Genomic DNA, 144,179 nt, shown 5'->3' with positions numbered 1-144,179 from the left:
AACATTACCATTGTGCCACACTTTCATAAGTATACATACAAACCTATAACTGGGCCATACAACACCCAACTTCTGCTAACCTTCTTGGACACCTCCTTCAAGGAGATTATCCCTGAAAATGAGAAGGGAGCAGTGAGACGTGGCTTGGTGAATTATGTAACTGTGCAGCACAATGTCAGTTTTCACTGCTTTGATGTCATCAGACAATGGGTCGGTTCCCACCCAAGGACCATAGAACACTAGATGATGCGTCATTGCTTGATGCCATGAATGCTGCATACAACCACATCACAGCAGAAGCATGCAAGAGATGGATACGGCACGCCAGAAAATTCTTCCTCCACTCTATTGCCAGGAAGAATATCAGATGTGAGGTGGATGAAAATCTGTGGCCAAACAGACATGGAGTGACTTAACGCTCTGTGACTCAGTTCCTCGATGTGGCAGTATAATTTTATATACTGTGATTTATGCTTGTGATTTGTGACATTTGTTGGATATTTTATTTCCACAACTTTTACTTTTAGCATTTGTTTCCATCTATTGTACAGTATTACTCTGTGTTGCAAACTTGTTCACTGTGCTGTCTTATGTGTTTTGACAAATGCACGTGAAGCTTTGCAAATGATAGTGCTGCTTCACAAAATGAGTCGAAACTATTGAGAAAAACTTTGGCAAATATAAACAGTATGTGTTTCACTACAGGACATGTGCTGTAACCCACTGGTTATCTATACGTAGACAGTTACCTGCTTTAAAGTGATCTAAACTAATCTGTTCATGTGAGTCTATTATATTTAATTTCAGCAACATGAACTGTTTATGTGGCCTGAACGTTTTCTTCTTGGGTTACCATTAAATATTATGAAAACAATGTCATTTTACTTGATGATGACATTGTTCATGTAAAAATATCTAAACAATGTATTAAAATAAAAATGATTAAAAGGAAGTTAAATTGTTAAGACAGTGAAAAGATGGGAAACCACGTGAGATTTCATGTCTTGCTCTATAAAAGAGGAACAGCTCTTAGTGCACATATGTTCCACAACTGTACAGGGAGTACTGGCTCTACATCATAGAACAGAAAGAGGTATCACTCTTTCCCTTTCACTTTTACTTTCTCCACTATAAGTGGCCTCAACAGACCAAAATGCAGTGGGGAAAAATACAGCATTTTGAGTAAAAGGGGCAGGCAAGATCACAGATACAGCCACATGTTCACAAACTAGTTGGGTTGTATTCATGGACCCGCAGGTCCTTATTTTTCTGGAAATTACTGCAACATAGTCACTCTTCCTCTCTGGGGGTTATCAAAAGGCATTCTGTGAAACCACTCCTGTAGAGAAACAGCAACTGTGGCAGAGGTAGACGAGGCATGTGGATGGAAAGTGGGTGCACTAAAGAACATGGAATAATGAAATCAGCCCTTAAGCATGTTTTTTTTATCAGTGTCATACAAGGCTTTACATGAGAGGCAAACTCGCTGTATATACAGCACTGACTTATTATCAACTTTTAATGGATATGGCAGACCTTTTAACAAACAGTTGCCTGTTCTTCTTATCTAACAGATATAGGGCAACATTAGCATTTTAATCATTTGGAGTAATGTTTCTGACCAGTGAACCTACTCACTCTCCTTTTTTTTAGTCTAAACTAATACTTAAAGGAAACATGTCTCTTTAATTGCTCTTTAATTCTGCTTAAGTCTGCTCCTCAGTAAGTTTTAGTACTTATTTTATTTAAAACAGCTGCCAGTGGCCTAAAATGATGCTGTAAGAGCAGCAAGAATGAACCTAAACAGTTAAGCTGTGAGCTGAACCAATAGACAAATGAGCTGAAAGTCCCAAAAGCTGAAGGGAGCTGCAGATTCAGGTAATAATGATTTCCTGTTAATATAAAACTATGGATTTTACCTGCTCCAAGTATTAAAGTATTCACAAACATATGCAATAGGTGATGTTGGTAACGTAATTACATTAATCAATCATTGACTTTTTTAAGAAAGACACAGTCAGCCTGGTGTATCAGCTGTGAGCCCTCCAACACACAGGAAAACATTTTTATCAATAAAAGCAATAAAAAATGTCTCACAAAAAACATACATCAAACCAAGTAAATTCTATAAAACCAAGAGATGAGATCACTGTTGTTACATCCTTCCCTATACCTCCTGTAGCCCCTCTCCCAGCTCCCCCTATGCCAACCTCCAAATCGACATCCCCCCTGCTATGTATTAATAAACTGCATTAACATGCAGACAACATATATGAACAAACAGCATCTGAATACATTCTTTTCTAGACATGAAATTATGGCTGCCATAAAGGAAAACCGCAGGCTCTTTTATTTTTTCTTAGCTTATTTCACCCTTCTTTTCTACCTAAAGAGTGACAGTTACAATCATAACAACGATACGGAGGTGATATTACCAGGAACTGTTGCCTTCTATTTTCCAAACTATCACCTGTGGGTTCTTTTCCTGCTATTCATGGATGGTTGTGCAATGCTTGCTAATTTCCCTGCTTTTCTTATATTGCACATGTGCAATGAAAGAATGGTACTAGCTAGATAGATGGATAGATAGATAGATGGATTGATGGATATTGTTTTGAGCTGCTCTTTTAGTTGAGCAAAATTTAACAACATAGCAACACTCCTGCTCAGTTTCTTTCCACCTCTGACTGTGGGTGTAACCAGACAGAGGCAAGTCCACTGTGATCACGCTGCACTGCACTCTATTTTCCTTGAAACCTCCTCTTAGAAATCCATCTTTTCTCAGTTTATGCACAATTCCTACTTTTATAAGAAAAAACCCAAACAATTTGAAAGGCCGTGAATAGTGATGAACCCACAGAGAATTACAAAGCTTAATAGGGAGTTTCACCGTCGCCGCTCTCATAGCGTTGTTTTCTGCTACAGCAGGCAGCTGATTTGAGTGAAAGAAATCACAAAAGATCACTTTACAGTACCTACTAAGCATCACCAGACAGACAGAAACAGCTAATGACTCACTGGAGAACGCAGTGGGGCATTTAACTGCTAAACAGCTATGGCCATTTTTGAAACAAAGATCAAAACAGAGCTGAAAGATTGTGAATATTGGACATTTGGAGACCATTCACCAGATGGCCACAGACATGACTCCAAATAAATGATAAAGTTGCTCCATAACTGCTGCATGTGAGCAATTTTCTTCTCCAAAAGCAAAGAAAAATCGCAACACACCACTGAACAATATAATCCTCACGAATGGAGGAGTTTATTGCAAGGCTGTTGTATTACACTACATTAGTTTCATCTAGGTGAACCTAATAAATTAAGAAATAATGTAGTGTGTATTGCTACTCATATTTATTTCCATAGTATTTCCAATTTGCTTCTCCAAAGGTAAAACATTTAGAAAAAAAACTGAAACTTAAATGAGGCTGAAATCAGAATCACAACTTTGTCTCTGAGCAGAAAAAGCGCAGTAAAAACTTCCTCTGTGTGTGACACACACTCGTACATACTGTTATGCAAATGCCAATTTCTGGTGTTAGAAGAGAACAAATGGGTTTGTAAGCGAACAAATGAGCATGAACAAGCCCAATGAAAATAGTCTGAAAGAAATAAAGTCTCCTAGAGATGACATGCACTGATTTACTCATTTGTTGTTGTTTTATGCAGCAGGTTCAGCAAGGCAGTCCAGATTGAAGAGTATTCTCCAATATGTTTTGAAGAAATAGCCTTCCTTCTTCAGACCTGAACTATCAGAAGCTACATTGGCGTGAAGAGAACACACTCTGTATTTCACACCATATGACCAGATTAGCCATTTTTTTTACTAATCCATATGGTTTAAATGCTTCTTTTTTCCTCTAAAATGCTGCCTTTGTTATACTTATTGCAGCCACAGGCACAATAGGATCCATTCTAGTGAGAAAACCCCTCCCTCAAGATTGGTGTCGAAGTGGCCCAGTGCACACACAGATGTCAGGATGCCCACTGTACGTGCATACGGTAATTGTTTTCCTCCTTAATGGCTACAAGTCTGAAATACAGCGTATATTCTATTTTTTCAATTCTTTTTGAAACTATCAATTTAACACACTTAAGGTGACATGCTTGTTTAGTGGATTTCAGGTCAGGTGGTTACAGCAATTTATAATGAAGCCTTGCAGATTTACTACTTTTAGCCATTCTGCTGCTTTACTGCCAACTGGGACGGCATAAGACATGTTGCAGTTTTAATGACAGTAGATACTGGTTTTAGGTTGCTTTTGACAATGAGCCTCCCCTGTAGCACAGGAGATTTCTGTGCCTCCATCATTTACCAACACAGGTGTTGATAAAAATATTGGCTCAGACATCTACATTACAAATGGATCTCTGGGCTGTTACCTGGGGACAGCTCCGGTTCTCGCAGTCACACTCTGCCGACTGGGAGGAAGGTGTTTGCTTAAAAAAACATTGCTCTGCTCAGAAATAGATTGCTGGGCTTACCGCGATGAGATTAGTGTGGTGCATGTTCTGGGGAATCAACAGTACATGAAGAAACTTTATAGCTGCTATAGATGTGCCCTAGAATTAGTGTCCATGGGCAGCAAGCAAAGTCTGAATCCTCTGATGTCCTGTGGTGATTCATTTAACTTTGCGACGGCTGATTAAACTGTCTCTGCCTTCTTTTTAACAAAGCATGACAGCATGACAGTTTGACAGTGAAAGCTGTTTTATTTTGAATCTGCAGTGCACCATTTACAGCTACTACTGGCACCAACAACGTAAAAGTGAAACTGGTGCAAACGGACATGTAGACGCCCAAACAAGAACTCAGTTTATGTGACAATCTCATCTTATGTGCAACCCTAAAACTGCATCGTGGCAGCAAATGACAACAAATTTGCAAACGCATTCTTTTTTAAGGTTACTTTTAATTTATGGAGGACACAACTAAGGCAGGAAGCTAGAGAGGAGGCAAGGAAGGAGGAATTAGCAGAGAGGGATTTATGCTAGATTGAGGACAGCTAAACTGAGTTATTCCTGTAGAAGCAAATAAAAACACAGCTTGAGCAAACTTACCTGCATTCACACATGAATCTTTACTCAATCTGTATTGTGGCATTAATCCTCAACATATTTAAATCATTAACAGAGACTTCTTGGAATAAAAATAGAAATAACTGTATCTCCTCTGACCAACCGCTGCACATGCACAAATAAAAGCAGAATATGATTTAAGTTCTGTGAATATCTGTCTCAACCACATCCACCTACACTTTGCACGCACAGCACAAAAGCATATGTGCACGATGTTGAAAGGCACAGAATGGTTTGTGCATGGTGTTGAAAGGTACCAATACACAGAGAAAATTATACATTTTCCAGGGAGACAGACACTTATTACAGCATGCTACACACGTATGACCTACTACATATATCTACGAACATGCATATTACAAATGCACGCACTGTTAAGGGGGCGGAAGCAAAGAGAGTAAGCCCATGAACTCTATGAGAGCTCTTCTGAGATCCCTCCTGCCCACCGTGGGTGTTTTGTCTTTCCCGCAAGGGATGCTCGTTGTTTTGCGGAGGCAGGTTCAGCTCTAGGATTAATGAAAAGCTCCATCTTAGTCATGAAAAGAGCATTTTCACAATCTATTTAACATCATGCATACCAAAGGCTCACATTAGGAACTGTTGACTTATGCTCGCCTACAGCAGTGTTTTTTGATGCATTCATTGCCACTGCTGTGATCTTCTGTGGGACGGCTGCCCCCCTGAAGCTGTGCCCATTGAGCCTCTTGCATTTTCTTATGTTCACTGTCAGAGAACTCATTCTTCGGTGCTGAGATGAATTATGGTACACAACTGGAAGCATGAGGGAGTTATTGAAAAACTGAGTGTAATAAGGCTTCCCAGTACTTTAGTGTTCTTTCTGCATGTCCTTTGTCTGTCTGGTGAATAGATGATTGTCCACAGATTCAGGATGGATTCAGTGGCTCTGAGTATGGTATTAGCCAATTTAGTCAAACCTTTATAGGTCAAACACAGCACTCTGTGAGCTTGCTGTGCGGTGTACCAGGTCATAGGATTGTAATGCAGGTCGTTTCTATCTGGCCAGGCTGACCTGGCAGAGACTGAAGTGGTGTAATAGGCTGCAGCGGAAAAGCTTGCAGAGAAGCATTCCATGAGTGCTGGATGTTATTTCAGTGGTTGCTTCTGGTGAATTATTTAGTGCAAATGGTTGTAATTACACAGTGACTACAGTGAGGCCGATGAGGTTGTGGCATGTCTAGATCATTGCAGGGATCACAGGACTACGTGATAAACTCAGAGGCATTCCAGGAACTGCTGCACGCTCCTGCTCCCCCCCGCCCACCATCGTCACCACCTCACCACCACCCTCCCTCTCTCTTTAGCCCTGTCAGCGATTTCTCTCCTGTGAGTGGCTGGCGTCAGGTCAGCCCTCTCAGAGCTTTTAAAAGGCTGTTAAAGGTCCTTGTGAGACACAGCCCCTATCCCTCTACAGTCACCCACGCCCCCCCACCCAGCCCACACACAAAGCCCTGTAACCAATCACAGCTTCTCAGCATGTCAGCTGGCATTATGTTAACCCCCCTTACGGCTGCGATCAGGGCTCAGCCATGCAGGGGAACTGGGGCAAAGCTAAAACACTCACTTGTAGCAGCCACGGAGGAGACCAGTCATCTCTGCCACATTGACCTTTGAGGGCCTTTCGAGGATTGTGATGTGATGGCGTGGGCAATGAATGATGGCGAAGGTAATGCTCTGATTCATCTGTTGCTGTAAACACAGAATGACTAGCACAGCACAAGACGCAACTAAGGGCTCAAATAAGACACGAATGTCATCCAATTCACTTTTTAAGGGGAAGACAACTGGAGGGCCCATTCTGTGGCCCCACTCTCTTGTCCTGTCCTCCAGGTTGGTTGGCCTGTCAAGGTGAAATGGCAGGATTGCAAATTCTGCTTGACAGCAGAAGTTCCCCTTAGGGAGAGTAAATGGCGTCAACCTGTCGTAGTCGCACACTGTTGCTGACAAGGTGATGATGAACACCTTTCATTAAAAGGCAGAAGCTGAGCTGTTCCTCTGAGAGAACATGTTCCAGCCTTAATGTCAAAGGGAAAGGACCACGGTTGGAAGAGGAAGCCTTGGGGCCCAACCTCTTTAGGATTTCGTATGCCAAGACCTCCTGTATATCACCACGATGCACACTTAAAAAGTCATAGGACCCACAGTCAGAGGAAAAGGACGAGGTGTATTCCAGCTAGGATTGAGATAATCCCATAAAAAAATCAGTTTGAATCTTGCCACAAGCTGTCAACATTACAGATGCTGCAGTAAACATATAATATGCTGATTCACTTAGCCTAAATCTCCACTTGGCAGTGATAATGGCTCCAGGTGGCAGTGACAGGCAACTATTTCAACAATTTAAAGTTCAGTACCCAGATATTATGACTTAAGAAATCATTAAGCTACACACAGGCCAGTGTGTGATGGCTTTAAAGAGACAGGAGAGGCAAAAGCTGAAAAGGAAGACTGCTGAGTCTACAGTATTTCTGTGCTTGCTGCTCATTAGGAAGCATTTTTCATCTCAAATTTTGATTTGTCACTTCTGTGGGTAACCAACACCAGAATTTAATTTGAATAAACATGATTAATCAATGTAATCTCTGTTATACTGGGTGGGGTGGTGGCTTGCAGCCTAATAGAACAAATGTCTTTTTAAATGAAAATCGTACCTACTGTAGCTTCAAAATGTAGAACCACCATTATCACTTTTTTTTTTTTAAATAAATACTGCACACGGCTGCTGAAATATTGACTGCTTTTGCAATCACACTGTCACACCGCTGAGAATTTCTGACAGATGTTCAGTATCTGTTAGAGTTAAGGAGTCACACTGTGTGGCATAAAACCAAATCCCCTGCCTGAAGTTTGCACAATGGCTCATCACATGCATAAAATGATGAATCACCTGCTGTTATGTTCCATCATGAGTCCAAAATACACAGTAAAAAAATAATAATTGTGATAATAGTAATAATACTGATACCTCTGCTGGGAGAAATACAATCGTAAATACAATTATACAATTATAGTATCATTTATTTACAATTATAACATGTTTAAACTACTACATTTCCATTGATTAGAAGATGTGAGGCATCGGCCCCATTAGGGTCCAATAGAGTGTAAATTATGACATTAAGAGTAATAAAATAGCTTGGATCTCTCTAAACACCAGTGTCTGAAATATTCTGTGAAGTATTCTGCCTTCCAAAGTTTGGCTTTAAATGAGATGCAGCTCCCACACCTGCAATTTATCTATATAATATAGATAGAGATAGATAGATATGGATAGGCATATATACAACATCATTACTGGTTTAATGAGCAACATCAGACGCTGACATTACATGTTACTGCCATTTCCATGACAACCAAGATTGCAGAGATCTTGTCACAGGAACTCTTGCAGGCTTCACTTTACTGTATATCATTAAAGTTTGGCCCTTCAGAATCTCAAAATTTGTTCAGTTTGCTTATAAAAGCGGAGCATGATGCTGCTTCACATTATCCTGTTTTAACATTAGAGAGTAGCATCTACCTTACTGTTGCAGTGACCACACAGGGTTCAATTACATTGATTTTTTTTGCCTCTTCCTTTGTTATCCTGCTGGGTATTTTCAAGCCTAGAAAATGGACTGTGCACATTGAGGGCAAGTAGAACAAACAACTGGTGTACTTGATATTTTATATTTATATAATTTAAGAAGATGGCAAAACAGAATGAAAATACTTTAAAAAGCCATATTAACATAGTAGTATTGTTACATTAAAAAATGTATGATCAAATCAAATCAAGACATAAAATAAGATAAGATTTCGCAATTTCTGATGATGATTGTCCTCAGCTGATTTGGGGTTGTCATTATTGAAACCAAAAACACAGAAAAACTGAAACAATGACATTTTATAAAGTATGCTGTAAGACGTTTATGCATCATTCTTTCCATACAGTTTATTCCAACTGGCAGTACCAGGGCCATAGATCATGTTTACATGCAAATGGTAAATACAGTTGTAATGTGCTTGAGTGATGAGTAATGCGGGACACATGATCATGTAAATAAGGATTCTGCAACCTCCAGCATTAAAAAACTTAACCAGTAGAACTAATGTGCTGGTTACATGCTGCAGCTGTGTTCTCTAATCTTGTGCAATTTAATTACTATATATATTAAAATAATGAACAGCTAAACTGCACATTTTTTTATTAGTACATTTACATTACATTAGTGTAATGTTTGGAAATGTTTGCTGATACAGACGTTCACGTCCTTCTTGGGACTTCTAATGCAACTCTAAGGTTAAAAAAATAATTTGTTCAGTATATTTGGTTTAACTACTAAAGTTAATAACATTCCTATCAGCATCAGCTCTACTGTTTATCGCTCATTAACAAATGTTAGTATGCTAACACACCTAATAAAGATGGTGAACATACCTGTTTAATATCAACATGTTAGCTTTATCATTGTCAGCATGTTAGCACGCAAAAGACAGAATTTATTTTAAAGCACCACTGTGCTGAATACAACTTCAATTAGCAGCCTGTATGGCTGTAGAGTCATTGAGAGTGAGACAAATGATATGTTTTATATAGTATTTTTAGAGCAATAGTGTCAGCTGGTGAGCTGTGGCTATTGGGAAACTGTGCTAAGCTGTCATCATGGTCTAGTGACTGGAGAGCAGCATGTATTGTTAATCTGTATGTAGTATGATTAGGTCCCCAAAAAGCATCTGGCTTGTTAAATCATGGCAGTCATTCAAATGAAGAATATAAAGATATCACAGTTAGATATAATTTTTCATTAGAAAAAAGTAGTTTGAGGATAAGGATTTTGTAGTAGAGTCCCTAGTCTGACTGTGTTTGCATCTATTTAAAAAATAACAAATGTTTGCGATCACCCTCACTTTGTGCTGAAAGGCCATTTCAAGTTTTTACAGAACACATTACACCTGTTCATGAATTTATGCATTTCTCATCTGCCACACTTCGTTGGATAAGAAGCACTTTTCATATTCACAAGCGTTATTGTTTTGCATGTGGATTCGGGGCTGGAGTTGATGTGCTTGTATAGTTAAACGTTTACACTCATCATTTCAAATTGGATGATGGTTCAGTAAGTGGCGCTAACTTTTTAAAATTAAATTGATTTTCAGAGACTTGTTTAGTTATTACCTCAGAAACCGACAAAATAGCACCATCTTCCAAATGGATTTCTGAACATATCTTTGTTAGGCATAATGGGTTATGGATGTGGGGAAAAACAAGCAATCATGAATTGGTTCCTAAGGTTATGTGTGTTAATTAGCACCTAATTAACGGTCAGTGGAAATGTCTAGACACTGCCATGGGATGAGGCTGTGAGCATCATCAAAAGAATGCCCATTAACTAAAACTGTTTTAAGTAAAATGTTAAATTATTGGAAACTATGCTGCATAGTTTAAAACAAAACAATGCCCGAAACGAACAAATCCACAATACGTTAGAAAACAAAAGTATATATATAAATAAATGGAGAATTAACGACAGTCTATTTAGCTTTGCACAACAGGAACATAGAGTAAGTCCTAATCAGGAACACTGCCATGTTGTGTTATTGAACAAGTGATTTCAGTACAGGAAATGACTTGTTGTATTTGCTAGTGGTAGAAAAAAAAATCTCATTAGTAGTCAACCTTCGCACTCTACAAAATTGTCAGTGGCATCCTTCTATCCTGCCCCTGAAGGCTTGTTACAGTGTTCAGGGCAACTCGTGAAGGCATGGCAGTGTAAACTGATGTTTGTGACATGAATACAGAGACAGAGACAGTATTATTTTCTGGAAGCGACATCTTTCTCCTCTAACAATGTCCTTTTCTTTTTCATTCAGATAATCTCATTTGAGATTGCATTGTTGTGCTGTCTTCCAAAGTGTCACATAGCAATTACACACTTGTGAAGACCTGCAGAAGGCTGAGGAGTTCAGACAAGTGCACATTATTCTCACTTGTAGTTTGATTTTTTGTCTCTTCACTCAAACAATGCAGTGGTTAACTTAGACTGGCATCCTACAATCTCGTTTGTTAGGATAGTCTCTACCAACAATTTTACTCCATCTGAATTTCTATATATAAAGTATGTTAAAATTTATTTTGTACAAACTGCAACCACACTTTTCTTAGACCTATCTTCAACAGTGTGACACGAAATAACCTGTAGATTGCTGTTATTACATAATGGTCAGGTAAACACCTACCATTCTCTGATTCAATCGCCTGTCCCTATACACAACCAATAATGTCATAGCTTTACATCATAGGCCTGTGCATTGCTGCGTTTTTTTTTTTTTTTTTACACTGCAGCTGTCGTCATATGCAGGATTTTTCTTCTGCAACTCCCAACTCCTTCAACTCAATTTTACTAAGCTTAAATTGAACTCAATTCTGGGGGAGTTCCTGTCACATTTCACCAGAAATTTGCAGTCCCTATTGACAGGCCCTGTCAAAGCCTCCCGGCAGTTGCACTTCCATAACTCCATCAGTTTTGACTTAGACACTGTTGCCAGTTGCTATTTTTCTGCATGCGTGTTTAGCTATAGCTGATAAACAGAAAGCTATCCTACCTACACATTGATCATGAATGCACGTCCTTGCCCACCTGCAGCTTTGCAAGAAAAGACCTTGTGCTGCCAACATCTGCTGCAGATCTCAAAGGCACTGTGGGCTGTAAACCACTAGCTTGGACTTCTGAGTGTGTTTGTCTTTGATCCACACAGGAGTTTGAAGGATAATGAAACCTGTGTTCTTGAAAAAAAAAAGAAATGAAATCTACAGTCATATTCTGAATGAAAAACTGTTGAGGAAAGATTGCTGAAGGTACTGAAAGTAAATCTATATGTAGGTTAAGGAACAGATGTTCACACTCATGAGCTGGCAGTATAATTTAATCAATTATGCACAAGAACGATTCCCCACATGCATGATAAAGGAAAGTCCGTCTGCAGAACAGCCTATAGTTGCAGCACCTGCTGTTGTAAGACAATGCTCCACCCTAAAAACAAACATTTCCATTATAGCAAATACATCTTAAAAATAGTTGACTGAAAATGACAGCGTTGTAGAGGGTGAAGTGTTTGTCAACAGATGTTCTGATGATGGTGCCACTTCAATCAATGGGATGGTGACGATGAATTCTAGCGTGAGCACGTGTAAAAGATAAACACTGCACAGACCAAACATACAGACCAACGTTACAGATTTGATAATTACTCTCTCTTCAGTTTCTCTTTCAGTTCTTTTATCCTGTAATCTTGTGGCACATATGCAGGCACAAAAGCTAAAAACAAACAAAATCTGTGTCCTGAGCACAATCAAATATATATTATTAATCTCCAGCACAATGATAACACATTAAAACTATTAAAACCCCATTCTTGGCATCTCAAAGTGTTACAAATAATGGTAATTGTCATTTTACTACTTAATTATTTTGGCTGCTTGGGATCAGGAAAAAAAAAACACGTTGACAGGTACCGACAGCCAAAACCACATTTACTAGCTTTAAAAGTTGTTTTGTTTACTTTAACGTTCAGTAGATATAGCTGCAAGTAATAATTATTTTCATTAACTATTAAATAAAATCCCTCTACTTAAAAAGGTAGGTCCTGTTTTTTCCAACTTATATTCAGACACTACCATATAAGTTAAAGAGAGCAATTCATTCTCACATTGGAGAAGCTGTAAAATAAGATTGTCTAATTATTATGTTGTGTCTAGAGCGTTCAGCTAAATTGCTGACAACTGGCTAATAACCAGTTAGGTTGGTCTTTCAGTAAAGGGAACAAAACCTAAACTACTTTATTCAAGCTATTATTTTCATTTAACTATATTAAATCATTTTTAATTTATATATTTGATGGTATCAATTGTTTCTGCTAGTGCCCCGTGGACGAACCTTTTGATTCATGTTACTGACAGTTAATTCCTTTTCAGTGGGGCGCATCAAAGATGCAGACTTTGATTTGAAAAGAAGCCAGGTGAAGTTAGCAACTTCTAAATAGGCATTGTTATATCAGTTAGCATCAAATTAATCAGCCATGGTTACATTAAAATGTAAAAAAAAGAAACAAGTCAGCTTCACTGTGGCCTCAATTAACCAGCCTTCACATTCTATACACAATTTCTCCTTGTCCTGGAAAACCTGTGATTTTTCCTGGAAAAGACAAATAATAAAATGCCCTGAAAATCATTATGTTTTCCTAGAAAATAATTTGACATTCTAGTCTTTTCCTTTGGCTCACAGCAAACTCTGCTGGCAGCTGAAACTGGGCTGTGCTGCAGAGGTGGCAGAAGAAAGTAGGCTACTTATCTAAAAAAGTACTCCACTACAAGTAGAAGTACAACTTGAAAATCTGCACTCAGGTTGAGGTACATGCTCTAACATTTAGTACACCTAGGAACTGACTTCTCTGATCCTAAATTAGACTGAGTGACTGAGAAAAACACTGTTGAACTTATTTCTGTGAGTTTAATTTGACAAATCATCTGCCATTTACTTTCCTCTACTCAGATATGTACCCTTTAATTATTAAAAATACCTGGTGGATTAAATCATAATAATAAATCACACTTTATTAGTTGATTCATGGTTTGCATTTGGAATCTCGATTTTGCAAAAATAACTAGTAGCTAAACATAAGTGTTATGGAAATAAAAGCCCAATATTTCCCTCTGAACTGCGGTGGAGTAAAGGTAATTTAAAAGTAACACACAAAGGAAATACTCAAGTACAAGTACGTCAAATGTTTACTTAAGCAGCTATAGTAGATGTTTGAGTAAATGTACTTAGTTACTTCCCACTTCTGATGTTCAGGGAACAGGTGGAAGAATAAAATGGATCAGCATGTATGGGTTCATTGGGGCAAAATTGAAGCTCCGAACTCCCCACAGAGTTTGGGGCTTTTGAATGCACCGCGGATCACGTCAGGTGATGGAGCCGACCTGCGCTACCTGAAGGAACAAGTAACACGACGGTCCAAACCACGTTTGATGTGTAGCCAGACAACTAACAAATGTAAAACAGATTTAAACTCAAATGCAAACATTTGAACTGTTTGTAAACTTTACTTTGAGGCGCAGTTTGTAATTTAACGCAACGCTGCGTTACCTGCGTGATTGACTGAAACTGGAAAAACAAAGGTAAGTGACGTGCGTGCTAATGTTGATATGTGTTTGGCTTCCTTGGTTTTTTTACGCAAATGTGTCAGGTTTGTGCTTTAAACAGTCTGTGTGCTGTGATTTGCTATTGAGAGTTGTTTTCTCTGTTACTCAGTTAATTGTTTTGTCAAGAAATGGTTAAAAAATGTTCTCTATAATTTACCACATGCCAAGTTGGCAAACATTTTATTTAGTCTGACTAACCAGCACAAGGTGCAGACACTTCTCACAGTCTGTCCATTTTATATTTTCTCTCAGATAAAGTGGAACAGAAAAGTTCCTTACACTGGCAGAGATACAGATTATAACAAGGTTTTTCCAAAAGGAGGTTCTCTACTTCTGGATTGACTCCCTGGGTCTTATGCATTTTGTATCCGCTGCAAGAGATTAAAAGTGAATGCGGTTTCTTGAAGGTGATGCAGGTGATGACTCTGGTCTGAGAAACACTTCACTGTGTCGTGCATTTTTCTCTTTATGCAATATCGTTTGATAAGAGACGCGATAGGATTCAGATCCTGTAAGCAGATTTGAGGCCGGATTGAAACTCAAACCTCAACCACAGCTTTCTCTTTGGGCGCTTGACGTTTTGCGATTGTACATTATGTTGTTCCCATTATCTTGACATGTCTAGTAAACATGAACCATACTTCCAAACCACTTTTTGCTGATATGCCCTAGTTTTTCTATATGTTGCAACTTGAAGAGATTCTGTTGGAAATAAGTCCCTTAAGAGGCACAGGTTTGATAAGACATAAATTCTTTAATCCTGACAGACATGCACGTCTAGCTCAACAGATACAGTAAATCAATCAGTGTCTGAGGAGTCGCAGGCTTCTGTATCGACTGTGACGTTTCCCCTCCGCCACCAGCCCCTTTACACCTAGACACTTTCTAGGACACGCTCCACAGTAACACACTAGTGTTATAGTCTGTTTTCACATTCCAGCTGTGCACATTCTCAGCCATTATAGTTTGTATACTGAAAAACAAGGGTTAGAAAAAGCGCATTTCACCCACAACATGAAGTATGCCAAGCATCATTACCAAACAAGGCTTAGCGTCAACAGTAGGCTGGAGATGGTTCACCTCATGCCATCTTTTCACTGGACCATTAACCAGGCTCGCGGAGCCAGTGAGCGAGCGAGCGAGCGAGTGAGAGAGAGACAGCAGCCTTCAGTGCCAGAGGCTTCGTGAGACCAGGGTGTTTGGATGTTTTTCACCTGTAGATTCAAGATTCAAGCCTGGCCTCTGAATCATATTCACCACCAGCAGGCCCCAAGGTGTGCAAGTGATGATAAGTAGGAATTGAAACCTTTTATATGGAAGAAAACTGGTGGCAGTTATGAATACCAAGTAGAGTTGGGGCCTTTTTTTTTTCCTCAAAAGGAGAGCCTAAACAAGAGTATAGAAGTCTCAATGAATAAAGGATAAGATTCAGTAAAGAGTGGGAACTGAGGAATGTGGGGGTGTTTATTTCATCGTTACAGCGAGAAGACGGTCATTGAATCAGTCAGGCAGTGAACAGGAAGTCAACAATTTTTAATATGCTCTTCTGGCTCCCCGATGGTTTCCCCTCATAGCATCTTCATCCTTTTTAAGCAGTGTGAGATTTCTCCCTTTGTTCTTCCAGGGCAGTAGAATCAGGGCTTGTTCTCACATTTCAGTCCATTTATCGCCTGCGAGATGCAGCTCAGTGATCTTAGCCCTCCATTAGCCTGCACAGAAAAGCATCCAGTGCAAGTAAACAAAAAAATTTAGGGATGGCCCATTTCTTCTGCCCCTCTGTTCTCAGCCTTGTCTTCCAAATGACTTATGGTATCTTCAGAACAACACCATCACATTCACACTTTTGAAAACGCCCCAGCTCTGGCCTTTTGTTAATAAGCCTTGTTTGCATGTCCTAAAATTTCTGTAGCTGGCACAGAAACGCAGCGGCTCTCTGGTGTGGTTGTCATAAGGTTGATATTTCAAGAGATAAATTGCACCCTTGTTTCCTCAGGGTTCTTAGCAAAGGGAAATCAAACGGCCACAGTCAGCTATTGCATAATATCATGTCTTAGCAAGATTTACCACATTTCTCAGGCTTCTAAATAAATCAAACTGCCAACTGCATTTTGCTGTTTCTGTAATTAATGTGCACCAGACTTCTGTCTAACAGATATATCAGACGTCTGGGGAAGGAGATTACATTTCAATACATTCATTTTCTGGTAAAATGCTTTCACTGGTCTGGCTGTAATGTGGAAAATCCATACATGCCATTGGGGTTCCTGCCAAATGTTTTGGTTATTTTCCATTTTCTAACATCATGTGGCCTAAACACTTGATTTCCTATTGTGTAAATAATTAACTGGTGAATCAATTAAATCAAAATCATTTATTAAAATAAACTGTAACTGTAACTATGAAATCCAGTGTGCAGAAAGTACTGCTAAACCAGTAAATCCACTGCAGAATAATTAACTGTCTTCTGTATTAAATTTCACTACTGAAAATATCTCAAAATGATAATTAAGAGTCTGACATTAGTGCATTCTGAGAAGTCTGCTGTAGAAATTCGATGAACATCATACTGATATACTGATTATTATTGCAGTAGAAATGCTGATTTCCCTCGGGAGTGTAAAGATGATCATACTCAGGAATAGATGGATAAAGATTACTGTGGAAATTGATTCTGATTAGTTGTATCCTGGCTCTTCAGCAGCATTTATGCTTGGCCAAGTTGGACCAGGCATGTAAAAAGGTTGTATGGGATAAATTATGTGGGCTCATTGAACCAGCCTTGTAATTAGAGCTAAAGTACATATGTTGTCAGCTAATATGATAATTGTATTGAAAGCTTTAGCTGTTATTTTCTGTAATTTGTTTCACTTTATTACTGTGTGCACTTCAAACAGATCTGCTTTAAGAGGTAGTTTCCTCTTGGCCAACTATTTACCCTGACAACTGTGATCAGTATTATTGTGGAGTATTTAAAAATGCAGGGAAACACCGCTCAGCTCATGCACGGCTTGGCGGAGGTGCTGCAGCCTAAAAAAACCCCCACAAAAGTTGAAGAGAGCAGAAACCCCTCATTCAGTCTGAACAAATCAGAATGAGTGGAAGCTTCTATCTATTGTGAAGTCTGACACAAACTGGTATCAAGATTGTTCTTTGTCTCAAACACATAGTGTGACAGCTGGCAATAAAGACTCGGTTCATCAAGACTTGCTCTGTACCGACACATCGAGGCGTACGAAGGTCTGTGATTTACTGAAGTTCAAAATTATGCGCATTCTTTAGTAGCAACTGTGCAGCGGAAGAAATGTTTTCTTTGATAAATTACTGTCACATAATAATATTAACCTGTGTGAACATTTTGTAATATTTGCATAATAATGTTCATTGTACTTGTGATATATCATCTTAGACTGTTGCTGAATTATTAGAGATTTGAAAAAATGCCTGAAACTAATAATGAAGCAAAAACCTTAATATCGGTTTCTGCCTCGTTAGGATTTGCTGCTTTTGGCCATTTTGCTCAATTTTCTTATATTTTATACACAAGACAAATAATTGAAAGATTGAGAAAATGAAAGTAGTTAACCATGAAAATGTATGCTCTTTGAAGCTCTAAATAATTTAGTAATTTTCACTCGATGTAAATATAGCTGTTGGTTATAGATTAGTACAGGAATGTTGCACATTATGAGTGAACTTTTTGACTGTAAAGTTACTTGTAAAACTAACATTAAACAGTGACAGAATCTTCTAGACTGGGTGGAGGTGCTGAAAAGCACAAAGTGACGGTAGCAGTAGCAGACGCTGTGGATTTTGCACCTTCACCTTAATAAATATGCAAAGTGGGGCATCTTTTGTGTGCAAAATAAAGGGAGGATAGAAAGGCACATATATAAACTGAGCACACGCAAAGTGGTATAAAGCCTGAAAGCAAAATGTGGTGCCTGTGATTGCATCTGCATTTAGTATGTTTTAGTTTGGTGCAGTCTGCTGGCTTGTTACGTTAAGTTTCCATGCACTCAGGATGCACTGAATGAGGTCTTATACGTAGTTACTGGTTTCCCACGGGTTGGCTTGGGCCCTTTCTGTGTGGAGTTTACATATTCTTTACCCCATCTTCGTGGGTTTACCCAAGGTACTCCAGCATTTTTCAGACGACTTTTATCCAAAGCGTATTACAAGTGAGGTGAAAGGCAAAATATCTGAGCAAAGGAGAAAAACATTAAAGTGCTGAAGGAAGAACTGTTTCTGTTTCATGAGGTGCAAGTGCAAGATTTATTTTATGTCAGCCCTGTGAAAAACTGGTGACCTGTCCATACCTTGCCTCTCACCCAGTGACAGCTGGGACTGGATCCAGCACCTTTAGGAGGACGAACAGTTAGGATGATGGTTGCATGGACGGTATCCCAAGAACTGTATGGAGCAATTGATTATAGACATGCAACTTGTCTCCACTGCAGACACTGAGCATGTTTACGGGAATCATAAGCACACACATCCTTTGAATGTTGAGGTTGTTTGTGATGCCAACGGCGTCACAACCCACGTGGCCAAATACCCTGGATCAGTACATGATTAATTTATTTGGAGGGCCAGCATTGTTTTTTCCAACTTAAGAGGTAGCAAGTATAGACATGGGTTGCTTTTAGGCGAGCCATTAGGTCATTATAAGATTTCTAGAATCGTTACTTGCTTTAAGGAGAGGAAAATATATGTATGGTCATTCTTCAAACTCTCCATGGTAAACACTGTAAACCCTCATGTACATATATACAACAACATCCACTATGTTTGCTTTTGTTGCCAACCTTAAATTCTTTTCTTAGGTCACCTACTATTTAGGATCTTAGTAGATTAGGCTCCAGTGTATTTCAGTTTTCTGGTGTTGATGCTCAAACATGGAGGTGTTACACCTGACCACTTACAATTGCAAACACAGAGCAATATCACAAGATTGATGCATCCTTTTAAGGCTCATCTCAATCATTTTTTCTTTCACTAGAAACATAGTGACAGCATCTTCTGAGCTCTTCAGTCCTTGTGTGCAGCTTAGTCCTGTTCTCTCCATTCATTTTCCTCAGAGCAGCCTTCCTCTACCTTCCTATTGATCTGCTGTGCAGCATCAACATGCTGGAGTGTCAATTAGAGGGCCCCTCCTGCCCATCTGTGAGAGGAGAGCTACAGCATCTCTAAAAGCTTCCCTGACTGTCTTTGCTATCCAGCAGCTGGTCAGGTATCAAAGATGAAGAGGGGAATAATTATCTGAAAATAAATATACACTCATTTCACATGTATCCTGTTTGTATTTATAAAGGTTCATCCTGCTGTGCTGATTGGACTGTAAAATTCTCTGGCTGGAGCTGTGAAATTTCAAAAAAAAAAAAAATGGGGGAGTTTCTTGGTGTTGGAGCTGGTCTGCATATTCAGCACATTCATCAGCTTCTTTGAGAAGACATCTTAGTGGTTTTGAAGTGAAGTGCGTTCTTAAAGACAGGCGGATTGATGAGAGTGAAAGGGATGCATATTTCTCAGTGGAAAAGAGTTTGCCTGTAACGTCATTATTCTTAGCAACTCGAGTCTACAAGGAGTTTGTTTTGCTTCCTCAAATACATCTTCCTCAACAACTTAAATTATGTTCTGTTAAATTACAACCTGACTTGACCTCCACCAAATATCGACAGAATGTTACAACGTCCTAAATATCAAAACCCGTCTGTACACTTGTAAACTAGTCTTGGTGACAGATGAACAATGTAAAACAACACCCACACTGAGTCTTCCTTAGCACATTAAAAATACGAAATTTTTGGATAATGTTTCAGCGGTGAACCCTCATTAGGCTGAATATTGTATAACAAACTTATCAAAACAGATGCTTTTAATGTGCAATGTGCAAACACAGGAAGTCTTTAAATTGTTTTTAGCCTCATCAGAATTAAGGCGTTCCTGTAGATTCACAGCTGCTTTTGTAGCTTGCAAGGCTGTGTAACAGCATACACTTATGTGCCCGAAGGTTATTACATGGCCTTTTGAAAGGAATGCATAGTCTACTCTGAAATAAGCTTTTACAGCTGATGAAAGGTTGTTCTCCTGATATGAATCTCCAGTAATTCCTGCAGCTGTCTTTGACATTTTGTAGCTAGTAAGCATTTTTGTTGTTTTTTTCTCAAGTCTCTGTTGTACGTGTTTATTGAACTATGATATTACAGGCTGATTTGTAAATATACACACAATGTCTTTCATTTCTCATTCAGTGCCCTTTTAACTCGTTTCATTGGTGAGCACTTTGCTTTTGAATCACTGCAATGTACAAACAAAAAACTTGGGTGTTTTTACAGTGTGTCAGACTAGAAAATTGTTATGAGCTACAATCCTGTATCCGTGTTACACGGCATATTAAAGCTGGGTTCTGGAAATAAAATATACACAGAAAGCATCGATAATGTGTAACCTAATTTCACTGAGCTAATGCTGCACTTTCACTATGGTCACTGCATCCCTACATGTCCTGTTGAGCAGTTCAAGCCCCAGTGCATGAAAAAAATATAGGGTACGTTTCAACATAGTGATGGTTCTTTCTAAAATTACATGTATGCATGCTCATGACATTGCTAACCCACCCAGACTAGAGTTTCAGATTACAGAATGCATTATATGAATCTGGTCAAAGAGGAAACACTAAGATTTGAATCTAAACCAAGACAAAACAAGCTGATTGTCATGATAATAATTGATGTAATTGTGTGTGGTGTAAAATGTGTTGTATAAAAGATACTACTTCAGATTGATTGGCTGTTTTTCAGTCAGTAGATGTATGAGCTGTGTTCCCACCAGCTCTTATATTGTACAAACATAAAGTTTGATGACATCTGTCTTGAAATCTGCTGTGTTGCAGATCAGTTTATTTGTACTTGTCAGTGTTAACAGTTGTATTTTGTTTTCTTGTGCCTATCTGTACCACAATATGTTGGCAGCAGCAGCTCTCGCTGCCTTTGTCACAGTGTTTGCTCTGATTTTAGATACACTGCTGCATGGTTTGTATTCAGTTATGGAGGATAAGGTGAGTTGGCTGGCTTTGTAGTTGTCATCTGCTCTGCAGCAGTTAAAGTGGACCTGCAGTGAATCAACTCTGAAAAATTACTTCTCACTCAGTAGGAGATAGTTGGGTGTATTCAAAGGACCTTGTCACTTCCAATATGCTCTCAATGAATCTCAGCCGTTGCTGATCCAAGGCTTCAACCCACTCCGCTGGAAAACCAATGTCTCCAGCCTTGTTCTGTGACTGTGTGCAGGGAGATTGTTCTTTCAGAGTGTATTACAGCTTTGGGAATGAACAGGGTTTAGATGTGTACATACAAGATATCTTGTAGTGGCATATTTTGTGTGCCTTTCTGGCATGCATGAATTGTGTATCTGTGTGAGGCGATAAAAAAACAAGTATGGAGTGAATGATAACGTCAGTGTGTAGACGTGCATCACAGTATGTAGCTAAGACTCTTAAAATCCAGCTTTAAATGTGCATTATGCACCTGATGAGCTTGTTTACAACACTTGAATCTGTACAGATTCTGCATCTAATAACCCTCACAGCAGTGAAACAATCAACAGAGCCACATCAAAACAGATTTAGTTTGCCAACACAGAGCTGTATATAAGGATTTAAGCTTCAAGTTATCAATGTGTTGAAGCACTGTTGCTATGCGTGATCAGTATGTATAAAATATTTATATCCCTTCGTAGGCAAAATTCAAGCACCAGCGATCCAGATGATATTTCAGTCATTTGTGCTCTGTTAATGGCTGTGCAGAGTCAAGAATCAGCTTAATGCAGTCATTTCTTAAGGTAGATATTTTCTTCCTGCCAACTTTGGATATAAAAGCAGTTCTCCGTCTGTAATAGCATAATTACAAATTCAAACTCTTTTCTTAGACCCTACCCACATTGGTATGTTGCACCTTTAGACTCTACAGGGCATAGACTTAGAAATGCTTAAGAGACTCTGAGACCCACTTATGAATTTCATTATAATGCATGTAATTGATTTTGCGCATAGTAAGCAGAAATACCTGTGTATTGCTGGAGTGGCCCAGTTGGCACAATGAGATATCAGCTTTATCAGTAGCTTATTCAGTCCTTTTGAACTTCCACTTAAATTGTTAATCTTTCTAATGATCTGACATGCTGAAGTATACTTCTCAAAAAATTAAAGGGAACACATAATCATTCCAATGTAAGTCCAAGTCCATCACACTTCTGGGATATCAATGTGTCCATTTAGGAACATTGATTGTGAATCAGTTTCACTTGTTGTTGTGCAAATGGAACAGACAATGGGTAAAAATTAGAGGCAATTAGCAAGACAACCCCTATAAAGGATGGCACATCAATGTGCACTGTGGCAAGTAGGTTTGCTGTATCTCCCAGCGCAGTGCCAAGAGCACTGGGGAGATACCAGGAGACAGGCCTGTACACCAGGAGATGTGGACGGGGGTGTAAGAGGACAACAAACCAGCAGCAGGACCGCTATCTGCTCCTTTTTGCAAGGAGGAACAGGAGGAGCACTGCCAGAGTCCTGCAAAATGACCTCCTCTAGCAGGATACTAATGTGCATGTTTCTGCTCAAACAGACTCCATGAGGGTGCTATGAGGGCCCGATGTTCACAAGTGGCCTGTGCTCTCAGCCTAACACCATGTAGGCCTATTGGCAGAGAACACCAGGATTGGCAGATTTGCCATTTTCCCTCTTACGGTTGAGAGCAGGTTCACACTGAGCACATGTGCAGAGTCCGGAAATGCCGTGGAGAACGTTCTGCTGCCTGCAACGTGCTCCAGCATGACCGGTCAGTGATGTTCTGATGATCTCAGGATGAGATCCTCAGACCCATTGTAAGACCGTATGCTTGCACCACTGACTGTCCAGAAATTGACTGATGCCCTGATCCATGTCTGGGAGGAAATCCCTCAGGATCTGTCGTCTCACCATGGGCATGCCAAGACTTTTTAGAGAGTGCATACAGGCCAGTGGAGGTCACACACACACTGAGCATCCTTTTAAATTGTCTTGGGGAATTTCCACAGATGTTGGAGTATGATTCTTAATCCAGACCTCCATGGGAGAATAATTTTTATTTCCATTGATCATTCTTATTTTGTTCTGAAGGTTAAGATAATGATTTTCAACTAGAAGAATTCATTCATCGAGGTCTAGGATGTGTTGTTTAAGTGTTCCCTTTATGTTTTTGAGCAGTGTATAATATGTACAGTAATATGGCAGCAGAGGTGATACATATTTTTGTAGGAAGTAGTCATTTTGTTGCAGAACAGCAGCCTGACAGCACCGTCTTGTTTCACTGGAACCGTCAGTACAGTTTCAATTTGTCAGTTTGAAGCGACGTTAACAGCAAAAATTGTAAGTGTAATAGTCGAAGAATGTCACAATATTTTTATTGAGGCTGAATGTGTCCACAGACAACGTTGATGGGTGAAAATGAAGCACGTGGGATTTGACTTTCAGCCCTGTCAACCTTGAGACCACGGAAACCTTTTGAATTCAAAGGGTAGGCGTGGGAAGACTGTATAAGAGATAGAAATTAGTTTGGAAGCAGAACTGTCTCTTCATTCCACATAATGCTGCAGTTAAAAGGTTAAGCAAAAAAGAGGTATAAGCTCAAACCAATACAAATCCCTTTGCCATTTTCTGTTTTCTCTGTGCACTGTCTCACTACTCTTCTCTTTTTCATCTTTCAGGAATTCACTCTGAAGCCTGTGGACCTAAGGAGGCCTGAGGGCTCTGACATATACCAAATCCCTGCCCAGGGGAACAGGGGAGATTAAAAACTTCTGATTGAGGTGGAGAGGAAAGAGACACAGAGAGAACGAACAAGGGAGGGAGAGAAATAAAGAAACGAAGGGGGGCAAAAAAAAAAAAAAGCTTACCGTTCACCTTTGTTCTTCCTAATGCCCCAAGTGAAGGATCTCCATAGGCAAGTCTGTGAATAACAGCAGACACAGGAGCAGCTGCCCACCACTGTGGTCAGATGATGGACTAAGGGAGTGAAAGAGGAGACGAGAACAGGATTACATCCTGTGAAAGAGCCAAGCTCATATTCTACATTAATTGAATGCCTGGGAGAGAGGGATGACATGAAAGGAAGCCTTTCCTGTGCCAACTGCTTCAAGAGGTATTGCAATTAACCCTCTGGCCATCATCAAATAATACCTGGCTGCTGTTGTTTTCTTCTTGCTGGGTTTGACTGTGCAGCGTGGATGTGTGCTCAGGTCATGGTCATGTTTCATCCTCCGGCTTGCAGACCGGATCGGACCGGCTGTCAACGAAATGGCCTGATTTTGCCGCTGCTGCTGCTGCTGCTTCTTCTCTACAGCTCCCTCAAGACTGCTCAGGCTGCCAAACCCAAAGGGCCAGGACACACTCATTTGAACTCCATCCGCATTGACGGGGATATCTCCTTAGGTGGGCTCTTCCCAGTACATGCTAGAGGCCACGATGGCAAGCCATGTGGGGAGCTGAAGAAGGAGAAGGGAATACACAGACTGGAGGCCATGCTCTTTGCCCTTGACCGCATCAATAATGACAATAATTTGCTGCCTAACATCACACTAGGGGCGCGTATCCTGGACACCTGTTCCAGGGACACTCATGCCTTGGAGCAGTCGCTCACCTTTGTGCAGGCTCTGATTGAGAAGGATGGGACAGATGTCAAGTGTCTGGGTGGGGGAGCACCCATTATCACTAAACCGGAGCGCGTGGTGGGAGTCATTGGAGCTTCCTCCAGCTCTGTTTCCATCATGGTGGCCAACATACTACGCCTCTTTAAGGTAAGACATCAGCACGTTTATTTAATTTGTTTTACATCGTCTACTTCTCGGAGGGTATGAAATGCACAAAACAAAGAACAGAGGCCATGTTTGCTGTTAAAAACTGTAGGAACTCAAAACTGTGATTTGTGTTTCGATCTCATGTTTTTTGCCTCATTGATCTTTATTCACTTATCTTTAATCTCCTATGCATTTGCTTGAATTATTAATAACACCAGTTGAAAAACAACATTAGCGTCTGAACAGTGTGAGAGAACAGTATGTGTTAGATATCTGCTGCCACACTATGGACACTTTCATAAGTTTAGAGAAGAGTTCCCTTGGTATCTCATCACTCTGACTATTGCCTTAGAGGAGCTGGTTGCTAAGCAGTATGAGCTATTGCCTGTCACAGTACAGAAGTGATTAATAGAATACTATTTGATTTAATTTTTACCCCCATAGCACCTCTCCCTATCAGTTTGTTGTTTACATCTGCTTAGACTATGGAAAAAATATGTCCTGTTCATGGACATTTGGACATTTGATGAATTATTTAACAGATATTTTATTTTCCACCCAGCCAGCCATGGCAAGCCTAATAGCTCTTTCTGCTTTACAGAAGGTGGGATTGCTGTTTATTGCTTGGCTCGCTGCAAAATGATACACTTTTGTTTGACTTTAGAAGAATTATTTTTTAGAAAGTACTGTCATGTGTTTGAATTTGTTTATAGGCAATTACACATTTTACCACAAATATTACCAAAATCACCTTCACATTATAATTCAGCTCTAATTAGAATGAGGGATTCTTTCTCAGACTTGAAAATGTATTTCAGATTCTCTTTGTGTTTTAAAAGCTGATTATAATCCTGACGTCAAAGTTTTTCTTCACCATGCTCCTGCATGAAAATTCTAAATCTTAACGTTATTCATTCCTGTGTTAAAAACTGATTCAGTCTCTTGTCTTGGCCTTAACCATCCAGGTCTTTACTTTCATGAAATTGCAATTACAGTTTCCAAGTAATTGCTATAATAATTTTGATGTGGCTTCTGCTAAACATAAATGATTAGAATCTTAGGAATGCAGATTTTCTATCGTAGACAGTATTTTTATTGCTTTGTTTTACACAGAGAAACGCAGGCCAACAGGCGACAAAGTCTTCAAAACGTGATCGTGGCAAAAGTTCATTAATTTAACAGAATAGTAGCTACAACTACATTAATAATCAGTTTATCATTTAAGTATTATTTCAAGCAGCAAATTCAAACAAATAATTACAGCTTGTTTATTAGGATAACTTTAGGTTTTGGAATATTTTGACCAAAATAAGAAATTTGAAGACGTTACCGTACTCTGAGACGTTGTGATGTGCATTTTAAGTCTTTCTAAAATTTTATAGACCAAAAGATTAATTGAGTAATCAATAAAATAATTAGATGATTAATGTATAATGAGAATAATTGTTAGGTGCAGCCATTAGTGATGAAAAATGAAGGCAGAATATTGCTGTGTGCGTCCTGTTCTGAGGGACACACTGATGCCACGCTGTTCTCCTCTGATGGTCTCATCTCCGGTGCCAGATACTAAAGTACTTCCTCTACTGCTCAGCGTGAGCACTGCTAGGCTTCTGTGCCAATACCATACAGGAAAGGTGTTCTGCAGTGCAGTAGGATACTATTACAGTTCAATGTAATTACATTACAAACACACAAGTTATAATTCTACTCGAGGTGTAGGATTCCCCTCAACAAGTGACACAAAGTATCATCCAAAATGATCTTATCTTACATTGGTGACTGGATTTGGTAAACAGCTTTGGGTACAACCCCAGATTTTAGTGAGGTGTAGATGAGGCTTAGTTTTTAAGGCTTTTTGTGTATTAGTTAATCTAATACTCCACAGCAACAGCCTGCAGCCTATGTATGATTTGATAAGCTCCCTGATTCCTGAGTGTTATAAACCACTTGGGATGCAGGCTGCTTGTCGAGGCCCCCAGCGTTAATCGGAGCAAACGCGGTGTGACGGAACACACACGCTTAAGTTTTGTGCAGCTTTTAAATGCTCAAATATACGTATGCGTTCTTATTCTTTTCTTCAGGTTATATATGCATTGGTTGTGTGCATGCACGGCTCTGGGCATGAACTTTTTTCCTCTGTCTCCCACACATAAAGTATGTACTGTGTATATATACACACACACACACACACACACACACACACACACACACACACACACACACACACACAGGTAAGAGTCAGTGTGGGCCTTAGTAATGAGCATCTCCAGCAGTGTGTTCTTGATCCCACTCTCACATGGAAGCTTGGATTCTTCGTCATTAGCACAGTGCTCATTCCCTCTTCATTGATGCATGTAAGCGGTGTCCTTCCATATTTAATTTGGAGGTCTCTTGGAGGTCTCTGATCTCCTTTCTCTTTATTTCTTTTATATATATATATATATATATATATATATATATATATATATATATATATATATATATATATATATATATATACATATACATATACATATACATATACATATATATATATATATATATATATATATATATATATATATATATATATATATATATATATATATATTATAGGCATTCCCCTCTTCTGCTTTTTAGCATTCAGACAGCTGGAGGTGAAGGAAACGGTTCAAGGCAGATGCAGGTTAAGTAGATCCACAACTGATGATTTCTTTCAGTTCATCTTTAGTTTGTGTTGCTGCATTTCTGAGTCGCACTATTGAAAATCAAACACTTTCTAAGGCGGACACCAATCAATCAATCAATCAACATTCCCTATAATTGAATAACGATTATTGCAACAATTAAGAGAGCTCCTGGTATGATGTAGAGTACTCCTGTGAGTTATCTAGATTACACAGTGAACCTGACAAATGGTGTGTGGTCATGCAGGTGGTGTGTTGGGTTATTCCTTTCCAGGGATCTGCATGTCAGCCAGATGGCAGATGGTTCTCTTGCTCTTGATGGACCTGCTTATGGCCCCAGAAGGTTTTAACTTTACAGTCATCTCATAACACGCCCAGCTCCAGCTAGACATAATTTGCTGCATGATTTAGCAAGCAGATAGACGTCTGCTAGCACTGTGGCTAGATGTTTCCTAATGTTTGCTTTAAATGGAGGCAATGCATGTACACAAGCAGCAGCTCAGCATACTGAAGAAGACATGTAGACATGTGCATTACTGTACACTTCCAATCTCACACACACACACACAGGCAAAATTGCATGGCTCAAACAAACATGCTGTGTACACATAAACTTCATACAGGCGTACACAAAGGCAATCAAACACATTTGCACACAAACCACGCCAAATCCTGCCGCAGCAGCCACCCTGATGTAGTTAGCAGGTTTACAGAAAAGTGTTTCCTCAGCGATCAGCTGCATACAGATGTGGTCGAGAGCAGCTTGATGAATATTTTACTCCAACCTTATGTAATGGTAACACAGGGACCAGGAACTGCAGTTGGAGAACATTTTAGTATAGTTCAGTGAGAAGTGGGAGCCCCAGTGACAAGCAGTTGGGGAAAAGTTAATTCATGATCACAGACAGGCGATGTTAGATGATTACATTATTCATTTGTTTGGCGGATGTCTTCATAAAGTTGACACCTAGAACGCAGTTCCTGTCAGGTCTGTCCATCTTTATTATGTGTTTATCTCCATGGGAGATCCTGACAGGGATTTCCTATTCAGCTCAACCATAGCAAATGTTTGGCTCTTGTTCAGTGAAAAGAAAAATGATTTTTTTTTATAAATATCATTTGTTTCATTCTGTGCTGCACATGAGTAGCACAATAGAGATGCAGTGACCCAGGAATAAGAAGCTCGGAACGTTCTATCCTTTAATGCTCACTGGAAAGCATTTTCCTGGCTCCTTGTTCTGACATTACAGTTTGCTGCTCACTGGACAAACCATCTCACATTCACTGAAGTGGCTAGTTTCAGTAGTACAGGGAGCACAGACAAGTAAAAAAAAAAAAAAAAAAGATCCATTTAGAAGAGGCAAAAATGATTTTATTTTTTTTTCATGGAAGAGCACACAGGCCTTCAACATCCCACTCATTCTGACATTTTCCCTCACCCTGGGTTCATGCTCTTGCTTCTAAGTTTCACATTGGAAACACAGTCGCTGACTTGGTGTTTGTGTGACTGCGCATCGTGTGGGGACCTTCACAGCTGACTGATAAATGTGTGATTTATCTTGGATGATAAAAAACACAAAACAAACAAACTATGAGTAATCAGATTATATTTTTGTGCAGAAGTGGCAGCGTTACGCAGTTTAACTGGTTGAAACTCGCAGTGCTTCAAACTATCATCAAAAAGTAAAGCAAATTATATAGAGCACTGGATAAACACCCTAGATTATGATTGCCCTCAGCTTCCTGAGTTTCTAATGAATTCTTGAGAGATTTTTGCACCTCATAACATTAATGAGTAAAACATGTAAACAAAGAATGTGAATGAGGTGATACAATTTCAAGGCACATTAACATGTGCTGTCTGGAGTGTGTGCAAACACACGCTACCTGTAAATATCATAAATCACATACTACAGTTCAAACACCTTTTCGTAAAATTTAAATTCACAGCCTGAAGTTCCTCATGTTTGCTTTTATTGCTGTATTTGCAACTACGCTCTGACTCATTTCTGAGTGTGTGAATGTCTAGGAGGAAAAAAAAAAAAACACTTTTAGTGAAACTGCAATTACATGACAGCTTGTAAGGTAAAAGCTATCAGTGTTTATCTCAAGTATATGCATATGGCAGAGCCCGGCCCCACAGCAAACCGTGTGAGGACAGCAGATATCATTAGGAGCTGACAGTTTCTTTCATGATTCCTTAAATGTGTGAGCTGATCCATTCTGCAGCTGTTTTGTGGTCAAAGCTCCACCGCATTCCTCTTTCCCAAAGGTGCACACCATCTGCTTTGTTGCAACCTCTTTTAATGAGTTAATGGTTATTCCTCCCCAGTTGATCCTCTGCTCCTGTAAACATTTCAGCTTCAGACCAGTTTGGTAAACTAAGTTAACGTTCGACAGATTAAATTAGACTTGCAGAGATTCGAGGTCTAGAAAAGAAAGAAAGAGCCAGTGTTTGATTTATCTTTGACACTGTAATTCACTTTTCACAATTTGTACTGAAGAACGAACTAACCCTTTTTGAAAGATTATTTTACTGAACATTGTGATTATAATAGCTTCTCTGTAATAACCATCTCATCCTTGTCAGCTTTTCAAACATTTGAGAAGGATTTTAATCTTTGAGCTGGGTTTGTACTGTGGAAGGAAGGAAGGAAGGAATAATCTGATCAGAACTTCTATAGAAAATGTCATCAAATATACTCATTTAAATGCATACGCTTGTGTTAATTTGGACTCAGACAGAATTAGATCAGAAGTAAAAAAAAAAAAAAGAAATTACAAAAAATAACAACAAAAAAAAAACCATCCACTCTAGAAGAAGTGTGTTTATCTCGCTTCAGAATTGTGTGCTATTCCTGTCCTTATTTTTCTGTATGAATAAAAGGGATTTTAAGTTTGACAGTCCTTGCAATCTAGCATGAGTGGTTTTATTTTATATGGCACTTATTCATTCTCTTTACACTGAGTTTCATCACTGTTTGATTGAAAATTAGTTACCCTCTTTATTGCATTTCATCATTGTGGTTGCCCACACTTGTAAAAACTCTGGAGCAACTTGATTAAGTAGCGTAGGACATAATATGGTTTCCTTTATGGCAGTCGATCCTGCCATATCCGCTTCATATTTCTTTACATTTTATATGGTGAGTTCCTAAAACAAGAAAAAATGGTTTCTGTCATGAAATTTCATGCTTCATCTACCTTGTTCTGATAGTCTTTACTCCCCTATAAAGCTTCCAGTGACTCAGTGGAATGACAACCCCATGTCACAATTGATTTAGCAGCTCATTTGGGGGAATGACAGCTAAATCTAGATAAACTAGTATCAGCCCATCGAGTCATCTCACTTCAACCAAACCCACTCATTCAGTGAGCCGGCAACGGCACAATTGTTCACACTGACTGTTTGACTATGAAGCTATGAAATGCTGTTTCCTTCCCAGGAGTAGTCCTACATGTGCTTTAATTTAGTGCAATAATTGCATTAGTGAACTGACATGCGATCATTGCATTGTATGTTGCAGGTACACATTACCATGACAAAGTTTTATCACGTTGTTTACTCATTTTTTAGGGTTTCAGTTTAAGCACATATAAAAGAAAATATGACGGTACATTTTTATCAGACCCAAAGCTGGTCTGTATCGTTAATGCTTCAGCAGCATCACAAATGGAAAGGTAGTAAAGAGCATTGTTACTTTGCAATTTTAAAATGAGAGCCATTTTGGGTGGAGTACTATGCTGTAAGTCATTGTGGGAGCTGCACATAATAATCCTGTTCAGTTCAGGGAGGTGACATTTTTCCATTTTCTGTATTTGCCTATGCCGTGTTTTTTCACACCCTCCTCTGTCCTCTCTGTCAAACAACTACTCCATTAACAAAATGCTGACTGTCTCGTTGCACTGTTATTGTTTCTTGCTTCTTTGATATTCAGGTTACAGTAACGGTATTGATCTGTCTCCGTTTTTTTAGCTGTCTCCGCTGAGTCACCTGTAGTTGTTTGACCACCAAATTAGCTCTAGCATGATCCATGTCATTTCATTCTGCTCATGCACGCTCTGCCTACACCTACAGTGCCGGGCTCTTTCTGTCTCAACATGTGAGAGGTACATTTGAGGTGCATTTTTTCTCTCCTGGTTTGGCTCAAATCCTAAATCAGACATCCTGAAAATGTTTCTCATAGAAGAGTTCACATTTGAATGACAATATGAATCTCAATGGTGATTTAAAACCACCTGTTACCACTGAATGTTGATTCATGTGAATGTTTTAGTTGTTTCTAATCTTTTTGTCTTTGAAGCAAGGTTTTTTGGACCTCTTAATTTGATCATTTGTAGAGTTCTGCAGCCTTGTGTGTATTCATGAGTAGAACTGTGTGCATGGTCAGAAATATGCATAGAGATAGTTTTGGCAGATTTTTAAAGCAGTGCAGTGTGCACATGTACTTGTGGATCTGTTTTATAAATCTTACTTGATGTTGAACTGGGTGAACATGTAGGAGTCTAATTCCACTCCCACAATTTGCCATACATCAGTGTAAAAATGCCCTTAAACATCTCTTAGCTTATGGATACTTGTGTCCACTTCACCACTCATTAGACTTCTAGATGAAATGCTGCTCTGGTGAGCAGCTGTCATTATGTGTGACCACTGTGCACAGCTGTCGTTATTTATAGTGCCCATACCACTAATTTATCACAAGTGTCTTTAAGCCATTATCCCAGTGGTATCTCATCATTAAGGGCCAGAAGGATGATCAGTAATGACTTCATAGAGCTCATACTGAAATGGACCAACACATTTAACAAGTCCGGATAAATATACTGTATGTCCTTATCATTTCACCCGCAGCTTGTGTGTTCACCAGGTCTGTTGAAGCGGCACACATTTTCATCTTCTTTTATATTAATGCCAGTTTAATGGACAGGGAATATGCATGTTTTTAGTGCGTGCAAGCATTAGTCATCCAACACCTTGGGGAAGTAAATCACAAGAAACAAATGAAACATTAGGAGAAAAGTCAGAAAAAAGTATGATTTTGCATCTCTTGGGAGTCTTTGAGGGGGTCACAGCCCCCATGTTGAGAACCATCGTTATAAGTTGTCAGGTTTCTTTCCCGAGTTGTGTTGTTCAGGTAAGTTTAGATTGTCAGTGAGAATAACAACCTGCCACCGACACCTTAATTTGTGTTTTGACTGCACTAAATAAAGCACACCATTTTGCACAGTTGATTGCTATAATTCCAAAGCACACTTGTTTGCTTTAAAGAATCATATCAAGTCATAATAAAGAGACTTCCACTAGCTTATGTCTGTAGTGTCATGGGAGACAACCTAAAGCTGCTCATATGCTTGGGAATATTGGTGGCTTAAGTCAACCTGTGGTTGTTTACAAAGTACTAGACACGTGATTTTGAAATAAGAAGTCCTAGACAAACTCAAACAGCCTATATTTAACTGATAGGACGGTAGTTACCTTTCCGTGAGAGAGGATACAAATTGTTTAGGCAGCACAGGAGACAAAACACCTTGTGATAAATGTAAGCATTAGGTGAATCTGAAAAGAGAAAATGCATACGTTTAATTTACATCCAAGAACTCCAGACAAAACATTTTCATATAGATGCTTGCCAAAGGTGTGAAATAGGTGTGATGCTAATAAAAGTTGTAATCATAATTTTCCTTTTTAGTTTCTTTTCAGTTAATGTCTCTTTGCTGGTTTGACGTAATGGATGAACTGATGAAATAAAGTCCAAATGCTGCCTCTGCATTTAGGAAAATAGCACCCTATATTTATTACTTGATTTTCCACTTGCGCTGCTGGATGAGTAAGTGTTTATTCATAGTGAGTCATTTGTCTGAAAAATAAGTTCTGACAACAACCAAGGCCACAAGACAGACATTTTATACATTACATTTATGAGAATACATGACAAATATGTCTCTGAAAGTGGAAATATTGAAAATGATTTAAATTAATTTGAAATCAGTAACGGTGTACCTGATGATACTTCTTGTGAGCCTTTATGATTGGGTGTTTTCACTCTGCTTGTTTTGCCTGCATTAAAGAGACAAACCATCAGAGGCAGGTGGTGGCCTCGCCTGTAGGATTTCTGTGCGGTGCACGTTGTGTATTCCCGTATAATTATATTGTTTTAGTCCATAATTACATTTTACCTTAGTTCTGAACTAATCTCACCAAATGCAAGCAGCTGATTCTCCATGCAAATCAGACGCAGACGTAACAACATTTCTGTGTCTTCAAGAGTTGACGAACGTCCATCCAGAATTCAGATCCAGACCTTCTACCATCTGTTTTATTCACGCGCCAGACACTCTTCGTGTGTATGTGTGTGTGTGTGTGGGTGGGTGGGTTTGAATACACATGTATGTGTGCTGTTCAGGCTGTTAATTTCCATATTTATTAGTGTGTCCCAGTGTGGCTATTTGAAAATGTCCCACGGTGACATGAACATGTTGTCATTAAAAATGAAACCAAACAATGTGAAAACTTGCTGGATTCCTCCACTATACTACTTTACTACTAAACTAAGTATCTCTTAGCATATGCAACTAAATATGTTATAGGTTTTAATGATTTGATGTGAATTAAATGACAATTCAGTATGATTATTAGGCTGCTACTTACAACTAAGCTAGCAGTAAATTTCATGTTTGCTTTCCAGTGGAGTACAAGACGTTTGCTTTTGCAACATGTACACTTTTGATTTTAGGGAATTCATCAAAAACATAAAAACTTTATCAGTGCTCGAATGGTAGTTGAACGTTTGAATAAAACATGACAGACCTACATGGCACTATGTCAGGCGGGGTCAGCCACAGCTATTAAAGGCAAACTCTTGCTTTAACACCGAACATAATAGCTGTTAGTGGTTTACTTGTAATTCCTCGAGAGATGCACTACGGTCTACAGTACTTTTCCTTTTGCATTTTTTGTAACCTCTGACCTCACCACTAGCAGCACTAGAGCTGTTGAATCACTTCAGCATTTATTTGGATAAGTTACTTAAAATTCTGAAAGCCCATGCAGTTTAAAAAGGACCTGCACAGTTACAATTCAGCTGATCCTGAACAGCAGCTGGCAAAGAATGATAGACACACTACAGTGTACTGTACACTGCCTGAGGGGGGACATTTAAATTTAAAAACTACCAAACCCCCCCATGGGTTAGGCTTTTTTTAATGCAAAGTTTACCGCTTTTGGCCATGGAGCCCCAGAATGGAATAAAATTAGCTCTGTGGTCTCTAACAAATAAAAATATAATGTAGTTTATCATTACCCCTGTATTGTTAAGTTCAACAATCAAAACTGAGCATGAAAACAAATATAATTCGTTATATTTTTATATTGCAGTTGATTAAAATAAAAATGTTTGCATTTTCTCTTTCTAGATTGCCTTTAAATTAATATTTTTATTAATATAATTGATTTTTGCATTTGCAATTTTAAAATTAAAAGTTTTATTGCTTTTTACTACAAATACCCAGTTTAGTGTGATATATTTATTTTATGTGTAAAATTGAAATACATCTAATTTTTTACCACTTTATTGATTCTCATAGGTCTGTGGGGCATCCGTGCTGGTTGTGAATTTCCTCCTGTTGTAGGAGTTTCTTCCCACTTTCTAAACACATGTCTGGCCAGCTCAGTTCGGACACTCTGCTCATAGATGTGGGGAGTGTGTCTGTCTAATCGGTTCCTCTACCTTATATGTGATGCCCTCCCCTTCCAATGTATGTGACTTAATAGGAATAATTAGATATGGAAATGTGTTGCTTATTATTAAATGTCATGTATTTGTCATTCAAGATTCATCATTTTGTATTTGACAGATGATGTAATAGAGAAAATTACTAGAAGACACCAGTTTAGTAATTTTTTTTGACTGTAGCTTCCACAGATAATTCAATGAAAACATGGGTTATATGTTTACAGATTTACTACTGGTTATATGGTAATTATTACTGCATCTAATTTTAATTTTCATTGTCCGTTTATCTATATAATGTCAGGAAATACTAAATGCTGCAGGCCATGTTAAAGGCTAATTATTGCACATCTCATAAGTAAACAGTCAACATTTGTCTTGTATGCTTTATTTATTATGCTCAAACTACAGGGGGCTGATCTCCTCTAAACATGTGTTTATTACGATCAGCCATAAAAGCAACATCAACTTCCTGTTGGTCGTAGTGTTTTGGTGGGCAGGGTTCAGTGTGGGAGCTCTGACAGGTCTGTGGTTACACCTCTCCATATGCAGCAAGCCGTGATGCACTGTGCTCTGACACCTGTGGATGATAGCCAGTATTCAATTTTTCCCATGGTGACCCCTGTCCACCACAGCATTAAAATCGCCAGGTGGATGTAGGAGCACATTGACTGTTCTGCAGCACAGACTTTAAACAGTCTTCAGGCTGCAAACCCTACATACAGAATTATGGCGGAGGGCTGACAGTTGGAAGACAATTCAGGTGCAGTAAAAGAATAAGTGTCTGAGAGCTTTCTTGTTTATGAGCTGATTTCAGCAAATGTAGACATATTTGAAGACACTGTGCTTCTCATGTTACCCTCCTGTGCAAATTTGTGGAGCAATGTGACAGCAGTAGCGGGTTGTTATGAAAACCCGGATCTAAAACTGGAGCTATCGTGCTCTAACTGCAGGGCGCGTGCTTGTCTTTATTGATGTCTTTATAAACTTAACAACAGGCAAGAGAAGGATTTGTAAAGAAACAGGAGCACACTGACAGTTCTGCAGCACAGATATTATTCTAAAAGTTTAACCACAAATAAAAAATTTTAATACGCTTTTTGCTCTAAATGAGTTTTGACTTATGTAAATTGTGATGCTGGAACACAGTCCATCATAATTTAATTTGGAGATATTGTTTCTATTTTGACTGTTCATTGGGCAAAACTAGCAATTTCACCTTTTGACATGCAAGCCTCTGAAATTTTGTAGACCATATGATTATTTATTTATTTATTGTATTTTGAACAAGTAGGCACAAAAGAGGACCACATTTTCCTCAGAATAAGTGGAGGAAAATCCACTTTCTCATAGTTACAGTAAACACAAAACACTAACACTATCTTTTTCTCTCTTACCTTTCTTTCTAAGTGTATTGTGCATTTATCAAGCCCAGACAACTCATTCTAACTTCTAGACAATGTTATAAAAGTTGTTCTGGGAAATGAGGTAAAAGTAGATAAAGCAGGTTGTGGGGAAGTGGGCTCATAAAAAACAAAATTACAACACTTCATCACTAAATGCTCTGAATGTCATGCATTTTCAATCTAACAATGTTGCAGTGTAAAATAGTGGATGTTAAAACATTTAATAGTGTAGTAGGTGCATTAAACAAACTACAAAACCTTTTCTGGATACCTTCATTGTAGTTTACCTCAAAATGAGCTCGTGACTTTTTAAATTTTTTTATTTTTCGATGTATCACTACATAAAATCTATCAATTCGAGTGATTAATAATTTCAAGTCACTTTTCAAGCACAAATTCTCTAAATTTTCTGGTCCCAACTTTGATTTCCAACACTTGTGAAATGTGAAAGTACACTGAAAATCCTTGAGTGTTTGTTGCTGCCAAATTGTGAATATTTTTCATTATTTTCTGACAGTATATGAACAAAACAATCATTTGATTGATGCAGAAAGTAATGGCAATGAACGTAAGTAGTAGTTGTAACCACAGAACAATGATATTTTTGCCCAAGTCTGCGTTGACACTTTAATAAGCAGTCAAGCCCAGGAGTGAAATGAAGCAAAACATACTGTAGGTATCCACACTACATTGGACTATTTTCAACTGAAGAATGACAGTGAATGCACCATTGTGTTTAGTGTGTCACTGCCTGTTAACTATGGCGATCTACGGCATGTGGTAACACGGCTGTGGAAAAACATATATTGATTTAAAATTGAGCTACTCAGGCTTGTTTAATATTTTCGTGGCTGAATTTACAGATCAGTGAACTATGCGATCGCATCATATTGTCACATGCTTTTGATGTGGACACGCGTTGATGGCATCAACGACACCGCAGATGTCAGTTTATCATGAAAGGGCCATAACACAACGGACCCTATATAGGTTGGCAGGCTAAAGGTTGATGGGGTTTATTATTAGACTCAGATGATGTATTGATCTTTGGTGGTCGGGGCCAATCTTTGGTGGCTTAGCTATGCTCTTTTCATCCTTATCATTCCCACAACACCTCTACAGGTGATTACAGCTGCTTGCTGATCACTGCTGTAATAGACTGATGTCAGACAGGGAAAAGGCCAGGCTGTGCCCACAAAACATAATCAGCTGTCTTTGGGAAGTCTGAGCTCTTCTTATCAAGCAGCTTGCCCGAGCAGCACGGATCGATTGTCAAGATGTTGTAATGTCAGATTGACCAGGGTGGAGAGAGAAGTTAAATCCTGTTATGGCACTTTTGAGGCACAGTGACATCTGGTTCCAAAAAATATTACATATCATAACCTCATAACATAAAAAGACTCAGTGTTTCTCCCGAGGCTGAGGCTGTTGGAGTGCGGCTGGGTGAGTAATTATTCAGGCAAGCTTATTTTCAAGACACTGTGGACAACAGGCAATTTAGTCTGACCTATAGTGATTGTCAGTCTGACACTGAAGTCGACAAATGCTAAACAGTGCAGAGAAGCTGCAAACAAACTCTTTTTGTGTGTTGCCCTTTTTTGTATGTATATTTGGGTGCATGTATGTGCCCATTTATTAGCAATGCAGATATGTGGGTGATCGTATTTGTGCTTCCAACCTGTGTGTGCAGTCTAGGCTTCTATTTGTGAAAAGGCCACCGGACCTGTCGGGAATTGTAAAAGAGTGTTTGTCAGCCCCCCCAACATCTAATTCTGTATGTACTGTAGTTTTTGCAGACTGGAGACAGTTTGCAGTGAGGCATGAGAGAGACCATTACACACACGTCTAGCACGTTCTAGATGATGAAGAGATCTGGGAACCCATCCTCCCATAGAAACTGCCTCTGGCCGTGATGCTGCTGAGATGCAGTGGATAAAGGCCACAGCCCAGAGTTTCCAGGCTCAGCTGACAAAATATGCACATGGTGGGAGCTACCCCGAGACATCCTTGTGTCACCCTAAGTGTTAATAATGTAAAGAAAAGGAACTTTATTATCATTTTAATGATACACTTGAAAATACTTTATTTAAAATTAGCATGGCTACAAAAAAGGATGTTTTTCAGATCTTTTTCAAATGTCTTCTTAGAAAAAAGACTTAAATCGACTTAAGTCTAGATTGCATCGTGCGACTTATCTACATTGAATAACAAATATGATAAATATATCTCTAGTAAGTGGTATTTTTTTGTGAAAGTGTGAGGAAGTGACATGGATGCCTATCGTTGTTTTTATTACGGTCTCCAGGGGTTTCACCTACTTTTCTGGTGGTGTGAAATGTCAGCCTCATGTTCTGTGTGAGAGAACAGCATAAATGAAGCAATTAGGGGAATTCTGAATGCTAGGGAATTTTAAGTAGTCACACGGTGTGTATCTGATCAGTTCTGACCAATAACCAGCCAAGTGCTTCAGTAGAGACACTATCTGTCCTATTTGGCTGGGAGCTGTAAGGGTAGCAAGTTTCTCACGATTAGATTTCGATTCAGGGTGCTTTGATATGATCAAAGGACAATCCCATAGATTCTTGAAGCTTGATGAATTGTTTTTTTTTTTTTTCTTGCAAAATCCACTAATTGTCAGGACTCTAGAAACTTTATGAAAAGCAGCCAGATGGAGTCAGTGTTTATGTTTTCAATGCCTTCAGAACATCTTAAGGTTCTAGTATTAAACGCTGATTTATTGGATTTATTGGCAAAATATACAGATCAGCCTCAAATTTACATCCACTTGGTGGCTTTAATGTTGTGCACCACAACAAGGTGGATTTAAAGTTGTGGGTGATCAGTACATGGAAGAAAAAACTGTGTAATCCAGTGCATTTATGGATAAATTACTTTCAAACAAACCAAAAGCATGCATGTTCCACCTTCACTGACAAAATGTTCTGCAAAAGCTTTGTCATTTGTTAGCAGAAAAGAAGAATGCCATCTGACGTTAGCTCTGCGTGATGGTATGTTTACGTCTCCATATAGTGAGACAAATGAATCTTTTGTCCTGACAATATTGTGAACCTTGAATAAACAAAGTCAGTGCAGCTGTCGTCTTTGAACAGAATCAACTTAGTTTTCAACAAGCTGTTTCCTCGTCATCATTCGCTGCTTTTCTCGCTGTCTCAACCACAGCAACTGTCGCCGCTCAGCTGTCACTCTGAGAGACACTGTGTTGCACTATGTCATGTATGTACATGTACACAATTGGAGCAAACGACCAACTGCAGTCCAGCCTTTTCATTCGACGTGCAAATAGAGTCAACTCATCGCTCATGTGCACTAACCACCTGTTTTTCATATGAAAAAATCAATTAAGAACAGCAGACGTGTCCATGACATTACCATCCCTTTTCATCCACGAGATGAATTTTTGCCAGTGGTGGGGATGCCTGTGAAGAACTGGATATTAAACCTAACGGCACAACATGCATTCATAACCTCACAGCCTAAGCAAACTAGACTCAGCCCTTCTCACATTTAATTTGACTTCACTGCATTAAATATCCAGCCAGACAGTGGCGGGTGGCTGGCTGTATTACTGACAGCTAGGTCATGTCCCAAAGTCTGAATTCCAATTTGAGTTTATGTATTGAATGTTGACGATAAAAATAAACACGCATCTAAAATCATATTTTAGTAATGTACACCACAACAATCCACCCTAAAAAGCACAGAATAATGTAAATAAAATTGTAATAAAATCTTGATTAGTCTAAAAACTCAAACAGTACTCCCAACATTTCTTTATCATGGAATCATATATCCCACACCGAGTAAAAGACTAGAAGACATAACTAAACTAATGTGTATGTGAATTATCAAAACCAGGTTTAAAATAAATTGTGGTCCATAGTGAGCACTATAATCAAACGTTGGAGGAAATATGTCACCACAAGACCGTCACCTAGATCATGCTGTCCCTACAAGATGGATGATGGTGCAGCGGAGAAGCTCATTTTAAAAAAAGGCAGTGCTGTAATGGTAGAACCTGGCCTCTGTGTTTTTTTTAGAGCCCTATGAGTCTGTTGTGATGTTCTGGGCTGAACAGAAGGCCTCTGTCAGTTTTAAGAAGTCATGAGGAAGCATACCCTAAATTAACATTAGAAACTCTGGTAGTTATTATTGTAGATATCCATGAGTGCGCTGTAACTGATTTTTGTGGATTCGCCACAAAAGATACATCACCTCACACCCTTCAAATGCACAGTACATAGTGGCGACTGGGGAGCAGGATATAAGCATCATGCTGTGGGCTTCTCTTCAGCAGGGACAAAAGCTCTGGTCAGGCTGGAGGGAAAATGAAAAGCTCCAAATACCAACATACGCTAAGCTGTGAAAATAAAATCTGCTGCCCTCTGCACAAAAGTGAACACAGAAGAAGGATTTTATTTTTCAGCTGAATGGACTGTGGCCTGTATGAATAGTATCGAGAGTGGAAAGGGGCAGAAATGATGCATTTCATAAAAAACCTTGTCTTTGTTACTATATTTATCAGATTCTCTGTTATTATTAAAAAATACATTCTTTTTCATAGGATTAATGACATACTAGGTATCTTTTGAAATTTCACTGAAAGAGGCACTCAATTGATTTTACATTAACCAAATAGATTTTACATTATGTTATTAGTTTTCTTGTCATGTTCTGTACTATTCAGCCCGTAAAACATTTCATAATGTTTCACATAATGCCTTCTGTGGCTCTGGAGGAGCTTTGTCAAGTCTGGGGAAAAAATAACCCCCTGATATTCATTGTCATTGGGGTTATTTCAGCTTGAGCTTGGAAACCGCAAATTGTAAATGAAAATCCTTCATTATGAAAATCAACATGTGAAGTTTGAAAGACGAGGTATCAGTTTATCTATCAGCTTGTATTATGGTAAGTGTAGGATTCAGGGTTTTTACAGGCTGTTTCATATTACAGGTCAGGATACCATGACCTCTGTTGCTCTGTTTGGGCAAGATTGTATGAATAGTAAGATGGCTGTTACAGTCAGGACACGTGAGTCTGACTCTCTGATCTACATGGTTAGTTGGTGGAGATGCACCAGGTGCTGGGTCACATGAGAGAGGAATTTATTACACGATGGAAGCACAACTGGAAAAAGGTTTTACAGCATAGACTGACTTAAAACAAATGAGGTGTAAAGAAGAGAGAGATGTTTATCAGTGTGCAGAGATACTATATTTAAGGATATTTGTATCCAAGTTCAGTCTGTTTGATGGAAATGTAAATCTGAAATATGTCTGTTCCTCCATTCACCTCCCCCACTCCTTCTTGTAACCACCGTCTTTTTTCTTTTGTAAAATAAATTTCAATTTGTAAGAAGAATAGTGATGCTAGCTGCTTTTTAACTCAGTTGAAACAGCACTACAGCGTTTGATTTTTACCATTAAAGCATCATCATGACAACACAGAGATCTTTCTCTGACAGATTGTGTTTAGATGCATCGTTTCATTTCTGACAAAAAAAAAAAAAAATATATATATAACCATTTACTGAGGCCAAGCAGAAAATCAAATCTATGACAAGAAGACCTTCAGTTTTCATATTATGTTCACGCTTAATATATTCAACACTTGCACCTACCTCTTCAGTAGTTATCTGACAATGTATAAACTTTTCAGTAAAGCTACTAATTAAAAATATAGCCTCGTTAGTTTTGTTTGTTGTTTCTTCTAAGTCAATGTGATATTGCAGAGGCTGGGAACATGCATTGGGTGCTTGACATCCCTCTCTCTCGCCACAGTGAATGTCACGCCGTGGCCATTAAAGGGAAGTCAAAATGCCAAAGATTTAAGCTGTGTGGGAACACTGAGCGATGAGAAGACAAAAGCTGAGTGCCAAATTACCCATTTGAAACTGGCCTGCTATCGTGGCAGAGCTATCATGACAGCTGAGTCCACTGTGGCTCACATGCTTGGTGGATGCAAACCTACCATACCCTAAACTGGCAGCCTTATATTTCATATTCTATATCTGCGTTATCCCAGTCACAGTTGGTAAGTACCTAGAAGAGTTAATAGGTACATGTAGTATTAGCTATTACATGACTTTAACTATATCAGGTTAATGCTTGGTAATTAGATAACTGTAAAAGAAGCGGTTAGTTATTTCATTATGTTGGTTATGGCTAATTAAAACTATGGTATATCCTATTAGTAATAAATAAATTATACTACTGTAAAAGCACAGTGGCATTTTGAGAAATACTTGCGTTAAGTAGACTGTGTTACCATGGACCTGCTCTCATAGCACATCTTTCTTTATTTCTCTTTCACTCGATCAGATGAAGTCGGCTGTCAACACCTCTCTAATAATGGGGAGTCTCATCAGTCAACTATAAAATTCTCAACTTCTTAAGCGCTATGAACTTTATCTCCGGCAAGCCCTCATCATCTGCGCACACAGAAGCCGCGAATTAATAGAAGAATTAATGAACATTTAATGGGTCAAATCAGCTTTAAACTCTGACGGTTTGTCCCAAGAATACAGGAGTAGACCCAGGGGGATGAAAGAAAGCTAAATATTTACCTCACTCCTGCTCAATAAATAATCAAATTAACTAAACTAGTCATGAAGCAAACAGAAGCCAGAAGGACAAGATTGCTCTTTTAGACTACAGTACCTCTTTGTTTGAGTGAAGCAGGCATGCTGACTGAGAAACGCTAATAAATAAAAAACTTTTTGCTCTTATCAGCTAAGTGAAAAAAGCCAAAGTTTTCTGCTAAATGTTTTCTCTACAACATCCAAAAACAAAAATCATTATGTTTGAAACATCCACTGAAAAAGATTAGAAACATTTCTACTGAGTACTGTCTATTGATCTCAAAAATAGAGCAAAACCAAAAAAGAACGGACCTGCTAACAGGTCACGTTTTGCCCCGTTCAACTTTAAAAAACACATCAGTCAACTGCGCAGTTACACCGGGCGACATGTTCGGTTATCACGATGAACTGCACCATGGTGGTAAAAACTACTGTGGCCATTTCAGGAAATTGTGTAACCTGTCACAAACAGGTTAGGCCTTGAGGAAAGTACTGAGACACCATTTAGTTCTCTGTCTTTCTTTTATATGGCTTTATAATAATGATAGCTGTATTCTTTAACTGTCAATATATCACGTGACACACTGGTGAGGTGGCGTCCTGTTATATTTGTCCACTGTCCAATTAACAGTGGAGAAAAGTACCGTTCTTAACTTTTAAACTTTCTCTTCTCTTCAAACTGCTCTTGTATGTATGTTTATTATATTTTACAGATTGCTGTAAAGTCAGATAAAAGCACAGATATATAATTTTATAGGATGTATAAACGTGATCTCATACAATAACACTAAACAGCATATTCTGCTGATGTAACAAACCACTAAACTATTATTTTTCCGCAGTTAAATAATTAATAATTGTTCTCTCTGAACTTATTTCATTTTGATCATTTCCTAGCAAAAAATCTATTTTAAACTAGCTATGGAAACTTCTAATGTACATACATATGTAATATTGCTGCCATAACTGCTTCACTTTAAGTGTCTGTGTTTTATATCTGTTTCACAAAAGTGCCTGAAGTAACTTTAAAAGTGCGCTCTAAAAAAAAAGCTTTACAAACATTTCTCTTTAGCGGAAATTCAAAGTCAGCAAATATGAAATACTGAACTTGGACTGGTCGGCTTCACAGGCGTCACAGAGCATCGCTAAGCCTAAAGCCTAACCCAGTTGAACATTTTGCCACAGTCGTGAGCCATTTGCTCATTCTTTATGTTCCTCTGCAATTTCCCACCAAGAGGACAAGAGAGGGAAGCCCCCTGAAAAGCGAGAAGGAGACATGTTTATCACTTTCTTGCAGACACATTCAACAGTACATAAAATCTTCATGTGATGTGATGCACACTCCTAACCCTGGCTACCTCTGACATTCGTGAAAATGATCTGAGGTGAGAATGCTATCTTTCCCTTACAGCCCTCAAAGCCTGTATGCTGTAAATCAGTCAAATACGGGATTTAAAGTCAGAGCTAAACTTTTTTTTTCTCCCCCAAATGTTTTGCTGACGGGTAGGACTAATCCTAATTTGGCTATTTTTTTTCCGTACACCATATATCATGGCAAATAATGGAGCCGTTAAAAATGTTGTGTGAGTGAAATTAAGAGTTTTTATGTTTGATGATAATTGAATTGTCAGGAATAAGTGTAGCATATAATTGTGTTTTTGACATTTTGTAGAGAGAGCTTATTTAAAAAAAAAAAAAAAAAAAAAGCGCTCAGAGGTGAACAAGATGAAGTTAATTAAGCATCCACTTCTTACATCATGTATCTGAACCTGTGGGAGTAAAGGGATGAGAAATTGAACTTTATGCTACAAGAAAATCCCTCTTTTTCTCCCCTTCTGCATCATTGCCTTCATTTTTTTCTTAGTCATTTATGTGGTTTTACCATCCACCTTTTTGCAGTCTTTATGTGAAATCGTGTTGTGTCAGTTTCCCTTCTGTTCAAATCGTTTCCCACCCTATTTATATATATGTATTATAGTATTTTTTTATATATATCTTGCAGTTGATTGGGCTTCTTGGTGGCTGAATGGGCTTGCTCAGATTCTGTTGTCCTCACTTTCTACTGCTGACTGTGTCCCATTCAGTTGAGGAGTCTCTGAGGGACCGGGCGATGAAGCGGGTGCAGACCTTCGTGTTACCGAGATTGATGGCATTTGTTGAACCATAGCTTCTGCTGTGAAATAATAAAAGTCTGACGTGTCAGCGAGAGTTTTATTTCTAACACACCACTGAGAGAAGGGAAATTATTATATTTAAAAGGAAGATGAACCTCCAGTGATGACTTTTTCCTCTCTTTTTTTTCCTCGTGTTAGAGGACTTTGTCATAGTTATTCTAATTAATCTACCCTGCTTTGAAAGATTCCACTTCCGTCGGGCGTATTCATCTTCTGTAGCCTTTATTAGTGGGCAATGTAATTTTCTCTCACATATCAGAGGCACAGAAACCTAACTCTGATGGTGACTATAGAATGTAGTCTTTCAAACGAACTCCAGTGGGTATTCATGAAAAATGCATGAGTACCAGCTACACATGGATGCTCCCTTAAGCTGAGGCTCAGAAAATATGACAGTGACAAACAATGGTCTGTTATGTCAGCGTTACTACAAGTAAGAGGAGTATCTGAATGAATATATGGATGTGGTGCATGCTCACATGTTTATTACAGACTCAGTGGGGCTGATCACAGACCTTTGTAGACCAAAGCCTCCGAGGTATTTTCTCCACTGCGACTCCAAGTACAATAATCCCATAAATGTACAAGAACAGCACTCAGGCTGCTTCTTGTTCTGGTTGCGTGTTAAGTCAGGAAATGGAAGGCATCTCTCCTCATGCCTTTAAAATCAACATTGTGAGATTAGACAGAAGACCAATTAAAATCTTCCAATGTAGACCTAAGATACTTTTGTGGATACCAAAAAGGATAAAACAATTCAGCAAATGGCAGTAGTGTTTGATCACTTGTAGGAGACACACTATGAGGACAGGGTTTGCTATAATTCAGGCTTCCTGCACAGCACACATTGCTTTGTATGCCTCCAGTGACTCTCATCCGATTACAACCATAATTGCACCAGTTTAATTCTTTATGAAATACAACCTTTCAATCTTTAACCTCTACCTCGTCTACAAAACATGGACCGCTAGATCAAATTTAGCGATTTGAGGTATGAAACAAGGCAATAAATTAATTCTTGTAATGTCTTCCTGTAATGCTGTTTTTGTGGTCACAGTTATCACAGGGGTGACACGGCATGGTGGGCTGATAAGCCCGAGTCATGCTCACATGAAAGACGTGAGCAGCTAACAGGCTGACGTTAAGCCCGATTCTCTACTAATGCTGATAGTCATGGTCTATTTTAACCAGACCATGCTGAGCTGATAAGTTCTGTGTTGCATGTTTGGTCCTGTAGTGATACAAGCAGTAGCTACAGGAGGTGTGTGAAAGCCGATTGGGAGGCGTGGAGGAGTGTCTGTACCACACATTATCCGTAAAAGTGAAATAAATGAAACAAGGCAGATATTCTCAACTAGGTTTCAGAGAATCAAGGGAACAATAACAAGTTACTGAGGTGAGAAGAGTAAAATTAACTCTAAATGATGAAAGGGGAGAGAAGAGATGGAGAGTTATTATTATTATTATTATTATTATTATTAGCAGAGTCAAATGCAACATTAAATGTTTGCCAAATGTCAGCAAATGCACATTTTTTACCAAAGGGAGAAAAAACAGCTGCTGGGCATGTCTTTGTAATCAGCTGGAAAAAGTGTCATGAATGTAATGTTTTTCTTTTTCACAGAAGTATCTCATTTTCACATTTTTGTAATCTGAATCAACTTAATTATTTTGGGACTCATTTTGGCTGGGTGTTTCAGCTCATGCCCAAAGCCTCCTTGGTAATGGAATTTGAGCCACCCTTTCTGGTGACTCATCCCTGCTCCATGAAAGGAAAAGAAGGTCACATTAAATGGGGATTTACATAAGGCTATCTGCACAACTATGAATTCCCACGCTGTAATGGCAGATTTCAAAAGGCGTATAAATGATTTTGGAGAAACCTCCGAATTTCATCTGAGACTAAAATGATAGAGGAACATGTGCACAACGCTTTCCCGTCCTGTCTTTTAGTATTGCTTGATGAAGTGCACACCATTTTCAAATGTGGGAGAAAAGATTGTGTCATTACACCACCTTCAGGGACCATTGCTTTCAAAATGTCTGCTGCTCGGTAACAAATGGAGGGCCATGCTAAAAAGAAGCAAGTAAAACAAAAGACAAATTTCTCTCCTAAAAATAAATCTTGCATCCTGATCCTTTTGTTGTAACTGTCAAAAACTGTAAGGCTTCCCATCACTCCGAGAATAACAGAAGAAATCTTTGATGTTACAGCAGGGACGCTGCAACAAAATGGAAAGTTCTCACTTGCCAATATTTGTGTTTGCTCTACCCTGTCAAGCGAACTGTTTGTGCCACAATCTGGCACCGGGACTACAATACTGAACAAAGATTTACATCCCAGGTGGGCCTCGTCACGATATTGGACATATTGGTAACACTGGACAGCACATGAAAGATACTCATCTATTTAGGCTGGTATTAGTCCATATGGACGGGCCATTGATAAGAGCTGTCTAATTGAAACAGCAAGTTGAGAGAGAAATCGATGGTTACGCCGGTGCAGAGAGCTCTCCTTGTGAGAGTCATATTATTAGATTTCATACAATTTGATAACCCTTTTGCTTTTGATTGATCTTTTCTATTTCAAACATTCAGGTCTTAGATCAATGGAACTACCCTGCAGCTACCACTGCCAAAGCAGTAACCGGCCCAAATAAGCCAGGACACAGTCATTCTCCAACACCTACATTCAAGTGTGTGTGCTATGAACTGTTATGGCACACGACACATTGCCCAATTGTCTTTTAACAATCCCGTCGATACACGTCATCAGCATTACTTACACTAAAGCATGTTTTTTTTTTCTTCTGTTATGAAATACTGATGCTTTTTTAGTCTTGTCAGATTAGTCAACAGTGTCATCTGATCTTTTTACAGTGTTTTTCCAAAGAACTAGGATTTGACATTGAATGGAGGGGAGTGAGTAAGCAGAGCTAAGTGCCCCTCTCTAATTCTGTCAGCTCAATCTCTTGAGATACCCTACTAGAGATGGTGGGTGTAGCTGTATGAACCAAAGGGCTGAATGAACTGTAATGAGATTAGTGACTATAGTACATGATGCTGCGTTGCATGGCTGGTGTTATGTAGCCTCGCTGATTGTGCTGCGGAGCTACGACTTATGTGGTGTATGTCATATATCAAAATAAAATTCTTAAAGATGAAGCTATGCAGCAAGTGCATGTGTTTCTACAAGCTGTGGTAAAAAGGTTAGCATCTGTGGACTCTGGAAAATCAACACAGAGAATGAGATACCTAGTATGTCATTTATATGGACATACAGACAGAAATTCAAGGTGAACTAAATGGACTAGTTGGTAAAGTACAAAACAGTTGAGTTGTGAAGTGGAAGTGGCTTCTTCTTCCCCATGAGTTTTCCCCATTCTGTATTTAATTTCAGTTTTTTCTTAAACCAACATACTTAATGTTAGAAATGCATCATGTTCATCTATAAGATAATTGGTCTATACTGCAAGTTTTTGGATGGTTGTTTTTTGTTCCCTAGGCTCTGCACTTCTGCATAGCTGCTAACTAACTTTAGTATATCTTTGATAGAGTTTTACTCTTTTTGAAACTTCATTATAATCTTCCTAACTTGCACGGTCACTCCTTGACCCCCCATACTCACAGACAATTCCACCTCAATCTAAATGGCAACTCTCAATCAAGTGTCAATTTACTTTTGAATCCTTGCAATTTAGACACTATGTGTTTAAAGGGATATCTCTCTCTCACACAGTGCTTTCAAGATTGGAGTAAACCTACTCACAATAAAGCAGAGATTTGGCCCCTTTATGTACTATCCACTATTTTATTTCAGATTGAATGTGCTGAAGCATACAGCCTGAAGGAAAGAATATTATTCAGTAACTGGCCAGATACTTGCACTCTGAACTGTAGATTGATGCTATAGCTCAAGCCTGTATACAGACATGTAATTATTTCAGGTTTGTTTTTGAGAACTCATGGTTTGTTCACAATTATGGCCTGACATCAATACAACCTGGAGCCTCAGGCACCATTAACATAGTGAAGAATCCACTTTTAACATCAAACAATGCAGTCAATACCTGTCAGTCTGTAAGATGGTAACCCTTAGCTAAATAAGAGGACTTATTTATTTAACCAACAGAATTATGTGACATCATGTAGGCATCCATAAGTGTAAGAGAATATGACTTCATACAAAAGCATAATTCCTAACAAATGCTTCTAATTAATGAACACTTAAAATGTCCGTGCATCGTCTCATGTCAGCTACACTACTCATTAACCATTTACTCTGTGTTGGCATACTGCTTATAAAAGCTAAATGGGCAAATAAAGCATTACCCAGAAAAACTAAAAAAAGAAATGCTGCATTCACAATTCCACCAGCTCTGTAGGTCGTACTGTTCATTTATTAATCTGCCGTACTGACACAGGTTTGATCTGACATTTGAATTTCATGATAAGAAAACCTAGTTCATACGCTGCATGATTTCTACCCTTGAATTCGTCCTCATGAGAAATTAGCATGTTCTTTTACACAAGTAGCAAAAGAAAAGAAAACGCAGCTAATGAAGGTAATACAGGCAGCACATCCTTCCCCAGTGAACTTATATAGTTTACAACAAGTAAAAACAGAACCAAAAATAACACTGCTATGCTCCACATTTTCATTTTATCTTACTAAACACAATTTTACTCACACATTGACACTAAAAACAAATGCTCTTTGTAGAAAAATCTTATCATGTGAAACACAACTTGGCGTCATCGGTGACGCCATGAAGAAGGCCTGTTTATCTTAGGTGATATTGTTTACCCTGTAATCAGGTTAAACTTCCATGAGGACCTTTAGGGTACACTGAGCACCTACACCAACCATTCAGACACATCAGCTAGCAGAACTGGTCCTCCCTTCTGCTGCTGTGCCTCAATTAAACCCTTCTCCAGGTCATGTTATCTTAAATGGGTGGAAAAGGAACAGGAAGTGTCCTTGCTGGCTCTAATTTGAACTTCATGACCATTCTTTGCTACAGGGCTCATTTTGATAACTGCTCCTCTGATAACGCTAAGCAGTGGGAAAATGGGTGGGCATCTATATTCTCTATGCTGATTTAATTTATTTGGTAGAAGAAATAAAACAATCTAAATGATCTAAACTAAATTACCACCTTTTTAGAACTAGTTTGCTTAAAGCTGTTATTGATTAACATATTTTTCATAAGCTGGCTTCTCCTCTTGTAACACAGTAATTGCTCACCCTGACCCTGGTGACCTGTGGTGCAATTGCTAATAAGCTTATGAAAATCATAAGTTCCTGGCAGGAACACAGTGCTTAATATTAATGAACAAACCCCGAGCTGATTTAGGATATCAAATTAAATATGGGGATAAACTACACTCCATCTCAAGATGCGTTTCCTTTTGTTACAGCTGACAACCATCGCAGTGCTCTCTCCGCCTTTACACTATTACAGATGAAAGAGAGAAGAGACAGTACGAAAGAACGGGAGCAGGGTCAACCGGACTCGAGAGAAAGTGAAAGACAATAAGTGTGCGTGGCTGTATTGAGAGGTAGTCTGCATAATTAGTCAAACCAATTAAGCTGTATTGTATTAATCAGTCACATAACAACATATTAAAAAAGTCTTGGAAGAATCCTCCGAATTACACAGGGGAGAAGTAGAACCAGCATTATGCCATTTTTCCTAATTATTTGCAATTAAATGTTACAGTTAGCCAATGAATCCATTAGTGGATCGACAGAAGATCAACAAGTTTTCACTAATTATTACCAACATCAACAACTATTACCTTTTGTGACAATATAGTGAACTTGTCAGTTCAGCCAGGCTTGCTATTTTCTTAGTGCACATGTATTTTTACTGGTAAATACAGTCAACAAGTAAGAAACAAGGTATTTCAATACATAAATGCCAAACTTTTGTAGGTTTGAGGACACAAAGACAGCACAGTTAAAAACACTTTTTTGCTCCTAGGTTATGTAGTAAAATGTAGTTATTATGTTATGTTTTTTTTTTTTTTGTAAATAAAAATAATTTACAAGTAGAATATTGTTGCCACAATAGTTAATCATTTTCTTTATAACAGCCAGTGTTGGAACAGAGTTCTGATCATAGGGCATGCATGTGTCCCAAAGGTCTGTGGACCGGTAGCCCACAAACTTTACACAAACCTTTAGTGCAACTCAGTTAACTTCACAAGCTTGATGCTGAAAATGCATCATATTATCAACTTTGCATAACTTAGCTTCAAGTTAATAGTTTAAATTTTCAATCATGGTCTTTCCCTTTGTGTATTTAGATGAACTAAAACTAAATAGAGATTATTTAATTTAATTTATATTATTATATAAATATATTATTAAAATAAAAACTAATTAAAAAAATCATTAGTATTGTTATGGTTCAGTAATATCTACAGGAACCTTGTGGAGTGACTTCTATGTTTACAAGCATCTGTGACCTTAATTCATACTTCTGACATGGCTGACATAGCCATTGCAACATGTCAAATTCAATATTCGTCTTACCATCAAGATTATGAATAGATTACATTTTAACTCACTTTCTACTGCCCGTCAGATCTAATTAGCCATGGGTAGCTCTGTGAGTGGATTTGTTTTTTTTCTGTCAGGGAGTGACTTGCCAGCCCTCTCTGACCCTGTCTGTGTTAGAAAGCTGCCCATCATGCTGTTTTAATCATTCATCCAACCAGTCCTGAAAGCAAGCTGTGAACTGCCAATCCCTCCCACTATGTGTGCTAGCCTGCCCAAGCCTTCTGATCAAGGAGCGCATGCCAGAAACAGTGTCCAGGGACACCATCCCAGGGCTATCTGAGGGTTGCTGTGACACATTTCCTCAACAACCCTTCACTAAACTGTCTGTTTTAGCCTCTAACACATGTGCGATGAGATATTTCCTCGCATAGAATGAAGTCCGCTTCGTGACATCCGTCTAAGCACGCCTTGCATCCTGAAATGCAAGGCGTGCTCGGTGTGCAGGAGTTTTTAGCTTTGTTCTCATCTGTTGTGTTGATGGCAAAAAGAGCATAGGCTTTGAACAAGTGTCACTGATTAATATCAACAGTTTTCTCGCACTAAAACAAGAACCCAAGAGATCATGAACTCGCATCTTGACAAGTTTGTGCAGAAGAGACTGTACGTCATATGGAATGTGTTAATTACTTTGTGAAATCTGACTTGAAGCGTGATGGAGGGATCTCATTAGAAATACGCCACACCTTTCTACAGAGGAAAAGCAGAATTTCATGGGAGAAGCTCACAGCTCTGAGACTTCAATTTTCAATGACTTGCTGTGACCAATAGCATTTTCCCCAGCTGTTGCAATTCTCTAGCTTATTCTTGGGGCTGGGAAGACTATCTTACTGACTTGCCAATAAAATGTCTGTTGCCAGTGGGAAAGAGCAGGAACTGTCAATTGGTTTCACCTTATCTACCTTAAACATGCCTCTGCTGACTTCACGCTTCTTCCCGTTTCTTTTTCATTGCAGTTTTTCATTGTTGTTTTGTTTTTTTCACTCCATCATATATAAGTACATAAAGAAAATTAATTGTCAATTGCTGAAAATACATCGTCAAGCTGAGGCTTTTAATGCAGACATCAGACAAATTTAAAGCGAAGAACTGCGCTTTTGAGTCAAAAGATAAACAGCTACAAGTTGATCTTCTAAATATCAAAGAGCGAGAACTAGTTTTCTAATGACTGATGTAAACATGAAAGCATTATTTAATAACCCTTTGATTTAATTTAGCTTCTTTACTGCTAAATAGCTTGTGCATCAAAAGTTGAAAAGATAATTGTGTATGCAGTATTTGACAAGATGATATATAAGAGAACATAAGTAACAGTAATAATAAAATAATGCTGTAGAACACAAGGTGCAGTAAGAACAGGATATTTCTCTGTCTCTTGAGACAAGACGGGAGGTCAGGGGAGGCAAAACCGATGGGTCGCTGAGTGCTCCTCAAAATCAAGACTCCAAACAATTGTGGAAATATAGATGACAAAGCCTAGGCAGGGAATTGCTCTCAAAGAGTCTGATTGAAAGCTCATGTCAGGGAGGCTGAAGCAATCAAAGGACTTGTGTATTTCAAGTTGAAAGAGGTCATGTTAAGAGCATGATAAATCCAGCATCCTGATCCACCATTCAAAGGCAGCTCTTTTCTATTGTTGCTGCTGCTTGCTGGTGTTCTGCACTCACTGAAATATTGTCTCTCTATTCACCTTGATGTGAAACAGTTTCTTAAGAATGAGGCTGTGCATTATTGCTTCAGTGGCATCTAATTTCATTGCCTGTCATATACACTTTGTGCACATTACACTGCAGTGACAAAAATCTAATATTGTGAACAAAGAAATTATATTTATTGCAAATGTTTGCAAGATAAGGCAAACTGAATATACTGAGGTGACACAGTGGCAGGTTTGTTAGGGAATCTAACCAGTAATTGAGAAGCTGCCTGTTGTCTTGTAATGCTGCCAGCGTGCAAATTAGCAAAAGCACCCAGCACCTGCCTGCTGTATAGAAAAACTGGCTAAAAATACTGATACTACTTAACACTGGCCAAAAAGACTGAGACTGTGATACAGAACTACAGCAGTGAACATAAGGAAATTCCATAATGTTGAGGCTGTTAATATGTTTTATGGGTCAAATGATTGCATAATGTGAAATTTTGTTGTTGTGGAGTGATGAACCCACAGCAGAGAAGCAGCAACTCTTTACTTCTCCTCAGCTCTGTGGAGCATTTGATCATTTGTTTGTTTATTGGGACTTCAGATTTACTATTTTACTCCACTTTTACTGTTCCTGTTAGCAGCTGCAGCAGGCGGAAATGCTGATTAACCCACTATATATATATATATATATATACAAGGTGAAGTGAGAACAGGTCCTGCTAAGCTCTGAATGGTAGACAGACAAAATCAGCAAATAGTTAGTAAACATAGTGGAGGATTGAAGCGCTAACCACCTTGACACTTCTCTCATGAGTAGGTGGAAAACAGAACAACTTGAGGAAGACTGAATATAAGATCAAGCAAGCAGCTACTTGAAGAGTAAGTAGCATATAAACATTTATTGTTTCTAACACACTATAATGAAGTTGTAAGCAAATATAAGAGTTTATTAATGCATTCGTCCCACGGACCTCCCTGTAAGTAGAGGCTGGATGAGAACAAGGTGCAGAAAGTTTAATAAAATAATAATATAATACAAGATGTTATAATTACTAAGATACTTTGCATATTAATAAGAATTTAAAATGTCTATATCTGCTTACAGCTACCTTTAGTGTGATAGAAACCACTTACTAAATGTTTGAATACTAGTTAGAAATGTTAAATATGGGGACATAAAGTAAATGTTAATGTTACTCTGATACTCAGGGTCTGCTGAATGTGCTAATAGACAATGATTTGCTTCCCTGTTCAACATATCAGCCTCATAGTAACTAAAATATTAGGATTTTTTAATAAGATTTTGTATGTATCTTGTTTCACTGCGTGTCCAACAATCAGCAAATACAGGTTTACCTGTTTTTAATTCCATTTATACTTTAATGCAGTAACATAAAACAATAGTCTGCCCGTACATCGTTAGTGTTTACCTATATATTTTTTTAATCCACCTTTTGACACTGTGAACCAGATAAGTGGACACCCAGCGCTAATCATCACAATCAAGGTGTTTTTTTTTACCTCCATATCACTCGCATTAACCCCAACACTGCTTTCAACTACAGGCACATTTTAATAATTGAGCAACTCTAAGGTCATCAATAATTTAGTAGTTTCTTCATTAAACAATAAAAAGAAAGCAAGAGGGAAAGAGTCAGTAAAGAAGCTTTGACATGGGCTGACAGGGATCTGATCTTCCTGCTGGGGGGCGAACTGTACAAGTTTACAGGTTACAGTGTGGGAGTTATCTCTCTTGTGGTTTGCAGACAGGTCCTTCAGTAGGATGACAGATATGTGGTATGGATAATTGGGCTGGTGATAACTGTCATCTGGGCACTTAATGAAGATAATCAGCTTTTAGTTTGACAGCTTAGTTAGGGCCATCCGGTTTTTGACTCTTTCTATATTATAAAAATGTACCAAATCTGACTGTCAATACATAATGTTTGATATTTTAGTTTTCTTTCTTTACTCACCACGTTGTCCACAGTGAAACTGCACTTGATATCGTTCTCTGTACTGTATGTGTGAGCTTTTTATTGTGTGGAAAGATGCGAGCTACCTCCCCCACCTACTCCTGATCACAATCAAGACAAAAGCTGGTCATGAGCCATGTTTTATGGCTGAGCTATAAAAGAAAGGAGACAGAAGCTTGCAAGCATCCCACCATTAGTCTGGGGTCGTTTTATTGCATTTTTCCTTCGCTTTGCAAACTCCGTGTGTATATTGTTAACAAATGCAGAGCTGCTGCCATCAGCACCTTGCATACTAATGGAAACCATGGTAAGAATTTTTATTATTGCACTCCAAATTTATTCACTATTAACAGCTAACAGCTACCAATCCCATGAAAAGAAGAAAATAATAAATAAAGTAAAGAAAGCAGCCTTTTATACTTGAGGCTTTGCCTGCACCTGTCTGCACCAAGTGATACTTACATTGAGGGGGAATACTGGGCAACGTTGTTTTGCTGAATTAATTAATTTGTGATGCATTCAGTGACAGATTCATAATGGGCAGTTTTTCAAAAGGCTGTACTTGGCTGTTGGTTGTGTCAAGGTGATAGCAGTCTGTCCGCTTTTTTTTTTTTCTTTCTGAATGATTTCAAAACAAAAAAAATCACTAAAAATTGGACATTTTCTGCTTCACTGTGTCTTTAATGCAAATGTTGCTGTATACATATATTTTCTGTAGCCTCACCTACACTCAAAAACCAGGTCAGATCCTCTAACCAGGCCAGTGCAATTGTGATTTATCATAGTAATCAGAAGGAGAAAAATCATTTTCCTGAGCACAACCATACATGATTCAACCCTAAATCATAACAAACTGACTCATTTTATGAGATTCATTGGAATCTATTTATTTTTATTATCTCTGTATTGAAATAAGTGAAATGAAGTGTGTCGAGATATGTGTGGTTTATGCACTGGAGTTAGTTTGGTTGTTTATTTACATCATCCAATTTCACACCTTTCTAGTGGACACTGGATAAATGAATTATGATATAGCCTATGAAATAATAGTAATGCATGCAAACAATTGCTTATTTTTATCAATTTATCATGCTGCCTATTTTCGTGATTATGCATAAGGATTGAAAGTCAGTTCATAGATTGGTTGGTCAACAAAAATAGTCAGTAATTTTGATAGTCAGTTCATCATTTCAGTACTTTTGCGGCCAAAATAGTGAAACAATGGCAAACTGACAACTATTCATCAGTAAACCTAGAATGAATACATGATTTAAAAGCTTCCTAAATAGGAGACCAGAGTTATGACTCATGATTAATTGTACGCATGTCATTTTATGAGTGCACCTTAATAGGTTATTGACCAACAGTGAAGTGAGACTGATGTTGCTCTGAAAGTATTTATACAGTGTAATTACAGAAAGTCTTTGTATCAACGTCACCACAGCTCCTGTATTTGTTTTTCTTTTATTTTCACCAAATTAGCAGTTGTACTGTTTGTCTATATGCAGTGTATAAATGTGTCAGTGCAGCTACACTACGTACCGAATATGCAGCAGAGACACTTTGAGCACAATGTTAAGACTTTTTGCCCTTTTTATGTTTGAAGTAACGGAAGACTGTGGCATTTTCACGCTTGTTCAGGAACATGGTGTATCGACATTAAAGAATAGAAAATCACACAGAATTTTAAATAAACCCACAAATGCAGTCGCTCTATTTTTTTTTTTTTTTTTTTTTTTTTTAAGTCTCATCTGTTGAGTAGATAGTTGCAAGTTGAAAATGAGCACTGGAGATGTTCAGATGTAAGCCCACACAAAAGAGGAGCACAACCTTAGAACATAACCTGTCAGTACTGATAAGACTCTAAATTCACTCAAAACTCAGTTTAAAGTCGCACGGATTAAAGGATGACATACAAGCATTGGCCCTTTTCAAGGGTCAGTGAACATGACACTCAATGCAGCTTTGTGGTCGGCCCTCTCTGACAAATGTACGGCTAAGGCAAACATCTTGCCTCTTCCTGTCACTCTATCCCCAGCATTGCCATAAGTTTGATGGTTGGGTATTCCTGATATCTCGGGGTCTTTATGAGGACATTCTGCACCTGTGTTATTAAGTGGCATTTTATTGGTGTGCAAGGTTTTATCTTGGGACATTTTTAAGCACGCTGCAGGAAAAGAGACCTGGCAGAGCAATACTTAGCACCCTCCTTCTCTTATTTTATAACCATGATTAATAGTTTCTGCCAATCGTTTGTGATGTATCAGTCACGTCTTTAAAGTTGAGAGTATCACCATGCTACATGATTTTAAACTTTTTTGGAAGCTGGTGGATTTTTAGAAGCCAAACAAGAGTGGATCAAATCCCCCCAAGAGGATTTATCTTTGAAGTTGTGTCACCACTGTTCATCTTTAATTTTTAGTTTCTGTTTTTTTGTTGCCCAAATTGTCTTTAAACTTTTTTTTTTCTCATTATCTACCTGGTGGAGGTGTTGGCAGAGGATATGTATGTGTATGCTGTATGTGTGTGTTCTCCTAACACCGTATGGTTTCAGATGGTGTTGAATTTTGCTGCTGTATATCTCAGAAGACGTGGCATTAGGTTGGGTGTTGTCTTTTGTGCTAGGGGCTATTTTTCTTCGTGTGAGAGCCGCCGTGTTGATGCCTTACCAGTGGCATCAGTGTTAGTGACAGATGATCAACCATGCACAGCAGAGGAATCCCCCATGTGCCGTATGTGGTGGAGCAGGACACAGGGACGTGGCTGCGGCTGGTGCAACTGGAATTTGTTCCTTCACTGCTTGAATCTGTTTTGATTTTTAGAAGAAATACAGGAAGTGATTCAAACCTCCCAGGTTGCTGTGTTTATTTTTTTTTTTTATTCTGACAAATAAAATGAAGCAGTGGCTCCTGTGAAGGTCGACTTGTTATTGACCAGGAAAGGAGTTGGCCACTGCACAAGTGTTAACATCAGCTTTTAATTGAAGCTATCGTTTATTGCTGTATTAAATCAGTGTGCTGCTTTTCGTGGCAGGTATTTTGACGTGCTATAGTAGGTAAAGTGTAATTAATAATGATAATGATGATTGCATACTGACTAATGGGGATGGCCTTCACGTGACACTAAGCATCATTAATGTTATTAGTTCCACCTGTGCTTTTACTGTCATGAAGTGTCAATATGCCATTAAAGAGGTAAAGCCACTGAATTTACAGCTGTGAAATGTTTATCTTTGGAAACCATGAATCCAAATGATGCTCACAAATGAGAAAATAGTCCAGTAGTTTAGTACTCAATAGTCTGTATTGATCTTTGGTCATTGAGTCTGTATCTATTCAGATTTAACCATTTAAATATTATACTATATACTACTAATATAAGAGTCAGGTTGCTCAATACAAAATTTAAGATAAAATATTGAAACTTCACACTTGACACATCAGTAAAGTTTTTAATTTTTGGATTATGTATTATTTCTTTTATTTTCAGTCTGAATTTAAAATAAAAAAGAAGAAATTTTACCTGTCAAAACTGACTTGAAGAGGGCAACTGAAACCATGTTAATTCAAAAAGTTTTGAAGGTGTTTAACACTGAATATTTCATTGCTATGATTTAAAATTTTAATTTCAACATTCAGTATTTGGTCACATTTGTTTTTCACAATTAGGTGTTCACTCTAATAAGGTTCATATTATCACAACCTTTTTTCCTTTTCATGTTTTGTCTTGAAGACAGAAAGAAAAATACTTTTTTATGTATAAATATACATATAGAACTTGCCAAGACATAAAATCAATGCTTCTTTGCTTTCATATATTGTCTTAAAAACATAAATAGACATACAGAATGTGACTGTTGCTTACAGGCTAGTACATGGTCAGGCTTTTTAAGTTGAACGGAAAGTAGTAATCATCTTCACTAATGTCTTAATGCACCCTGCACTGCCAGCCTGGAGGCACCATGTAAATATTTAAAGTTTGAAGTGTCGGAAATCTTCCCGGATTTGACAATCATGTTTGGAGAAAAGAATGTCTGCCTATGTTAGACCGTTGTGGTGGCAGGTGATTTAACTTAACCAAATGGGTCAAACAGGTGGCTGCTTGTCCCAGTTGGCAGGCTTGGCGGAAATCTTCCTCGCCTTTTTCCTCATTCTGTTATTGTGTGTGTGTGTGTGTGTGTGTGTGTGTGTGTGTGTGTGTGTGTGTGTGTGTGTGTGTGTGTGTGTGTGTGTGTGTGTGTGTGTGTGTGTGTGTGTGTGTGTGTGTGTGTGTGTGTGTGTGTGATGCAGTACGGCCGGCACTCGATAACCCCCTCAGAGGTTTGAATGACACGCTTCCCTTGTAGCGGCAGGAGGCAGAGCCATATCAGACTGTGATGGATGGTGTGAGGATGCTTTCAATGATGGATCTGTTGGACTAGACCAAGACTGACTGTGACACACTGAGCAGCCAAAAATGGCGCCAGAGTAACTTCCTCTGTGTTCAGATTGGCGATATTCTTATCCTGTTGTCTCGAGAAGTGTGTGTTCACATCACTGATTACAGATAGAGATGGGTGTGTGGATTTCTGGAGGAAATCAGTTCTTGTCTACACCACAGTCTTAAATTGTCTTTGGCTCACTAAAACAGCAGTCAGCCCCCTTTTATATATCATCGATAGACTCAGTTATGTTTTCTACAAACTTCAGCAGCTTGAGTAAAGGGTCACTAGAGGTGCTGTCTTTGGTGCACACAGAGAGGAGAGCAGAGAGATACAGACCCAGATAGCAAGGAATCGATTCCTCACACACTCTGTCATGAGGTCTTTAACAGATGGGGGTGCTATGTTTAGCACAGATGAGAAGTGCCTCAAAGAACCTTGGAGCATTGTAGATATCCAAGGGGACCTGAGAAAACAGTATGTACAGTATCACACCACTTGCATTGTGCGTCGCTATATTATCATTAGGATTAAAGGCGTTTTCGCACCGACTATATTTGGATAAACTAAGAAAAGCTAAAAGCAGTGTGAATGCATGGGCCTTTTGAATGAGCATGTTGTTTTGGAAGAATCAATAGTACTCAAGTACAAGTCCTGCATCTTTTCTGCAAGTAAGCTACCTGTTGTTTATAGCTTTGAAAATTAAAGAGCAATCTTTTTTATCTCCATATTATTAACTCTCTTACCATTACCAGGGTAGATTTGATGAAACTCAGCTGTTATTGACAATATCTCTTTTACAAGTTTGCAGTTAGTACTCACTGGTCAACAGGGTGGAAAATTTACACGCTGCATCTCCAAACAAACTAGAACATTGCTGTGTAACACTTGTACTAATAAGAAATTCAATTCTGAAGGCGGATTCCAGTTGCTTTTCTTTATTGATGTTTTTGTAGTTTGTATTGTTTAGTCACTTTTTGTCTTAGATCTAACAAGCCATAATAGTAAGGGTTGGTGTTGGGAGTTTCTTCTGTGTATATTATATCTGACGCTTTGTATTGTCTGATGCCTTTTGTGTGTGAAGTACTTTGTACTACTTCAAAAGTGTCAATCTGTCTATAAATACTTATATATTGATGCACCGCAACCACTTGATACATCCTTTATTACCCTTCATGTTGGGGTTGTCATCCTCTGTTATAGGCTGGAGAAGGTACAGCTCATGAAGGGGTCATGAGGATTAGACAACATTTAAAGTTCATTTTTTGTTCTAGCACAAAGCAGAATTACCTTTTGCAATAAATTCCTGTTTTTTTTTTCTATAAATTCCTGGGTTTTTGCATGTATAACTAAAACCTTAAGCCAGTGTTTTAGTTCATTGGCTAATGTCAGTACAGTAGCATTCTTTTCTATCTCAGGTCAAACCAGATGCTCTGCTTAGTAATAGCAAGGTCATTTGTCTCATCAATTCCAGAAAAAATCAAAGGGTTTACAATTTTCAGATCTAAGCAGAGCAGAGTTGTGACACAAAAATCAATATCTGGACAGTCTCAGTAGAAAACACATGTGCACAAGCATTGACACAGAAACACCCACACACCCTCAGTGTGCAATGTATTATCTTACCTACCTTGTTTTCTCATGTGTGATAGTATAATGTCTGATCAACACTCCTTGATTTTACCTCATTCAGGAATGATTTCTTTGACCAGTCGTAGTATCTGTCAATACTTCTTTTTAAAAATAAAATCATTTTAAAGCTAGTAGCTCCAGCTCATAGCTCATTGTTGTCATTATTTTTCAAAAATGAAATGGTATTCCCATGACATAATTTGTTTTGACTGACCAACTAAAAAAAAAATGTGATGCCCATATAACAAGTGGTTTCTTGGCTGCCACAAAGATGTTTCCAGATCAAATTTCTTTGGACTATGGAAGGATCAATTTGGCATCTAGATGAAGCTGCCAGATGCTGACCCAGGTCCTTGTTGGGCATCTTCCGGTCTCTGAAAGAGAACCTCTTATCTGATTTTTGTCCTAAAATTCCCTTACACTCGACATTTTTTATTTTAGCCTACAAAAGCTGTTCTTTTTTTTTTTCTTTATAATATTTTTGTATAGCATTTACAATACACCAAATCGAATGATGGCCTAAGACTTTTGCACAGAACCTTATAAATGCTGTGAGATATACAGTCTGTCTGACATTGCTTGGGGAAAAGAGTTAAAGATTTTTCCAGGTTTGAGGACAGATGTCTTGAGGCAACCACCTCATCCTGCCTCCTCCTTAACGGTCACCTCACTAACAGGTTCAACTCTGTTCACAAATCCTCTTTGACTTACGGAAGAGTTGCCATCACTTCAGTAGAGCTGAAGCAGGCAGTGGAGAGACTTTGATTCTCCAGAGTGATCTGCATGATGGCCGTGTCAGTCTCTGTGGAAGACAAAGCAGAATGAGCTCAATGTTACTGGCGTGCCTTCTCCTCTCAATTCAATCGGATGTCAGGATATTAAAGGTCAAATCTGAGAGATGGAAATATTATGAAAAGGTCTAAAGCATGCTCAGAGATTTTATCATCATCCTCTTGGGGCTGAACATTTGACAGTGGATAGTGTGGCCACACTGTACAACTCTATCTGCCTGCACTGAAATTCAGCAGCTTTATCTGGACTCACTGTTTACTGTTTAAGCTCAATTAACTGTCGACCTAAACTCATTATAATTATGCAGCACTTCAAAATAAACACATAAGGCAGAGGGAAAAGGTTCTGCCTTTGTTAAAGTCCAAGAAAATAAGTGAGATAATTAATTTCAACCAGTACAGACCCTTTATATAATAATAATACATCAGTCTGAATGATAGCCAATTGTCTCAGTTGTGTTCAGTGCCACATTGTTGCTCATTCCCACAGCAGTGAGAATCTGTTTTGTTAAATCATCATGCAGGAATTGGTTTTCAATTCAGGAGGCTCAGCTATTTGCTGCTCCACTTGCCCTGACAGTAACAAAGTGAAACTTTAATCTCCCCTCAGTGTCAACAGCAGCTGATAGCAATTAAGAAGAACGCCTGGATACTGAAGTGGTGCGTTTGACTCAGAGAGTTCACCCTCATCCTTCTCTGCAAAATTTAAACGACTTCTCTTTATGTTTGCAGCTGCCGTGCAGTCCCAAATATCTCTTCAGGACCCAAATTCAATTAAAAAGCTATGTGAATGAAATAATTATGTGTGTCTCTATTGTCTGCATGTGTGCCGATGTTGAGCCCGCATGAAAACAAAATATTATAAATATTGTTTTCATTGCAGATTCTATTGTAGACGTAAGTGCTCATTATACAGTTAAACAACATAAATTAGATGTTGTAATTTCAGCAAATTTAATCTGCACAAAGCTGAAACGGAAAACTACAGGCATTGTCTGTCAGTATGCAGTGAGTAGAGCACTGTTTTGGCCACTGACACTTAGGTACAATGCAGCCTTTGCTGTATTGCAGCCAACACACAAAGCTCCTGCTGTGTGAGAGCGAGGAGCTTTTTGTACTTTGAGCTCTGCTGTGCTGTGGCTCTCTGACACAGACCAAAACAATGGCAAAGCCCCCTGTCCTGTAGTGCAGAAGCAGATTCTGAACTGCTAGAGGCTGGCAGATATTTTGGTTTATGATTATTAAGAATGAAAGTTATGACATTTACACTTGTCTAAAGAAAGCAGGCAAAAAATGCTGAATATCGGTGATGTCTGCAAAATTGCCTCGGGTCAAAAAAAGTGTCACCAGATTGTATTTATGTTAGTGTGTTAAAATATATGTTAATCTAAGGAGAAGCGAGGGGGCAATCTCACAGAGATATCTGTCATACACTAAAACCATTGTTTAACCCCTGCTTAGAGGAAAGCAACATAAAGTAAAAACAATATACAGTAGCTGTGTAAACCCAATTTCAAATGTATTAAAGTGAATGTATTAAAATTGGACAATATAGTGTGGGGAGAGTTGGATCCTGCAGAGTGTGTTGGCTGAGAGAGGAAAGTGGGGACATGGATAAAAAGCCTTTGTTGGTAGGTCAGCTGCTACTGATTGGTACAAAGCAGATGACAGGTAGGGGCTTATTGAAATAGTTAGAGACATAACACCTTCACCCCTGAACAGGATGACAAAAAGGTAACCAAACTAATAAGCCAGTAAAGTCAATAACATTATAACAAGTGGCAGGGCCAGTGTACGAGCCCTACATAAATATGGATCACTCCAGGCTGCTGCAGAAACAAAAAACAAACTCTAATACTAGTTCACAGGACTGAATTCATTTCTCAAGTGAGCAGTACTGTGCTACCAACAAACATATTAAAGAGAGATGCCTTAAAACCATTTCTGAAACCTTGGAGCAGGAGTACAAATGCCCAAGAGATCATATCTCAGACTTGTGATCCACACATCTGTATATCTGAAGTCTGATATAGAAGCAAAACGTAATGCTCTTTTAACACAAATTCCCATCAGCAACACACTGACGTTACACCAAAAAGTAGCACACAAATATGCTTTCTTGGACTGAATTGTAAACAGTCTGGACTTTTATGTATTATTTGTACTGAAAGAGCTTTACAGTGTTCCTTCTCATCCCATTCACACACTCTCACCCACCGATGACCGTACAGGGAACGAGCCTGTCTTAAGGACACTCTGGCATATGGACAGGAGGAGTCAACAACTGAAACATGAACTAAAGCTGCAAAAATCTAAGCATCTAAGTTGTGGACACTTGACACAATAGCTACAGCCAGCTACTGTCTCTCTTGACAACACAAAGCGCAGTGAAATAAAACCATCTCTCATACAAATGTTTTATCAGTAGGAAACCCCAGTCTCTCACTGCCAGTTATGCCTAACAGTCTTCTGTTAGACATGCTGGGCTCCATGCAGAAGTCCTGCACAGCACCATCAGCCAAACTAGGCCAACAGCACTGCACAGCACAGCACACCCCCAACAAGGTCCAGAGCACCCACCCAGGATTACTGCAAAACAAAAAGCCAAAATAATGAAGGCATGAGTTGAGAAGAACTGAGAAATCACTCAGCACCAACCTAAACCTCCAAAACAAAAAGATGGCTAACATTGTGACCTTACCACACTAGGAAACCTACCAAGTCCAAGATAAAACTATGCAAAAACCCCATGCGTTACCTTAAATTGATTATCAAAAATACTGCTGAATAATGTTGTCAGTGAATCCATCATTTCAGCTTTAATCACACTGTAAATGTTGGTGCCTTTTTTTAGACTTGCTGTAATGGAATACACTCACTGCTGTTGTTGTTGCTTATTTCTTTAATCATGAAGAGACACAGCTTGGCTTCGCCTGTGTGATGTTGAAAGTCACTATTCTGCTGTGGTGAAATGAGATGGCCACGTCGTAACGACGGCGGTTTCCCCGTCTGTGTTTTCTGTGTGCAACTTGATTGAAGCAGATGGTCTGCATTTAGGCCACGCCGCAGGTTGCAAGGATCTGTCAGGTGTCGGAATTACAGATGCAAATACAGTCAGCTATTTTGCATGCCATCATAATTTGCACAGGAAAAATAATGCAACTGCATCTTGGGTCCCAACATTATCCCCATTAAGTTGCTCCTCATCTCTACAGGAAGCTGGAGAAAACAAACAACTGGAGAAATAAATGTGGCACTAGACAGTCACTATAAGGTCTTAAATGATGCAGGAATACATAAAAAGATGCACTGCAATATTGCTATGCCAAAGTCTAATTTTAGGAGAGATTTTTAGGACCTTAAGTTGATCTCGGGACATTTGAAAATGTTACTGTTAAATGTCTTGATCTATGATGGTGTATAGGGCAAAATTTGAATTTGAAATGGGGCATTTCAGAGTGAGATATCAATTTGTGGAGATGGCCCAGATGGGACTGCTACATAACGCTATATAAACATCTACAGATTGTATGTCAGATTGTTACATCATGATGGGAGTTATTTCTGTTGAATCAAGTTGAATGTCAGGCTTTGTTGAAACTGAGACAGATACAGCTTTAAGAACTTTATTTATTCTGTAAAACTGACATAATATCTTAGGCCACTGGGGCACGATTCACGCTCAGATGCATTAATGTTAAGTTCTATCACATGTTGCTCCTCTAAAATTGGTCCAGAATGACAAGTGTTTTCCCACTGCACACACAAACTCTGGTGCTAATTGCTAAGAGCACAACCTATCTTCATAAGTGAGATCGTGAAATATTCTGGTCACATGAAAACGTGTAAATCTATCTCAGCAAACAGCAACTTGTCAGCTTCCCAGCGACTGACAGATTGTCGGGCTGAGGTGGTGTTACAGACATCTGCTATTTTTGGCCCCAAACTGTACCTGTTAATAGTCACAACAATTAAACAGCTTTGCACTCAGCAATGAACATGTTGGGCGTCACAGCTGAGAAAGTCACATGGCTGGCAGAAGAATACACTTATTGTTACCTAGCATTCATTTCTGTTTAAAGATATGCTTCAAATTATGTGTGTTCATTTTAAATTCAAGGTGAAAAACAAGACTATAATCAGGGTATCATGTTGCGCATACTCATCAGTTATCCCATGTTGAGCCTACCTCTTTCTGTCAATACAATTTAAAGAAACCCTTGATCATTTGGTGCAGTGAAGCCCATGTGGTTATTTTGCAGGGCTTGCAGTCACACTCAGTTTGCCCATCTGCCTTTTATCTGTCTGTCTGTCTCTGTGTGATCCCTAATTTGGGAGGGAATGAGAAAAGGGAAGCCGGGTGAAGGAGGAGAGCAACACACCTGGCAGAAGAAACCAGTCCTTAATTAGTAGAGCCATTTTTTAAATTACCACCACACAGTAACTTCAATTACGGCGACACAGACACCTCATAGGGTGTGAGATTTTATTGAACAAAGCATTTTTAGGTATTTATAGCATTAGAGGGATGCATGTAGACTTTATTAGTCAACACCAACACAGCTGAACAGAGACACAGTAGTATCTTACTACTAACCTCGGTCAGTATTAAGATACTTCATGCTTTCTAAAGAGGGACTCCCTTCTAGTCCATGTATAGGCTTTGTTGCATTATTATGTTTTCCATGTCATTATTTAATGTTTTCCCATGCAGAGGCTCGCTCAGGGAATCATCTTAAGGTCGTGCTACCGAAGTGAAGTACCTCAGCCACTGTGGCCTCTAACCTGTCTTCATGAATACATTTCAAACCAAGCTGTGGTAGATTGGACAAGCATAAATAAAGCCGCCGTTGAGGAGACTTAAAATACCACAAACAAACCCCATGTATCAAACCAGGAGGAAAACATGTCTTTTTTTTCTTTGCTTTGTGTCTTGTTAGAACATGATCTAAGATTTGACTCTTTTTAGCCCAGATTCCCATTATAAACCATATTAAAATGACTGGTTTGGTTTTAATTTTGTCATAAAACAAACGCATAACATACTTATGTTATTCCCAAATAGTCATCACTGACAAACTGAAAGACACAAACCACACTACACTCCATACCAATTCTATACACTTCAATAGCAAATCAAATATATCCACAATATGTGCTGTTGGATGTCTGTCAAACTGCAACTTAGGAAATCTCCTGTCAGTTAAACTTCACAAAATCACAAGCTTGTTGTTATGTATAAATGTAAAAGCATGAAAGGCAATAAAACACAAAGTTAAAACTTATTTTTCATAGTGGTCACAGCCTCCCTGCAAAGACCGCCACAGACCTTACTTGTCTAAGTGACTTCTTTCATTAAAAAGTTTTTATGCCAGGTTTTAAAGATTTTGACGACATTACAGATCTAGTAAAACTTTACAGGTTTTACCTCCTTTGTGTTTTGAATTTTTGTATGCAGTGCTCTATTAGGCTGAGACACCTGTAAATAGTCTGGTTCCTGGCCCTTTAGATATTATGAGATCCCTTCTGGCTAAGCACCATTAAGTTTTTTCTGTATCAAAGGTAATCAGTCGCTAAGGGACAGTCGAGATAAAACTCCATTTCGGCTTTATGTACATGTTTTTTCCCCAAGTAAGTGAGAAGGGTCAGAGTGTTGTTTATCTTGGTGGGAGGAGGTGGCTTGAAGTAATGTGTTTAATATCAAGGGTTATCTGTGTGTTTGTGTGTGTCTCAGCCTACGGCTCTGCTGTCTGTGATAATGAAATGCTGCATGTGACAAAGAGGCATCTAGAGGGAAAACAGGATTGTTTTTCATTAGGATCATGTTTCAACGAGTGCACTTTCTCCTCATTTTGATTAGAGACACAAAAACATGACAACAGATCCTCATCAAAAAAAACAAAAAAAACAAAAAAACAAAAAAAAAAAACACACACTGTGTATTATTACCAGGAAACATCCACCCCTTCTGTCTGTGTGCCACAGGGATGAAAAAATACACTTACACTAGCACAGTTTATATATTAGAAAAATTGACATCATGCAATCCCCTGTCTTGTGCTTAGGAACACAACAACCACCAGAACATTTCCCATAAATGTGGTCATTCAGTAAAGGTGTTATGCTTCATCTATGTTTCTATTGAAGCTACTTACATAATATTTCTCCAGATTCCACACGTGCTTTAGTAAAGTCTTAGCAGCTGTGCTGGATTCGTCTTCTAAGTGAGTGGGAGCAGCAGCAAGAAGCTACACTTTTCAAAGCACATTCTCTAGTGCAAAGATACATGTTTATGTTTAGCCTGTGACCCCTGCTCATGAGTGTGACATGCTCATCTTCTCAGCTTGTGACCTGGCTGGCCTGCTGCAGCATAAGGGAGCACTGAGGCTGCGTGTGAAAAGGCTCAGTTAGTCCTTCAGGATTAGTAGCTCTGTAGTAGTCTCATAAGGAAAGCAGCTTAATGGATTCCATCAAACAATTATAATTCCTGCTTGTCTTATGTTTATTATTATTATTTTAAAGGTGTTAACTGATTTCAAGCAGCTGATTCAAAATGAAGGGTCCTTACTAAGCCCAGGCAAGTTAAGATAAGATAAGATGAGATAAGATAAGATAAGATAAGATATTCTTTATTGATCCCACATTGGGGAAATCCAATTGCTACAGCAGGTCAGTGCAAAAAGAACAACAGTAATGTGCAAAAAGAATGAGAGGGTGTGCAAAAATACAAAAATAATAAACATTTTACGAGAATCTACAACTATATACACTATTACGACTTAACATATATAATATGTTATACGTAATAAAAAAATAAAATTGTACAGTCTAACAGCTGTGGGAATGAATGACCTGCGGAACCGCTCCTTCCTACATGGAGGGTGTAACAGTCTGCAACTGAAGGAGCTGCTCAGTGCCTCCACTGTCCGATGTAGTGGGTGAGAGGTGTTGTCCATGATGGATGTTAGCTTGGCCAACATCCTCCTTTCACCCACTTCCTCCACAGAGTCCAGTGGACAGCCCAGGACAGAACTGGCCCTCCTGACCAGCTTGTTGAGCCTCTTTCTGTCCCGGTCTGTGCTGCCTGCTCCCCAGCAGACCACGGCGTAGTGGATAGCAGAGGCTACCACAGAGTCATAAAAAGTCCTTAAGAGAGGCCTGCACACTCCAAAGGACCTCAGTCTCCTCAGAAGGTGGAGGCGACTTTGGCCCTTCTTGTACAGGGCATCGGTGTTGTGAGTCCAGTCCAATTTCTTGTTGAGGTGAACACCCAGGTACTTAAAACTGTCCACTACCTCAATGTCCAAACCCTGGATGCTCACCTGGATGTGTTGTGGTGTTCTCCTCCTGAAGTCAATCCCCATCTCCTTTGTCTTACTGGTGTTCAAGCACAAGTTGTTGCGCTCACATCAGTCCCAACCCTCCAGTTCTCAGATTTTTATTTTAACTTTTTCATATTGACCATGGAAAACCACTGTTGATCTGAAAAAGTAGTTTATACAGCTCTGATTTGCTGTAACATTATAAATAGTCAAGACTTTTAACATCTCTAGTCAGATGTAAACAAGGAGTAGCAGCATTCATTTTCATGCACTACACATCTGGATCACACTCCTAGAAAACCAGAGGTGTAATCCAGTTGTGTTTACCAATGCCATTTATTACATTAAGTTAGCGACTTATCATTCGTATTTTTCACTGCACTGTAGCTGTGATGCAATTCACATTCTCCTGTTTAGTAGTAGTAGTAGTCTAATTCTATTTTAGCTTGTTTTATCTAAGTTTTATTTTTTACGGTTTTAAAAATCATATGTATGTATCTTTATATTGCCGTAGGTACTTTTTTTTATATCTTGTGTTAATGCCTTTATGTAAAGCACTTTAAATTGCCATGTTGTTAAAAGGTGCTACACAAACACCTTGTCTCTATATTCATCATCCACTTCCTACACATTTTCACTAGAAGCTACTTCAAGCTTACAGTATAATATTATCAAAAATCTTTCCTGTGCAGATACCCCAGGTGAGCTACGCCTCCACAGCGCCAGAGCTCAGTGACAACACCCGGTATGACTTCTTCTCCCGCGTGGTGCCTCCAGACACCTATCAGGCCCAGGCCATGGTGGACATTGTCAAGGCCATGCGCTGGAACTACGTCTCCACTGTGGCCTCAGAGGGGAACTATGGCGAGAGTGGTGTCGATGCTTTCATTCAGAAGTCTAGGGAGGACGGTGAGTACATTTGGCCTCATATATCATCCCTGTCTGTCGAGTACCAGGGCGTGGGAAGATGTTATCCTGGCGAACATGCTGTTCTGTAGAAAATCAGTAAAGCTCTGAGACACACAAGCAAAAATCAATTAGTGAGGTCAAATGTTAAATTTAATCCCAGAACATACAAACAGCCAGAGGTTCATGGGTAATTTAAATATGTGACACCACCTCACATTCAGAAACTTTCAAACAACACAAGTCATGTCTGTTTATTACAGCTACTCATCTGGTTATGAATGATCAAAGCTGCATTCATTCATTAATGAATGAATTAACACCCAACACTGCCCTACACATTTTAAAGAGCAGCAGTGGATTTGAACTTGGCTTAATTAAAAATATTGATTCAAGCCTTCACACAGTCATCTTCCAGAGTCAAGACGCATATGTGCTGTTTTTCCCAGGTGTGGACAAATGTTGTCTAATTCGGCCATGTTGGAATAGTGTTCAGATGGAAATTAAAGAGATGATGTTCAGGTTGGTGAAAAATGTGTGCTAAATGATTGTTTTTCTTGTGCGGCTCCGTATTGTGATGATTGGCAATGTTGTCTCACAGCTATAAGGTCCTGAGTTCAAATCCAGGTGTGGAGTTTGCTTGTTCTCCCTGTGCCTGTATAGTTTGGCTCTGGCACCCGACAACCCTTAACATGAAAAACAGATAACAGATGGATGATTCATTTGCTAATTGTCTCTATATTTGGCTCATTGTAAGTTTTATTATTATAGTTGTTTAATAGCTTTATAGTTTGCAAACACTGTGACTTTTTTTTTGATCCACCTATTTCAGACAATATTTAACTTTACCTGACATGAGGTGTTTGCTATAAACACCAGTATTTATCACTTCAGTTTTGTTTTATCCCACTTATCCACATTTTAAAGTCTTTGGCCAGTAACAGCCTGTGTTTCAGTTGCACTCGTTTGAAGATGTGTAGTAATTTAAAAAGGGTAAAAAAATTATGATAATGAACACAATCAAATCAGTGGGGGGATTACTGATAGTATATGATTGCATGAATTTATAATTTACAAACTTGAAAAAACAAAAAGTAAAACTCCTTACACCTCAGCTCATCTGAGCATATGGCCAAGGCAGTGCATCATCAGCAGCTATAGTTCGTGTCTGTCCAGGTTCTGACCTTTTTAGTTAGTTTAGCACTGCGGTATGCACACAGGCACTTTAATTTATTTCTAATATACAATTCTTTAACCAGGAAATAGAAATATAAAAAGGCAAAAACCTTTGACAGCTGCTATAATGTGGCTAAATATACATTCCAGATCACCTTTTCAACATGTTGTAGTAGAGATAAACACACATACAAAGCATATAAATATTACACATTACAAGATTTTTCAGTTGGTCTACTGTATTACACTTTAGATTGTCTTCCTTTTGCATTTACTACCATCCAACAAATTACTTTCTTGAAGCAGTTTTCATGAATTTGCTTTGGTTGAGTAAGCATGAGTGTAATTAAACAGATGGGACTTTAAGGTGTTCTGGTCGTGTCTCCGACTTGAACTGTGCCTGGTCCAAAGTGAGACTAACTTGGCTGTGGTTGTTCATCAATTATATCTGTCACTCTCTGAACCCTTAATCATCTAAATACAACTCAGGGACAGCGAAGGGGTTGAAAATATGTTATGCTGGGATAAAAGTATCAGAGATTTTAACAGGAAATGCATGTTTGGATAGAGTCATGATAGATACTTGTTTGATATTATCAGCTCTCCTGCACCTGAAGGTGCAGTTATTTCACCATCACTCATGAAGATGCATGTAAACGGTGGAAAACACTGCCAATAACTTAGAGTGCCATGCATACTGTTAAATCAAAAATTATTTGATAGCTTAAAGACCATATTTAGATCAATCAAATGCATTCTATAAATTATAAATTATCATCCTTATCTGATGATTTGTGCAAGTGTGGAGATAAAGTTAAGTTCTGAGACAGAACTACCTCATGAAGTGGAAATCCTTGAGGAATTTATGTTGCTTAAATAAGTTTTTGCCCAGTTTCCCAGTGACTAAAATCCTTTGCTGTTTGGAAAAATTAGCATAATTAAATGCACATCTCTTAAGTATTTTGGGAACAAGATAACTAAAGAAGCAATGCCAGAATACAGTCTAAACCATAAGTGTGTAAATAAACATAATTCATATCACATTTAGCAGTTTTAGTCAGAAACTTTTCCTGTTCTGTTGAATAAACTGTAGATAACACACTGACTAAAAACATATTGTGCCCGCTACAGCTTGTAGACTTACATTTATTTATAATTTGCTTAACATTACTCTCAGGTGCACCACTAACAACAATAATATGAGTATTATCAATCATCTTTTCCATGTTGAGCAGCTCATTGATGTTTTAGTAGGTCCCACATTTACAAAATGTATTTAATTATCTGCAGTTGACAACAATAAGTTGATTTATCAATTAGTGGAACCCCCTGGTGGAAAATAATTTGCAACTATTATTTTAATCATAATAATTACCAGTAGAAAAATAGCACAGCTGTTATTTTTATATGGTTTGTAAGTCAGCATGTGCTTTTTGTTTTTCACATGCAATAATTGTATATTTTATTCTGTTCAATATTTGTTATGAACTGTACGTTTTCAGAAATCAATCAGGATTTCTCTGCACCATCAACAAGCTTTCTAGGTTCTGAGTGGATAACTATCCCTGCAATCAACACTTATCAAATCAAAACAAAGTGACTAACTCTAAAAAATCCACAGGTATTAGTTTCAGATAATTTTTAGCCAAGTGATTAGCACTCTTACAGTATTACTGTGTACTTTTACTGTAGTAAGACAGCTAATTCCAAACCAATATGTTGCGTTTTGATTATTGCAAATATACTGTCAATTCACTGCTGCATTTGTGATCTTACTTTGCCAGATATCATTGTTTTGAGCTGAACGCACCAAGTAACATAAGCTGAAAAGGCAAATTATCTGAGTCAGCTCCCACAGTGGCAGCCCTGGCACCTCAGCAGCCACCTGCTTGGAGTTGTACCAGCACAGCTTTCCTCTCTCTCCCTTAAGAGAGATAGCAAATATAACTGAGTACAATATGTAAAAAGCAGATGATGAAAGGTAAATATGAATTCCAGGTGGGGGTTTTTTTTATCTCTGCTTTTGTATCTCACTTCTTTGGCAAACAGTGCTTAGAGCTGGGAGTTACTGGCCTTCAGTGTTCCTCTTCTTGTGGTATTTGACGTGAGCAGCTTCTCATCTCCCGTGCTCTGACTCAGGATGTAACCCCCCTTAAGGTAGAAATATAACAGCAGACTGTATGTAGGCTACGCAGAGATGGAGAGAGCAATCACTGTGCTCTGTAAAAAACACTTTAGGAAACATGAAATGTGAGAAAATATGCAAATGCCTTTTGTCCTTCAAATGTTAACTGATAACTTATCACGTTGGCATTTTAATACATTCAAATTAGTGTATAGTGTACAGTATAGTGTTTTTAAAGTAATGTTTAACAGAAACCTCTACTTGACCCTCTTTAGGGCCTGACTCATAGAAGGCTCTTTCCTGGAAGTGAGCAACTTGCAGTTATGAGCCTCAGAATAAGTAATTTGACTAGTTTGGTGTGTTCCTGGCTGCTAAGGACAAGAAATACTTTATTTCTTTAATTTAAAAGTGTCTATGTGCTGAAACACATAGTTTCTGAAATGGAAAGGTTAGAATGGTCATGTGGGATCTACATGGTCTCTTACTGCTTACTACTTGGTTATTTATGAATACAAGATTCTTCTTGAGTGCAGCCTTTAGGAAACAAACAGGAGACTAGTGTGGACTACTGGGCAGCAGAAATCCAGAGAGTCTCATCTTTGGCTGCCGACAGCCCTTCACTGCTGAGATGTTGATTACTGTGGAGCATGCCCCGATAGATGTCATTAATCAAGTTAATGAAACGCAATGTCAATAAGAACCCTAACTAGATTCCCTTGCAGACCAATGGCCTGCCTGACATCAACATGAGAAACCCTGCTAATGGAGTAACTGCCGTCCCCCCTTTGACGAGGAGGATTACGAGCATTAACCACAGAGTTGGGATGAATAAGTGCATGTAGAGAATGTAAAACAAGGAGAAGAAGAAGAGGAAGGGAACTCAAACAAGTCTGCATCGCTCCTGGGCGATGTATTTGTAGATGCAGAGAACACACACTGCTGAGGTTATTCCTGGTAACAGGAATTTAAATATAAGCTTTGATAGAAGAAAGTAGAGTCTAATTATGCCTTATTAACTGAAGATCTTGGGGGTTCTTCCAAATTTTTATTTATTTATTTTTGAATAATGTACTGAGAGGATTAAACTGGTAGGATTTTACATTAAGTCCAAAAACCTGCTGAACATAAAGGTTGGAAAGTGCTCAAAATGCATAATTGTGTATGTAATAAATATATATGTCTGTATATCGGGCAGCGAGTGACACAGTAACCCTGAACGGAGAGAGGGAAGGATGGATTTCATTGAATATTATCAAATTCTGGATGAAAATGTCAGTCAGTCAAGAAAGTGAAGCTGAAAAGAGAAGAAGAGACTGGCTTCTACAGCAGGATAATGATTAAAGCAAATCGACCATGAAGCACTTCAAGAAAGACGAGCCAAAGCTTTTGGAACGGGCCTCACAGTCCCCTGACTTGAACATCTCTGAAAATATGTGGGTAGATCTTAAACATGCTCTGTGCAAGATAGATGAAAAATATCTCAGAACATGAAGTGATCTGCAGGAAGAGTGGGTGAAAATTCTTAAATCAAGAGTAGAATCACTCCTAGCTGACTAAAAAAAAAAAAAAAACCTTCACAAGCTGTGATATCTGCCAAATGGGGGAGTTAGTATGTATTGATTTAGCAGACTGCCCAAACTTTTGCACATTCCATTGTTTTCTTGAAATACAAAGTTGAAATACAAGTTCATGAAATAAAAAGTAACACTGCATTAATATTCGATGAAAAGCTCTTTTTTTAATATGTGTTAGCTGCAGGCATACACAGACAGTACCTAAGCTGATTTTGCTGTTTTCATGTGATTGGATGACATGAATGAAAACGTAAAACATCACCAAACCTCGACTTTGGGAAAACAAACAGCCATAGAGGTGGTAGAGAAAAGCACGGCTCCACCTGGAGCAACAGGCAGACAATTGAACATCTGTATTCTAAATGGGCACAGTCATCCAGGGAAGAGATCGGTGCACACTCCTCCTGCTTCTATCTATATGACCCTTTTATCTCTAGTTCACATCTATGAGTGACATGTCAGCCAGTTCTATCAGTTATTTATTATTTGACATCATGCAAATGGCCCCCGAGTGCCTCAGATATGTCCTCTTCCAATTTGTTGAAACAATTACTTGTCATTGCTTAATTGAGCAAGGCGAATGGCAGAATAATAATCACTCATCTTCTCTCTGTTTCACTAGGGGGCAATGACATAATGTCAATGACATAATAGTTATATATCTCTCTTAATGCAGATATATCGTTAAAGCCAATTTTCTTAAGTAGCAACTGCAGTTTGAACCTTGATCTTAATACTAGATTCTCTAAAGTCCTTTTACTTTATTATTGCTGCCGACACATTCTGCACTTACAGATAGAGGTAGAGGTAAAATAAATGGTGACATTTTCCAATATAAGAGCATGTACTTTGTAATGTAAATGTACATTAGTATACAAATGAAAAAGAAAATTAGAGAGATTGTGTTGCAGATCCAATCAAGAGAGCAGAAAACCAAAGCAATACAATTAGAGTGTGGGGGAGGTTACAGGGGATGTTGCAGTTTAATTTATCCTGAAGTACCCAGGGAATGCTGCACAAATTAGCCACAAACAGCAATGTGAATTGGTACAGAAGGGAAGTTAGTGGCTGCTAAGCTAATATAATATTTGACTAATTACATGGAAATAGAAAAAAGATAAAGTTAGTGAGCTGCTGTGTTGTCACGTGCTTTAAAATGAAGTTATTAATAAATGATATTCCACTTGCACCCAACAGGAAAAATTAAATGGTGAGCTCAAGAATTAAAAATGGCAACAAATTGATCATTTTTGTGAAACTAACTTTTAGCTGTGTCACAGCCCCCATGCTTCACACATTTCTGGATGCCTGTGCAGCTTTTCTTCACTGAATTACACAAGTGTGATGGTGTAACCTCCTGACCAGATTCACATAACACAATTAAACTTGATGCATCATCTCGCGTATCGGCAAATAACCAAGCCAGTTATCACGTTGATTTTAGAGGGTGAAAAATTGCGGCTCTGTTTATTGAGTCATTTTGTTGGTGTGAGAACAAACATCAGCTGGTTTCTCAAAAAGGAGACAGTCCAAAATGTAATCTATTGCTCGTTTATGTGGAAGGCATCCAGATTTGGAAAATAAGAATGTAATTGTTAATTTTTTTGTAAATCAACAACATCTTTAGCTGTTTTTGCATTCCACCTCCCACAGGTCACTTGACAATTAATCAGTGTGGACAGAACTGTGAAATGTGTTTCCTCAGCTTTTGTTGCTTTACATAAACAGGAAATGTTTCCTCACTGCTTGCTGGGATGGCTTCTAACACATTTAATTGTTAATTGGATTAATCACTTTCTCGACCCACCCAGCTTTGTACCAGACAACAACAGTGACAGATGAACCTATGTTGTGGGAATAGTCCCAAAACACATAAAGTCTCTTTTCAGTCGCTAACATTTCTCCCTGGCCGGGCACCGTTAATACTTCAAGTGGTCGGGACATTATTAATTATCTCACCAAAGAGACTTCTGTAATTTTTTTTTCCCCCACATAGTTCCTGAATTGCACATTTGGCATCTGGATGACCAGACCTACGTAGCCAGCAGCAGAATAGACCAGCATTAGTCTTTAGATTGGGATATTGAGTTAGAGTTATTGACCCCTTTGGGGAAATGAGATCATTCCAACAGCAAAAGTAATATGATTTAGCATAGGCAGAAGACGGGGGGGAATTTAATCACACGACCTTAAAATAATCAAAGAGTCAAAGTGCATCTAAGCAGAGTTTGGTGAACAGGAAATATGAAAAGCAGAGAAATGTGTTTGTATGAATTAATGAATGGTCTGTGAATGCTCTTTCTTGGCACTGGTATTTTACCATCTCACTCTCGTGCAACAAAGTGATTGTATTGCCTTGGCATAGACTACACTGTAATTTTTGTTAACACAGAAGTTTTTCTGTCATGCACAGATGCTGTTTGAGGACAGACTTTGCATCACACAAGTTGTAAAGTGTCTAGTGTGTACTGCGCCGCACATCATGGAGCCTTGTATGACTCAAAGTCCAAAAGGAGTGCAAACACATCTGTCAGTACGTTTTCCTTCAGAACTATTGTTTCTTTCAAGATCCTTCCTACTAATGAGCAGGTGGAAGATATTGTTTTAGTCAGCTTCTCATCAAACTTCCGTTTTCTGGAACCAGCTTTATAAAGCGATATAGAGAGAAAAGTGGTAAATACTCAATACTATTCATTTATACTATTCCGCAGATGTACAAGTGCTGTATGAGGATGTGAATGTGATGTGAAACATCTCGGAAAATTTCTCTTAAATTAACTTTCTTGTATAAATGTCTGCACACTGTGACTGCTGATGATGAAAAAGGAAAAGAAAATGTTTCTGAGACACAATAGATATTTCATTTATTATTCAGAACTTATGTGTTATCATCACCAGACGGCCTCCTCTCCCCTTGATCCTTGCTCATGTAAACACAAATAAGCAAACTGAGACATCCTAAAGGATGGCAAAGCAGAAACAATTTCCAGGTTGACCAAGGAGAGAGGAGATGAGAAATAAGGAAATAGGAAGCACCTAAAAGCGGTGGACTACCGACCTCGGTTAGGTGATATTAGTAATATGCTGTAAATTTATTAAAAAACACTGATTTCCCATTCACAGTACACCTTTAGCATGAAATAGATGAACACATATAGATGGGCTGCTCCTGCAGGCAGCATCCTTGCTCCTTGATCCTCATTCCTTCAAACACAAATAATTTCCCCGTTCTTCTTTTGTGCTGAATGACCTTTAGAAGAGCAGCAATCAGGCGCTACCTGAAACTAGTGTGGAACAGACGAAGATAAAAAAATAATGATTATCATCAGTCATCCATATTTATTATATACCTGTACAGACTTCATATACCTCTAGAAATATGCATAGAAGTCATTATTGTACTATCTGATGCAAAAGAAGCCAAACTCACCACAGCAGTGATTGACAATTCAAGTGCAAATAATTTCTCCCTGTATCTATTTAAAGTTTTTACAGATGGGTAAAAAATATTTTCCCCAGGCAGATTATTCACACTTATAACAATAAAAAAACAAACATTTTGTTGTGTTTTCATAATGATTTTATTACCCCACAGTTCACCACTGGGATGTAGTGGTTAGAACTGTCGCTTCAAAGCAAAAAGGATCAGGGTTTGACACCAATGGGTCAGCCGGGTGCCTATCTCTGTTTAGTTCGCATGTTCTTCTTGTGTCTGTGTGGGTTTTGTCAAGATACTCCAGCTTTCAATGACCATCCAAAGACATGCAGTTGGTTTAATTGGTGACTCTAAATTGCCCATAGGTCTAAATGTGAGTGTGAATGGTTGTATGTTGTATGTAATGGTTGCCACCAGTGACCTGTTCAAGGTGTTCTGTGTCTCTTTTCTGGCTCCAGCACTCCCACGACCTGTAAGAGGACAAGCAGTTAAGATGGATGGATGGATGTTACCTCTGTAAATGTGCTGCAACAATTTTCATAAACTATGTACTTCTTCTAATGGGCGATAAAAGCTATTTTACTACTGCACAAAGGCCTAAAGGGTGAGTTTGGAGGCAGTCGGAGTAGGAAGGGAGCTGCCGTCCAGTGGGGGAATGAATCAGGGCAGAGTCATGAGATGGAAAACACTGACAGGAATCAGCCGCTGACTGTTTGGGGCAAGAAATCTCCATACACATGCAGAAATAACCTTGATGGTGGAACCTAAATTTGATTTAGCAAAATAAATAAGTATCACAGATGCTGGATTTTGAACAAAATTTCCATATGGTAATGGGCTGCAGAGTGAGACACAGATAGGATTCCAATTGTCCCATTAGCCCTGATGAAATCAGGAAAATGTCTGGGCAAGGGTAAACATCCAGTTGATTGAAGGGGATGTCAGAGGAATTATAGTTATTCTTGACCAAAAGCATTAGCTTTTCTAACAAGAAGTGCTTCTGCCAAGCATTAATGTATTGTGGGTCCATTTGTCTCAAAGCATTTGGTTAAAAACATCTTCTTTAAGGATAAGCACACACCATTTCAGATTTATGTTCCACAATATGCTGATTAATATGTTTTTTAAGCCAAGTCTCCGGTTTTCATTTCTGACCAACTGGGCATAAAGACACAGTAAATATTCTGGCTTTCCTTATTTTTTTTCCCTTTCACCCAGTACTCCCAATGGTTGACTGTTGATGCAGATTTTTTCACGACGGGGGAAAATACTTTTTTGCAGCTTCATAAAAAAGTGACGTTGCCCATCAGTCTGGAAGACAAACAGCAGGAAGCTGAAGAAAATGCCATAAAAGTCAATCCTTTGTGCAAGTATAAGAAGAGGCAGCCATTTCAGTGGAGGGAAGAAAAACGAGCAATTGTTTTTTTTGTTTGTTGCCATTTAAAAGTTGAGCATAATCCCCATATTTTCTCTGGCAGATTACAGAGTCACCAAAGAGGTATAAAACTTAGCAACTCTCCTAGCAAACTTGAGTGAAACACATTGGCTAGTATTCAGTATTCAAGTGTTACTGAAGACCTTACACTGGCATATTTTCGAAGTTATGGGGGCTCTGCAAGAGTGTTTCTGATTTAATTCTGACTGAGGAATAGAGCAAGAGTGATTTAGCCTGGCAGGAATCACAGGATAAAATTCTGACATATTGTCACTTTGACTCAGGGTGTGTCATTTCCATTACAAATGACAAGGCGCTTAACAGTCACTTGAAACTGAGAGAGGGAGAAGGCGGGAGACGTGTGTGGGTGAGACAAAGCAGGATCGGAATTGAAGGCTGGAAGAAGCATTTGCAGAATACAGAAAAAAACAGTTGTTTGATCAGTCGGTAGTGAGTGCGCTCGAGAATTTCATTACATATTTGTTATTTTGTCAGGTCGTTTAAAGACGTGATCAAAATGAATTCCTCTCATTACTTTGTGATAGAAAACACGTGCTATATCAGGTCAGTCTGTTGCAAAGGAACAGGGTGTAATATTGCAACATTTTTCAGGGATAAATTCGATAATTTTTAATCTCATGCTTCCATTTTTCCTCTTGTATATTGATCCATTTTGTACCATCAGCAAGCTTTGTGAATGGATTAAGCTACCACACAAACACAGAGAATGTGGTGTCCCAACATCAACGGGGTGATCAATGGCAGAGACAGCCTGGGTCAACAATTTCGATGCCTGTGTTTACTGAGGCAGAGTATTGGAGCAAGAAGGGCTAGTGGAATAGAGGGTGTAAACTAGAATCAATACAACAGCTATCATCATTTGCAAGGTTTATTAATGGCTTTGCCCCAAGCTGGCAAAGAGAGCAACACTCACTCGCATTTAGGCAACCAGCGTTTATGCAGCTCGCCTCCTATCAATCATCACAGTGTAAGTTGCTCTCAGCTATCGTCTGGGACATGCAACCCCCCCCCCCATCATGTAATGAATGGCATCAATTATTTGGTCGCAATATACAGGTAAATCAGAATGGGTCAAAATCTAAAGGCTATAGTAAGAAAAACCCCCGTTTAATTCACTTTCTTTCACCCTGTTCCTTGCTGCAGTTCAATAGAGTTTTCATGAATTTTAAAAGGTATATCCACCTGTTCACCGCTGACAACAGCATCAGTCACACAGCATACAGCCATAAGGCACAGACTGTTTCCACCAACAGGCGCCGCCTATCCTGGTGGTAGTCAGAAAATTTCACATTGGTTAAAAAGCTTTCCTACTGTACGTCGTGATTGTAAAACATTTCATATACTGTACCACATCAGACAATAGGGAAAAAGACACTGTGCTTTTGATGGCAGTTGAATTGTTTCTACAGGATGTGGCAGCTGTGTTGAAGAATAAGTGTTCTGTTCAGTCAAATATCATGGCAGTGTAAAGAAAATGAACAAATCCATTTTTTTTTCTGTCAAATAAAACTTGAACGCTTGCTGATGGATGATCAAAGAAAGACATAAAGCTCTGCTGTTTTGGCGCTCACAGAAAAATTATTATAGGGTTTATGATTAGTATAGAGGAAGAGATATGATTAAAAATGTATTCAGACCGAGTGTAGTTCAATCCACAAGCTATCGACCGAAAGCAATGACATAAACCTGGACTGAATAATGCAGGAATATCAGAACAATAGAACCATGGGGTAATTATCACTTCTCATGATCCATGAAAGTGTCACTTGATGAATGTGTCTGACTGTGCAAGCTCAGCCACATTTGTCTTCTGTGTAGTTCTCCTCTCTTCAGTCTCTACTCAGTTTAGACTGGTGCTGGCCTCAAGGCACAGCACCTGGTCTATGGGATTAGCCCACTTTAACACACCTCCCACTACACTGACCCACAGACTTGAAATGGCAGTCCTCCACAGGCCAGGGAATCTGATCAAGGATTACCATATTAGAACCCAGAGCACTTACATGAATGGCGCAGCAGAGATCTTGCAGTGATCCTCTTGTCTCTCTCCTTTTTTTTCAATGTCATCTTCCTTCTGTAGCAGAAAGCTGGAGTAAATCTGCATCACCTTGTCTAAGACTTCAGTAAATCTGCAATACCTGCAGCAGCATAATGAGGGATGTGTTTAAAGCAGGGAATACTGTATTTTATGCAAGGATTTGTTTTAGATGTGTGAATTGTTTTTAGGTCATTATACTAGAATAGAAATGCAGTTCAGCACATTAATTTTTATTATTTCCATATCTTTGAAAAATAATAATGTGATGGATTCAAAACAGATTGCCCGGCTGTAATGCCTGCTTGTTCTGCTTTGGAATATTTTTTACAGTTTTCTTGTTGAGGTCTTAAATGGGTCTTATAAACACTGCACATAATTTTCACATAGTGTACAGTGGTTACTGCAGTAACACTGTCATTGAAGTTATTTGATAGGTCAAACTATTTTTCTAAACTAAAATGTAATAAAAATTTATAATTCAAATTGTGTTTTTTGAGAATGTAATAAAATCATATGTTACTCATGTTATATTTGGCCTGTATTGCTCCATCAAGCGTTCTTTTATTGTAGAACTGGGAAATGAACAGTGTGTGCTCTCACTGTAAATTCTCCACAGAATTTTTGACAGGTAAAGGAAGCATCAAAGTCAGATCTTCATGTGTTTCATTGTGAGGGAGAATATCTGTCTCTGCATGCAAATGAGGATGTTTAAAAAACAATCTTTGTCTCATACTGTAAAGTTGGAGTTAATAATTCTCCATCTGCAGGCATCATAAAACCGATTTGCACATAAATCAAAATAGCAAATAAAGTATTTTTTAGACATATGCTATATGGCTGTACTATTAATATCATGGCCAGACATCAATGTTGGCTTCATAAGGTAACTTCCAGTTGAACTAACATTTTTCGTACACATTTAAATCCTCATTTTAAACAAAGCTGCAGCAATTTTATTTTGCACATTAGCTAATCCAAATTATCTTTAAATAAAATGCTCATCTACAGTCTGCCTTCAGTCATTCAGTAATTTGGGGATATTTACGGCATTATGCATGCTAAACAGCAAATGGAAAATAAACTGGGATAGCTGAGTGGTTGATATACCATGTCTTTAGGAGAACATCAAAATCTTCCGGCAGCAAGCCCTGAGGCCACCGGCAAATTAAAGTCTCATAATTATCTGACTTTACTCATATTGTTTCGTTCCATTTGAAATGAATGAAATTGTGTCTGTGAGGAAAATGCGAGATGCTTCTTGAGGGTACAAGTTAATGTGCTGGCGTGCATTAAAAATAAATAAATTAATTAACTGGGGTACAGTTATAGCCTGGGGGTTCATGAGATAAAGTTTCCCAGTTTGAAGACTGACTTGAGCTGGGAAAGGTTGACTGTGGGGGGGCTGAATTGACTTTGTAACTGCTGTCAGCGTGAGCCATGCATGTGATGCAAGTTTCTTCAGCTCTAAAGGCCAAGGAAGTGACAGCATGCAGTAAAAATATGCATGCTTTAAAATGTTTCCTCTTGTACTGGCACTGTAGAGCCATTTCACTGCCTCTGTAGCTGACCTGGTGGATCCAACTGCAAATGTGTATATGTATTTGTATCTGATCGTGCTTGTTACTTGAGAATCCATTTATGTTAGGAATGTATTCCAGACAGATTGTGAAGGTGTGTAATGTAACAAAACACTAGTGCGTGCATATTTCAATACTCTATTTTTGTCCTCCTCACTTCTTCAGTTTCAGCTTGATGTACTCAACAAAAATCTTTCTAGAACATTTGGTTCTTCCTACTGTCGACCTGCCAAAGTCCAGATAAGAGGAGCTCTGATAGGATACAGTTGCTGATACACACATCTGATTTGGCTTTAATCATCACAAATGCATTTGTAGTTATTTAATATTCTCCTTAAAGTTGATAAATATAGAAATTTACTGCAAACTAAAGCTATGGCAATAAAGAAAGTAGTCTTTAAAATCGAAATACAACATAAATAGAACTACATTGCTTATAAAGTAGTTTTTTTTTGTTCCCACTATACTTATAAAAAGACACGATTAAGGAATCATTATTTATTTTTTATTAGATTGATAATGGATATGCTGCATTATCTCTTGTGTCTGCCATGCATGCCTTTCTTTTACAACATAGCAAGCATCTATTACAAAATAAAAGCCATTTTAAACCAGTTTTAATCTTGTAAATCCTCATTTCTACTAGAAAAATACTAAAGACAGACACAGACGCATATTTGGCATATTTATTTAGTTCAATACTAAGAAGTCATATTTGCAAACACAGCAAATTGTTGTTCTGCTTTTTAAAGAAGCCAAAATGTAATATAAAATATGAAAACCATGAAATTAAAATTAAACTGATTACCATTACAAGAATAGTAAAACTTTGAGAAATAATATTTATTATGGACAGAAGGTCATACCAGGAAAAATATTATAGACTGGAGTTTGTTTATAACAGTCATATTCAGTGATATTATATTTTGTGCAGAGTAAAATATATTTGAATCATTCCAAATCGAGAATGCTGCATTTGCAGAGAAAATGTTGGTGCACGAGATTTCAGGGAAAATTGTATCACTGTCACTTTGAATTCTTTTCATCTTGCTTCTTTGATGCAAAATTGGTTTGGTGCAGCTGAGCACTTAACAGCATCACTGGGTGTGTAAAATATTTCCTTTCTGCACACAGAAATGCATCCTAGAGCACTGTTTAGTTTTTTTGTTAGCAGAAGCACAAACTTCTTTGTTCAGTGTTCACTCTTAAGTGCAGTATTAAGATCTGTGTGTACAAGGACGGTTTACTAATGACAATTTAACTCTAGCTAAAAAGGACTTTACAATAGAAACTGTTCTTAAGTGGCCAGTAATTGAAAAGTCTGAGGACAGACTGACAGTTAGTAAGGACATCTGGGGAATGTAAATGACTCAACTCTATCTTAATTATGACTGAATGTCATATTCATTAGGAGCAGTCATCTAAATTATACACAGACATGAGCACAAAGACATACACAAATACAATAACAAAATACTACCCACCCCCATGTTTATGACTAGGTCAGGAGCCTATCCTGTCATCAGGATAGTTTTCCATAGGATTTGCTTTGTGTTTTAGATACAGAAGCTAACACTAAATGTTATATTCAGAGAGACAATGATGTAACGCAGCCTCCTGCGGTTTAATGTACTGAAGAGACAATGAAATATGATCTAACAAGTTCAGTTGGTGAAATGTACCGTTTAAAAAGTTTATTAGACATCAAATACTGCACAGGATTGTGCAATAGTCACAGTCAGGATTGTACAACATTGCAAAGTCATGTCATGACAATCGCAAAGTACAGGGCAAAAATATAGTGTCATTCCATATTTGCAACACATTTCATTGTACACTGTACCATGTACATTTGTGCATATGACAAATAAACTATCTTATCTTATCTATCTATCTATTACAGCATATAAAGTGATATAGCAGGAGTGTAAACTTGTGGTCAATTCGGTGCCATGCTGTGCTGTAGAAAAAAATTAAACTTTTTCTCAGTGCAACACTCTGGCAGTCATTTGCCAGAGCCCCTAGTGGTGCCGCTCTCAGACGTGTTGAACACACTCCATTGAAATTAATGAGAACTGCTGCGTTTTTTCACACCTAACGTGGCCTAAGTCTGCAGCAGCACCTACTGTAGGTAGTCAAATGGCTGGAAGGGATTTACTGTGTTACACTCAGTCAGTCACATCAGAAGTGACTGAAGTATTTGAGCTGACATATCTTTCATATCTTCAAGCACTGCGACAATAAGTAAGCCATTGTTCCAAAATCTGATTGACCTGCTGTACATGGAGGTCAATGCAGTGATTAGCATCTATACCAAATATCATTAAACGCCATGCAGCAGCTGTTTCTTGTTGTCATGTCAGTGTGGGCTAATGTGGTAGACCTCTAGCTTGGCTAAAAACCAACATACCGTAGGCTGTCTGAGAGTTATGTTTCACTAAACATGAATCAAAATTGGTGGCAAAGTGAATAAAATATCTCAAATAAAATTCAAAGAGAGTCTGACTATGTTCAACTCGCCTGAGTTTCTTTCTGTTGCTGGCATGATCACTGTAAATCTCTGTTCATGTTGGAGTGAGGGAGCTGCCAAATTGCCTTGTGGGCATTGGGCGGCTACTGTCTGTCCTGCTGGTTTTCCTGCTGGCACATTTAACAGCTTTTCCAAGTATGCATGCATTGTGACTGTGCAAATCCAAACATACTGTAACAGCCGAGGTGATCGGTGGATCAAGTTTTCACAGCAAGACCTGGTCATCATCTAAAGGAATAAATTAGAGTCTTACAACGTTAGTTGTTTTTGTTTATATGGAGTGATTTTGGTTACTGCAAATAAGACTATTGAGGCAATTAGCTTTAGTTGGTATGTAAGTTTAAATATAGTTTTCTCACTTCAATTGGAATAAAAAACAAAACATTCTGCATTGTTAGACTACAAATTCACTATTAATTGCTTGTCATTTATAGTATTACATTATTACTTATTGTGCTGCTGTTTATTTCTAGTATTTCTTAGCTTTATATATATATTTGTCCAGGTTCCTTTAAAGAGATTATATTTTAAACTGGGTATTTATTTCCAATCCTCTGTAATTTGTCTAAAATTATAGATTTTTAGGGGACACAAAATTAAAAATATCATTGTAAGTCCTAGAGAAACTCACAATATCAGTCAAACCTTAGCCTAAAAGAAACAATCTTGTTTAAAATATGTGTTTCGTTTTTATAATAAGCTTTATAACCATGAATAATGAATGCTTCATATAGTCAAACTTAGAAAGCCTTTCCCCAACTATTTCTTTTATAACCAAGGCTAACAAATAGCCTCTCTAATGAAAACATATTCTTAGCTAAATTTATTGTGTGAATACCAATTATTGCAGGGAGGATATAGCTCTCAAATGAATGGAAAATACCTAAACAATAGCTCATCCTCAGGGCTGGACACATTTCTCAATACATAAACCAGACAACAGCAATAACAACACAGTCTTTAAACGACTCCCACACTGGGCAGTCAGTGCTGTGTTGTCAAATGTTAGATATTTATAATCTTACTGAAAATGTACTTAGTTTTGCATTATTTTTGGCCATATTTCTGCCGATTCTGCAGGGACTCCAAATTAGCAAAACAAAACACTTGACTTCTTTGCTTTGTTTCCTCAGCAGGCAGAATTCATCCAGTACAAATTCACAAATGGTGTTCGACATCACTGCGCCCACTGAAGCTGCATTCTATAAATCAAATGAAACGCTGTCTGCGTTGCATCATAAAGATATCTTATAGAGTGATAGAACAACAGAGGAATCAATCAGTCAATTAGAAGATGAAAGCAGCTTCTTCTACTGCAGTGTACTGTCAGTGTTTAATTGCTGAGGAGGCAATGACAAATGGACAGAGGCCATTCATCTCCTGCCGCCGAGGTCGTCTTCAGGCGCAATCGCAAACTTCATCTCAAGGGCAGGAAGGCAGATAAGGATTGAAGAGTTTTTGAGAAAGGGGGGCCGGGCACATTATTCAGCAAATTTGAAAACACTTTTCTCCATACATCACTCTTGAGGTTGCACTTATTTTGCACTGCTTTGCAGAGTTTTTATGAAAATGTTCCTCCAGGTCTGCATTCATTATGTAAAACAGAATGCTTGATATGATTTATACAACCCAGCATAATGAGTGGGCAAAATGCGCTTATTTGTTGTCCGCATATTTTGCCCGTATCTCTACAGTGTGATTCTGCAGCTCTGTTATCTCTCAGGCCTGGGAGCTTAAGGGCTTGGATTTTCTTCCTTGGTAGCTCCTGTGCTCCCAGGCAACAGGTCTCTCTAATGATGGGAAATTATGCTTGTGGCATGTCAATTATGGTTCAAAAATACTCCAGAGCAGCTGCGTATCATTTCTCGAGGCTTAGCATTTTTCTCATAAGAGGTTTTCTGAGCTATTGCAGGTTCCTTCCCACTCACAGTATCTCCCACAATAGCAGCAATAAAATATTAAGCTAAATAAATAAATAAAATAAAATAAAATACACACACTGCCAAATATTTTCTCTGCATTCACTCTACAAGTATAACTTCTCAACAAAACAACAAACAGTTTTTCCTTCAGCAAAGAGACATTTACTTTGACAATTTGACAAGAGAGACAAGACAGACCCGTGAAGCCAAATTTGTGAATGAGCCATGTGTGACCCAACAGAGGAGATTTCTAAAGCACCAGCGGCCTGTAAAGACCTATTACCTAATCATTGTCAGCCTGTCGCTCCAGATGACCTCATCACCGCAGAAACACAGAGAAGAGCAGCAAAGTGAAATTCCAAAACAGGAGGAACCTGCTGTTAGATAGCCTCCTCCATATGGCGCCTGGATTTTTTTCCTCTTTTTAATTAACACCTTTTGAAGGTAAGCAGCAGTCGCTTTTCACACAGCACAGGTCAGAGGTGTCAAAAACATTCTCTATGGAAGAAGCCCAGACTGTCCGGACAAAATGAACGGAAATATCCTCTAGGGATGCAGTTGGATTGCTTTGGATGCAGGAGTTAGTTTTTATATATATAATTTTCAAGCTCAGTTTGAAAGGGGGAAAAAAAACATGACGAGAACTGAAAAATGTTGATTATCACAGTAACAAGTGCAGATTTTTATGATTACTTTAAGAAGCATTAATGAAATAATTTAGGGGTCACATTTGTCATACTGTGTTATAGCCTAATAGGGCGGATTTTGCTTAAATGGTGGCAGGCAGTTGCTCATATGTACATATCCTGGGTTTTTGTCCACGTACTGTATATAATCTTCTTTTAATCTCTGTTACTCTCAACCTAAAATAATTATTTGTTGCTGTAGCAGCAAAATACCCTCTGGGTTAAACAGCTAGTCACTCACTTTATGTGAAACATTCTTATACAAAGTCTCACAATCCTCACTTAGTCGCTTTCTTATGAGAACTCACACACTGTGAGGTGCAGTCTAGATTGAGTCTCTAACCAAATCCATAAGAAACTTTGATAAACTTTATTTACCAGATGTTTTTGGCCATCAGACATTCCTCAGGGTTTTTTCCAGCTTCCTTGCTGTGATTACTTTGCCACATACCTGCTTCAGACACAGCCCAGGTTAAGACCTTGTTCATGCAATTAGGCGTAATTGGAAAGCTCAAATATTGTCACTTTTTTTTACTCACTAATTGTGACGTTATGCGTTTTTGTACACACAGTATTGTACATGTATTACACTCAGATTAAATAGATTACAGAGAAACTTTTGCCTACAAGGATATTAATTTGAATACAGACATTTAGTGTCAAACTATACAAGTACGCTGTTCTGCACAGTGAAGGTCAAACATTCAAGTAACAATAAGCAAAACACGGTTTTGTGTGTTAATATAACTGGCCTGGTGTGGCCAATAGGAAATGCAGTGAGTAATAGTATTTTGTTGCTCCTCCTGGTATTAAGGGTGATAAACTTGGAGTTGCACCAGGAGGCCTTTTTGTAATTTTTCAGGGTATCAGTGTTGCCAAAGCATGCTTGAAAATTCAGTCAATTTGGTGGCACTCAACTATGACACTATTACAGAGTCAATTAGGTAGGCTACAGTCTAAAGCACTCCTATTCCTAGGGCTTAGTGTGCGGATTTAGCTCTGCCTAAGGCATTTCTTGACTGTAGTTATAGGAAAGAGGTCAGGCACTAGTCAATTGGTTTAATTGAAACCACTGACCTTACTTTACAATAAAGGTGAAAAATAAAATAGAACATTGTACAGCTGTTTATTGTTTTTTTTTTTTTTTTTTTGCACTTTGAAAGAGGGATTGCAGTAAAGGGCTTATGTCAATCTATTTGTTAATGGAATAACTTGAGTGATGCAGCATAAAAGCAGCCTGATTGGCTCTGTACTGTAATTAATTTCACATTTTAAATGCAATATGACAGACACCACTTCCATCCAACAATTCTGAAACTTTCAGGGATGATTAATTGCGACACAGTGTTGTGGTGTTTAAAAACATTAAGGTAATTAGCTTGATGGAGGCGATACTAAGTAAAGGTCAGAATTTCAAACACTGACAGGTTCTGACTGTGCCACAGCTAGATAGTAGACATAAAAGCAAATTAGGTTGTTTAAGTTCACAGCAACAATGCTAGGAAGTAAGGCTAAGCTCTCAATGGTCACTTATAGCCTCTGCCACAAACATAATACAGATGTTTGACACATATCTTTCTGTTTCTGACAATGTCAGAGAAGACAGGCAGTCAAAATGTCCACTACAGATGGAGGCAGTGCATCATGTTATTGATTGTTGAAGACTACAGGAAAAAAAAGGTTTCACCGAGCAGCTCAGAAACTACTGAAAAGAGGAGGCAGCTAAGCTTTCTGATCTCTAAATTGTTTGCCAATGGAAACTAAAGGGAAATCTGAAAAAAGAGAGTTTTAACCATTGCTTTTCAAAATTATATTTTTGACTTAATTTAGTTTCAAAAGCTCTGTATAAGGATGATCTCATTATTTATTATATTTATTTTCATATAATCTAAATTAATTCAGAGAAACCATTCAATAAGAGACAAAGCACAGAAATGAAAAACATCTACGTTGTCAACCTTCAACAGTTTTCATACAGACTTGTCAAAAGGCCTGACGCCAATTGTCCTCCTTACTCTGTGCTTCGCCATTTCAGGACATATTTTATTTTCAAGTCTCACCACAGATTCAATGAACTTACAGTAACAATTCTGATAATTAACTGTCATAACAACTGTGCTTTATGTAGCAGCAAGTTCAAAGATTAGCATAAAGGTTTAAATTTTTTTTCCTGTCAAATTAAGCAAATTCTACTGTAATAGTGAATTCCAGGCACTTTGTACACACTATATCAATGCAATCAATGCATTTTATTAAAAAAAATAAGACTGTAGGTCAGACTGTGTCTGACCTACTGTGATATGGTGCCTCTGTGGAGGCACCATATCACAGTCACCATCACAATGTACTGGCAAGTCAAAAATATCGCCTTTTAAAACAATGTTGTGTTGTCCTCTACACAAACCCTGTGGATTATAATAATCACATACAACAACAGTACACACATGCATGAGCTGAATAACAATGATTACCATGCAGTACACTCACATGACCAAAGTGATGCACAATTAGACCTTGAAATCCCTCCATGTTTGCAATGGAGTTAAATCCCTACTGTGTTATATGGAGACAAGCAAACCAAATGCAGAATGAATAGACTAGATTGCATGTCTGACCTACTCAACACACTAGGAGTACACTGTATTTACAGCAGCATTAACTTTTACACAGTTACTTATTCACAGAAAAATATCAGTCCAGTGTCTGCTCGTCATTTTAGTTCTTTACCAACAGAAATCTGGAGCAGTTAAAAACTTCATTATGATTAGCTTCTGTGTCCCATTTGGTCAGCTTTCTGTTGCTGCTGGAAGAGGCTGATGAGAGCAGTGAAGTACATGTGTAACTGAAACAGTCAATATAGGAGCCTTAAAACCAAAACACCAAGCTTAAAGACACTACAATACTCTTTAGTGGTGAGGGAATCGGTGATAATTATCTGTCCTTTTTTCAGTACCAGCAACTTCTTTCATATTACAACGTCATTACCATGATTATCGGCAGACTTAAATAATCATAGTTCGGTGTTTGTTTAAAAATGATTGATGTTCACTTGTGAATATCATTAAGGCAGTTTTTTAAATTTTAAGAATGTTAAGACTTAGGCAATAAAAAAAGAAAAGAGAAATTCTTTGCATGTACCTGATTTTCCAAAAGGCAATTGCTTGTCTCTTAGCCCTTGACCGTAGTCTCCACTAAGTTTCATTGAAATCTGTTATTATGTTATGGAGACGTCCTGCCAAAAAAAACACAAACAAAAAAGGATCCAGACTGAAAACATAACCCTGGCAGATATGATTTTATCTGATATTGATTTCTTGTTCTCACTTATTTTTCACTGGAAAGTGTTTTTCAAAGTAAGAGCTGCACTCCGACACTGAACATGCCATGCAAATCATCATCTGTGAGGCAGCCAAAAAAATATAACTCAACTCTCTGTAATGATATAATTTTAGATATTACAACGTTTGAGTGCACAGATTATAGACTTTACAAGAGGAGTGACATATTTTTATAGTTCATTATTATTTTTCACTTTGTATCATTGTGTATTTTTGATGTTTTGTACATCTCACAATAAAGTTAACAATAGCATTTTACAATATATACCACATATCACTAAATAAAATAAAAGTTCTTGTTTCAATGTGTGCACTCAGCCAACACAGTCATTCGAACCCAGGTCTTTTTTGCTGTAACACTGCTAACCACTTCACTATGGTGCCTCCCCATAGCATAATAAATGCCCCTAAAATTGCCATATACAGTTGCCTGTTCTGATTTATTTATGGGAAGGTTTTACAAACATGTCATACAAGAGTAAAAAGTTCACACTGAGTTTTAGCAAACAGATAACAAACAAAAACATTATTAGTTGTATTACAGCGCCTCTTCCAGTGATGTCATCAGAACAGTGCAGTGCTATGACAGACATAAAGAACTGGAGAAAGGAAATAGTTCAGGCTACAAAAAGTATGATAAATAAAATATCTTTCTATAGTAAAGCCGTTTCTGGCATTTGTCCACCACGTTGAGTTTTGAAATGAAACACAATGGGGGTGTGTCTGTATGAAAATGGCTGTAATTCCTTAATGGTTAATGCCACACATTAGACCCCTCAAATTAAAGCTGAAATTCTTGACTTTGGTGTAGGACAAATGCCAAAAAAAAAATGATCATGATCCCATTATTCTGTATTAGAGCAGAGCATATTAGAGAGTTCTGAAGGTAAAGTTAAATTGTTGGGTGCAACAGATGATACTGGACATTGACCTGAATAAAGACTGTCAGTGAATACATTTTTGTTTTTTCTAGTTGAGTATTGAAGTGCATAAACCACCATGCCAAAATATGCCAATCAATCAAATTCAGTTTAATCTTTTCTCATACATGCCACATAAGAGCTAATCTATTCAACTGGTTCTTGCATTAGGCCCTTTGTTTCACAGTGAAAGTTAGATCAAGTAACTTGTGTGCGTTAAAAAATAAAAATAAACAGCTCTTTAAAGCTGAAAAATCAACATCAACAAAAAAACAAAGAGGAATCAAGACACTGTGCTTCGCAGGTTAATTATATACTTCCTAGATCCAAAGAGTGGACTCGCAAAAAGATGTGTGGTGAACAAATAAAGGAGGAAAGATGTACAATTAGGAAACCTAGTGGAGCAGAGAGACAACAGATTGTATTTTCAGACCTAATACTGTTGTATTTCCTTGGTTTAATTGAACATGTACGTGTGTATGTATGGATACAACACAACAGATTAAAATACACAATAAGCCATGCCAATGGGGCTTATAGTGGGAAAAAAAGGTCAGTGTAAAATCAAAACAAAAGCCCTTCTTGGACAGTAATTTTGTACCAGTAGTCAGTAATGTTACACTTGGCAGGTAAAGAGAATTATTTGAGTGAAAAGAGTACTTCAGTTTCCTCATCTATCTATAAAAACTAACTCCTGCATCCAAAGCAATCCAACTGCATCCCTAGAAGATTTGTCTTTGTATTGTTAATGCAGCAGGAAGATAAAGCCTTCACAAGAAAAGTTCTAGCATCAAACACTTTCTCAGGATTCGTCTTTCCTCTTTTGAGCACGCTGTCAGTTCAACACCTAAAATCCTCCATGAACCTCTGTGACATTCCTGCAGTTCACATTTCATTTGTAAAAACCGAGTAGAGCTCCTGGAAACATTATGATGATAACTAGTTCACATGTCATTTTAAATGTCATAAGTTCTATATACAGTGTGATCCCACTGAATTCTAACCTCTGTCAAATTACTTACAGACAGACATCCTCATTAAGACAGCAATAACTGATCATTATTGGTGATTCAGTGCTGTAGTATTCAGCATGAGGACATCTGTGTCTCTTTTTTACCAGGGAATAACTTTACTCCCTGATGAAGGTCTTTACATAATGTATGCAAATTAGAGCCAGAGCAGGAGCGCTGCAGTTTGCAGTGGAATTAAAAAGCATTCTTTTTTTTTATAAGACTGCTGCAAGGTTAGCAAGCTCACTGCTGCTTCTCCAAGTTCTGACTTCAACAGGAAATAAGAGTGGGTTTCACCTTGAATTATTGCATTAAAGCTGTGACACAGGAAATAGGCTGTTGGTAATGTAAAACACAGACAGAGTAGAGGAACTGACACAAAATTCCTCTAATTCTTGTTTTTGTGGGCATCTGTCGTGGTCAGCATCTTCAAGATTTAATTCAAGCTTATTCAGTGGTTGTACAGTGGTCACAGTATTATAATACCCTACATCCATCCATCCTCCTCCAGGATGGCCGAGAGGCCCCCGGACATGTCCTTCAAGGAGGAGGGACATGTCCGGGGGCATTCATAACAGATGCGACCTCAGCTGACTCCTCTCAATGTGGAGGAGCAGCGACTCTACTCCCAGGTGACCAAGCTCCTCACCCTATCTCTAAGGGTGCACCCAGCCACCCTGTGGAGGAAACTCATTTCAGTTGCTCGTATCCAGGACCTCATCTTTTCGGTCATGACCCAGAGTTCATGACCATAGGTGAGGGTAGGAAAATAGATTGACTGGTAAAGCCAGAGCTTTGCCTTTGGGCTCAGCTCCTTCTTCACCATGACAGCCCCGTACATCGACCACATTACTGCTGCCGGTGCACCAATCCGTCTGTCAATCTCACGCTCCATCCTTTGTAAAAAGGTGGCCTGCCCTCTCCAGGAGGAGAGAGGCTGCCTCAAGTGGAGGAGTTAAAGTATCTTGGGGTCTTGTTCATGAGTGTGTATACCCTACATTACATACAAAATATATTCTGTAGCCTGTAAGTATTTGCTCAAAGTTGAGATTTACTACTGAAGTTGAGGCAGATTTGTTTGACAGACTTCTATGACTATAATAGTTCACAAAAACATACAAAAAGAAACTGGTGCAGAGCTGTATGGATTGAAGGACTAATCAAATTATGTCAAAAGTCGCTGAAAAACAAAGGATCAGCTCATTACTCATAGCATACTACCTCATCTGTTAAACAAGGTGGTGGTTTTGTCAGGCATGTATGGCTGTCAGTGGGTCTGACACTTTGGCATTTATTGATGATTTCCCTGCTGACCGAAACAACAACAAGCAAAGGTATACAGGAGATTTCTTTGTGATTTCTGAAACTATTATTTGGCATCATATAGCCAAAGTAGCAAACAGAGATTTCAGTGTAAAGAGGTAGAATATGCCCAGGTCAACTAGCAAGAGGAGAACATGGCAGCAGTAAAAACCTCTGAGGGTGTCACCAGGGAAGATGCCGTACAAAATGCCTGATGATGTTTGTGGGTCAAATATTTAGCCCTGATCATATTCATAAAGTTATACACATTCACAGCTTGGGGCTGCCCAGTATCACCAGTCTCATTTCTCCAACCTTTTGGCCACTACTGGCTTCACTGAATGCAAAGGAAGGGTTTTCCAAAGATTTAGTTTGATTTCATATGAATCTGCCCACTTGTTAGCAACCAATTCCTTGTTTAAGGTGTTTCTAATAGTTTTGAATTTAGCTCACGCATTCATTTTAGATGTCGAGTGGCACTTCTTAATGAAATGCACTCCACTTTGACTCCAACAAGCGCTATAACCTCAATAAACACGCGGTAGGATTATTTGACAGATTTAACTTAATGCATTGGCTTGTACAGGTATATCTAATGAAGCTGCCATCAAGTACATATTCAGATATTGTGCACTTTGTTTCTTCTGTTGCAAAAACTTTACCAAACAAAGGCTGAGTGAATATTTTATACTAGAGGCTCATATTTTTATAGTTTAATGTGTCCTCATGTGGATAAACATATCATCTCTCTACAGGCCAAATCTAACTGTTAACTTATTTGTTCATGAAAGTGTTGTGTCCGCTTTGTGCTTCTATGACATAATCTGATTTGTGGTGGTGGAATCCAGCGTTTACTAAATTCAAATTAAAGTAATGCACTTGTTGTTTATGTGCAATGGTTATGAGATTATGTTGATTTCATATATAGTGTGTTTATTTATATCTGGAAGGCATCTCACTATAAATAAGAAGACAGCAGATGAACCATTGTGGCAAAGACAGACTGCATGACTGTGGCTGTCCTGACACTGCAGCGGCTATTTGTCACCATTAGTTTCCATTAATTTTACTGAAGACATTGTTAAGATATCCTCAGGATAGTGCTCTGCTGTGGCATGTGAGGCCTTGCAGGGTGATGGCGTGGTTTGCATGCTTCCCGCTTATCTGAACCCATCCATTTAAGTAAACACCCAAAATGGCTGATAATGGAGCCTGTTTGAATCAACTGGACAAGTGGGTCATCACACACAAATGGCTGAAGTGATGAAATCCTCTCATGATCACAGTCAAGAGTCACTCTCCCTGCAGCGGTCTACCATATACTAAAGGATGATCTGAAGCATTGAGACAGTTGAAGTGTGATTTTTAGGGATAGCACAATTTACTTCTAGGATAAACACGCAATATGCTTCCTACTCAAAATTCAGTTGTAAATGTCTAAAAGAAAATCTCTTTATCAAAGACCATACAAGTTAAAGCAACTTTAAACAATTGGACTGATCAAAACAAGGGGAAAAGGTGGTGGTGGTGGAAATTTCACTCAATAGATGCCACTAAACTGGATTTTATTTTGCAGGGTGTTTTTTTTTTTGTCTATTGCTGTAACAAATAACTGCAAGTTAGTTAGCAAGTAGTAAGAGTGATAAACTATAATGCCCAAAAGAACCGCATTTCAGTGTATCCCTTATAGTATGAGACCAAAATTTAACATCTCTGCATCTCTATCAATTCATTTTTAGGATGTGAGTCAGGGAACACTACACAGTTTATGCTGAATAAAGGAACATCTTGAGTATGTGATGCATTGGAAGAAAACAGCTGTTGCACACAGACAGGGTGCACTGATTTCTTTTGTCATAAACCTTGGCTGGCTGGCGTTCTCAAAACACAGCTCTCACTGCAGGACGTTTTTTAAATCCTTTCATGTTTAAGGAGTGGGTCAGAAATTCTGTCTGACCTTCTCAAACTTAATGAGGTTTGGTGTGACAACTGTGCCAGAATGAGACTATTCTAACTAACACAAGGTTTGTAAGACTTGTAAGAACTTTTTTAGTCAGCCGTATCTGGACAGATGTAACTGCCTGCTTATTGCGCTGGGTACCAGGGCGGAAAACCACAGAATGACAGTAGTCTAGACTACAGAAATTTGCTAGTTAAACACACACTTACTTCCTCTGTGGCTGTAAACTGGTTTCTATCTACAATACTACTTGATATAGCATGTCTCTGTCTTGTATAGGATCCACAGTGTAGTAACCCCGCTGTCCTGAAACTCAGAAACCATCCTTCATGTACACATGCTGGACTCAGGCACCCATATATCACCAGAGACATGTTGAAGAAGCTCTTGGAACTGTTGGCATTTAACAAAAAACAAAACAAACAAAAAAAAGTGTTTGCAAAGAATCTAAATTGTGGTCACTTTATGTATGTGTAGTGAGACCAGCCTGTGTAATACCATGAAGTTTCACGAAACGCTCTGCGCTAACCAACATGGGTACATCAGCACACAGAAAAGCTACAAAGCAGCCCTGACACACACATCTTGACAGAACTTCTCTTCCAATAACAAATCTTCTTCTAAGATCTTCAGAAATATTCTTTGTTCAAGCAATGGCTTCTGTACTTGTGTTGTCAAGATTTGATGAGACTTGACTACAAACTGATCTGTGAAGACCCAGATTTCTCTTCTTTAAATGAGGCAGACTCACAACTGATTGTCATCCCACCGTCTGAGCGCTGACTAATTTCATTTTGATAGAATCTTTTAAAAAAAATGAATTTTATTCAATAAAAAGATGAATCTGCCCATTTGTTGTCTCATACACTTCTAAACTGCAGGTCCTGTAACACTGCTAAAAAGACTAAATTGAGCCCAGTCACAAGCTGAACCTAACACCATTATGGGTTTTACCTCAGTAGATTCTACATACAACACCTTAGTTTAAGTTTTCGATGCCTTCTTAGGGTAAATTAATGAAGTGGCCACAAAGCCCTTGATCCTGTTACCTCAGACACAGACAACTAAATATGCATAGTGCCATTTTTAATTCATAACTGTATATTTATGTGATTTATCAATCTACAGTTTGTACACATCATGTGACCTGTATTGCACTCTGTGTGTTTAGGGGGTGTGTGCATCTCCCAGTCAGTCAAGATTCCCCGGGAGCCAAAGCAGGGAGAGTTTGACAAAGTCATCCGGCGACTCAGAGAAAACCCAAATGCAAGAGTTGTCATAATTTTTGCCAACGAAGACGATATCAGGTAAGACCTGGTAATAGCTACATAACACCACTTTGAAGATTAGAAAAACACGACTGCAGCAGGCGGCACAACAACACGCCTGAACACAGCAATTTTAGTCCAGATCTGCCAGACTGCTGTGTAAGAAACTGCAGAACAAAATCAAAGTGGAGTTTGTCTGGATGCTGACCTTATCCATGACAACATCTGTTTCCTCACCTTTGCAGGCGGCTACTCCATGCAGCTAAAAAGGCCAACCAGACAGGTCATTTCATCTGGGTAGGATCAGACAGCTGGGGCTCAAAGATCTCTCCAGTTGTGCACCAGGAGGAGATGGCAGAGGGAGCAGTCACCATTCTGCCCAAGCGCCAGTCCATCAAAGGTACAGAGATTGACTGATGCACAAGGGGTGCATCTTTTCTGTATGACATGGTCTCAAATTGTGATCTCAACTTTACCAAAGTCATAAATATCAACAAACTAAAAATGTCTTTAAAGCACAGTCATGATGTTTCATGTATTTTTAGGACACACCCATTAAACATACAAAATAACAGTGGAAAAAGTAAATGAAACACAAGACTTGGAGCCAGCTGTTAGCAAACTTGGAGTCTAATAAATTGATTTACAATAGACATGTGGTTTAGAGCTGCCTTAACTTATAAAAACATCCAAACAGTGTCAGTGTGCTATTCACAAGCACGATTTGAGCCACACCTCACAAAAGTGATATCTCGGAAGACCTACAGTATAATAAAGAGCTGTTGATTTACATGCAGCTGGAATAGGTTACAGAGTAAGTTCACTATTAAATAAACTCTCTATAAATGGAGACAATATGGTAACATGGCTACTCTTCATAGAAGTGGGTGACATGCCAAAATCACTCCAAAAAGCACAACCTTGAATGCTCAATGAGATGAAAAATAATCCTAGAGTGGCCGCTACAGATCTTAGGGATTCTTATAAAGCTGGTTAACATCTCTGTTTATGAGTGTGTTAAACACAAAACACTGAACAGTCACTGTATTCATGGTAGGACTGACACACGCTAAAACACTGATTGGAAAATGCCTTGTGGACAGATTAAATCGTTTGGGAAAAACCTGCAGCAAACACCTGGAGTAAAAAAAACAAACTGTGAAAACATCATCCCAACAGTGAAGTAAGTTGGAGGGAGCATCATGGTTTGGGGCTGCTTTACTACCTCTGCACTAATGGTGCAAATATTCCTCTTTGTGCAGGTTTAATCCAAAGCTAAAAGAAGAGCTTGCTTGTGGTTATTGCTGCCAAAGATGGTTCAACAAGTAATTAAAACACTGTTTAACTTGCTTTTTCCATGATCACTTGTATGTTTAATTGGTGTTTTTCAGCCTAGAAGTATTGTGTTTGTTTATATTTGTGACTTTGGTGAAGATCAGACCACATTTCGTTGCAAATATATGTAGAAAACTAGGAAATTGCATTTACTTTTTCTTCCAACTGCACTGTATGCAAGATAATAAGAGATGGGCCTTGTGAATACATTATATCTGCCTGTCTTACAAAACCATGGGAAATATTCTTTTCATGTGGCACAGAACTATATGCTTGCACAAAAATAAAAGTTGTCTTGTAGTGTCTAACCACCATCATTTGATCGTGAAATGTCTTAAAACTAAATTCCAATCAAAGCGCCAAATTAAATTGAACATAAGCAATATTCAGTTATACTGTAGAGTACAACAGAGAGCCGACACACAGATTGTGCTTTTGTAAACATTGTTGTTTACACTGAATGTGTCAATGACAATGAACCCATTGATCTGTCTAGGGTTTGATCGTTACTTCATCAGCCGAACGCTGGAAAACAACAGAAGGAATATCTGGTTTGCTGAGTTCTGGGAGAACAACTTCAACTGCAAACTCAGCCGTCACGCCGTGAAGAAAGGGTCCGGGCTCAAAAAATGCACAAGTAAGACATTCTTCTGCTGGGGAAAAAAGCAATTTTATATGTTTTTTTTTTTTTTTTGTTCAAACTTTTAACCAACTTCAAACCATTCCGTTTGATGTTTGGTGGGTGGTGACACATTTGGCTCATGGTGAAAATGTTTTGACAGCATTCAGCTTTTAATAGGTGGGCACCTATTAAAAGTTGAACAGCTATACATTTAGTATTCAAGATCACAGCTCATTTCTGTGCTGCACTGCATGTGTTTACCCACATAGCTATAGCAAGTAAATGGCTGAGTTGGGTGGCATGGTTAAAGCTTAAAGTTTCTTACATTATCATTACCATTATCATACAGCTATGGATAGGGCAATCTGTCTTCAGTGTAAAAACACTGTATGTTTTTATTACAATTTAAATACCAATTAAGAAACTCAACATATATTTAAAAGATGATGGCTAAACTAATGTATACTGTTTTTTTCTCAATACTCTCTCTCATTTTAATAGGTTTCAAATGAATTACTTAAAAGGAATATTACTTTACTCATAGTGATCAGTGAATCATGATGAGCACAAAATGTATGAACATGAAGAGCAGGTGTCTTTATAAGTTGGAATTTGGGTATCATGATATAATTAATTAATTCTTTGCTAAACATTCAAAATATTGCTGCCAATGTTACTGTATAGGACAGACAGATAAAGTCACAGCAGGGTAAAACATTTACTTCAGACAATAACCAGAATGTTTGTCAACATGAGTCTCCTGGATAATATAACAAAGAAGACACAAATTGTTGTGGTGACATAGTCAGTGCTTCGTTATTTCAGTACATCATTGGAATATTTGCATATTTGATACAGAAATAACCCAGTGCCTCTTAACTTTACCCGTTATAATTGGCATAAGCAAAAGAATTTATAGCTCAGTAATTGGGCTATTCCAGCTCAGCTCTGTTGGAATTATAGATGTCTGTTTTACGTCTTTGACTATTTTAGGGAGCGAGACTGTTTTATCCACAGTTTCTAATGTTTGTTCTCCCGATTAGGCAAACTGAGGAGTGAGATCTCATTCAAGAAATTGGAGGCTAGATCCTGTACTTTTAATGCCAAGATTGATATGATCCTGTTTGAAATATACATATATACAAGTGTCTACATCTTTCAGATTTAGCAGGATCATGCATTGGAGTTCATTGCAAATTAAATGTCCTAGAGACACCCCCCCAATTATAATATAAATTAAACTTTAATTTAATTTAATAATTCACAGCCGGCCCTAGACTCCCATATAAAAAAGGTATAATGATAGCATATGTAACAGTTAGGACATAGTGATATACAACTAATAAAGATGAAAACATTTAATATTGTGTTGGAGGTGTATATGGGCGAAAAGCAGAATGGATGAATACATCATGACCAGGCACAAAGTTGGAAAATCATTCAGTCCCACATCCATTGGGCTCAATTTCAAGTAGTCCGACTGAATTATGTGTCTTTAGGCGTACAACCACAGGGAATAGAAATAACAGCCTTCTTTGTGTGAGGTGACAGTGTTAACCACTGAGCCACCACGATGCCCTGGAGCCAGATACGTGTAAAAGCAAAGTCTTCAAATGCTACTTTCCATACAGACCCTGGTATTTGTAAAGAAGAACACTGTGACGGTATAGGATGCATACAGTACATCCACACATGCTTCACACAACAGCAGTTGTTGTGACTTGTGAGTGAACTAAGGTTCACATGCTGCAGCGTTTTTATTGAGAAAAAAGAAAAAGAAATGTGTTCTATATACCACATACCAGCACTTGTGAATTTATTTGTGCATTAACATTTCCCTTTCAACAAGTGCAGACTTATTACATTTTTTATCCAAAATGTACGGGTTAGCGCTGTCGCTTCACAGCAAGAGTTTTGTGTTTGAAGCTGATGGCTGGCTGCAGCCTTTCTGTGTGAAGTTTGGAAGTTCTCCTTGTGTTGTTGCTAAGATTTTCATATTTAAACCTACCTTCTTTACTTTAAGTAGGTACATGTAAGTACTTTGAAATCTTAATACTTAACAGTGGCATAGCACAGATAAAACAACAGGAATTAATTTAAATTAGACCACATTATTCCCGCGACAAGAGAAACTTTTGTAGAGAGACAGTAGAATATACTGCAGTACCGCAGTTTCATGTACTGCATGTAACAGTAACGGTTGTGCATCACGGTTAAGTGTTATTATATAACAGACCCTGTACCTAGATCACTAACATCTGTGGCTGTAAGGGGCCAAGCGGGGAGCAGGAAGGCTTCACACAGATGTCAGCGAAGAGTCAAAACATATTATTATTTATTTATAGACTCAGGATTTAACAGAATAATTTTTTTGGCAAAACAACAAACAACTTAAACAGTAGTGCTGAATAAATACACACTTACTGTATACACTAGAGACAACTACAACTATTACCCAAGAGGTGGGCTGCAAAACCAACAGCTGCTGTCGTCTTCACAGGCAGTAAATCCCAACACCAAGTATGCTAGACAGGAAGTAAGAGAGTTTTATGTAGGGTAACACTCAGGTGGGAAGATGATTCTAATATGAGTTCAGCCTTTTGATTGGTTGGCCACCTGAATCTGATCAGCAAGCTACATAACACGTGTTTACGATTTCACAAAAACATAGATATACTGTATAGCCTACGGTATATGCTATAATATAAATTAAATCTTTGTTAATTTAGCAAAATTCTCAAATCAAATTAATAGTTAAGCAGATATTCAAATGCAGATTAACTTTCTTTCAAAATTTACATTTGAAGTTGAGATTAAACGAGAAATGTGTGTGTGAACTCCCCATTAAGGACTCAATATTTAACTACAGTGTTTAGAATAATGAAGAAAAATGTAACAGCGTGGCATATTTATGTGTTTTTAATAGTTCTGTTGATACATTATGGCACAGAGGAATGAGCTATGTCAGTCTTTGACTACACACACAGTACTTAGTTTTGATTTGGCACGTAATGGGATTTGCTGCGAAAAATATATAATATCAAGAAAATGAGGCTCAAATAATGGTTGTATCAAAATTCCTTAAGTAGATTTTTGTTGTGTTTTCATGTGTTTGAACTGAAGACGCCTCACAAATAATGACTAATTGTAACTTAAAAAGGAGCAAATCTACCATGAGATGTTGAATAAACTTGAGATCTGACAAGTTAAGTAAATCTTAAGCAGAGAACCAACTAATCACCTAAAGTGAATTCAGCGTAAGGCATCAAAAACTCAAGATTACCAGACAAATAAATGATCCTTCAGTGATTACACATTTTGAATAACTCTGTGCACTGTAAATGTTCATGTACTTGACATAATTTACCCCTACAGTTTGTTTTTGAGGTAGCTTCATGACTCTTCACATACTCAAATCAATATGATCAAGGATTTCACTACAGTAGGAATAAATGCTGTACTCACCTTTTTACAAAGCCGTCAGTAGCACGTCTGTCACTTGCCTTAGTCATTATAGACATTTTAGTGTTAAACTTCACTATCAGCTTTGCTGCACGGTAAGAGAGTCTCACAGCGTTTGTTTGAGGTTAAAGAGTGACACTCATGTTGCCTCTCCTCTGGTGGAGAGATTCATGGTGTCTCTGATGCAGCTGTGAGACAGTGAAATGGGGCATCCTGCAGAATTATCAGTGTCCTGAGAGGGTGAGACTGCTAAGTGTGATCAAAGGATAAGGAGGGTATGAGTGACTGGGGAAAAGAGCGAGGCTTGTCTGTACCTGTAAATGAAGCAGATATAAAACTGATATTGATTGATGTGGAAAGGAGAGAGCAGGTACCCTTCTCATAGGCTCCTTATTTCTCTTGCGTATTAATGATGCAGGTGAGCAGCAGGAAACACAGCAATGCGGATAAATCAGGCATGTGCTTTGCTTTTTCATCCAAGTATCTATTTTTTAAACCGCTTGTCCTGTTCAGAGGTGCAGGAGACTGGAGTTTTTCCCAGAATGCATTATGTTAGAGGTGGAGAATATTTTGGACAGGTCAGCAGCTTGTCGTGGGAGGGTGGTGATTTTGTCTGATGATATTAAAATACAACGGAGAGATAAGTTATGTGAGTAAAATATCTGATGTTTCAAAGCAGTCTTGTGCCTGTTATCTAACTTGTGATTACTATTTATTATTCCTGACGGTCCACACAGTATCAAACTATATGTTTGTATTGGACATACTTAAACTTATAACATTAAGCTACATTATACCACATTTTAATGCTACAATATCTGAGTTTTGGTATCTTAACATTGGGCATTGTCTTATGCTATTTGAATACAAATCAGCATAATCAGTTTTGTGTAATTCCAGCTCCACCACTGGGACCATGTGATTCTCCTCCTTCATGTTTCTGCTGCTTACAACTGCTATGTCTATCCCCACTGCCTCCGTCTGTTCTTTGTCTGCTACTGGTTGGTTAGCAAGCACCTTCCTGTCAGTCTGGATCTGGTAGTCCTACAGGGATCTATGCCTTTTTCTCTGACTTTCTGTGGAGTCTCTCACCTTGACTTGAGAGTGTCTAACTTATACAATCCATAGTGCAGGTGTTGCTGTAGATGATGCCTTCCACATGGTTGTTCTTTACAGTGTCTGCTGTTCTGCTGCTTCATGTATGTTGGACTTTCTCTGAGGCTACGTTGCACAGGCTGCACCTGAGACAATAGGCTCACTAGTCCTCAGCCTCCTGTCTCGCTGGCTTCTATCGATCTTGTACTTAGAGCTTGTTCCTGTGCTTCTGTGGTAGGATTTTCCTATAGTCAGCCACTTCTATCTGCTCGTAGTACATTTCTTGCAGGGGTTTATCCTTTCACAATCAGCTGGGGCCATCTTCCTGATTTACTCATGGATCTTTGTTGTTTCATCCTGGATAGTGGCACAATAGGCTCACTAGTCCTCAGCTTCTTTCTTTCTGCTTAGTGCTCAGTCTCACAGTGTTGGATTTGGGCAGAAACTCTCATGCATTACAAGGATCGTCTTGATATCCTGACATACACACACGCAATCATAAAAGTAGGACAAAGTGCGAGTGTCAGATTAATTTAAGAGGTAGTCCTCCTACAGGAAATTGGATGGTCTGTGGTCTGTCACAAGCTAAATGAAAGGGCAAAAGTCTTGGGCTCACACACACTGTCTCAAAATGTCTTGTGTGACCCCCTAGAATGGAAGATACCCAGACTTTGCTTCTTTGTTTAATTTCAATGAAACTCTCTGAAAACAAAACGCCAGCCTGTAAAAGTGTGTGTGTAAGAGCCAAAATAGCACAGAGGAATGAAAAGGGAGCTTGAGAAAGAATGAGAGAGACACAGAGAGAGAGAGAGAGGGAGAGAGAGAGAGATAGAGAGAGAGGGGATGGTCTTATAGAGAACAGACAGCACAAAGTTAGTGTGGGTGGCCTGCCAAGCCTGCAAGAAAAATATCACTCTCACACCCAATCTGGCTTGCAGGATTCCCCACGGCATAAGCATGTCGGCCAAACTGTGACAATCACTGTCCAATCAAGGCCCTGTGGCCCTTAATTACTGAGCCGTAACCTCCAACAATAATTCATGCATTTCAAAAGCTCATGAGATAATCGGGGACATTAAAACGCCTCTGGTCTTCAGTGAAGAGCTGGAAACGCAGCAAATGAAAGATGGCTGACAGAAGGAGACCTCTGCTGATTTGGGGGGCTAGCACTCTTTCAGATTGAAGTGGCTATTGAAAATTGCTTGAACCTTAAGAGGACAGATGTTGCATGATAAATGACTATTCTGTTACAAAACGTGTGGTTATAGATCAGTGTTATCCACATGTCCAAAACATTAACAGAAGCTGATAAGCAATATAAGATGATGGTATATAGTGCATACACTTACAATCCCATTTCTAGAGAAGGTGGTATGCTGTGTAAAATTTAAAAGCACATGGGGAAAAGCCTGTAACTGATTCAAAACGCTGACACAGAGAAATGTGATGTGATTTGAAAAAGATATTGTATGCTCATATTTAATTTGGTGCCAGTATTACATTCCAAAAAAAGTTGGGCAACAAAAGTTATTTAAAAGGTATTTTTAATGATTATCTCAGGACCTGCTTAGCAACCAATCAGAATTACTGTTTTTATTCTGACTTTATTCTTGTATATTGACTAGTGCTATAGCCCACCATTCAGTGGTGTTATTATAATACAGTGTAGATACATCACAGTTGATGTCATACCCAAGTTTATTAGATCTAAGTTGCACAGCGTGACTTGCATCACATTCATGAGATGAAATCTCAAAGTCTGCAGGTACTAAAATAGTCACAGGAATAATCTATAATATGAACTCGTCTACTACGCTGACAGTGGCTAGAAACCTTATGGTATATTTCATTTTTGGTTTTTATTAAGGTTCTGTACAAAGTAGAAATTTCTGCCACAGCTTCACCTACTGCCAAGGTACGTTGGTGATACGCTCACTGAATAGGTCTTATAATGAAGTTGTTCTACAACCTGTAAATGTTGCTAGAGATTTGACCCTTTCAGTTTATTAAAATGTTTGCAAAACCCCCTAGAAATAGGATATCTCAATAACTTAATATCACACCACAGTTAAGAAAATGTTTGTTTTCGGAAACAATAGGTTGATGTATAGAGTTGAACGTGTATTTACAGTAGATGCTGTCGTGTTTCCATTCAGTACTGTGTTACTCAAGATGCTTATTTGGTAGAAAATAGTGAACCATCAGCTAAGCATCTTGTTGAGTCCAATAAAAACAAAGAAAGGTACATACAATTAAATTTAGAGCATATTTTTATTGTTGATGTTTGTGTCGTGCCACCTGACTGTAAAACACAGCTTTTCCAACATGTTTTACGGAGGCAGTCCGCATTATACCAAGTATTTGCAATATTAATGCTCAATATGCTCATTAGCTTATTAGTGGTTCCAACACTGAGCGTTAATTACAAAACTTTAATTCCTTTAGTAATTTCCAATTTTCTTTCTTTTTTTTGTTGGAATATTCTCAAATAAATACCAATCACAGTTAGTCTGTAATGTTAATGTGTCTGTAACACATAATGTTCTACTGTATACACAGCCTTTTTTTTTATGTTATTTTCTAGCCTCTAGGCTGTAGCAAAATATTTTGTACATTGTACATTTGGGGTTGTTGGTGAAGTTCACCTTTTTCCTGAATATAGTGACAATTAATTTAAACAGGTCTCTGGACAACTGGGTAATTTTTCATCAAACAATTAACCATTATTTTAGAAACTTTAGCAACAGATTCCTTCTTGTGTACTTATTAACTTGGTCAACTGAATGACTTTTGGCAGGTACAGTATAAGTAATATCCAATATATGCAGCTTTATCATCAGCTCATTCCTGGTAATTAGTCAGTTGTTAATCAAAGCTCAACACACCTGCTTTTTATAATCTCTGCACACGCAGTAGTGTAGAAACAGCTTTAGGATTTGAGGCGTGTGAGGAGAAAGAAGTTAGGATTGACATGTTGTATCCCCACCTACTCATAGCAATTAACAATAACAAAACCTATAGAACAACCTGGGCCAGGATTAATAAACTCATATCGCAAGTTATTACATTGAGCCCATGAGCAGATTATCCCTGTCCTGTGAAGGGAGGTCTCCATTTCCTGCCTCTCTCTTTCCTCACTATACAGTATTGGCTTCTAAATGCATTCAGGCAATATAGAATAGAACAGTTGGACACTCAGTTAAGCACGATTCTTAGATTCAGTCACACTGGAACATGCATTGGTTCTTTAAAGTTGCTAATGGTACAATACATACAGGCAATAGTTAATGACATAGACACGTATGGCAAAGATCTAATGTTTACAGAATCACTCAGAGGGAAATCCATGTTTTCCTGCTGGACAGACAAGAAAGAGTTTTTGTTTTTAACTGATAAGATTTCCCAGAGGAGAAAACCTTGCACTCCAGATATTGGAATTGATTTGCTTCTCTGCAGCGATCCAGATATTTACCTTCTAGCTAATTGCAATAGGCAAGACCCATTCAGTACAGAGAGAATAAGACTCAGTGAGGAGCAATGCATTTTCTTTTATGCCTGTTGGACTGCCGCCACAGCCGCCATTTAAAGGGTTCAGTTCATTCCAAGTGCTTTGCACAGAATTGTCCTGTCCAGCCTGAGTTGATCTTCTAAGTGGTAGTGACATTGGAGAGAAATGTTGAAAAGATACGTTTTAGTGGCTGCTGGCAAACACAAGAAGTATCTTCCAAGTTAATCTAGAATTGAATTTTAGAGAAGAATCTTTTTTCGGTATTACCAGGCATTTCAGTTGTCAATATGCTGCTTCATCATCAGCCTACTTAAAACAAGGGTCTGGGACAAACTCACGAGTAGATAATTCTTTAACTTGGACCCACTCACAGAAACCACTCAAGTCATCAAGTGAATATATTTTTCCTGATTGCATGATGTTGCTGGTAAAATGACACACATTTTGTGATTATTTTAAACCTACTTGTGAAATCCTTGTCCGTCTCCCTCACAATTGCTTAACCACATAGATCCAAATGTCCGACTCAGACTCACACTTGACATGGTTAACAATGAGCCAAATGAGAAACCACAGGGGATGCAGTTTCCATAATATAAATGCATGCAGCTAATTTACAAACCCACACACACACAGTACAGTTTGTCCACGTGATGTGTCTAACATATACATTTGTCTCTGTCTTACAGATCAGGAGCGTATAGGAAAAGACTCCAATTATGAGCAGGAGGGAAAGGTGCAGTTTGTCATCGATGCCGTTTATGTAATGGCTCATGCTCTGCACAACATGCACCAGGAGCTCTGCCCGGGGAAAGTGGGCCTCTGTGCTAAAATGGATCCTATCAACGGTACCCATCTGCTGAAGCACATACGCCGTCTTAACTTTGCAGGTCAGTTATGATACACTTATTACTTATTGATATTGGACGATGTTTCCTAACATGAGTGATTAAAAACTTCTCTTTTTGTTGTCAAAACATTTAAGTTGTTAAAAACAAACAAACAAAAAAATACTCAATACTTAATACTCAAACTGTTTACTGATACTTAGTCATGTACCATTATATTGGGAAAATTAAATTATTAACCTCATAATGTTGCTGGGTGTAAAAAGCCAAGTGTGACCAAACACAGTAGAATTCACGCTGAGAACTGTGAATAACAGCCAGTCCAGGCCAAAGATAAATGAAAAACTTGATCTGTTGGTGGTGCTAAAAGAAAAATAAGTCACATTCTTCCTGTAAATGTCATTTTAACTTTTTTTTACTTTATGTTTTATGACCTATTTTCCGTTTTCCCCATGTAGCCTTACATTATACTTATCAGTCAAGTTCACATGCACGACTGGCATATTAATAATTTACTGCTTTCACACAAAGAGCAGTGATCCAGAGTTTCATTATATAGACCCTGCCTTTTATAAGCAAAGCATTTTAAGGCAATTAAAATTCTTTTATACAGACTTGAGTATGCAGTGTTTGTACAGATAAATTATTCATTTGAACTCCTGCTCTTCAAACTAATTTGTCATTCTAATATCTACTTGTTGCATTGGCAGAATGTCAATTCAATGTTTAATTCATATCCGAGAAATAGAAGGAAATAGTTCCTTTCAAAAAAATGTAATGGGTGATTTTGCAGGGTTTCACGTCACTAAAGATCAGGGACATTTTTATTATGAAAGAGAGGATGCCACTGTTAATACTTGCTTTGTACATCAGGAATTTTCAGCTTGTGACATACAGTACATTACTGAAAAATATGTAACGCCTAATGTCATCTGGACTGCGCCAGTACTGCCAGAGTGAATCACGACCCTCCTGTCCAATGTGTCATTGTCAGCTGTATACATTTTTTCTCCTTTCTCAGTTCTAACTTCTGTACATTTCGGTTTATGTCTGCATTTTGCAGTGTAGAATGCTCTTGTGTATAAAAATAGATGCCAGCAATTATTTACTATACACATACGATTGATGTACAGCTATGCATCTCATGCTGCACCTTCAGTATAGACAGATAATGATAGTTGTAATGGACCAAACCTGTGCCTGAACTCTGAGTGACCACACCACATTTTTAGTCTGCTCCATGACTTAAATACTGCAGCTATGGCTTATATTAGATTTGTGCTTATTGCTGCCCATTTTCTGCATTTGGAGAAACATCAATCTTTGTGGCTGGGAATAAAAATGTAGACCCATATTTGGGATGTAAAGGTTTGGGTACCTCTAAGATATATATGATATATTAAGTACAATGACACTGACATAGCTGTACAAGTTTAAATTGTTGCGCCCATCTACAGATGTTACAACTTTAAAACACATTGTTTTTTTTTTTTTTACCATGAAAGATGTTTTTGCTCATATTATAACAGCTGGTACCTCAACAACTCAGTCAACTGAAAATAAAGTCAGCAGGGAGGATGTGTGCTACTGATTGAGAATGTAAAAACAAAACCCAAACAGAAATCAGCTAACATAATGTCCTGCTGAATGAAGGAAGTCAGCTTTATAATGAACATATGTGAATACAGGTACTAGACTGAGGAGGTGATATACTTTTATGAAGTTAAGATATAATGCATTTGTTTCTGCTAGTATTGTTCTAAAAACCGTGAGAACTTCTAAATTACATTTAAGCTGACAGCATTTTATTGATAAAACACACATGCAGCGTTTAACATGCGTTTATCAATGTAAAACCGCTGATTTGAATCCCTTAACGTGCTGCGAAATCAGGTGGAGAAAGTAAACAGTCTCCTTCAGCAACAACCATTAAGATTGCCTTAACCCTCCAGCTGCACCAGCTGAGCTGCTCAGAATCCAATAGCATGTGGAGAAAAACAACTGCTGCTCACAACACTTGGTGAGTTGGGTTCAGCGGTTGTCGTCTGTTGTTAAACTGATTCTGTTTTTGTCCTTTTTCACTGACAAACACTAATTCTGATCTTCTGGTCTCTGTAGAAATACATTGCATATGGATTAGCTAAAAATAAATAATTGATTGACACATTCGTTTTTCAAATCAGTATAGTGTCTAGATTGTAACTGCATTCACAATAGATACCAGCGATTTTTTAAACTGGTTGTTTGTGAGCTGAGTGGTGCTCTTCATGAAGTGGCTTCAACAAGTTTTTCAGTCTGTAAGCAGAGACATGAAGCAGTACTATAGGTCTTTTTGAGCTAGGTTTTGTTCTAACAGGCAAACTGTGTTAGTGTTACACCATCTGACCAGAGGGGTTGCCTTGAGGTTACACTACTCTCCATCTAATTGCATCAGCACACAGCAGTATATTGAACTTGTCTAGATACATAAAACTTAACTGCTGAGACTGAACTTGCTGGCCTGTATATTATATTTTCAAAGACAATGTTTATCTCTGTGTTGTGATATTAGTATGTTACACCAGTAAACACTCACAGCAATCCTCACTTTTTTTTTCTTACAAACAAAATAGCAATTGACAGAAATGCATCCAAAAAGTGGGTCATTTTTATGTTGTGATGAATCATTCTTGAGACTTAGCCAGGAGGAATCTATTGTTACACGTTTCTGTTTATTGTCAGCAGTTTCTCCCTCTGCAGTGCTGCACAGCTCTCGAGTCCAGTAAGACAGTGTCCATAGCAAATGTATTGTTCTAGGTTGCATATGTAATGAAATTCAGCTGATAAAGGTCAAATGTCAAAACGCTTCTCAAAAACCCCCAGGCACTCATAGTAGCTATACTGCTGGCACACTCACAAAAGCATTTATCTATGATCTCTCAGTGGACTGTCAGCACCAGGGGATGCAGTAAGTTGATGACAGAGATAACCTTTTAGAAAAAGATAAAAAGCAATCTGACAAAAGTTGTTTCTTGGCTCAGATTTTTTCACTAGTTTGAGAATGCCTGTGTGTTTTGTCAGGAGTCTTTACATTTTCTCCAGTCACATGTTTCCCCAGATGTACCTACAGTTGTTGCTGTTTCTTTATTTGAATTCACTAGCTTTTCAAGTGGTCGTTTTTGGCTCATTCAGTAGCAACCATAGCTGGAGCTGACTAAGCAGAAGGAGGAAACACCTTCAGTCCATGCACTATGTAGGGCTTCCTTATTTCTTGTTCTCAGCGATGTATTTGAGGTGTCGAAGACACATTCAAACTTCAGTAGTTCACAATTGAATGAAGCTTCCTATGAGTATTTCTTGTCTCTTGCAATCACATCAGTGGGAAGTGTTTTTACTTTTTACAGACTAAAAAGCACTGGCCTTTCCACCATCGTTCTCACCAGGGACAGCAGAGTGTGGAACAAAGGGGAGCTCTCAGGGTTTTACATCTTTCCACACCTATTTCTCTCCTCTCAAGGATGTGCGAAGCTTTCATTGTTGTTTTGCTCAAAAGATGATTTCAGTTGACATATTTCTGGCATAATGCAAAATGTCTTTTTTCCCCCTTTCATGAGCATGACATGGCTTGACCCAGCTCTGTTATTCATAAAAATTTGAGCGTATCAAACATGACAAGAAAATACAGTTTAAATATAAAGACTAGTCATCTTAGTGTACTCTGTACTTTTGTTACCTCAAAGAATCTTCCCAAAGCCGGGCCTACACACAAAATAGATGTGCAGCTACGGAAAAGATAGAAATATACTGCATATAAAGTAATTCTCAAATAAGTAGGCTGGATAGTCTAGTGCTAATATCACTGCGCTCTATGCAGAAGACCAGGGTTGAGGTACTTAGGCTAGATCTCCTTACACTAACCCTACCTTTGCCTTGTACCCCTGTAAGTCGCTTTGGATAAAAGCATCTGCCAAATTAATAAATGCAAATGTAAATGTAAATATGGCCAATAAATATTGGAAACAGGGTTATTTATATAAGCAATAGGTATTTATTTCCAAAATACCTGTTTTATAAATGCATCTGATGATTACAAGTTTTCCAGTTCCAGGAATTCGTTTTAAGAACTATAAAATTATAAAATTACCTATAAGTTAATATAACTATTAACTATAAAATTAAATTAAGAAAAACATTCAGATTTCTTTGGAGTCTCTAATGAAAACACATCAGTTATTAAAAACCAGACTATACAGCTTTCTTAAAAGATTTTTATGGCTCTGCGCTGGTGACGTGGCTGAAAGTGTAATATTTTTGCATTCAAAACTTGAAAGCAAAGTGCTTTAAAAGAAGTGTTTCTGTTTCATGAGATGCATTTTATACACCTGTGGCCATGGAAGTGATTGGAACACCTGATTCTGATTATTTGGATGAGTGAGCAAATACTGTTATTCCTTCACTTAGTAGTTCCAGTAACTTCCAGTATGCTGATTTTTGGAGCATGCACTGAGTCACTGTCAATAAAATGCACAACACTTTTTGTACTGTTGATTTACATTAAAAGCCTTCTAGTCTCAAAAGGCACAATCAATCCCATTACTGGTAGACTCCAAAAAATGAGACATTCGGATTAAATGAGAGCAACACTTCTGTTTAAAAAGAAGTGTTTGAGCATAGTTGTGACTATGGAAATGTACATTGCTGAATTTTCCATGGTAGCTATTAGAATAGTAGTAATTCCACCCCTCTTTAATGTTTTTCCCCTGCTCTGTATTTGTCTGTGCTAGCTGTTACAGGAGACTCTGACATTATTTAAATACCAGCATTTATGTGATATGTGTTAGAATTTATAGCATTTCAAATTATTCATAATCTCTTCTTTGTTTGCCTAAAACCCAAATGCATTATGGTTATTTGAATAAACATTTAGACCCCAGTTTGAGAGCACTTGTAGATAGGAGAGGCTTAAACAATATGATTTAGAAATCAAGCAAGGGTCATGACAGGGCAGGCAGGAGCATGTCATGCTCACACTCGTCAGCATGACATGGATCTGTTGTAAATTCTGCATTTGCCTGCATGCAGGTTATTAAGATTTAATGACTGGTGTAGAGAGTGGCAAGCTGTGCTGTCATTCGCCAAGGTGTCCTGGTTGTGCATCCATGCAGAACAAGCACATGTTGGATTAATGATAATACTCGATAATACTCAAATAATTCTTTAGGTGTGTATGTGTGGTGAAGGAAGTTGGGGTGTTACTTGAATCATTAAATGTTACATACTGTATAATTACAAGCACTCCATTAACCCCTGCATTTCTCTGAGGGCACACAAGTAGCCTGTGGTACACACATGTGACCTCAGACTGCCTTCTCACATTAGTGCATAGCATTAATGCAACAATGGCAGAGGCCTCTGATGAACTCATTATGTCCCTGACTAGTGAACAGACTATTTAGACAAGCCATTTGTGCAACATGACAGGACTACTTCCTTACCTGCAACTAAAACATACACCATACTGCTTCTTAAAGGAAATTACATACAACTGGAGGAATGACAGAGACCCAATGCTGTAATTTCCTATAGTGCCTTGATGTGTCAATTCATTACCAAAATAAAAGCCAGTATTTGTCTCACATTTATTTTACTATTATGCTTACCACCATAGAGATATGATGTGCTACCACACAATGCCATCTGGGTTTTGTTGTGTAAACAGTTGCATTAAAGGAAAATGCTGCATTTGTCAAGCAGCTGGATAGTGTATTGGTAATGATAGTGCTGCCCTCCATGCGGTAGACTGGGGTTTGAATCCGAGCTGTGGCCTAACTTCAGTAAGGGTGCTTAGGCAAGACCTCTTTATGCTTACCCTGCCTTGGCCTTGTACCTTGTTCCCCACTTGTAAGCTTTGGATAAAAACATCTTCCAAATGACTAAATGTAAAATTACTATATATATAAAAAAACAGACGTACAGTACCGGACTGATTTAGTATCTAAGAGTCAACGACTTTCTTCTTGAGAGTGGCAACCATTCTCTCAAAGAGTCCAGCTACTGCCATTGACATTATTTCCTTACTGTATGTGTTCAACACAGTTTATTCCACCCACAGGACTGTGTTGTTGTTTGCCCATTGTGTCCAAACACAGAGTGTCAAAGATGATGGGCTGTCTGCCTTTTACCTTTGCCCACCAAAATCTAATCAGCCTCTGGCCCTGGCTATTGCTGGCACAGAGGCGCACAAACCTATAATAACCTTATCATGCTCTTTAATAGTTTAAAATATTTCTAATCCCTGTGAGAACCATACAAAACTAAAAAAAGAAATTATTGTCAGGACTAATGCACACTGTATAACTCAACTATATCTATACATACAGTATAAATACACCTGTAACTCATATGGTCCAAAAAGTCCCTAGGATTGTTGTTTTGATAAATTAATATTAGTTATTTTTTTCTGTTTAGATTTAAGCAGGTGCATGCATAAACTACATCTGCAACCAGTGAGCATTGTTGAAATGTGTGCACATAGAAACAAATACTGTATACAGTATTTCAAAGCCATAGTGAGAGCTGCCAATCTGTGAAAGGTGTTAATTTGAAAAGTAAGCACAACCAAAAGATCCATTAAATATAATCATATCAGCGGTGTTATGCTGGTAGTGTTGCTGCATTAGTTTCCTGAAACCACCAGTGTGGCATTCGGGATCCAATTTTTCACTGACAGTGGTGTCCATATGAGCACTTACAGGCTTGAGCACATAACCCTGACCATGACCATGGAAGGCAGACAGCTTCAAAGTGCTTTTAAAAGCTGGGGAAATTGGAGAAAAAACTACTTGGCACGATTAAAATCTTTGACAGAAAATATGACCGTGTTGATGTGCTTAATATGTTTATATAAACATAATGCCTCTGTGCTTTATAAAGTCAGTGTAATCCTCCCATGATCACTAACTGCTTTGTGATGTGGGCGGTATTGTCACAGAGGGAAGGCTGAGTAAAAAAGGTAATGCCATAATCCAGCAGGGCTGACTCATCGCAATGTGGATTAGGGTGCTGCATCCTCCATAGTCGAAACAAAGGAAGGGGGAAAAAAATACTCATCAGAAATCCATCAGCAGCAATTGGCCATGTTTAGCCTTTAGTACTTCGCTGTGTTTTGAGACTCTTACTAATAAACTAGCTGTGATGACAAAGAAAGAACAAATGCAGAGGCTTGCTGTTTCAGTGTTTGAAGGTATAGAAGTAATTACACGTGAAGTCGCCATGTTTTTCTAAAAGACGAACCTTTTCATGTTCCACCTCAGATTGCTGAACTGGAATTGTGAAACACATTTGTTCTAATGTACTGTAATGATAACTAATAAGTGCAATATGAAACATTAGTTTGCCTTCAGAGATTCATGCTCACTACACAGAAAACCTAATGATCTATTGTAAATGATGATGATTGTTCTCTCATTAGGCATAGCTGGCAACCCAGTTCTGTTCAACGAAAATGGAGATGCCCCTGGACGCTACGAGATCTACCAATACCAGATCAAAAACCAAACGGCTGAATATAAAATCATTGGTCACTGGACGGATCAACTCCATCTTAATGTGAGCATTTCCCTTATACCCTTCCATACATTCCTACAGAAAATGTTATGTGTTATGTTTGTGTCTTCACTGAAAAAATCTGAAAAGTTGTAGCTACATGTTTACTCAACTCTTACAAAAACATTGAAGATGGCACTAACCACTATCAAAAGTGTAAATATCCAGAGGGCACTTTAAATGATTAACAGGGTGGACTGCGATGAAAAGAAAGCCGCGAGAGCTTAAGGACAGACATATTTAATTTCATCTCTCCAGACGGCATCACTGACTTCCAAAAACAATACTCTGGGCAAGGAGTTTGATGAAGTAACAGTATCATTTTAGTAAATTTCATAAAGGAATAAAACAAATTTTGTTTTGACAAAATGAAAAGGAAGCCTTGGGCAGGCAAAATAGAGAAAAGTAAAACACACAAAAGAGCTTGAGGGGAATTTGTCTTTACCCCTTTCAGCATATGCTGTGAAAAGAAAATAAGAAAAAAAGAGTTGTGATGGGCACCAGCTGTGGAACATGCCAGTTCAGACTCTAAAGCCAGATGTATTTAATTAGCATTGAGTTCTTCATTAAATGCCCATATAGACTCAAATGTTCAAGCCCTGTCTGAACAACCACAGTTGAAGAAAATTAAATAGAGAAGAGTCATTTGATAAGTTATTATAAATAAAGTCCACAAATCCACAAAGGACAGTGGTGTCCTGAAATAGAATTTATTCTTTATTCGGATCAACAACAGCTGAGTATTGATTTTCAACAGTTTACCAAAGAAAAAAAAACAACAAGAGAAACATGGTGTCAGTCCCCTGCAGAGCAAACAGTGGATTACCCCATTCCTCATGTTCCTTGCCCTTCAAATAATTTGACTTTCCACTTAAAAAATGTTTCAGGGTCTACAGTATGAGGAATGCTTCATTTGACCCCTACATTGCCTTTTGGTGTCCCCCACGCAAATAAATAAACAAAACCGAGTAGCAAGGGAGCACACAAACCAATTCTTCAGCCCAGATTTAAAGACCCAAACAGCAAGAAACCATCATCTCAATTGTTCTTGATGTCCATGGGTGCTGACGATCTTTTTGGATCAATAAATCATCACTATCTCTACATGCCACCATTTTATATGATGCAGTCAGCTTACTCCACCATAAATATCTGCTTGTCTGGCATTGTCTATCTCTGTGTCCACTCCACTCTAGTTGTGTCCCTGTGCCACCCTTGCAGGTTCGGTCAATGCAGTGGCCCGGTGGAATCCGCCAAATCCCTTCCTCAATCTGCAGCCAGCTTTGTCAGCCTGGCGAGCGCAAGAAGATTGTGAAGGGCATCCCTTGCTGTTGGCACTGTGAGCGGTGTGATGGCTATCAGTACCAGGCGGACACCTACACGTGTAAGATGTGTCGCTTTGATTTGCGGCCCAATGAGAATCACACAGGCTGCGTTCCAATCCCCATTGTTAAGCTGGAGTGGAGCTCTCCATGGGCAGTCATCCCTGTGCTTATTGCAGTCGCTGGCATCATGGCCACTTTGTTTGTGGTGGTCACATTCATCCGCTACAATGACACACCAATTGTGAAAGCATCAGGCCGAGAGCTGAGCTATGTGTTGCTAACTGGCATCTTTCTCTGTTATGCCACGACATTCCTGATGATATCTACCCCTGATGTAGGAATCTGCTCCTTGCGCAGGATCTTCTTGGGTCTGGGGATGAGCATCAGTTATGCTGCCCTACTCACCAAAACCAATCGTATATACCGCATCTTTGAGCAGGGTTCCATGTCTGTGAGTGCACCCAGGTTTATTTCCCCAGCCTCCCAGCTGGTCATCACATTCACCCTGGCCTCAGTTCAGCTGCTCGGTGTGTGCATCTGGTTTGTGGTGGATCCCTCCAAGGCCATAATTGACTATGAGGACCAGAGGACATCTAACCCAGAGTTGGCGCGTGGTGTGCTCAAGTGTGACATCTCTGACCTGTCTCTGATCTGCTTGCTGGGATACAGCATGCTTCTCATGGTCACCTGTACAGTCTATGCCATTAAAACCAGAGGGGTGCCAGAGACCTTCAATGAAGCCAAACCGATTGGTTTTACGATGTATACCACCTGCATCATTTGGCTTGCATTTATCCCAATCTTCTTTGGCACTTCACAGTCCACAGAAAAGGTAAGCCTAAGACCTTAAACTTAACTATATATAATGTTTTGTCTGCCATAGTTTCTAAAAGCAGAAGAACTATTTGCAAGATTCTAGTGTTCTACATAAATTGGCCATGAAATTTAAATTCAGTTTTATTTGTATAATGCCAAATCACAACAGATCTCATCTAAAGGGACTTTACAGTGTTTATGGTTTCAGACTACAAAATATTACTGCATACATAATTACTGTATATAGAAAACCCAACAACCCCACTTGAGCAGCACTAGGCGCCAGTTGAAAGGAAAAACTCCCTTTAGAGGAAGAAACCACCATCTGCCTCAACCAGTTGGGGTGAGTGGACAGGAGAGAGAAAAGAACAGCAGTCAACAAAAAACAACAACAAGCAGGTAAAACACTGGGCAGGTTGGTAGGACCAGAAACTTCACTCTTGAAATATACAGCTCCAAGGCCGAGGATACCTGCAGAAAAGTACAGTTTCTCTCTCTTGCACACCTGCAAAAGAGAAAAGAAAAAGTTAATGGAAGCATTTGAATGGATGGACAAGATGATAGGAGCTTGATAGCTAAAGGCTTTGCCTCCTATTCTACATCTGGAAACTCTATTGAAAAATATGAAACTATGAGGTCTTTCAGAACTCATGCTGCAGTATTTTGGATTAATTGGGGGCTTTTTAAAGAGTTATTGGAACATCCTATTAATAGTGAATTGCAATAGTCCAGTCTAGAAGTTACAAATGCATGGACTTTCAGCATCACTTCGAAACAGGATACTTCTAATTTTAGCTATGTTTATGTTTCTCAGTTGGAAGAAGGCAGTTCTAGAGATTTCTTTTGTGTGATGTAAAGTAGATATCCTGATCAAAGGTAACTCAAATAATACTGTGAGGAATCCCTGAGATCAATGCTATGTCATCAAAGGTAACAATATGATTAGATTTCATGTCTCTTAAGTTTTTAGGACCAAACAAAATATTTCTCTTGGCTGAATTTAGGAGTGGACGATTAGAGGACATCCAGGCCTTTATGTCTTTTAAGTTTGCTTGAAGTTTGATTAATTGATTAGTTTCTTTTGGTTTCATAGGTAAATATAGCTGGGTATCATCTGCATAGCAATGGAAATGTAGTTTTGTTTCCCAATGCTATTGCTTAAGGGGCATGGAAGACTCATCATTAACATGAACAAACTGGAATCTATTTGATAGATAACATTTAAACCTGCTTAGTGCTGTTTCTTTAATCCCAATGACATGTTCCAGTCTGTTTAATAAAATGTTGTAATCTATAGTGTTGAATGCAGCACTAACATCTAACAAGACAAGCATAAAGAAATGCGATTTGTCCACAAATCTCAAAAAAATGAAAAGGTTTTTTTTAAATAACAGATTGAATCAGTAACCTCAAGCAAGGACTTCCTGTGCACCGTGTTCCATTGAAGCAGTTTTGCAAATTTTATCCTAAATTAATTCTACAAAAAGCTCTTGCTTGAAGTTCAACAAGTTATTAAAAAACTGTTTCACTAACTTTTTCTAACGTCACTCTGTAAGTTTAATGGATCCGTTCAATAAAAACATGAACTATCACAATTATTTGTGCTTTATCAACTTAGAAACATTGTGTTTGATATGTGTCCTTTGATGAAGATCGGATGACATTTCATTACAAATTTATACAGACAGTTAGAAGTTGCAAATAGTTCACTTACCTTTCCTTGCCTCTGTTTGTTTGCATTTTAATCTCTCTGAGCGACCATGACTCATCACAGGTGGTCTTTGTCTACCAGCCATAACCATTTTAACTGAAGAATCTTGTCCCTTACACAAAATATTATACTGAGGTTTTAAAGACATTTAAAGTAACATGACAGCATTTTTTGGTGCATTAATAGCCACTTAGATTTATCCCTAAGCCTTAGATTGTGGCAACAAATTAGTTCATTTCAAGTCAGCAGAATGACAACGCTACTTGAATATTCATTAAATAATAATACCTAGTACAGATCTTAGACTCTTTGTTTTATGACAAAAGTAATTAAAAAAGCATAAAAGTTCAAGATAGTTAATATACTAATAGTTAACATAACATTTTATAAGATAAAATTCTCTAACAGTTCTTTAAGCAGCACATAATCCTGTGAATGTGAGGGCAGGGAGCCACAGTGGATTAGCAACTCATGAGCTGTTTACACAAACAAAAACTCGAACTTGAATTCCCGTGTCAAATCAATGTGCTTGACCTCATGAACTGTGGACCTGGATCACATCCAGTGGGAGCACTGTGAGGCTACAGGTCAAGATCCAAAGGCAAATGGAAATGGAGGCTGGGCTTAGAGCTCACATCCAGAGGAGAGAATCTGGGTACAAAGCCAAAGGCATACAACAATGACACAGTAGAAATGTGTAGATCCAATTGAAAGAGGTCTTTTGGCAGTGTAACAAAAGGGGTTCAGTGGCAACAAGAGAGGACAGTGGTGAGGGAAAAGCTTCCTACTGGCATGGACACTATCAGTGGTGCCAGCATGGGTCTGACAGATGCAACAAATTAATCCCTACCTCCTCCCATTTGGGATTAAACAAAACAATGCATCAAAATACTGGCCTGGAAAACTGGCAGTGATAGTTACCTTTGTGGAAAAACACTCTTCATAGATAGAGAGTGTGCATTGTGTCATGCTCAACATCCTAAAATAATTTCTATAGTCTACAGCATTGCAGAAAATCTGCATAAGACTGCAGCCAATTTAATTACATTAATAATGCAGTATGTCACCGGCAGTACAATGAATTATTTTCATATGACGTGTGTTGTTTTAACACCATGATGCCCAAACTGCTGTGAATCTGCATGCTGGCCTTAGCTTACCCCACAATTTCACTGCTGTCAACACTAAATCTGAGTAACAGCATTACATGTTGGAAAACACAGAGAAACATGGCAAGCTCAATATAAGCTGGATGTTTTATGTTACATTTATGGAAATATATTTAGGGAAATGTATTGAAATGTCAACTATAATTACTATACATTCACCATACACGGGAAAGAAAAAAAAACTGTCCAAGTGCAAAGTCCACATTATTTTTTTATGTGAGTGTTGCACATCTTCAGTCGCGTGTCAACAGCAGCCATGGATATCAGCGTGCTCTTTGTTTAATCATTCCATCTCCTCTCTCTGAAGATGAAAGAGAATTATACAATCGCAGGGAGACTGAGCAGCTTTTTTGGTGGATGAGGTAATCCATTAGCTAGCATGGCTTTGAATAGTAAGTGAATGTTTGAAGGATAAGTAAAGTCCTACTTTTTGTTTCTTCTTTTTTTCCCTGCCTCTGATGAATCTCATCTACAAACCTAGTAGAACTTTTCTCATCCAGGCTTAATATAAGACACCCAGTTTCTTGTTTCAAAATATATTAGTCACTCATGAATTATTATTGGAAGTGGAAAACTGTACACAGTGGCTGGGAGTTTCATTTTTATCAGTTTGAAAACTTATATTATTATCCTGAGGGGTGTTAAGGTAAGACGTGAAATGCAACACAGGAAAATGGAAATTTAACTTTATGGCAATGTTCTGCATTTTATCTCTTTCTTCGTCTGAGAGGGAATAATCATTGTAATATACTGTGTATATGTATAACTAAAGGACCGCATTCTACAATGTGGTTTAGTCAGACCATGTGGCACTAAGAGCATTTTCACACTCTAGCTCTTGTCCAAATCACGTGATGAGTTTCTAAACGTTGACATATTCCCCATGGTTCGGTTTCTATTCTCCAGCATGTTTTGGACGTCAGTTTGTATAATCCAGTCCTACAATTCATAGCTTTCGGTCCTGTTTTAGTTTGGCATGCTTTCGCCCCAGGAGGACCGCACCAGAGTAGGCTAATTGATTTAGATCAAGACCACGTCTTTTTGGGGGTCTTGGTGTAGTTGTTTTGATGTGCACCCGGCTGTGAATTGTGTTCACATTAGATAAAATAAACCACACCAAGAGGAAATGTTTTAGTGCCGTGTGCATCTGCGGTGTAAACATTGTTATGGCCCAGCACTGCCAAACATACAAATATTTAGTTTAAAAGTGAATCATTAGTGAAACAGCTAAATTACACAACTTCCTCAATCATTTCCTGGTTACGCATTTCCTTCGTGTTTGGCTTGAACAGAAGCTTCTTCATAAACCAAAAAATCCAACAAACCTGAAATGTCCTCATATCTCCAGTCACCTCTGTCTCTGTTGTGGCTCTCCTCTGCGTTTATTTTTGTACAAACAGTGACATTAATGTCAGAGTCATATATATTTTTAAACAAGCATGAATTCCAAAATTCTCCAATTTGTTTTGTCTGTACCTCAATGAAAAAGAATCAGTCACTTGGAGGCAATGGTAGACAGATTTTAAGAGACTTAATTTTTAGAGTCTTTAAGAGACTGTTAGAGTTGCACTGCAGTGCATTATATAAAGAGTTTTATTGTCTTACTCATTCATTTTAAATTGGGTGGCCAAAACATTAGAAACATCTCTTTAAATAAAGCTCTGTAGTACGGCTCTACCACCCACTACATTATCATATCATCATACACTGACTACAATAATAAACACTAAATTATCCCCTTTCTGAAGGTTTTAACAAAAACTGAGAAATCATTACCTTGTCAAAGTAGGACTTCCAGCAGAGCCACTATATTGCAGAACCTCAACAAGACCCCAGGTCTGAAAACAGATCAAGAGTCTCATTCAGAAGATGTTAAATACAAATCACAAAAAATGCTGAAAGGTTATTCAAACCCTTAATTTACCTGAAATATGTTTTTTAGCTTTAAAAGTGTCCTAAAGTCATATTTGTAATCACACACCCCTTTTTCTTACTTAAAGGTGGTTGCCAAGGAGGTGGATATCTTAAAAACACTGTAAAGCTACATGGTTACTGAAATGCAGAGGGGAGCCACATGTTCCAATGTATTAATAAATGTAAAAAGTATTAATACAATCCAAATGATATCTATTCTCTAGCAGTTTGTCCTGTCTTGGTAAGTTGCTGTTGTCTTTTGGTTCGTCACAAGCTTAGCCAAAGATAATGCCAGCATTGTTACACCACAAAGTGATATTTAAGCACATTTGTCTGTGCTAATATTCTTAGAATAAAGGTAATGCAACATACTGAAGGGCGACTGCAATTGACAGTTATTGTAATTTGACTGGGAAAACTCGCTGGCTTTCCGTAACCTAACCAATTGTCAGTTTTGCTGTGCTAGGCTTCATATGTGGGGGGGGGGGGGGGGACCAAACCCAGTGACTGATTGTCTGGAGTGTTACATAAACAATGTTCTTATTCAAGGAATTAACCCGTCAAAGCAAACACACCTCATAATCATCATACTGTAAATGACAGGCCCCAGAAAGCCTTACAGCCCACGTTGACACATCTTTCATAGCAATTAAATGCTCCACTTCCTCCGGGTCTTGATTTACCTTATCTAGCCGCCTATGTGCTCATCACCAGTTTTACAGCAGCCCTCTGCCTCATCATTACAGCACAGTCATTTATTTGTCATCTGGTGCCAGGATAAATGTAACGAATGCCATGGCAAGCTTTCTCTATCATTCAAACAGGGACATCTGGTTTATCTATGGAGCGTGAGCACCGAGCTGTAAGCTAGTTTTAGGAATAAATGACACCTGCTTACCTGGAGAAACTGTCTAAATCAGTGGCTGTCTCAAAGACAGAGGCAGGAGGAGGGACGTCGAATAATAGCGTGGATGGGAATGAGGATTCGGCACAATAGGCTCAGTTCAAATTCAATCAGCCCACACAAAGAGGTCCTGCTATTACGGGGCATGAATGGACTGATGTATTGAGTGGTGTTGTTTATTTCTCTATGAAGTCTCCATCACACTACTGGCACTGTCAACTTTACAACAAAAAACTGCTGTTAGTGCACTAGTCAGACAAAAAAGTGGGAGTTGCAGTGAGTTCAACAAGCCCAGATGTCAGACAGGAGTGTGCTTGTGACAGTGTGTGCTCTGTGTTCATCCCAGCTACCTGTTAACACCCAGTGGTTGTTATTTCTCCCTTTGTCTCTTTTCAGTCCAAAGATAAACAGCATTAGTCACTCTAATGTCCTCCAGGCCCAGTAATACATAATGATGATTGATGCTACAGAGCAGAGGGAGCTGAGCAGCATCTTGGACTTCAGAGAGGAGATGTTGTGTTCATTAGGCCTACAGCAGCACAGCTCTCTGGGTCTCGGCTGTTGACCTCCGGGTGCTCCAATAATGTGTGAACAGGCCCTAAAGCTAATCAAGGCCAAAGGATTGTGATCTTTCTAAATGGCATTCACCCATGAAGCTATATTATTGTGTCCCCTTAGGCTTCTATTTGTTTATTAGCTTAATTAGAGAGCAATTACAGTGTATTGTCATGCAGGAAGCCACTATTTCCATAGCATGCTGAGAAATAACGCAGTAGCTTTCTGTAGAATTGGGAATTGCGTAGTTTAAATGAACTTTGAAAGCTGAAGCAGATACACTCCAGAGTACCGGGTTAAAAATAGAGCACCGCATGTTTACATTCATTAACCTTTAAATTAATCTTACATTATCAGTTCTCACAGACACTCTCACTCAGGTGAGTTGCACTCTGTAGGCAGAGATGTGGGCTTTTCTCATCATATAGTATGTAGTCTTAGATTCTTGTTGTTGTCCCTCACAGCTATTTTGTCTAGACAGTGTTGCCATACACTGATCCTTGTAGGTTTTGCCTCAGCTAAGATTTGCAAGATTTTGCATATCTTTGACGTTTTTGATAGGAATGTGAGACGTACAACAACTTACTTTCATGAGCTCCGGCTGGTGCATGCTCAGGTCCACTGCAATCAGGAGAAAAGAAATTAATTAATTGAACATTGAAATTAGTCTAACATTAAAATAATTACTCAATTTGTAAGAAAATGTTATTCAGCTCTACAAGGCACTACAGTTGGAGTTGGATTTTATTTCCCATGGTTCTTTGATGCCATCAGATGAAGTACTATAGACTGAAGTTTATTGATTCCAAGTATGGGCTGGACAGTACTTAATTAGCACTTAATTATACACTGTCTTTTGTTACAATTGTACTGTGATTTTATGGTCACAATTCTTTGGAAAAAAAAAAGTTTAATAAAGAAATAAAAATAAGATTTACATTTTGAAATAGTCACCATTTCCCACAAAAAAACTTTTTGTAAGTGAATTGTAAATATCCAACTCTATCTTAATTATGGATGTAGTCATTTGGTGAAAAAAATTATGGTTATGTTTATATTGGCTAAATTACAAAATGTTAAATTACAGTTTTCTTCATATGAAGCTGAAAAATCTGGCCTTTGAGAGAATTTAATTGTGTTACAGTTACATTTTGGAGGATGGATGGATGGAATTCTGTTAATGTTTCAAGGAACATCGTGTATTGGGTTGAACTTTTATTTTATGCGACTTTAATTTAGATGTTTCATATTTTTTCTTAATATTTCTATGTTTTGTTTTCATGCCCTTGCCCTTAAAAGACGACATTTCATTTCAAATTAAATGATCAGTTCATGATTAGTTTCAGTCAAATGACAGAAATTAATCAACCAGATTTTTTGGTTTTAGTTTTTCAAATGTTAATTTCTTGAAAAAAATTGAACATTATGATTAGTATTTTCCACTGATCAAGACAATTCAATCAGAAAGTGATCATACATTCATTGAATAGTTAAAGTTAGATGCAGCCTGTACAATTTTTTAACTGAAACTGCAAATACTATAAATTTCACTTAACAAATTTCTATACATTGTACCGTGTTAAATCTAAAGCACTGATTTTAGAAAATATATGTATCTTTAAACTCATTTGAGTTCTATCCTACAGACCTATTTAAGATAACCTTTTTTAAGTAATATTTTCAACTAAGTTATTATTAGTTGAAATGCAACAGAGCATTTTTTCTGCTTATGGAAGTGACAGCTTGAGTTCAACAGTCGGTCCCTGAGGCAGCAGTGAACCGAGCCCAGAGCAGTTCACTGGTTAATGCTCCCTACAGCTTGGAGGGGACTACTGCAGCTGTCCCTCTATCTTACTGCATCCATTCTTCTCTTGGGCTACAGTCCCACAAGGTACCAGGGCTGGATGAGATGAGATGCAACCAGTCTGGAGGGAAAGCACCATAGAGAGTCACAAATAATACATAAAAACAAAAAGATATTCCTGTGGAGCTCAAATTTAGGAAGCCAAATGTCACTCTGCTTTGATGAAAAACCAGCAGGGATCTACCAAGGGTCACGCAGTAGTTGATGTAAATCTACTCAAAAGAAGATGCTACTTTGGAGGTCGACTCATATAAACTATTTACAGTTCAATGAATGAAAAGCCTTAGCCTATTCTAACAGCATGTGCATCAGAAACACAGCAGAAGGAAATGTTTCAAATGGAAAATCTACATGTGCCTTTCCTATAAAGAAAATACTGCACAGTATTACCCTTGTGGTCTTTTGAATGTAACATATTTAATATATCCCCCTGATATATAAGAACTGAAAGTATGCCTTATTAAAAGTCTTTAGTAGTGGAAAAATGTCTTCTGCTCAAGGCAGTATGAGAAATTTAAGATCGAAATGTAGTGATAGTTTTATTTGTGTCCTAGATACAGATAATGTGATAATAACTACAAAAAGAAAATTTCCAAATAAAAGGTAAGAAAATAATCAGTAGTTGCAAATTTAGAGTTGATAATTTTGGTAAATGTTAGATGTAATACTGTATAGTTTAATGGAAGACTATACATATACAGGGTTATTTCCATTATTTATAGTTATTTATCCATTTGCCTCCATACTACACAATTACAAATAGCTAAAATCAACAGTTGCAGTGTAAAATAATTGAAAAGAAAGACAGCACTGGTGTGCTTATTTGTCATTTGTTGTTGCTGGTACAAAATATGTATGTAGTTGCATTTAATAGAAGGACAGTCTGTGGACAGACGAAGCCAAGGTAACATGTGTGAAGAACTGCCTGAGATCCAAAGTATACATCTCCTTTATGATAAACCACAGTAGGGGTACAAGTTCAAGGGAGTACCTCGGAGACTGTAAGACAATCATACTGCTAAATCCACAAAGGAGACTGTAACAGCTAAAATAATGTCAGGTCTTGAGTGGTCAAGTCAGTCACCCAATCTGAACCTAATCCAAAGCCTGTCTTTTATAAGCGGTTAGGCCAGGTATAAGAGGATAGGGAGTACCCCTCAAAACAGGCATGAGCCATAGATGTCTAGAACACAGGCCTGGCAAAGGTATTACCAGTAAAAATACCCAGTCACCATCTAGAAACCTGTCAGTCTCAGTCACTGCACGCAAAGGATATGCCACAAAGTACTGAATGTGACTACTCTGATTTACTATTAATGTAATTTCTACATGGGGACACAAAACAGTTTCAAGTGCTTTAAGAGCTTAAGTTTCTTTTGAAGTGGTAAAACTATACAAGAGACCTAATGTGCATTTTAACATCCAGATGTTTACTTTGGTTATGTCAGTATCAGTTATTTCCTTTATCAGTCACACTGTAAAAGGTTGGGGCCTTATTTTAGAGAAAACCAGTGAAGTCTGCAATACCATTAAATTATAACTTCTGTAATACAAATTACAAGTTAGTAATTCCTCTCAGACGACCAGTCAAGCAGTCACAACATGGTATGATGTATAGAAGTTACACAAGCTTTCCTTCTTGAATGCTTCCCTGAAGATGAGTCATTAATTTGCTGAAGGTTTGCAAACAATTAAAATGAAATGAGTGAAAATGATAATCACTGTTGCCCTCCCCCCATGATTCAGACTATTTGAATATGTGTAAAAATTTCATGAGCTTGTTTCTTTTTTATGGGCCTGCCTGCTATGACTCAGAATAGGATCTAATCGACTGGTGTTAGCAAATCTGTGTTCGGTTTGACGTGATGGCCATAATAAAACTAGCACAGCAGAAAATTAAACAAACAAGGTGGCCTTGGCTGGTTCAGCACACGCACCATAAAAGCAGATGAGATACTGATTTAAAATAAGTTTCATCACATCACTTGCAATAAATAGTTGGAAGCCTTTATTGGTTACAGTAGACACTACTTCAACAACAGCTCGGCCAACCAACGGGTCATTGGATGCTCTAATTAAAACAACACACAGCCGATGTCACTTGTACTGTACAGGCCACTACACATCCACTCTATAGATAAATATGTAGCATCTAGTGCCAAAAAGTCTAAACTATTGTGTTGTGCATGTTTGCCTCTTGCAGATGTACATCCAAACGACCACGCTGACCATCTCTGTGAGTCTCAGTGCATCAGTGTCCCTCGGGTTGCTCTACATGCCCAAAGTCTATGTGGTTCTCTTCCACCCCGAGCAGAATGTGCCTAAGCGCACACGCAGCCTCAAGGCCGTGGTTACCGCTGCCACCATGTCCAACAAGTTTAACCCCAAGGCCGGACTCAGACCCAATGGAGAAGCCAAGACCGAGCTGTGTGAAAGCCTCGAAACACAAAGTAAGGTCATGAATGCTAATGAGGAAGAAAGCCTTTGACTAGGATTTTTTTTGTCCACCCCCTCAGGCATTTTTTGTCCTTCCATGTCTGTACATCAAACAAACTGATGCAGAAATAGGAAACAGAGTAAAAAGAGTACTTATTAACAGATGCGCATTATGTTATTTAATACTTCATTGAATCCATGAAGTGGATATATATTTTGCATCTCCGGAGGAAGTATTTTAAATGTGAGACGTTAACTTGGTGTTGGTATTTTTAAGGTTTTTAAAAGTGTCCAAAATAGAACATACAGATTTTTTCCACCTTGAGCAGGTTAATTATAAAGTTTAAAGTGTATTATAAAACATCATTCCCAAACCTTTGACCTAATGTAAAATTAATATATAGACCTTAAATATATTTTTTAATCCAGCCATTTATTTATGCAACAATTTTTTGGCTGCATTCAAGGTCATGCTTAATGATTAATTTATTACAATATATTATTAGAAATTAGTGTTAGATACTACTGAGAAGTACTGGAAATTATATAGTTGGTCTGTAATTCTAGGCCATGTCATTCCTATACTGGATTTTGTTTTCAAATCTTTATGCTAGTATTGTCATAAAACATGTATTAAATTCTATTCTTTGTAGCATTACAAAATGGGACATTTCTGAATGCTGAAAACTGTAGAAACCTGGTTATGTTATTTTGTCTTTTTTGTTTTACAGCATGATTTTCATTACAGTGAACTGAATTTAGTAGGTGAAACTTGACACATTCCCCATAGTTAAAATTCACCTTCTTTCTGTGACTATTATTCGCTCTACTTACACCCCAGCAATGTTTAGACTAGTACTCAAATAGCTGCCATTGCTTCCAGCCAAGAAATAGTTAGCTACAGCGTGTAAAGCAATCTGTACACTCTGTGCAAATGAAATGGGTTTTGTATAGATTACAAAATAACTTAATGACATGTCAATTAGTGAGAATGTCAGTTAGACAGAGCCAGCTAAGATAAGCCAATCGACTGTTGGCTTTAGTCTCAATGTCAAACAACAAAGTATTCAAGCTATGATCGAAACTGTTTGTTGCTTGTAGAGCAAAAGAAGAAAGATATTCTAACATACTGTCTAGAATATGATTGTGTCTAAGAAAAAGAAAAAAAACTAACTCTGGAACCAGCAAACATTTAGCAATAATGCTTAAAGTGGCCATATTATGCTAAATTTAGGTTTTATATTTCATTCTCCATTGATCCATTAAAGATTATTTTTAACTTTTATAAGTTAAAAAAGAGCAAATACATATTTAGCATCCAACTCTGTTTTGATTGGGCATCTCACTAGCAGCCAGCATGCATAAACACACATTCACCTCCAGCCTTGGGTTTCTGACGACGTGTATCGTGGGCACTCGAGCATGATATGAGCCCTTTAAAAATAATTACTAAATTATGAGCTATCAAAGTGATGTTTTGTTTTGTTTTTTCAATGAAGTAATACTGTGATTGCATCAACTAATATTTTCAGGTGTAATTTGGTGTTAATCTGTTTTTGCAAAAACAAAACACTGTGAAAAGAATTAAACTAATTAGCCAATCAGAAAAAAAGTAAAATCTTAATATGGTTTAAGATGGTATTACATTGAGTTTAAACTCACTGTACCCATCTGAATATCTGAATATCTATAAATGTTCTATGTACTGTAGCAGTGACACAGTCTGAATTTACAAGTAAAGTAAATAATGACTTCAGCAACTGAATCAGCAGAAATTACTCATAACCATCTTCTTCAGCCTGCTGGGGCAGGGAAAGGTTCTAATCAGTTATGTCTGTCAACAAATACATTTTCTTCTGTGTTGTTTTTATCAATATACATGAATCTTATCTATTGTCACACATTTTACTTTTTACTCCTTTCTCTTTACACCATCACAGTGAGAAATGTTTCCTTTGATAAATGAAAAAAAGCAGACATTATATTTATTGTTACATAAGAAGCAGAGATCAATATAAACTCAAACAACAATACGCTGTAGTAACTATGGCTGTCTGTGGTGAGACCCATCAAAATAGCTGCTTGTAAACACATGCGCAACATCAATTCCTATCTCTCTTTAAGTTTCTGTTAAGGGTTAATAGGGACTTTTGTTAAAATAAGTGTCAAGAAGGCAAAAACACAGAATTGATAGCCAGCATCAATTTCTACTGATGGGGTTACCGTTTACAGGGGCGGTACAGTGCATGGCTATTTGAATAAGCGCCATTTGTCATTGTCATCGCCAGTGTGGATATATGGCTTGATGAAATTGAAAAATTCCTATCTAGGCCAGCTCCCACAAATGCCGAGATCTGGTGGCGATATGTCAGGATTTATGTGCTCCACCTCAGCAAATCAGCTAACACCGTCTGGGGAGACAACTGGAAAGTTGAGGCCTGATAGCAGAGAGTAAAGGAGGTGATGAGGTGGCAGTGCACTTTACATAACCACACAGCCTCTGTCTGCTGTAGGTAATACAACATATATATTTAGAGTAAAAAATGGCCAGAGAGCTACATAACCTTCAGGATTACTTGCATTTTTTCACTGCTACCACATGAGAACAGGTCAACAACTGAACACAAATGTTCTATCCATTTGTCTCACACTTTCACCAGGAAAACAGGATGAAATAAAAACACCCACACACATAGTCTTCCTCATTTCATTAGTTATATTAGCTTACTTTGACTCCATTTTAACTCACAATCTCTCATTCTTCTCTTTCAGGTTTCTCAACAAAGCAAACCTATATCAGCTACAGCAACCATGCAATCTAAAGGATTCCGTTTCCTGTCCTAATTCAGGATTTGCACCCTGATGGAAAGAAAAAAAAAACATGCAGTGGGATTTCACATGATCTGTGAAATAAAATGGATGTATCATTGCACGGGTGAAGATCACAGAAGCATTGCCCAAAGATGTGACGTGATGAGGAGAGACCACAAAGATGTGCAGGGATGGACAAAACAGGGGACCAGAACAGATAACAGTATAATTGTAAGGTTCCATCTTCTGTCTGCCTCACAAGAATACACACACACAAAAAAAAGAAAAATATTTGCATGGCAGAGGCCTGGAGACTGAAGGATGGAACTTTCCTTTTGAGTGTTTACATTTCAGCTATGCCCTCTTTCAAAGACTTCTCTGTCATCGTGAGCAGCACTGACTGAAACTGAACTAAAACCAAGAATATGTTCAGGTGTTATTAATGTTGTCTGCCAGTTCTGAAAACTATAATTAATCTTAAAATCCTCAATGAGTCATAAGGGATTAATCAACACCAAAAAGGCATGAAAATACAGTCCATGGATTTTTAAGAGGGGCTTGTGTTTCTTTTTTTTATTTTTAAATGTATTTCAGTCTTATGAGTCAAACAACTGGAAATGATGATCATCTCAACAATGCAACAGATCTGTACGGGACTCCATGTATTTTATTTCCTCTAGGTTTCCAATGAGTTTAAAGGAAGGACTACACATAGAAGATGGTCTCTGCCAATTTTGAGCATGCCAGTTTCAACATCCTGTGTTGTGTTGTTAAAAAAAAATGAAGAAAAAATAATATCTTTGGAATGCGTTTAAACTCTGTTGCAGCGTTGTTAACAATTGTTTGGGCTAAGGCCTATTGTACGTTAAAAACTGTTCTCAAATGGTGAAGGTCTAGTGAGTGATTGTTTATCTGTGCTTAAGTGAGGCCATGACTTGTATTACCAGCTAGCCCAAGGCTGCCACTGCCCTCCGTGCTACCTGTATGTGCTTTGAAACAGAGGCTCGTGGTTAAAATAAACACTATTTTAGCCAGGAGATCTTACTGTAAGCTGTCATCCAGGATGCTCCCCATCACTGCCACAAGCAACTCTCTTGGTCACACGTAGTATAAGGGTAAGCCTTAACTGTACAGATCCATTAGGAGACGAATTAAGATGAAGTATGCCCTTGAGAGGATTGTGCAAAATGCCCTGAAGCTGATATCCATAATGGACCAGCTACTGAGAAAATTGATTACCATACATGTCCTTCTCAGGCACTCTCACAGTAAAAAGAAGGTGTCAGGAAGTTGTAAGGCTTTTCAAGAAATGAAAATCTAATTGCAATGGTATACAATATCTATCATCCTCAGCTCACTGAAGAGATTAATAGTTGGCTTTGTGCAGTATAAAAGCCCTCTAATGTCTTGGGAAAAACATTGCGGGGTCATTTGTGTTGTGAATTCAATGCTGCTTTTCATGCCTCCCTCTGTATTACTTTCAACACCATTTGTGTTGCAGAATAAAATGTGAGTGCTGACCAAATTAAATGGCAAGTTAATGTATGTTATTAAATAGATTGATGATGTCTGCTTTATGTCCTGACATATCCTAAAATTGGGGAAAATGTACAAAAAGATACAGTGCCTGGCTATCTGACTATGTATTTGTAAAACCTCATGTAAACTAATGAAGTGTGTGAAGCATGTTTAGTTTTTTTATACAAAATTTTATTTCTATTAAAAATGTTTTCAAACTTCACCGTCCAATTTTAGGTCTGTGTGGCTCAGGAAAGGTCTATTGGCCTCTTTTACGAGTTAATATGTTCATTAAATTGATCCTTTTGTTGCCAAAAAAATCAAGAAATGTCCCCTAACAAGTTATTCCTATCAATGCATGTCATGTACTGTACTGTATGTTGCCTGATTGGAAAAAGACAATGATGCATTAGCAAACTTATATTATCCTCCCTAAATGATTGGCAGCATTTACTTGTGAGCGTGTGTGTATATTATTCCTGTTGTAAGGAAATAGTACCGAACAAATACAAGCTTGTCAGACCTAAAGAAAAAAGACAATGGCTGCCATCCTCTCAATAATATGTTGCCACAGTTGCTCTGATTATAGCACTAGAAGGACAGGGAATTGGTGGAAAGAAACATCAAATTATTTAAAATGAATGGTTAGCTGCTACTTGAATTCAAGGCCTCTACATGGAACAAGCTCTTACGATCTATCATCTTCTCCACGCCTCCCTGATACTGTGAGCCCTCTATACAAAAGGCTTGGAAATAACAATTGTTGCATAGGGTGCTAAATGCACGCCCAAGTGTGCATTGCAGTGGATTACTGCAATGTGCAGAGCCAAGTATATATCATCTTCACACAGCAAAGACAGAATGAGGTGTCTGCAGTGCCACAGCCTCAGGAGACTTGCAAGGTTCTGTCTGACATGCACACTTGTTGATGATTGTTTTTTTTTCCCCTTTTGTTTGAAGATAAGTAGAAATATCTCATGTCAAATGTGTCAAAATAAAGTACGCTTAGTAACAGAAAAACAATTAAACCTTCAAAGATGTACAACCATTTATAGTATGATTAAAACTATGGAAAAAATTGAATTTTACTATTGTAATTCTCTTCTGCTCTCAGCAAATCCTTACTGCAGGCATTGTGTCCAGCACCACTGTGGAGAAAGATCTCTTTTCTAACTAATAAGAGAAGGACAAGATACTGACACAACCTTGTTCATATATTTGAGACGCGATGTGCTTTGACCATGAATTTCACTATGTTATAGTATGTCACAAATACTTTAAATGTAGATTGATTAAGAATATAGAAAAAAGAGACAGGAAGAGCAACACAGACTTACTGAATTACTACTATAAGCAACACTACAGGAAGAAAAAAACTTTTGAAATTATGGCACCAGCAGAATTTTTTAGCTCCAGTCAGTGGAGACCTGGGTTTCTTCAACTGAAGACTTTCCTGCCAACTGTGGAGAAAGCAGACGAGTATGTTTTTTTTTTTCCAAAACTGCTGGTCCCTCTTTGCCTCAGTGCTTCTGAGCCTGAAAGTCAACAATTTATTATAGACTAGAATTTGTAGACGTTTGAAAGCATAAGAGTGAAATACATTCAAAACCTAATTTTAGTGGGCAGCTTTAATGATGCAACAATTGAGGGATTCAAACCAATCTACTTATCTGGGGAGATACAATTAGAGATAGACAGGGGCCTGAGAGGTTTACCACCTAAGTTGATGACTTATCTGAACTAATAGCACTTTGAAATGTAGAAGTAGCCTACACCACATTGTTGCAAATGTGATCTTATTTTGTTAAATTAAGCTACAGGATCCCACCACAAAACACATTGCTCTTGAATGTAAACTCCTCTTTATCATCACTTATGTGACCACAGTGGTGATGACAGAGTAATGGAATAAATTAATTCAATTTTAGCCTTGACAGCAGTGGGAAATATTAACATGAGCACACACAAAACCCACCACCCAAGGACTGGATCACAGTGTAATTATTAATCCTTTCATATGGTCTTGAAATGGTCTTGGCACACTCTTCTAAAACGATAGAACCATGTCAAAGTCCCTAAAAAGTGTAAATACCAACCCTCTTCTCTCACAGGAAAGCTCTGAAAAAGTAATTTAATTTGGCTTCAGTTTTAAATTCCAATTTAATTCCATTAACCATTCAAACTGACTGAAGTGGATAGGGAAAGTCAAAACTATCTTTATCAGCAATGCTGTGCAAGTATGAATAGCTAAACAGATGAACTCGGTATAGCTCCTTCCCATGTGCAGCTCAAAATAATATAATACAACTGCCCTCAGGTGACAGAATAAGCACTAGAGCACATTTGTCTAGAACTGAGCACGAATATGCAGCAGGATTGAGAGAAGCAACACAGTGATGTTTCTCTCGAGGGTCCTCTGACGGAGCTCTCCGAGTTATGGAGCAACACTGTTGTATACCATCATAAACAGACTCAACCACTGACGGTGGCTGATTTGCTACAGGCAAGTCACTAAGGACAGACACAGAAGAGCAAACTTCAAGGTAAGAAGCCACTTTGAATGAAGATATAAAGAAAAGAAAAAACACGGAAAAGTAGAACCACAGGTAAACACAAATAAATTAATAAATAATATGTCTGAATGGCGGAATCACAGCTTAACATTTTTTTTTTATATTTAAACATTCAGCTAAATTTTCATTCATCTTTTTGTCTTTGATAGTGACAAGGAATCAGAGATATGGTACTGTAGCTTATACACGGTGCATAAACTATGTTGCTAGGAAACAGTACCTCATGAATATCCTGCAGTTATGGCACAATGAAAGGAGTAATATTCTGATAATTCAGTGACTGGGTAAAAGCAAAATGTTGGATAGGTACCTGTCTACAGGATGAAAAATACAAAGGACTCAGATGCACTAAAGAGTTTACCTATTGTTTATATTGTGCAAGCAGTGTTTTATAGTCACATGCACTTCACAGCTGTTTTTGTTTTTTTTAAGTTTCCACTTATTCTATACTAAAATTAATATGCATCAGAGAAGCACACACATGAAATCTCTGGGAGGATAACAATACTAGATAATTGTCGTGTTGTGGACATGATAACATAACAATCTTGCAGTTACTGTACAAAAATCAACAGGATGATGAAGACCAGGCTTTATTTTCTCACTATCAGTATATTTCTTTTGTAAGGAATCTATAATTAGTTTAGTTGAACAACAACATGAGCAAAACATTTTAAAGAAAATGTTCTTCCATCAAAGGCAGCCATTCCTCCATTTTTTTTCTCACCCATTTCGTGCATTAGTCCGTCTCTCAGTACTTTCAAACCTCTCTTACATATTTATGTCACAACTGATTACTTTCATTGTTTCATTTAATAAAAGCTAAGCAATTACCTGAAACAGCTAGGCACTGTAGTTTCTAGCAAACACGACTCAAAGTGAAGTAATTAATGTATTTGTTGTATTTATTTTGAGTTTCACTCATGTACGACTGTGACATTATTATACTTGTGGTGTTTATGCGGAGTCACCGAAGAAATGCAGTTTTTGTAAATGTTCCACATTATTAAACATCACTATTCGCTTAAAATAAAGAATATTTTTTCTCATTTAATGTAGAATAATTTGTCAGCCACTGTTCTAATTTGCATCTTCATATATATTCAAATTCCATATTATGTGTTTAAATGATTTCATTTACTTGAAAGGGACTAGTTACACTGAAAGACTTAAAAGGTACATGTATTGCAGCCTACCAGAGTAAGTAGTAGTATTACCATTACCTAAAGTATGACCATCTTTATCAGAGGACATATTACATCTTTGTGTTTTCTGCTTTACCTATAATATTTGTGTTCCTGTGTGTACATAGCAGCATCTCTTATTCTGTTTCTGTTATTATGAAACATACGTAACTGTCATCCAAAACATGAAAAGATGTCATTAGTTTTAAAGAGAGCATAGCTGTTGGTCCGTAACACACAGGCAGCAATCAGCTCAACTGTGGAGTCCACTGAGTGATGTGTCTAATTGAGCCCCAGGGAAGCTGGGAAACCAGACAAGAGCTGTATGTAGAGATCCTCAGGTTAAAGAGAGACACTTGGGTAACATGTTTTCCTCAGGGAGGGGAGAAAATACAAGTGTGAGGAGGTGGGCAAAGCCTTTACAATGAAACTAGGCCATCCTAACAAGGACTGGGAAAGACTATGACAGAAGAATACAGAGCCTGGTATACCGCAGCCAGGATCTCTCATACCCACTGCCAATATTGCTTTCATTTGCTATGCATCATTTCACTCTCTCCTTCAAGCTTTGCCGTTTGCAAATACATAACGATGTTGTATGGTACATGGTACATGATAGTCACTTCAAGCATCTGGATCAGATTCATATTCTGATAATGACAAAAAATAAAAAAAGTTTAAGCTAGAGTAGAAACAACAATAGAATAGTATACGTTAGCACTGACATGCTATTCCTTATATTCATGCTTTATTTATGTTTTATTAATGTTTAATGGTTTCATTTATTCATATTTTATGGCAATTGAATTTCTATTTCTGAATCAACACCTCTCTTTTGGGCACCACCATACGTACTTATTTGGAATGGAAATTATATTCTGACAAACATTATACACACATCAAATGTTGTGAGACGGTGCATTGTAATTGTTAGTAGTGTATCTCAATAACTACTGATTAGAAGGGATTTCAATGATTGATCCAGAAATTTCCTTTAATAACACCCATACACCAACAATTCCCTTTTAAAATCAACTAAATGAATTGGTATCAAATAGGTGCACTCAAAAATAATTATATTCATGTCGTTTGACTTAAACTACTGTGCATTGCTACGTCAAAGACCTTGTAGCATGACCGTGGATTTGTCGCCCTGCTAGACACCTAAAGTCAGATGTTTCCCTACAAAATGTGATCTGCTGTATCTAGACTCCTGCAAGTGGTTTATCTACTGTATGAGTTACACAACAGACAAGAAAAGTACATTGATTTATCAAAGTAGAGTCAAATGTTATCCTATCTTCACAACAGCAAGTTGCAGTTAGTGAAGCAGTGGGCATTTTGAACTTTCTTGGGTCATCATCACAGTGACTTGTAATACCTGCTGGCCACAGGGAAAACTATTCCTCCAACACTACACACTACTTCTTGTTAAAAAATAAAAACCTCCCAATACAAAGGCAGCCACACAAACACACTAGCTGTTATCATGTTGTTAAAGCTCTACACTCACACTTACACTCAGCTATTTGAAAGCTACTGTATACTCCCCTGAATTTGTTATTGCACTCAATATATCCACAAATCCACACATTCTCTCCCTGCTTGCTGCTGATATTTTAAAACCTCTCATTCACTGTGGAAACATGCTTCCAGTCTGGCCAAGCAATAAAAATGAAACTGCAGAAGTGCTAAATGTTACATAAATATCGCATACACAGCAGAAAGGCATTGTTCTCCCTGACCTGAATTTGGGAAACCATCTCTGCTCGTCTCACATGTAACTCCTTTTGACATCTTTTAGTGGACAGTATTATAATTATTACAGCTGTCTTCTTGTATTACAAAAGCACATAAAATAATAAAATATAAAAAAGGCAATTTCTTCATGTAGAGGTGATTAGACAACCTAACATTAAGGATTATACTGTTGACTGGCTCGATTTTTGTTTTGTTTGTTTTAGTTTTTTTCTTGTAGCTGAAATCTCTCAGGGCACATCTCATTCTTTTGTTGCACCTTGCTCCTCCTTTCTTCTGCTGAGCAAGAGAAAATAGCAGCAGCAGCAGGAGGGGAGCTATTATTAATGTACAACTGAAGCCCAACAAACCACATAACGTTACTGTAAAGAAACCATGCACGCTGAAACATTCACACTTATAACCAATCCTACCAGTTTATGACAGAACAAAAACTGAAGGTTTAGAAAATTAAATATATATATATACAAAAGAAAAGAGATCTGTTCTTTGGAGCTGTAAGATTTCATTAGTAAAGGTTTGGGACGAGTAACACATACATTGTTATTCAAAGCAGCATTTTTATATGAATGTAATAATTACAACAATAATAATCTTTATTCTTTATAAAGGTATATCATATTGTCCATTGGCCTTAAGAATTACCAGAGATTTTTACATTTTAGCTATGTCTTCCGAAATTCCAAGTTATGTTCCAGAAAACACAAAAATGGAAAGTTCCTTAACAACTGGGGAAGTTTTATCTGCTGATCATCATGTAAAATCGCTTGAAAGTCCCATTGATTTCCAATGTCAGGACAGAACTGGGAATGACTGCATGTGCATAGTTAATAATCTTACACTAGCACGACAGCAGAGTGGTTAATGTTTCCACCTCAGCGCTAGAAGTGGGTTTTTCTGTGTAGAGTCTGCACGCTCTTTCCACACCCGCATGGATTTTCTCTGGTTTCCTTCCACAGTTCAAAGACAGATGAGGTCAACTGGTGGCTCTAAACTGCCTGTAAGGGTGAATGTGAGTTAGTTTAGTTGTCTGTCTCTTGATGCTCCATATGTTAGACTAGCACCCTGTCCTGGAGTGTACCCAGTGGGACAATGTGCACCTCTGGGACCCTTAACAGAATAAGTGGATCTCTCGGGCTGCCAATATTTGATCAGCATTTACATTTTAGTCATTTGGCAGACACTTTTATCCAAAGCAACTTACAAGGGAGGTACAAGGCAGGTAAGCATAAGGTCGTCTTGCCTAAGGACCCCAACTGGAGGTAGGCCACGACTGGGATTCAAACCTCAGTCTCCCACATGGAGGAGAGTGATCTTACTGCTACACTATGCAGACGGTAAAATCTTTCCATTGCTTGAACTTAAGATCATACTTTTTATTTTAAGTATGCTAATGTTGAATGCAGTTATCAGGCCAATGAATAAGAAGCAGCCACAGAAACTTTCCAAGGTACAATATGTGTGTGTGGTGCTACTACTTCATAGCACAGTAACGAAGCAGGCTGTGAATTAAAATAGCAAATAAGTCACAAGGCTGGATTGGTGGGGTGATTGCATGGTTTGTATAACTAATGGCACGACAAAGTGGACAAAGAGTACTCAGGGAAGATCCAGATTTGTCTTTTCCCATGAGGGACACTATAACAACTTAGTTTGTATGGACTTTGCTAAGAAATAGGTCAAGTCTAGATAGAGGTGAACTAAATCCCTGAAGCTGTTATAGATCATGATTTATTGCAAGCCATTCAACCCCCTCCCCACCACAGTGACACTGTGGATGACACTGTAAGTAAATGTGATGCATAGGCTAAAAAAGCACTCTACTTTTATAAAACAGAAGGGTGTCTGGTCACGTAGAGGATGGGAGCTCATACACTAATATAAGGACAGAGAAAGCACAAGATGCAGAAGAGGAAACTGGTCCTCATTTTTAGTGTAGTCCCACTTTCTAGGCACAGAATCAGAGTGGCCCACCTTATATGACCACTCACGCGTCAACGAATGTGGCAAACACTGGGCTCCATCACACATTATTCCTCCTATAGGAAAGATTTAATGGCAAAAAATATGTGCTTTTCCAGTGATGCAGGCCAGCAAAAACGTCAAGATAATGAACCAGAGGAGGAATCTACTGGAGACTCACTTTTATACCACAGAAACTATTAGAAAGATGGAGCTTTTAAAGCTTCTATTGAGATTATTGAATCCACAAAACAGGAGATTGTTGTTGACATAACTCCTAAAATGACTTTGCATTGTGAATCTTCAATCCAAAATAATGCTAATCACAAAACAGGGTGATTATAAGTCACACTTTACCTGTATCTAATTTCTTTTTTTTTACCCCTTGAAGACAGGAAGACAACGTGTGACTTCATTTGTGATTTGTGATGATGTGAATACTGACAGTATTCATTATGTCTTACCATCTGTTGCTTTATAGGTAGCAAATGTTTGTGCTACCTATGCTGCTCAAGCCTGTCATGGACAGCTGACCCCAAAGCTTTGCATGCCCTGTATATTCTGTGTGGTGGTTAGTTCATAACAACAAACAAATTAGTTGTGTTCTTGTCATTTCAAAGTCAAACCAGCCCTTGCTGTGTCTATATTTAGTGTCATGGTGCGGTTTGTTCTTTGAATTCTAACTTCAGTCATGTATACGTAGACAGCTTCACTTACTTAACTTGTGGTGAGGCGATCATGTAGGCCTATGGCAGAATACCGCATGTGCTCTCAGTCCGTACATGCAGTAGTCTGTCCAATGAAGGTACATGATGCAGTAAATATGTGCAACACTTTACTTACTGAACAACTGCACTTTCACATACTTTTTTATACACTTTAATAAATTCTATTTTCAAACTCAAGGGACTGAATGGTGTTTTAAAACCTTCTCAGATCCCTCTGCTAGGAATAAAATTTGTAAAGGAAAAATTGAAGCCTTTATTTGGTTATTATTCATATTGAGTTTCATTTTCGGGTTACACTGTTAAAACAGTGTCAGAAATTGCAGCATACAAAGAGCTGATCTGAATTTCTCAAGGCTTTGTGTTTGAATCTCAACATTCAAAACATTTTTTTTAACTTTTCATATCATAGCTCACACTTTCATTACTTTTCTTTGACCTTTGAAATCCTAACTCTTGATTTCTGATATGTGTATGTGGTTTTTTACCAAAAGTACTAGGGGCCTGTGGATCTATGACCTTCCTTTAAGGTCACAACTACATTTCTATTGAACCTGCTACACCACATGCTGAACAAAGATTTTCATTTTCTACATTAATTTTTTTACAGGTTTCAAACCTAAAGCTGATATAGCTGTTGGGAATATAACTCTATACTTTTTTTCCCCAAAGAAGCAGGAAAAAAACATGACACTATTGCTCTTGCCTTGAGGCAAATATTAAATTCACCACTGGGTCCAAGGAAATTCTTCAAATGCTAAACTAAATGTATGTTCAGCAACCTGTGACAAATGCTATTAGTCATGAAGTCCCTCTGATGTACAGGGTCTGAAAACAGGGTTTCATCAAGTCTTATCCAACCTAATCACTTGGAGTTTCAAATCTTGAAAGTACACAAAGGTAGAAAAGGCCTCCTTCCATCACTTAATTTGTCGCCTCAAGGCCTCACCACTGTGAGTGTGCAATTATGGTGACAAAAATATATAAAAATAAAAGACACAAACATCAATGTTTCTGTTTCTTCTCACAAGGGAAGGCATACTGAACAAAACAACAAAAATGGAGTGTGAAGAATAATGGCTTATAAAGCAAGATATCCTGCACCAGTCAAAAGCCACTAACAGCTGGTTAGACAGTGAACTGAGGTGCTGAGCCACACATCTACCGTGGAAGTAATGGGCACACTTGTGGTAGTCATACTGTCCTTCATCAGGATCCTAACCACACTAGT

The 144,179-nt window shown here is 38.2% G+C and overlaps 1 protein-coding gene across 2 annotated transcripts; it reads left to right on the top strand.

Annotated features, from left to right (window-relative positions):
• Positions 1-24,538: 24,538 nt before the first annotated feature.
• LOC113154172 (metabotropic glutamate receptor 4-like) lies at positions 24,539-133,777 on the top strand. Of its 2 annotated transcripts, XM_026348215.1 has the most exons (10): positions 24,539-25,117; positions 70,738-70,954; positions 99,173-99,308; positions 99,515-99,669; positions 101,101-101,241; positions 109,981-110,181; positions 117,590-117,726; positions 118,945-119,880; positions 130,185-130,431; positions 133,190-133,777. In XM_026348215.1, the coding sequence occupies exons 1-10, from the start codon at positions 24,548-24,550 to the stop codon at positions 133,237-133,239; spliced, it is 2,790 nt and encodes a 929-aa protein (XP_026204000.1). In that variant the 5' UTR covers positions 24,539-24,547; the 3' UTR covers positions 133,240-133,777. The 2 variants fall into 2 exon arrangements, with proteins under 2 accessions (XP_026204000.1, XP_026204001.1); XM_026348216.1 differs by lacking the exon at positions 101,101-101,241.
• The last annotated feature ends 10,402 nt before the right edge of the window (positions 133,778-144,179 follow it).

This window comes from Anabas testudineus, chromosome 5 (genome assembly GCF_900324465.2).
Source record: "Anabas testudineus chromosome 5, fAnaTes1.2, whole genome shotgun sequence".
In the NCBI taxonomy this organism is placed as follows: domain Eukaryota; kingdom Metazoa; phylum Chordata; class Actinopteri; order Anabantiformes; family Anabantidae; genus Anabas; species Anabas testudineus.
Note: the sequence above shows the minus strand (reverse complement) of the source record. Positions and strands in the feature narration are given on the sequence as shown.

Coding starts and splice junctions, on each gene's coding strand:
- LOC113154172 (XM_026348215.1), top strand. CDS start 24,548: ATGTGTGCTCAGGTCATGGTCATGTTTCATCCTCCGGCTTGCAGACCG. Junction 99,670..101,100: donor CAAGCGCCAGTCCATCAAAG/GTACAGAGATTG, acceptor TGATCTGTCTAG/GGTTTGATCGTTACTTCATC. Junction 117,727..118,944: donor CGGATCAACTCCATCTTAAT/GTGAGCATTTCC, acceptor CCACCCTTGCAG/GTTCGGTCAATGCAGTGGCC.